This window comes from Lathamus discolor, chromosome 1 (assembly GCF_037157495.1).
Source record: "Lathamus discolor isolate bLatDis1 chromosome 1, bLatDis1.hap1, whole genome shotgun sequence".
Classification (NCBI taxonomy): Eukaryota; Metazoa; Chordata; class Aves; order Psittaciformes; family Psittacidae; genus Lathamus; species Lathamus discolor.
In genome coordinates, this window is record NC_088884.1 from 87,817,818 (window position 1) to 87,960,093 (window position 142,276).

Below are 142,276 nucleotides of genomic sequence, written 5' to 3' on the forward strand. Positions count from 1 at the left end.
TGGTGGGTGTGTTACCACAAACACAACTTTTGCTGTGCTGCCTTGTGTTAATAGGAAATAGGGAAACTCGGGGATGTGTCACAGGTTGGGGAGCTCCTTTTGGAGTCACTGCTGGTTTGGGCAGCTGGTGTCCCTGCCTAGGCAGCTGATGGGGTTCACAGCTGGTGATGTTTTTCTTTTGCAGATACAGAGTCTCAGCCTGGTTTGGGTTGGAAGGGACCTTAAAGCTCATCCAGTTCCATGCCCTGTCGTAGGAACGGACACTTTCCACTAGTCCAGGTTGTTCCAAGCCCTGTCCAACCTGGCCTTGAACACTGCCAGGGATGCGGCAGCCACAGCTTCTCCAGCTGTCTTGTAGCCCCTTTAGGCACTGGAAGCTGCTCCAACCTCTCCCCGGAGCCTCCTCTTCTCCAGGCGGAACAAGGGGCGGTGCCGGGGGCGGAGCGGTGCGGGGCCCGGTGCGGGTTTATTAGAGCGGCAGGTCGGGATGAGCGGCGCAGGAAGGGCAGCAGCAGCAGCGGCGGGAGACAGCAGCGCGGTGACTCGCCGCCCCCAGCCCGCCCGGCTGCCGCCTCCCCGGGGCGCCGGCGCCAGTGGGGTGCAGCCGTGCTCCCAGGGACGGCCCCGGCGGCGGGGCGGGGGGGAGCGAGGAGGACGACGACAACGACGACGACGACGGAGGAGCGCGGCCGCGGCCGGGAGCGTGTGGAGCGGTGGCTGGAATCGGGATGGTGCTCCCGCCCCTCTGGGTACTGGCAGCCGCGCTCCTGGGGCTCCGCGCTGCAGCCGCTCGGCAGGTGAGTGCCGGAGTCCGCGATCGGGTTCCCCCGACCCCCTCCTTCCGTGCCCCGGGACTCGGCCCTGCCCACGGCGTCCATCTGCCCGCGGCCCCGGGAAGCTGCCCCCCCCACACCCCTGGTCGTTCTCGGCCCTCGCCCGGAGCGCTGCTTGCGGGGCTGGGACACGGGTCCCGGGGGCTGTGACAGTTCGGGCAGGCGGCTCGGGAGCTCTTTCTGCCGCCGCCGCCGTGTGCCGAGCGTTTTCCATTCGCCACCGCTTCCCGAATTTCTGCGTCCCGCTTTGCCCTCTCCGGTGGGGACGGCACCGAAGCCGGGATAGCCTTTAGACGGATCCCTCAGCAACCCCCTGGCAGAGCTGTACTCCACTGCATCTTGTGGACCCCACAACATCCCCCAGGGTCAGACCGGACCCCACAGCAGTCAGATTTTCCTCTGTGTGCCACCCCCAGGTCCGGGACAGAAACCTCTGTCTCTGTCCTTGCTGTCAGCCAGGACGTCCAGCTGAATTTCCTCTCCTCCAGCATGGAGAGGAGCAGAGCTGTGAACAGGCATACCCGGCACCCACATTGCTGTCAGGGGCATTGGGGCATTTCTTTTGCCACTGAATTTGCTTTTTGGCACGGTGTCACGGTGTGTAGAATGGGTCATTCAGAAACAGGATTTCTTAGCAGCTCTATTTACATTCAACTTAGTATGGACTCTGTTAGTGTATTTATGGGAACAGCTAGTTTAAGGAAAAAGCCTTCCCTGGAAACCAAAAGCAGAAATGTACAAAATGTTGCAATATAGACCAAGTTATTTTTTAGGTTCCTAGAAGCTCTCACACACAGCTTTAGTAACTACACTAGTGACTTACTGCATGTGTTTGTTTTCTCTTCTGCAGACTGGTAAAGAACAACAGACCCAAATAGGTAAGCCTTTTGAACTATTATTGCTGCTATCAAAACAGAAATAAAAGAAGTAAGCTCAACAAAGGAGTATATTTTCAGGAAAGTGATCTGTGGGCTGGTGAGCATTCCCTCGTGTACCCTCACACTGTCACCACCCAGCAGTCTTACAGTGATGTGGCATGTTATAAGGTCAGGGAAGACCTTATAGAAGTCTTCCAATACCTAAAAGTGGCCTACAGGAAATATGGAGAGGGGCTTTTGACAAGGGCCTGTAGGGACAGGACAAGGGGGAATGACTTTAAACTGACAGGGGAGGTTTAGATGAGCTCTTAGGAGAAAGCTCTTCCCTGTGAGGGTGGTGAGGCCCTGGCACAGTTTGCCCAGAGAAGCTGTGGCTGCCCCATCCCTGGCAGTGTTCAAGGCCAGGTTGGACAGAGCTTGGAGCAACCTGCTCTAGTGGAAGATGTCCCTGCCTCTGGCAGGGGCTTGGAACTGGAAGAGCTTTAAGGTCCCTTCCAACCCAAACCAGTCTGTGATTCTGTGGCTCTTGAGTTTGCACGTCCTCTCATTGTATGGTTTTGCATCCTGACACATCTGTGCTTCCCTTCTAAAATATTAGATGTTAGTGTAGCAGTTGGTGGAAGAGGTTGGGGAAAGATGGGGAAGCCGGGAAGGCGCAATGGGACTTGACCCCAGGGAGTTCTGCTTCCAGGTGCCATCAGACCTCCAGTTCTGAGGCTTTGGTTCAGGTTTTGATCTGAGCTTTTGTTCAGAGAAGTATTTCAAGTATTCCTCTAAATTTTGCCGGTCTCATCTCTGGCAGTGCCGCCTTCTGGCCTTGGGTTGGTTTCCACTGTGATCAGTGGATACTGGGAACTGGGACGTTAGGTACATTTAAACCTCACTGGCAAACAGACTTTTTTTTCCCAGTGGTATGCTGATTCTGTGTTTTATTTCTGTTTCCATGATAAATGAATTGTATTTGAATTTCAGAAACCATAAGCTATACAGGAATGTGTAATTTAAATTACACAGTATATCAGACCAAATTCCTCAATCTGGAAAACAGCTTCATCCTTTAACTTCTTTCTTTCATGGATTGTAGTTGGGAACATTTGGGGTGAGCAGGAACCGTGGAGGGAGATGATCTGGTGTGGCAGAGAGTGAATCGGGCACCCTGCACAAAGTCATGGTTGGTGCATGGTGCAGGACAGACTCTGTCTGGTTCTTTTGGAGCTGATGGGATCTCTCCATCATCCATCTGGGAGGCGTATTGATGATGAGGACATCAGTCGGTACCTCTGTGCACTCAGATCCAGAGGTCCATGGTCCCAAATGTCCTGTTGGGACATGGTGTTGGCTGGTACCCAGCCAAAGAGCAAGCTGCTGGCATGTCTGTGTCTCCCTGGTGCAGCCCCATGGCATCTCCATGGGTTTTGGTGCAGGCCAGCAGGAACAGGAGTCCGGTGCTTACCGAGACCAGGCTGGCTGTGAGTGAGTTGTTGAGGGCACATCTGTGTTTTCAAAGCAAAACAGCTAGTTCACACTTACAGTCATTGGGATTTGTCCCACCCTTTACATTCTTAACAACGTTAATGCAGAATTGTACTTCTGAAATGATCCAGATTGTTGAAAGAGAAGGACCAAAACTGCTTTGTTTTTTTTTTTTTTCTGGAAACCAAACCAGACATGCTTTGAGATAGCCTTAATGGGTTTCCACATTGCTATTCCTAATTGAAGTATTTGTGCAGTAACCAACCTTCCTCTCTATTGCTAGCATAGTAATTAGTCTCCACTGGATTGCTGTGGCTTAGAAAATGTTTGGGAAACACTGATACTGCCAACACTTTGACTAAGTGGACATAATTTCATAGGTCATGGTGTTAAGCAAAGGAGCCCCTGTGATCAGTTCTTTGTTAGTTCACAAGTCGGTCCTCTTTCTGCAGCACAGAAGGCTGGAAAAAGGAGAGTCCTCTTACCAAAATCCATGCAGTGTGAGCAAAAACCAAGCGGAACAAGGAGCACTAAATGAGGTTTAAATGCTTTTTAAAAGAAGAAGAACAAGTAACATCATTAAACTTGGATAGCTTGGTTTAGACAGAGGCATAATTTGTCTGAACTTACAGAAATTCCTCCCTTTCTGCTGATGCCAGAGTTTCAGCTTAGACTGTACTTTTGACATCTATGTTCTGAAGTGGATGTCAGTGTGTTTGGAATTCTGCTGTGGACATGAGCAACCTTTGATCAACGCCTCTCACAAAATCTTATGCCTGAAAAATAATGCTCTTCCAAATGCAGGTGACTGAAAAAAAAAAAAATGAAGTGTAAGACTTCTGAGCCTCCGTTGTCTACATTTGTACAGCTCAAAGGCAACTGCAGTGAGCCAGTGGTGTGAATTCTTTGGGCTCATGTGTGTTTGAGGGAATAAAAGTAGGGGCAGTGCTCCTCCAGGCTTCTTCAACTAATGATGTTTTGGCATACAATGAAAGAATGTGATGTTCTTCCTTATGTGCTTCCTTTGAACTTAAACACTGTGAAAAGGAACAGCAGTTTAAACCCAGATAAAGAAGAAAATCTGAAGTGAAGTGCTTTTGCTGTTGCTCTGTTTCTTCTCTGATCACTGCTGTAAACTTTGAATTAGCAAAACAGCCGTGAAATTCTAGCATAGGAAAGGGAATACCTACAGCTGGAATAGCATTTGCTAAGCCCATCCAGCCTATGGAAAAAGGGTGATGCAAGTCAGTGGAGGAGTTGAGATGTCTTCAGTATTCAGGCATGTCACATTTAATTTTAATTGCATTTGAACAAAAGGCATTTCCTCTTCCAGCTCAGCATTTAGAGGCTCTGGAAAAGGCTTTTGCTGACTCAAAAACTTGACAGTTCTTATTTTCCACCCTTTGTTCCTACCCTCTTGTGGCTAGCTGGCTGTTCTGGTTATTAGCAAAAGAGGTTGTATTTTTTGCCCCTGCAAGTAGAACTCTGGAAGTGCTGCTGCAAATGTGCACAGCAGTTTCTCCCTTGTTCAGTGAGCACAGAATCTGATCACCAGACAGTGGTCTCTGGTACAGAGCATCCCACTTTCAAACCAACCAAAAAAAAGCCATACAGAGTCTTAGCAAGATAGGAGGAGGAAAGTCAGTCTGGAAGGAAATCTCATCGCCAAAGCACTGGGATCGTGGGGATCTGGATTGTTACTTTGACCCAGTTAGGATGTACAGCCCAGCAGCTCTGCCTCCTGTCTAATTAATACAAATGAGTGTAGAGTTTTAATTTGGTCCCTTCTCTAATGACAGAGATTGGCAATCCTGACTCTGAATTCCCAGTGTTTTAGATGGGAATTATCTTAGGGATAGTGTTCTAATTCAGGTAGCAGCTGTATAACATGATCTTATAGGTACATGGCTGTGTTGCAGTTGGCTGCTGCTGAAACCACACCATGACTCGTGCCTGTGAGAGATGGAGAATATCATCAGAATGAGGAACTTTACGCTTGCCTGTGGTGCGTTATTTGTGTATTATGTAAAGATGTTTACAGTGCAGGAATTTAAATGTCCGTGTGCATCCTACTAGTACCTGTCGTGGTTTAAGCCCAGCTGGTAACTCAGAACCATGCAGCCTCTTGCTCACTCTTCCGCTTCAGCCACTGCTACCAGGAAACAGGAGCTAGCTGCTGAGCTTTTCTGCTTAATTCCCAGGTCAAATGTGATTCACACTGGGATTGGGTAAAAATTAGCTCAGTTAATTAAGTATATTTATTTGAGGAATTCTCAGCAGCACTCAGCAGGAGCATCTGAGCTACCTAATCATAGTATGAAATGAAATTAAATTAAAAGCATCAGTAATGTCACTCTACTATTGCTTTAGCCAGTTCTCTGAGGAGGAGAAGAGCTAGGCAATAATTATTTCTGTGCTGAGTATCTTTTTAACTCTCATATAGTCTAACACACAGTCAGTAAGGCCAACAGTTAAGCAGTTTGACCAACAGCTTGACCTGGCCTGGGAATGTCTCTCCTCCTTTTACAGGATGAAAGTCAGACACAGAATATCCTGATTACTTCCAGATACAAAGGTCTCACAGAAAAGATAAACTTATTTGACAGACTTGTTTTAGAGTGGTGTGAAATTACTTCAAGGCAATGGGAAATGTGTGTGTCCTGCCATAGGGCTGCAGAGGTGATAAGCAATAAAAGGAGATGACCTTTCTCTAAGCAGAAAAGACTCTTTTCCTTTTCTCATCAGTACCTAAGGATAGCAGGGAGAGGAGGGGGGAAAATAATTCTCTTAGGCTAATAATGCTATTTTCAAAATACAGGTAAGGGACTACACAGAAAGAGGGTTTGGGGGGGCTGAGGTTATTATATTCATATAGGCAAATTCAGATCCCAATTGGAAGTCTTCCAGTCAGCTAATGTTGCTTATTAGGTAGGAATCCTGAGCTGACCAGTGGGAATCACCAAAAAATTATAGACAAATGGGACTTACAGTGCTGTTAACGTTTTTTGCTGAGGCTCTGTTTCTTGGCCAACACATCTGCTGCAGTATGTTGGCCTTGGGGTGACATCCAGGGCAACTGATTGCCCGCATCCTGGTCTGACTGCTCTGTTCAGGTACCTGGGGATGCTGTGACACAGTGATTTAGAGGTATTACAGCAGTGACTTTTCTGAAGCAAACCTTGTGTGTAGGGCACATTCCCTTAGCTAGGGGTCATGCCATTCAGCTTCTGTAGTATTACCTGAGGACTTCTTTGGTTTTATCAACACAGTGTGGTTTTGATGGTTTTATGGCTTCTATGTAGTGCAGGATTTAGGTGCAAATTTGTTAAGTTCTGTGTTGGTTTTTTTTTTCGTAATTATCTTCTCTGTTGAGCTCTTCCTCAAGTTTATATGAAGAGGAAGGGCAATAGCAAGTAGCTGGGTAAGGGGATTTGGTGGAGGAGATCTGTACAGGGAGAAGTTACTGCTTGTACTTCTCCTGACATTGATTCATTTGTCAGCAGTATGTGATATCCACTGGATTCTTTTCCCTGTTTTCTAAGACTACAGAAATGTCTGTGCAAGTTGGAGTTATAACCAAGTATGGCACTTGGTTTTCAAAATCTGAATGGAGTTCTTGACACAAGAGCAATCAATTCTGATCAAGGCGTATGGAGGAGTTGTGGTACATTTCATAAAAGAGAGCTCAAATGGTCGCTGTCTCTTCTGTGGCTGTTAAGCAAACCTAAACCCCAGGAAACTCCCCATATAAATGTAAATGAGCATTTCAAGGTTTTCTCTGTAAGTTTTATGAAAATAGAGTAATGAAAGACCTACTTCTTGAGAATTTTGGCACTTGGGAGGGTATTTTGCATGCGCCTAATGTGTACCCCAGTGTCTGTGGTGTGTGTTTACTTGAGGTGGGCACAGCTGCTTGTGTTTGTCCACCTCGACATGATTCCCTGAAATTTGAATTTCTGCTCATGTCATCCCAGATTCGTTGTTCCTTGCTCAATGTGACAGTTTCTCAAACACTTTTCCATGTCTTCCTTTTTTTCCTCTTAATGTCTGTGTAGAAGTAGTACAAAGCATTTTTGTAATAACAATTAGGAGTGTTAAAGGACTTGTTGTAAGGTACCCAAGTGAAGATCTATAAGCCTGAGTGTTCCAACTAAAGAGAGCAGTGACACATACTCTATGTATCGTCCTTCAGCTGAGCTTGCAGGTGGAGTGATTTAGAGTAGCTCCAATAGTTATCCTGAATTGGGAATTCTGAGAGGGGAGGTATGATGAAGAGGGTTTTTATGCATGTGGCATTTGGTGTTAGGCCTGACCATGCAGTAGTTGTGGTGTGTCGTGCATCAAATGAGTTGCTGGAGTGCTCTCCAAATGGGTTTAGCTCTCAGCAGTCAAGCCATGGCCCGTTCTGTCTTTGCGTTTACCATTTGTTCTGGTAACATGCACTTCTGTAGCTGCATGTCTAGTATTCAGGCTTGTTCTGTGCTCCTGTTCTAATTTTCCTTGGTTTTGGGTATTTCTGTTCACAGAATTACAAAAAAGCAGTTCAAGACCGTATGGGTTAGTGATTCCAATCACTACCAGTGCAGATGGAAGCTACATCTCAAATATCCTCTCTGCAAGTCACCAAAGAAGGTCAACGCGGGAGGTATCCCAGAGCCTCAAACAGTTGTATTTTAACGTCACTGCGTTCGGTCAGGAATTCCACCTCCGGCTGAAACCCAACACTCGTTTAGTGGCTCCTGAGGCTGTCGTGGAGTGGTACGAAGACTCTGTGCAAACTGGAAGTGATGCTTCTAACGCAAGTCAGAGTAGAACTGCTACAGAGAGGTTATGGAAGAGAGAGCCCCTGTGGACCAACTGTGCGTATGTGGGAGACACAACGAACATTCCCGGAGCTTCCGTGGCTATCAGCAATTGTGATGGTCTGGTAAGGCTTGCTATGGCATTGATGTCTGGTGATTTACCACTTTGTACACAGATTTTGTTGCTTTTAACTACATGTTGTTCATGGTACCATTTAAAGTACTTGATTTCTTAAAGCCCTTAGAAAATGCTTAGTATGTATGGATGAATACAGATTTCCTGCTTTATTGTGGGGTAATTTCTCTGAGTTTAGTGAGCAAAGTCTTTAATGTTGCTGGTGTGTGAGAGAGAAATCAAACCTTCATTTTGCTGGTCTTTCTTTTTACTGTCATGAGGTGTTACAAATAGGAAAATTAAGAATGAAGTCATTTCAAGACTTAAAAGATGACTTTTTGGTGAGTGGATGTAGAATTTGGTGTCCTAGTCAGCACTGTATGCTTCTCAGGTAGCAAAGTCATGGGCTGCCCCATAGCCCAAGAATAGCAACAGATTCAAGTTTTCAAGGGTTTATTTATAAAGTAAGCGTGGCTTTTGTTTGCTTACATGCCATGTTGTTTCATCAAAAGGTGTTGTGTGAGAACCGAGTGGCTCACATCTATAAGCGGCTGGCTCTTCAAACTGCACTGGGTTCCTTGGAAAAACGAGGTATTTGGTTGTGGCTTTAGCAGATGGGGTGACTGCTTGGTGCACAAATCCCACATTGAAAGACTGAGCATGCACTGAGCACACATACTGTTCATTAATTCAATCATGTGGTAAAGGAAGCTAACAATACCCACCTTGTTCTCTTTAAGTAGCAGGGGCAGTGGTGGAACATGACTGCAACATCCAGGAAGATTAAGGTAGTGGTTGCTCTGCTGCTGGAGAGGAATTGTATGAATAAGTCTGCATCAAGGATCCCTTCTTGGAAATGGGTTTCCCTCTTCCTGTCATGTGCCACCGGTTAAGATTTTGATTCCCTTTGGCAATAAGTTCTGTCTAGGAAACCTCCCCACCTCTGCAGCCTGCCCCAGCCACTGCACAGGCAACTGCATCACTGTCTTGGAGTCCTGAGTCAGAGCTGAGGGGACGCACAAAGAAAGCTCCTCAACTATCCGTGTTTAAAGAAAGGAAATACTGGTGGTGTTCACACCTGAGGTGATCAGCTGATGTCAGTTTGGTGTGTTCTGTTTGTTATTTGGGTTTTTTTTTAGGGCAATCTGTTGGCACTGTGCTGTGCTTACAACGGCAGCGCAGACATCTGCCTGGATGAATACAGCTTCAGGTGTAGTTCTTAAGATGGAGACCCTCAGGTTGAGAGCTGTGTTTTCCTGAATGCAGTTCTTGTGTTTAGTGAGACAGCATGTTAAGATAATAAACTGGATTAAAAGGAATTAGATTTGAGAGTACAGCAGCTTTTGCAGAAGTTGCCATGTGTCTGCCAAGCTGCTGGTGTTTTGCTTTCGGCTAACTGAAACGAAGTGGTTGATGTCTTGACAAACCTCTGTGTATAAGACCACAGAAGATACCAAAGGGCTCCTGAGTAAAAGAGTTTGTCAGTTATGTTGGGCCACTCTGCGCATCACACCCAGGAGAAGCCCTTCATGTGCTTTCTGTGGTTTTAGGGACTGGACTGGGAGAACATGAGCTTGGGAGAACATGAGCTTTTTGTTTGAGGAAGAGAGTGGGTCAGTGCTCCTGGGTCACTCTTGTTTTTGCTCATCTCAGTCCAAGCTGCCTTGTCCCACCTTTGAGGAGCTTCCTTAAGCTCCTGAAACACCCACTGTGTGGTGGGGTTGGAAACCAAGTGGACAAAATCCTTTAAAATCTTAAAGCTGTTTTGTAATAACTATAGCTAGAGTTTTTCAACCAATAGCAGTAAGTTCTTTTCCATTAATATGGGCACTTAATAATCAAGGTGAAAACTCTTAATACAGTAATACTTATAAATATAAGTAGATGAACACATGCTGTCACCTTTGTAGTTTACAGCTGTTTTAATTACCCTGACCTACGGGTTTAGAAAAAAAAAAATTCATGGCTTGCTTTTCTATCTCTGCAGAAAGTGAGAGATCAGTTTTAAGGATGAATTTCCTGCAGGATGAAATATCACTTTGTGTGAGCGTATTTTCTGTTCTGGAGCATGGATGTGCTACGAAGCTGTGGTAGACTGTCCCCTACCCATGTTGATTTCCTGCTGGGGACACCCTGGAACAGCTCCTGTGTTAAAACATCTCTTTAAGCCCTTTGGCTTGTTCACTTCACCTACCTGTTGTAACAGTCCTTTGGAGCACTAAGCAAGTGAGTGTGAAATAAATAAACAATCCTCAAGATTGATGGGATTGCAGATTGATGTTTCTTTTCCCTCCCGCCAGCTCCAAGGTTAGCAGTAACTTGCAGTTAGCATTTCTGGCTTCTCTATTGCTGTACTGCGTGTCTCTCAACCAAGCTAGAATATTTGATCCTCAGTGTATCCTAAACATGTGAAGGGTGAGATAATACAGCTTAACAGAAACTGGAACAAGAGTGAGAAATTCTAGGACCATGTGTCTGCTGGAAAGATTTATTTTGGACTTCAGAGGAATTTAGACACTCTCCAGTGTAATCAGGTAGGTTTTTATCTTTGAGGAGAAAGCAGAGGGAATCACTAGTAGCAGATCACTCAATGTGTAGCTTATAAAAGAAATTTGCCATCATGCGTAAAAGAAAAAGAACACGTAGGGCTTTCTTTCAGTCACTTATGGCTTGACCTAAGTGTGTGAAAGACCTCCCCACCCCCGAGTTTTATTTTGTGCATAATCAAGGCTCATAAGACACGTACTGTGGCAAAGTTGTATGTTGTGCTAATGTGCACTTCATAGACACTGCTGAATTTCATATCATTTAGTGCCTGCTCTCAACACTAAATGTATGGCTCTGAGGAACATGGAACATAAGGCCGCTAAATTTGATTGCTTGATTGTAAATGTATAGAATAACTAGCATTTGCACTAGTAAAGCAGGCCTGTGGTCTCTTCCTGAATCTAAATTTACATTTAAAATCCAAACTATGCAACCACTTTTGTTCTGAAATAGTTTGCATATCTACTTTTGCAGTAACAGTCATCCGCATGCCATCAGTTTGGTGAATTCCGGTCTTCACATCTGCTTTATATCGCTTGAAAATAACCCTGTTTATGTAAAAAATTGCATGCATGTCCATGCACTTGTCATGGCAGAAGAACACTTACTCATGTAGGAGCTGCCCGGTGGTTTTATTACTGTGTTTCAGAATGCTGGTGCTTCTGTAGGTCTCTGTTGTGTATTTCTGCTGTTGTTTTGGTCAAAATAGCAGTATTTGTGGGCACGGTATTTATGGAGGTTGCCCAGGGGAGCTGTGGCTGCCCCATCCCTGGCAGTGTTCAAGGCCAGGTTGGACAGGGCTCGGAGCAACCTGCTCCTGTGGAAGGCATCCCTGCCAGTGGCAGGGGGTTGGAACTCAATGAGCTTTAACATCTCTTCCAACCTGAAGCAGTCTGACATTCCACGATTATGGAATAATTTGAAGTGTCTGAATGGAAGCATTCCATTCCAGACACAGAGATGTACACAGTGACTTTGCTTTGGCAAATCTGTTTGAAATACAGGCTGGAGTATCTCTGCTTGGAGATACTTGCATGAAGACTTAAGCCTTGGTTCAGGAAAAGCCTTAAAAATGTGCTTAATTCAGGCATGTGATTGAGTGCATACTGGAATCTAAGCAGTTTCAATTTTGGTTTCTTTCAAATGGTCTTTTATGACTATTGTTTCATCAAGACCAAAGTATTAAGGCTTGTTTCTTGTTCATGTCTACTGCCCAGGCTGTGGCAAGCAGAGCTCTGGCAACGTGGTGTCTTCTGGGACCATGAAATAGAAAAATGGAATAAACAGTGAGGGAGAATAAACCGTGTGCTGGTCTGTGCGGACAGTAGCAGGGCTTTAGTCTGATGTAAATTTCTCCATCCATGCTGTCCTGCCCTACTGCACGCTTCCCACAGTGATGACATCCTTGAGTGAACTCCCTTGACCTGCTGTGCCTGTGCTTGCCACTTGCATTTTGCTGTGCTTGGTAGCCCCCCAGACTTACTGACTGGGCTTGATGGGTTGCAGCTGCCTCTTTGGATAGACAAATCCCATCTGGTAACCTCAGCCTGTCCTCCCTGGTCAACCAAGCAGCTGCTGGTCACTGTCAGGCTTGGCTTGGACTTCATCCCTGTCACTTCCCTAGCACTCAGCACTTCCCAGAGGCTAATCCCGACTTTCTGGATGTAGTAATCCATATTAAAGAGGATTTCCCAAAGTTCAGAAGCTCCAGAAACTTGTGAAAATGCAGTGTCGGCTTGTTGCTTATTCAGGTCTTCAGGTTTCTTGCATAAAACACTGGGGAAAAGAGTGTTGAGAAGGGAGGTGATGGTGGTTGAAAGGAAAATGTCAAGATAGTTTAATATAATACAGAAATGCTTTAGATGTCTAGTTTGCATCTTCTTGAAGCTGTCACCCAAAACAAGCAGGTTTCCTTGGTGTAGTGTAGTCAAAAGTATATGCAGATGCTTGCTCAGCTCAATTTATGTCTTCTTTATTTTTAAAAGTTCAAATCTGGGCTAGTGATAGATTTGCCTCACTTAACCTGTGTGTCTCCTCCTCTTCTGCTGCCTTGCATTTCTCCCTTTCTTGCTTAGAAAAAAGATTGCCTTTCCCCATGTAAAACTCCCCTTTCTTCCAAAGTTCTAATTTAAACTCGTTTTTGTGAGGCTTCTTCTGCCAAAGAATGTGTCTGCAAGACAGATACCGCATTTGCATGTGCGTTTGCAGAAGATGATGTGAGCAGGGAGATCAAAGTCCCAGCTCAGCTCTTGCTCCTGTGTGACCTCAGCCCATGACCAAAGTAAGATTAAACCTAATTGAAAAGGTCTTTTTTTTATTTGTGCAAAGAAAATCTCTTCACTTAAGCAGGTATGTTTAGAAACCTGCTCTTCACACCAACTTCTGCTGCCTGTTCAAGGATGGTGAATGGGGGGAACCTCTGTTCTTCAGAGGTTGTACAAAGTAGGAAGTTTTGAAAAGGGTTATGCTCAGAGTTTCCACTTGGTTGTATGCTTCACATTTTCAAGGCTGATTGAATTGCTAAGTCTCCTCTGAAATGGTAATTTTCCTATGGGCTTCAGCTCCCTGCCTTTGTTCCAAGGATTGCATGGTCATAGGAAAAACAGAACAGATATACAGTAGTACTGCTATGGATTTGATGTAGCCAAGATATAAGGAGCTGCATGAATATCTTTCATAGCACAGAAATATGCCATCAGTTTGGGTAATAGGTTTTCCAAATGGAAAAAGATGTCATGTATTTTTTAAATGGAGCACAAAAGCAAAGGTCCTGAAGAAATCCCTCCTGAAAGAGCTGTTCTGCTCCTGCATGGAGAGGGGTGGAGCAGCCCTGCCTGCTGCTGTGGTTCCCTCAAAAGGTGCTGGGAGGAATCCTGGGAAAGGAAAAACTGGGAGCATAATCTTATGTGGTTAAATAATGAAAACAGATGAAGTAGTGAGTGCCCCATCCCTTGCAATATTCAAGGCCAGGCTGGACAGGGCTTGGGGCAACCTGGTCTAGTGGAAGGTGTCCCTGTCCATGGCAGGGGGTTGGAACTGGATGAACTTTAATGTCTCTTCCAACTCAAACCATTCTGTGATTCTAAGTACATAGCACAACCCCACACCACCGTCCCTGTCTGTCCGACTGATGGTCAGAGACCTGGTTCTGCTGTGGCAAAAAGCGCAGGGGCTGCTGGGGAACAGCAGCAGGGGGACTGCAGTTATTTTGAGCCTTGAGGAATGAATCAGGACCAAGAAATCCCTTCCAAGAGAAGGGGTTCTGGACAAGTTTACTTTTCCACACCAGTAGACTTTTCACAGTGTGAAGTTTCAGGCAGAAAAGGGGACTATAAGCAGACTTGAGCAAGGTGTTTGAAACCTACCTTTGAAGTAACTCAGTTTTCTCCTTCATTGCTTTGAGTTTGCCGATGACCACAAGCTGTGTGGTCCGGTTGATATGCTGGAGGGAAGGGATGCCATCCAGAGGGACCTTGACACACTTGTAAGGTGGGCTGATGCCAACCTTATGAAGTTCAACCACGACAAGTGCAAGGTCCTACACCTGGGTCGGAGCAATCCCAGGCACAGCTACAGGTTGGGCAAAGAAGAGATTCAGAGCGGCCCTGCGGAGAAGGACTTGGGGGTGCTGGTTGATGAGAAAATGAACATGTGCCGGCTTCAGTGTGCGCTCGCAGCCCAGAAAGCCAACCGTATCCTGGGCTGCATCAAAAGGAACGTGACCAGCAGGTCGAAGGAGGTGATCCTGCCCCTCTACTCCGCTCTTGTGAGACCTCACCTGGAGTATTGTGTGCAGTTCTGGTGTCCTCAACATAAAAAGGACACGGAACTGTTGGAACAAGTCCAGAGGGGGGCCACGAGGATGATCAGGGGCCTGGAGCACCTCCCGTATGAAAATAGGTTGAGGAAGTTGGGGCTGTTCAGCCTGGAGAAGAGAAGGCTGCGGGGGGACCTCATAGCAGCCTTCCAGTACCTGAAGGGGGCCTATAGGGATGCTGGGGAGGGACTCTTCTTCAGTGACTGTAGTGACAGGACAAGGGGTAACGGGTTAAAACTTAAGCAGGGGAAGTTTAGATTGGATATAAGGAGGAAATTCTTTCCTGTTAGGGTGGTGAGACACTGGAATGGGTTGCCCAGGGGGATTGTGAGTGCTCCATCCCTGGCGGTGTTCAAGGCCAGGTTGGATGAAGCCTTGTGTGGGATGGTTTAGTGTGAGGTGTCCCTGCCCATGGCAGGGGGGTTGGAACTAGATGATCTTGAGGTCCTTTCCAACCCTAACTATTCTATGATTCTATGATTATAGTAATTACTTGCTTGAGCCCAGGGCTCATCATACCCCATTACTAGCCAGGTAAAATAAGTCTGAACACGTCCCTTCATGCTGTGTACATTTGGCTTCATAGCATCCCATTTAGCAGCACAAGCTAATTCAAGATAACACAGGTTTAAACTGTGTGTAAACCTACTAGATAATAGTTATGTCTGTATCTGTCTTAAAACTAGATCTAAATCTTTATATAGATACTCTATATCTTTTACTCCTTAAGAGCAGTGTAGAGGTTAAACTTGAAAATAGCTTTTTTTCTTATTTATTTATTTTAAATTATTTTTGATGTGGCATATTTTAAGGAAAGGAAGTCTATGTAAAGTAGTGTATTTTATTAAGTCCACACATCCCTGTCTGGATGTTTTGTGTCTAAAAAAACAAGATGACTGTGTTCTTATCTTTCTTTGCTTACTCTTCGTTTCACTGATGGTGTAGCTTACAGAGCTGAGAAGGTGGTTAGGCTGTGAAAGGGGTGCTTGTTTATGGCTGTGAATATGTGAAAATAAACCTCACTCATGCAGGAATTTGGACAGGTTTGAGCTGATCTTCTAGCAATGTGTTCCTGCAGAACAGCTGTGGGTTTACAGCCCTTCTTGAGCTAATCTTAATGGGAAATAAATTTTGTTAAGCTGCTCCTTTGCCCTTGTATGGAGAGTATACCTCTAGCTGCATTTCTGTGGTGTGAGTGCTCTGCAGAGGGGAAATTAAAAAAAGGATAAAGTTGCCCTGTTTCTATATAATTCAACAGAAACATTATCCCTTTATTTCACCCCCAGAATACCACTGAGTCTGCTCTTGAGTCCAGCTTTTTCAGCCTCTGCAGAGCCCAGAGGAGCAGAGCTGAACACTGAACCATCCCTGTTGGAGGCAGCAGTGGGTGTGATGGGGTTGGCATGACCAGTGCTGGCTCTGGTGTCACATCCGCATCTCATTCAAAACCTCCCCAGTATTGAGTGTCCTCATCCTGGCACTTGCTGTTCTAAAATGACCTGTTTCAGTGGTTCATCCATGTTTATTCCATAAGGATCATTGCCTAGTATATGAAAGTCCGTTGGCATTTGTGATGAGGGAACATGTGGCTGAAAAATGAGGTTGATCTGAGATTTGAGCTGCTTCCACTTACTGGAAGAAGCTCCATCAAGCTTTCCAGGATTTAGCGACAGCTTGCTGTAGCATCCTAGACTTCCAGCCTCCACAGGAGCAATTTGCCTTCACTTTATGGCAGAAGTGGCGATGAAGAGTACTGTAGGATGCACCCCTTGCTGATGCTATACCATCACCAAGATAGAGAGCAGGACTTTCAGGAACACGTCACAGACACCATTGCTTGTGTGTCTTGCAGTACGCTCCTGGAAATAGTCCTGTGTCACGGGTCCGTTGGAGCAACTGGCCTCTGAATTATTTTCCCTGAGCCAGAACTTCACTTGGAGACCTGAGAGTCAGGGTTGTCCGAGGTCTGTCCCGTTCTTCTGATGGCATTGGACTGGAGAAATGAGCTCCCAGAGTAAAATATTCTTGGAAATACCCTACACTGCAGGCATGCTACCTCCAAGCTCTCCCGTTTTCCCTCTCTGGAGCTGATTTCTTCAGTCCAGGACAAAACTCAGAATGTAGATAGGATGAAAACTACAAATTTCTCATAGGACATATATAGAAATGAGAGATAATAGTCAGCCTGTTGCTTTTCCTTCATCCCCAGCTCCTTCTGAAAGATCACTAAATGGTGGGGCTCTGGATGTAGGGATTTTGAGGAATAATGTTGTACAAGGTGCTGGAATTCCTGCCCCTTTTTTTTCTTGGCAGGCTGAAAGTATATTTCCCTCTGGGAGTCCCTTCTGCAGATGGATCCTTGCAGAATGAAAAAAGTTTGGAATGAATAAGGGAATAGTTTCCAGCAGACTGCTCTGAAAGTTAGCAACACTGTCAGGTTTGGAGGTGGTGTTGGGCTCCTGCCCAATCCACTGTCTCTTCTGTCTGTTTCTTTTGTAGGAATGTGTTGTTTTATCCTTAAGCAATGTATCAAATGCAGCTTTTCTGGGGTGGGATATTATTAGTAGAGTACCTTCCCAAAGTGGAACTGGAGGATTGTGGTTTAGGTAGGATTATTTCCGCCCTTGTGCTGCACAAGGTATTGGGTGGCACACCAGCAGTGCAGTAGATGGAGGGTAACAGTAAGAAAATGAAATTTGAGACTACAGCTTGTCCTGTTGGTTACCTAGTTTAGGTATTTCCACTGGTTTTGGAGGAAGTCAGATTCCAGGGATCTTTTGCAGTCTTCTCCCTTAACTTATATCCATTCAAAAATGGTAGAGGTGGTTTAGGGTTCATTTGTAGACAGTTTTTGATAACTGGAAGTAAAGTTTTCATATCGGTCTTAAAACAAGGTTTCAAAGGGTAAACCAGGTGATATTTGAGGTCCCTTCAGGAGGTAGCGGGAGCAGGTTATTAAATAATTGGAAGCAAGGATGGAAGTAGAATCAATCCTACCTATTTTGACAGTCCTGCATAATTCCTCATCCTTCAGTTGAGAGGAGATGACTGGCACCAAAGCTGTTTGGTGTGTGTTTTCTAGGCAATACTTCACTAGTAGTGATTTTTTCCTTGGCTTTCTGCGTGTCTCTTGCTTTAGTAGCCCCAGTGAATGTGATGTCTGGCCTGAAAGTGCAGTAACACTGGTTTATGACACAAAACAAAGTGTGCTAGAAACTAAAAAAGCCTTATTTGGAATTCACAGCAAGGCATCATTGTCTAGCTGGCTGTGGGTAATATTTCATCTGGTTGTAGAAAGTTGAAACTGCAGAATGACCATCTGCATAATGAACTGGCCAACTTTTTTGCCTGGCCAAAAAGTCCATCAGAAGCAAAGGGCTGGAGGAGCTGTTGCCACACCAAGTGATGCAGCTCCTACCTTGGAAATTGGGTTTTCAGAAGCATTAATGCCAAATGGATGGGCCAAGTGCTGCTCATATGCTGGGGAGCAAGAAGATATGAGTGGTATATTGAGGATTTGGGAGGAGAAAAAGAGCTGAAGGGAGGAGATGTGGAGGTAAAGTCATTTCAGATTGGCATCTGAGTGACCTGAAGTGTTGAAATCCAAGTTCTCTATGAAATCTTTAGAAGAGGAGGACTTCACTTTGGGGGCTTCCTGGGGGCTTTCTGGAGCATCCAACAAGAATAGCCCAACACTTGACTTGGGAACTAAAGAACTACCCCAGGTCTGCCAAAATGTGTATGTGCTGCGTAGCCACAAGTAGAAAATATGATGCTAAGAAATCTTAACACCATTACTAGTCATCCTTTTCCTGTCTTTCTAGATTGGAGGGAATATTTGAAGGTTAAGTAAGACACTTAACAGTATGTTGTGAGTAGGTGGAGGTGGGAAGAACAGCCAGTTTGAATTTGAAGCTGCACCGATTATGCTAATGCTGAATATGGAGGTGTTTTAATCAGGTTATCTTCTCTAGGAATTTTTGGATTTTTGCTTTTTGTTAACAAAGTAGCATATGCTTATTAATTTATATTTTTTTTTTTTAACTCCTGAAGTCTCACAGCTAACACATTATAAAATAGCCCAAGCTTATTAAAATTACTCAATACAACCCTTTTTTATAGTTTTAGTCATAAAAACCAGATTGTGTAACTTCTGTGGACTCTTGATAACACACATAGCTCACATGAACTGGGCTCTCATTCATATTCTGCCTCCACCTATCACATGTGGTACGTGTCTCAGTAAGAGAAGGTAAATAGACACTGAAATAGTCAATGTTCTCTAAACCTAATCGTTGTAACCTCTCTCAAAAAGTTCTTATTGATGGTAGAGTTTGTACTAAGTTTGAGGCTGTGTTTTGTAGGGTAGAAATACAGAAGCCATATTCAGAATAGCCTTTTTTGATGTCCTGTGTTTATTCAGCACTGTACTTGGTTGTGTCTGGAATCTGACCTCAGCTGCATGGTCTGAGGTTTGCAAAGTAGTCAAGAAACAGGACTGGGCAGAAAATACCGTGCAGGATTATTGAGAGAAAAGGGGAAGGTTGAGAAGATAGATTTGTGTGTTGTAGTTGCTCCTCATCTGCGGACCAATTCTTACCTTCACGGGGCAGGGGAATGTCACGCTGCAACCCTAGTCACCATGCTCCGATTCAGGCTCTGACAGAGTCGTGGAAATAGAAGTTAGTCACTCCGTCCTCCTGACCTCATGTTTCCCTCAGGAGTTTCTTGAAATGATGAACAGAGCTGCAACACTAACGTTCCTGTTATTGGCGAGAAATACTTCCTTTCAATTCCATTTTAAACTGATAGTTATTTTTCCTAGACTACTTCTGCAACTTGGCTGATAATTTTAATGAATTATTTGGACTCTCTTTAAAAAGCAGCAACAACGCAACAGCAACTAAACTTTCTAACCTTGCATTGTCATTTGGCTTTCTTGGTTTATACCTAAATTGCTAATGTGTAAAACTACTTTTCCGTTGAGAGGGTTTTTTGCACAAAGATTTTGATGTGAGTATTACTAGCTTTGGCATTTCCATACTTTTGGAATGGTGCTTTCTAGCTTTTGATCAGCACTATTTCCATTCAGTGTGAAATACATGCCTTTTCTCTTTCTTCTCTAACTTGTAATTGACAATGTTTTTTCACCCTTAGTTTTGATTGAATTTTCTGTTATCTTGGAATAAGCAGGAACATCTTTGCTATCATGATGATTCTGTGCCATCATTCATGACTGCTGTGTACAGGCAGCAGATAAATACTGCTTTTGCATACCATGATAGACATAGTGGTGCTGACCTCAGGTGTTCCCTTTTCAACCCTCCAGATCATGGGATACTCCTATTTAGGGATTATTTTATTTCCTTTGTAGTTTTGGAGTATTCTGCACTGAAGTTCTTATTTTTCCTTCTTTGAAGGCTATCATATGTCCTTGGGTTTTGTTTTCCTTTCCACTTGTTAGGGGAAGCTATGACTCTCAGGTGCTCCCATGACTCCAGGAGTTGTGAAAACACCAGGTTTACTACAAGGACTGGCAACCCCGAGGCTGACCTGTGGCAAAGGGCCTGGGTGCCTCTTCTAATCACCCATTTCAGGTCCCCTTCAGAGACCAAGTTTTGCCATTGTCTGTGTTATTTCACCATAAAATAGTTACTAGCACAGAGCTTCCGTCATTGCTACCAAGACCAGAATTCTCAGTAACTAGCTCCACAGAGGTACGCTGGGCTCAGGGAGATACTTGACTGCACTGAGCATGTTCTGTGCATACTTTTCAGGTTTTAGTAACTGATACTTCAAAACCACAATTCGTTCTTTAGGGACAAAGCATTTTGCATGCCAGTTTTTCACAGCAGTTTGCTGTTAAAATGAATCTTGTTTTCCAAGAACAAAAAAAGAGACTCATATTTTTCCACATAAAAATCAAAGTTTGTTTTTCCTTTTTTGCTTTCCTATAACTCTTAAGGGGTTCCATTGATTATTTTTTTTATTTTGTTTTTTTCCTTAGCCTTTGTGAAAGGGGGGGGAAAAGAAACCCAACATTTGGATTAAAACCAAGCATAAGGAATTTCAGCATGAATTACTCAGGTTACACCATGTGTGCAAGGTGTGTCTGAAATCAAGAACAGGTTTGTATTTATAATGAGTTTATTACCCAGAGGAAGCACTCATTAGTTGAGAAAACAAGTGTATTGTTTCTGATCAGCTTGACACTGGGTATTTTAGCACGAGAGTATTTTAGCTTCTCATTCCTGAGTTGTGTCCGTAGTTTGGAAGAGGATATTAAACATTCCTATGTTTTCATCCTGTTTCTGAATCTTCATCCTGGTATTCAGTTGAATAAATAATATTTCTCTGTGTAGCTGCAGAAACGGTTTGGTGGTTTTTTTTTGTTTTAAAAATCTGGTATTTGATAATTAGTCACAAACTTGTGCTGTGTGGATAATGCAGCTGGCTGAGCAACATGTGCTGTTTGAATGTTTCATTTGATTCAAAACTGGCTTTAATGTTTTTAAATAAATGCTATCTCGCTCTTGGCACTTACTTGATAAGAAAAATCTTAATGCTGCTCTGTGCCATGTGTGTTTAGTAGCCTGCAAGAATTGAGGCTAAAATGATTCAGGAGCTCTTTCTTTCATTCTGAAATGCTTTGCCAGGAGTTCTGCTGCAGATAAAAATGTGATATAACATGGATTTTATATCACATTCATCTTCCAAAGTGGAAGAATGAGCTGGTGAAGTCCTGCTTCCTATATGAGCCTCAGGGGGTATGTGTGGTTGGTGGCACATCCATGGGGGAGAACTTTCTGCAGACCTCCTCTCTGCATGTGCAGGCACCCAGCAGCTGCATCAGTAACATCTGCCCCTCAGAATGCCTGAGCCCTGCCGTATTCCTTCTTTTCAGTATTCTTCTCATGTGTAGTATTTTTAATTTTTTTTACATGCTGAGTATGTCGAGGTCATAAATACTTTAACATGCAGAAGATGTACAGCAAGAGAAGTATGTCCTTTTGGACAGCTCTTCCCCTTCCCTGCCAGCCCTGCCTGACAGACCTCAGCAGGGGCCCACATCCCTTTACGTGACTGAGAAGCAAGTTCTGCTGAGGCAGGAGATGAGCCTCTGAGCAACCTGCCACCAACCTCAGCTCCGTGGGGACACCCCCACCACTGCAGGGGCTGGAGACTGTCATTGGTTCTTGTTGCTGTCTCCAAGATTCACAAATTCCTTCCTTCACAAAGATGCCTTTGTTAAGTGTGTGCCTTGCTCTGCTCATAACTTCATGTGGTGGCAACGTTTTTAGATAGGTATCATCAACATCCTGGTGACACTTCCAGCTGCACGAGCAAGCACATGGGGGAAGGGTATGTTTGATCTGCATTAAAGAATGAAGCTGTGCATCCATGCTGCAGGATTTTAACTCTCCAGTGACCCATCAGCATGCTTCTAGGACTTTGCTTGTCCATTTCCTGACACCTTTATTCTTTTAAGCCTACCCAAACCATGGAAGACTGTTCCTGAAGCTTCTGATGAGGATCAGCATTTTGGCAGGGCTAGGGGCAGAGTGATGTCCTATACCTTTCTGCTTGGGAGGACATCTTTCTTGGCATTTTTAGTGAGGTTAAGAGAAGATCTGTAATATGAGGTAATCTCTTGGAATTTGGAGTGAATATGTTATTGTCACTTTGGTATGATTTCTATAAAATCTTTGCTGTACTTTACACGATTTTTACATTATCTGTAGTCACTTTTATCGTATCAGCACTCTGGTGAACACAATGCTGTGATAAAATAATACAGATTGGTGAGCCTGAATTAGTTGGAAGCATTGTAAATAGAAGAAAATGTATGATACTTGATTGCTTTCACTTTGATTAATTATAATTTGTGCTCAAATACGTGAGTTAGGCAGCAAAAACTAAAGAAGGTAGAATAAACGGAAAAAGATTAAAAAAGCAGGTCGGCGTTACAGATATCTTGGGAGCATTATGAGCAGAAGGGGAACTCTCCCTTAGTTTGCCAGGTGTGTTTTCCATTTAAGTGTTGGCACTTATCTGTATGTATTTAGTTGCTGGACCCAACCTACCCACAGAAGTCTCACTGAACTGAGATTTACAACGTATGTTGTGCCAATGGCTGAGCTAGTCATTCTTGTTTGGTACAGAGCACCAAGCTTGTGGATGGTGATGACAAAGCAATGCTTTGGGAAGCTGGAGAAGGAGACTCTTTTATCTACTACATCTTCTATCTAGCATGAAAGTGTATGTGTACTGTCAGAAAGGCATTCTGTAACATCATTTTAACCCCAGTAGATGACAGACATGCTTTAGTGTGAGAATGATAGGTGTGTATCCATGCTAGCTTAATAAATGGAGCCATAGGACAATGCAGATATGCTTGTTTGCCACTTCATAGAATCCTCGACTTGGTTTATTGGAAGGAACCTTAAAGCTCATCCAGTTTCAGTCCCTTCCATGGACAGGGACACCTTCCACTAGACCAGTTTTCTCCAAGCCCCATCCAGCCTGGCCTTGAACACTGCCAGGGATGGACAGAGAAGTCCCACAGCTCCTCTGGGCAACCTGTGCCAGGGCCTCACCACCCTTGCAGGGAAGAACTTCTTCCTAAGATCTCATCTCAATCTCCCCTCTGTCAGTTTAAAGTCATGGGGCTTTGAGCAGCCTGGTCTAGCAGAAAGTGTCCCTGCCCATGGCAGGGTGTTGGAACTGGATGGGCTTGAAGGTCCCTTCTAACCCAAGCCATCTGTGATCAGTTGATTCTTGACAAAATACAGAGCCCATGTGGCGTGAGAAATAATATCCACCCAGTGCTTTAAAGGTACAACCCTGGAGGTACACACGTAGGAAACTTCTAATCCATTTCCACCCACCATAGGTCTGGTTTGGTGGAGGCAGGCAAAGGAAAATGGTCACAGGCAACGCATCCTTTTTGCTTGTATTTTTCTTCCAATAAATCAACCAGTGTTCAGTGCAACTCCAAAAAGGTTTCTCCTTTGGATGAAAAAAATGAGCAGCAGGTTGCTGTGACACAGGCTTTGCACCGTCACTGGACTGAACACTCCTTAAACTAACAGAGAGGGTGAAAGGTGGTAGTGTTTTTGCACTGAATCTGTGGGTTTAGATGAGGCAGCACCATTTCTTTTACAAAAGCATGTTTATAGCGACTCCTTAAGAAGTTTAGACTGGAGGGTTGTTTCCAGAAACTGCCCCCTCCCCGCTTGCCAGGGCCCATATGTTTGTCTTGGCAGGATGCGATGTCTGCTTGGCTGGTTCTGGGATATTAAATTGAAGGAACACAGAGCTCTTGATGCTTTTCAATAGGGCTTCTATTGAGTTAGCTGCAGGATAGAGCTGTCAGCCACCTGTGATTGTCCAACAGGGAAAAAGGGAGAAATGAGAGGGGTGGGGAGAGAGCCCTGGAAACCTTTCCCAGTTTCATGGATATCATGGTCAGAGGACAGTATTGTTTGGGAGGCAGCAGCTTTGTGTTGGTTTGAGTGTTGAGTCCTTTTGCTGGCTCAGTCAGCGTTGGTGGTAGGTGAATAAATGATGCTGGTAGCTGGAACTGCACAGGTAGGTCAAGCAACTTTCTTAAATTTAAGTTATCATGCATGCAGAATCTGTTAAGAGATTTTGTTGGTGGCCCTAAGTGGGAATAGATTCAGATATCCCAGTTCTGACACTTAGGGATGCTGTATCTCTGCATTTCATTTTTAAGGCATGCATAACGATAGATCCAGTTCTGTGTAAAAAAACTAAGCTGTTGGGAGTCTGTCTTGGGTACTCTTAGGAAATCATAGAATCTTAGACTATTTTAGCTTGGAAAGGACCTTAAAGCTCATCCGGTTGCAACCCCCTGCCATGTGCAGGGACACCTTCCACTAGACCAGGTTGCTCCAAGCCCCGTCCAGCCTGGCCTTGAACACTGCCAGGGAGTAGACTGGGCACATGCAGTGCCCATCTTCATTATCTGTCTCCTCTGTTGGGCTTGATGAGAGAGAGCAATACTCACCTTCTCCCAGTCAAATAAAGCCCTTTTTTGCCCTGTCACATGCTTTGAAGAATGGAAAGGAAGCAAAAAAAGATTTGGAGAAGTCTCCAGGAGAAGGATTGCATTTTTTCAGGCTTGGACAATCTGTCACTCTTTGTCTTGATTCTTTCTCTGATTTGCTGCTGCCCATATCCTACTTGTGTGTCTAAGTGCCCCATTGCATGCACTTCCCACATGAAGAAATGCCTTGGGTTTGGAGCAGGTGAAAGTGAGGCTCATATGGAGCATTGACTGGTACATAGTCTGAGCATCCCTACCTTTGTCATGTAAAGGAAGAGTTTCCTTCTCCGTTTAAAGGACAGGTGTCAAGATGGTGGAGGAACCTCTTCCTGAGTAGGCTTGTTTCCTCTTTGAACACAAGCTGCACTTCTTTCTCTGCAGTTATCAGAAACACTTAAGAGAACAGTTTGCAAAAGATATGGAAAGAATAGTGGATTAAAGATGTAATCCCCAATTAACAGGTGGAAAAGTATTTACATATTTCTCCTGGCTTCTAGCTGGGAAGGGAGAAAAGAAAAAATACCAAAATTAACAAAAATAGTAGAGTTTTGAAGTCTGGAACAAGTCTGGTGACAAAGGAGTTAGTTAGAAAGATTAGATAGAGGATAGAGAGGAGGTGTGGGGCAAGGAACAGTTTATCCTTGTGAGGAATGTTCTAGAATGGGGTCTCATTTATTTATCACCTAAGAGAAAATGGAAGATACTAAAAAAAAAAGAAGGGGTGGAAGGGAAAAAAGAAAACCATTTTCAAGTATTTCAGTATTGCATTTCCAATTTACTTCAAGCAACTTTATATGTTCACTTCTGTCAGTGTTCAAAGCTGGCTTAGGAGAATTAGCTGCTATTTAACACCTCGGGTCCCCAGAGGATCATGTCAGTGTTTTACAAACTGCTTCTTTGTAGTACAAGGGCACTAAGCACAGTTTAAAAATGTAATTTTTATTATTACTTTCTCTGTGGTAGATTCATTGTGTCTTACAAAAATACAGGGTTTCAAAATACAGATACCAGCTGAAATATAATATTGTAAAGATAAGCATGTATATAAAATAACAGCAAAGCCAAAAAGACAGTGGGGTGAAAGCATTTTTCACTGAAAGTAATTATTTTGTGCACCATCTTACTGCCTCTAAGTTAAAGGAGAGGAGTTGAACCTGTTAGTATTTAGCTATACTTCAGTGTAATTCTACTTAAATGTATATTTTAGTGGTATGAAAATGGGCAGCATAGAAACCCTTATGAATGGGAGTCAGTGGAGGCAGAGCTTACTGTGATGGTGGTGCTGGTGTCATCCTCACAAGAGGGGCAGAGAGGGGTCTCTGCACGGCTGGCTGCTGTTTAAACTACTTGCTCATCTGAGATAGTGCTGGAGAGATAACAGGAGATTTGTAGAGAAAAAGGGAGAGTTAATTCTATCCCCGGGCAGTTGGTGTGACACTTGGTCGCCAAAGCCACTGTTCACACTCTTCTCAGGGTTTTCTTATGAGCTTTGGGGTGAGCGGCATGGTTGCAGTCACTGTCCTCCGTCATCACTCCTTGCTGGTGAGAGTGAGTGATGTGGCCTTTCCAAGGAAGTGGAAGAGTCACCACATCACGTCTTGCTTCCTCTGCTTTTTCCCTTGGAGCCTGCGTTGGCCAATGCTCTATGACAGAAAAGTCCAAGAATGATGCTCTCTAGTCCTGGATCCCAACTCCTGATAGAGACTTATTCACATTCCCAGTGTATCAAAGACTCCTGCAATTCTTGTAGCATTAAACCAGTAGGCTCTGATAATGGTTTCAGTGGTTGCTGGTACTGTAGCACCCATACTTGGATCTACTCTAAACATGGACTCCTTGAATCATTTTGGTCACATCTGCTGAGTTGTTTGGAGTTCTTTTCTAGCATTTGTATGCAGATACAATGGTTTCAATGACAATGTGCCTGTAGTATATTTGGATTATAGTAGTACCTGCTGATGGATCAGGAGGCCACCATGCTAGATGCATGAAGGCAGCTGCTGCTGTGAAGAGCTTACCAATGTACAGTTCTGGTATCTTCAACATAAGAAGGACATGGAGCTGTTGGAGCAAGTCTAGAGAAGAACACGAGGATGATCAGGAACTTGAGCACCTCCCATATGAAGACAGGCTGAGAAAGTTGGGGCTGTTCAGTCTGGAGAAGAGAAGGCTGCGTGGGGACCTCATAGCAGCCTTCCAGTATCTGAAGGGGGCCTACAGGGATGCTGGGGAGGGACTCTTCATTAGGGACTGCAGTGATAGGACAAGGGGTGATGGGTTAAAACTTAAACAGGAGAAGTTTAGATTGGATATAAGGAGGAAGTTCTTTACTGTGGGGTTGGTGAGGCACTGGAATGGGTTGCCCAGGTGTTGTGGCTTAAACAAAGTCACACAGCCCGTGCACTCACTCCCCCCCTTCTTTCTCCCTCTTCCTTTCCTCCACCCCCTCCTCCCCCCCCCCCCCCCCCCCGCTCCCAGAGGGATGGGGAGGAGAATCAAGAGAATGTAACTCCCACGGGTTGAGATAAGAACAGCCCAGTAACTAAGGTATAACACAAATCACTACTGCTACCACCAATGGTGATAATGATAAGAGAAAATAACAAGAGACTACAATACCACTGCCAAATGAGTTCAACCCCCCCCGAAAAGAGCCTGTACCCTTCCGGGTAACTCCCAGTTTCCTCCCTGGGCATGATGTGCTGTGGTATGGAATACCTCTTTGGTCAGTTTGGGTCAGGTGTCCTGTCTCTGCTTCCTCTCGGCTTCCCCTCCTCCCTGGCAGAGCATGAGGCTCAGAAAGTCCTTGGCCAGACTAAAACATTTGTGTTATCAGCTCTGTTCCCAGGCCTGAAGTCAAAACACAGCGCTGCACCAGCTGCCAAGAAGGAGAAAAATGGCTGCTGCTGCTGAACCCAGGACACCAGGGAAGTTGAATGCTCCATCCCTGGCGGTGTTCAAGGCTGGGCTGGATGGAATCTTGGGTGACGTGGTATAGTGTGAGATGTCCCTGCCAGTGGCAGGGGGGTTGAAACTAGATCTTAAGGTCCTTCCCAACCCTAACTATTCTATGATTCTAATGAGAGTTAGGAGGGAGCAGATTCGGACAGGATGGGAGGTGGGAAGAGCAAGACATCATTGATGAGTACAGTAGATAGAGGTCTTTCAGAACTCTAGAAAGGTTTTTTAGAAATCTTAATTTCCATCAAGCTTTCTTCATAGGCAGTTAGGGAAATGAGTGTTTCATAGGGGAGATACACGAGAAAAAGAAGCTTTCCTGTTCGGGCCACCATTTCTAGGATATGAGAGAACAGTAAGAAGGAAAAAACAGAACTTGGAACAGAGGTGGGCAGTGGATGCTGGGATAAAAAAATAAAAACATGTACTGAATTGAACATAAGAAGATGGGCTGAGAGAGCTGGGCTTGTTCAGACTGGAGAAGAGAAGGCTCTAGGGAGAACTTACAGCAGCTTCCAGTGCCTAAAGAGGCTACAAGAAACCCGCAGAGGGGCTTTGGCAAGGGCCTGTAGGGACAGTTCAAGGGGGAATGGCTTGAAACTGGCAGAGGGGAGATTGAGATGAGCTCTTAGGAGGAAGCTCTTCCCTGTGAGGGTGCTGAGGCCCTGGCACAGTTTGCCCAGAGAAGCTGTGACTGCCCCATCCCTGGCAGTGTTCAAGGGCAGGTTGGACAGGGCTGGGAGCAACCTGATCGAGTGAAAGGTGTCACTGCTTGTGGCAGGGGCTGGAACTGAATGAGCTTTAAGGTCCCTTCCAACACAGACCATTCTGTGATTCTATCAGGTAGGATGGGGATATTCTATTGTAGGTTTAGTTTGTAAAGCAAATGCACTGTAGACTTGAATGACCTACTCTCTAGTAACACTTGGTGGCAAGTATTAGCAGCACTTTACTGGATATTTACCAATAGTGCAACTCTGCTTCTTGCTCAACAAACCCTTCCACATTCTGATGGTTGAGGGTGGCCTTTTCATAACACACCTGGGAATGAAATGGCTTGCCCTTATGGCAAACCACTAGGAATGGGGCATTGAACTTCCTAAAATACTTTGAAAAATCCCACCCATAATGTTTACTCTAATACTGGAGTTAAATGTGTCCATTCTCAATGGTCACTCCACAGTTCTCTGTTGTGCTCCCTGAATGAATGGCTCTTTCCTCTCCTGCAGCTAATGCCCCATGCATATTTATATGGAATCATGTTCGCTCTTAAATGCTGTTTGTTTTGGCTCAGGACGCAACTCCTTAGTTTAACCTGCCCTTGTAGGTTATTTTCTCAAGGCTTTATACTGTTTGTAATTCCCTTATTATTGTCTGTGTCTTTTTGCATTGGGAAAAAAAATAAAATAAAAGGAAAAGGCATTTTTCCAGTTTTTGCTCTATTAGTGGGTTGCCCAGTAAAGAATAGTGTCCTCTGGGAAGTCCTCCTAGGTGGGCTGCCTGTGCCAGACCAGATTTGGCCTTGCTCCCTGTTATCTTTTATTAGGAACTCTAGGCAAGACTTGCATCAGTTTAATTCATCATTAAGGTTTTTTCCCTCTGCTTTCTATGCCTGGGTAGAGGAGAAGAAAGAATACTGCAGGGATGAAACACATTAATGGTCATCATGTAAAGACATCTATGGATACTACACAGTGACGTGGGTGCACACAAGGTGCTGGACATTTCCCCTATGATCGCCCTGAGGGAGGGGAAGCACTTTAAGAATCATGGAGACAGTTCTAGATGAACTTCCCAGAAGCACAGATTTCAACCTGCATCCTTCAGCTGATGGAAATCTGGTGTGTGGTTAATTTATAAGAAAAAGTAAAATTAATGGCATTCTAGGATTTCAGACTGTGCTTTCCTGTATTGCTCTATAAATGTGCTTTTTCAGGAAAAAAAAAATCCACTACATATTTCTTGCTTGAAAATCTACCTCAGCCTTTTCTCCAAGTGAGCCTGAGCATCTGCTGCTTGTCTGTGTTGTTGGTGGGCAAGAAAACATGAAAGAAAATAGAGTTTATATTGAAGATGGAGTTGAATATGCAATACCTGCTTATGCCCTTCCTTCTCCTTTCATTTGGAAAATCTCTTTATTAATGAAATGGGGCAGGGAGGAATGGGGATTTGGGATGGACAGCAACCTGGCTTGTGCATTCAAGCTTGCCTCTAGGCTGATAAAATGGACTCAGACTGCCCCTGTTGATTCTAAATCTCAGTTTCCATAAAAAGGAAAAAAAAAAGCAAATGGTATTTATAAAAAAATGTCTGCTTTCATTTACAACAGGCTTTGTAAGATAACCCCACTGGCGTAATTGTAAGTCATGTTTTAAGTGTCAGAAAGAGCATGTTAATGTTTGTACTGTTTACTGTGGTGGTGAAGTATCTCAGAGTGGGGGCAAATACATTATTCAACAGCATATGAAACGTGTTCACCTCCACACAGGTGGTACAAAACCATAGCTGCAAATGCAGCAGAGTACAGCAAGGCTAAAGGCTGTGGGGGAGAATAGGAGCAAAGTGAGTGAGAAATGCTGGTGAGTAAAACCCAAATGTGTCCTTGTCAATATCACCCATGTCTGCTTTTTTTTCTTTCTTTCATTTTTCTTTTCCCCTCTCTTTTTTTTTTTTCCTTTTTTTTTTCCTTTTTGCTCCACCTTTTTTGCTCCCCCATTTTTTGCTCTCCTGTTTCCTTCATTTTCTCCTCTTTTCCCCCCTTTTCTCCCCTTTTCTCCTTTTTCCCCTTCTTCCTTTTTTTAATTTTTGCCTCTACACTTTCCTCACTTTTCCCTGTTTTCTCCCGGCCCCCCCCCCCCTTTTTTTTTTTTTGTTCTTTTTGCTTTCTGTGTTTTTCCTTCATCAGCCCTTCAGGTCTGGCCCTTTGACTGCAAACTCAAAATTGCCCTGTCTCCCCTTTCACTTGGGGCCACAGGAATCACTGTTCTTCCATGAAGCACATCGCTGCATGTGGTCAGCACAGCCTCTGGTCTGCGTGAGCAGCTCCAAAGCAGCTTGTATCATTCATAACTTTTCTGCTGTGCCAGGGGAATTTACAAGTCATCTGAGAGATCAGCTCCTTGCTCTCACACTGGTTCTGTAGGGGATGTTGCTTTCTAGGAACCCTATGGGGGTGACAACCGGGTGGAAATCCAGCCCTTCAGCTCCATGTGCAGATTTTGTAGAGAAATTGTGTCATGTTCACTTGTGATTATGGGTACGAATCCCCTCAATGCCATAAAAATCCAGTGATATTAGTGGAGTCAGGCACTGCCTGTGAGGATGAACAGAAGGTAGATGCACATCTTGTGTCTGTATAAATAATAAAGCTGTCTTAAAAGGGGAAAAAAAGGTGAGTATGAGATACAATCTGACTTCCAGCTTGGGAAAGCAGCAGGACCTGATGCTGGGCATGATTCCAGGTGTATGCCAAGGCAAGGAGAATGCTGCACATTGTCTGCGTGTGCTGCAGTACCAGTGCCAGATACTCCCAAGCCTTTGTAGACTGAGGTTCAGTCTGTTCTGTCAGGTGTGTTTTGTGTCTCCTGGAACTGATGCCATTTATCTCAATGGTTGTACTTTGGAAATTTGGGGTTTTTTTCCTAGTGAAGCACATGATTAGTTTATCATAATTAAGTGAAATGGGTTGTTTGCTTTGGGTACTGCTCCTCCTAATGAATAATTTGACTTTTAAAGTAGCAGCTATCTCATATAAATAGGGCTGGCTTATTGGTGTCTGTGAAGTCGGGTGACTTTTGAGGAGCAGACACTGTTGTGGCTTAAGGAGTGTGTTGGGTCTGTCAAAGTGTTTTATGGAGAGCTGTGGAAATGGAAACTGCATTGATGCTTGTGGGTGATTCTTACATTGCTTTTACAGTAAGGCACACCCATGCTCTGAAATACGATCGTGGCTTTTCCTTTGTAGATTTAACACAGAGAAGAAGCAGCAGCGTACACGTTGAAGGTGGAAAGTGAGGCCAAGCTTGGCTTTTGTGCTAAGCATTGCTTTTGGATAGAACTGCCTTCAACTCATAGGCAACAGCTTCATAGAAAATCGGTTGTTTACCAAAAAACCTCTTTGCCAAGACAAGGTCTGCACCAGTAACATAGCAACTGTAGGGCTGAAACTTCATTTTGCTCAGGAAAATGGCAAGCAAATAAGCCATTAACATGTTAAGAGGACTTGTTAATTCCAATCTAATTATGTGTACTAGCCACATGAAGAGCTGACATGTGATGCCAGCATGAGTTATTCCAACCCCAAATCTTGCTTATTACTACTGCTCACCTAATGAAAACAAAGAAAGAATGTAGTGTTGAGACTTGGGTAGTTTAGCCAATGTTTGAAGAAATTCATTAACTGAAAATCTGAGTGCAGGTGTAAGAAAACACACAGAGCATGGAAGGCTTGTGGTGAAGTACTCCATCGCAGAATCACAGAATCCCCAGTTGGAAGGGACCTCAAGGATCATCTGGTCCAACCCATCTCAGCAAAGAATGAGCTAGACTAGATGGCCCAGTACCCTGCCCGGCCAAATTGTAAACTGTTCGTGAATTTAGAACATTTTTATTATTTCTTGTTCTCTGTCACAATTCTGTCTGCTTGTATTCAACAAATTATCTAAACTCAGACCATGATAATCTCCATTTGTTGCTGGGGAGGCCCTAGAGCAGATTGCAGAGCTGTGAGGATGGTCTCCTTTTGGTTTTATGGGGTTTGGTGTTGTTTTTTTTTTTTGTCGTTCATGCTTTGTATGTGTCTATGGGTTCACTCCAAGCCATAACTGTAATTCTGACCTTGCATGTAGTGAAATCTTCAGGTACAAGATTACAGCAATGGAGCTCTCATGTAGGAGTTTCTTGGGTTGAGGAAAAACCAGTGCATCACTCGGGGAGCTGTAAGTAGCTTTAGCTGTAGCTGAAGGTGTATCAGCCCCATGATACATATCGGCTCTAGAAGCCATCCCCGTATCACTCACAAGAAGAGGAGCAGCGTTGTAGAGAAGGAAGATCATAAGAATACTGCTTGTTAATAGCTGCTCTGCTACATTTACATAAAGATATTATAGAGTATCTTTGATAACTTACGGATTCCTCAAAACACATATCCCGTTGCTGTTTTCCAGTATTTTCAAATATTCTGTGTTTATTTTTCCCCTTCATGATGCTCTTGCTCTTACTGGCTCTGCTGGAAGAAGTTTAGTCTTGCTCCCCTTAGATAAAAACAGGGAGTTAAGTGACTGTTTCCTTCAATGTATCACCAGATTTCCTTCACCATTATTTACTGTGATTTACATTCACGTGCCTTCTAAGAGTCTTTTTCCTCCTGCGCGTGAGTCTCTTTTCCCTTTAACTGGACTTAAGCAGGTGGGACTTACTCCAGCAAGCACCAGGATAAATCTGCTTCATCTGCAGACCTGTCCCACAGCTCTTACAGGTAGAAGACATAAAGAGAAAGGGTTTGGAAGGATAGTCTGTGGGAATCGCCGGGAGACGAGCTCATCCGATGATGACCAACAAGTCTCATTTATTGCTAAGCAGATGGACACTTATATACCCTGCATACAGAGATCATTGGCTCATAGCTTCCACATGTTACAAGATCATTGGTTTGTAGCTTGTACATGTCACAGGAACATTGGTCAGTAGCTTCCACATGTTACAAGATCATTGGTCTGTAGCCTGTACATGTCACAGGAACATTGGTCAGTAGCTTCCACATTTTTTGCAGCTACACCGTGCACCCCCCCACCATCCTCCTTCTCATGCACTTATCACTTAGTGGCCTTGGCTGTGATTGGTCATAGTATGTTGCTGTTTGCCGGTGTCCTTCATTTCCTCATTATCTGGTGTGAGAGGTTTGCACCATGCTCTACACAGATGTCTTGTTTCAGCTCGTTGATGGGAGTGTGACCTTTTGACCTTTTTCGACAAGCCAATCCTCCACAGATAGTCAAGAGTACAGTTACAGTTTTAAACAATGCGCCATGCGTAGATTACAAAATAGCTGTGTACAGCGTACTGACAGTAAACCCCGGTCTGACTTTCATCTTAGCTGTGGTTTTGAAGGGGTGATGAATCTCATCCATATGCAAGATTGGCTTCATGCCTTTGAGTGGTGGCTTCAGCCAGAGGAACATCCCCAGAGCACAGCAGGTATAGCCTCTGGCAAGAAGTCCATGCAAAGGAAGGCCAGGAGTAATTTGAGTCTTACAGTACAGCAATATGCTGAGTGTTTTATGCTTCACCCCTCTTGATACTTGTTTTTAAACCATCAGGCTGGGTCTTGAGGCTCTGAAATGACATACTGGCATGCTTTCTTTCTTCTTCACCAGGCTGGAATGATAAGAACCAATAAGGATGAATACTTCATTGAGCCTTTGGAAAGAGGAAAGCAAATGGAAGAGGAAAAGGGGAGAATCCACATGGTGTACAGGCGATCAGCTGTAGCGCAGCATCCCACTGATATGCTCCCTGATGTCCATAGAGAAGGTACAGTACCTTTCTTGGTTGCTCACAGATCTGTTCCAGGTGACTGAAGCCTGCAGCAGCTTTTAAGAGAGGCAGTTTTGACTGAACTGTTTGAAAAGAAAGCCTTTAAATGTTTTGCTGAGATCCACCATCAGTCACACGTGGAGTTTCTCTGCCAAGAGCAGCACATGCGTAGACCAGGGCTCAGCCATGAAGTGTTCTTGTCAATAAATGTTGCAAAATGCTTGCTTTTCCCTTCCTTTAACTGAGTGAAAAGCTTGTACAGATTTAAGTCTGAGCTCTACATCAGTTGGTAAGATGCTGTGGGCCAGGAGATGTTAATGGAAATACTCATCCAACTTCAATGTTGTAAGTTATTACTATGGCTTGCCTGCCCATACAACTTCTATTTAAAGTTTGGGTCCTATTTCTTCCTCAGTGATAGCTCAATTGTGCCAATGGCTGACACTGTTCCTGTTTTCCTGCTTCTGCTGGTTGCAATTAATGCAGTTGGAAGGCAGTTGCATTGATCAGATATGTACTTTAGACATATCCAAGGATTCTTCTCCTCCTTGAAGATGATGTGGTTGGTCCATCTGAGAATAATCATCATGGAGTTTAATGCATTTGCTTGTATATTTAATTTCCCTCCTTTTAATATTGTCCTTTAATCCTAAATGAATTGTTACAAGCCAACACGTTACATAGTGAACGTTCAGGGTTTTGACACTATGGGCCAGGAATGAAAGAGCAGCTCCATTCCGCTTCAGTGCTCTGCCCTTTTTTCAACATCTCTCAGCTTCTCAAATTCCTGTTTGTACTTTGCATTCACATGTTCTTGGAACTTGAAAGGGTTTGAGAAGAACTAGAGCAACCACATACAACACACAGAACTAGAATCAGATAGGAGTATTAAGCAGAGAGAAGTCAAGCACCCCCTCATTGCCAGTCCTCATGGTTTTAAGTTATTTGGTGGGGTTTTGGAATTTTGTCTCTGAAAAAGCAAGTAGGAATTGAGAGCCATTTTGAATACAGTCCTGCCAGACTTTATTTAGTCTTTCAGAAGATAAGTCCATGCTGTTGACAGCAGTATGGCGCAGCAGTGCCACAGCAGGCTCAGGGTCTAGCGGCAGCCTGAACCATGCAGGCTCATCAACCTGCTGGTCTCTGAGATCTGTGCTGCCAAAGGCACTTCGCTTTTGGTACCTTAATGAAGCTGTTCAAATCTAGCTCATGCATCTCTTTGGTGTGATCAACTAAACAGTGCTAAATAAGCCTTTGTGGTAGTGGCAGTGGGTTCAGTGCTGTGTTTCTGCATTGAAAACACATTGTTAGCTAGGCTGGTGGGCTTAGACTGTGGCTAGACAGAGTAAGCAGCTGACAATGGACCTTCTGGGTCTGCTTCAGCAAGTTTGGCATCTCTTGCCTCTGTCATAGAGTCATAGAATCACAGAGTGGTTTGGGTTGGAAGGGACTTTAAAGCTCATCCAGTTCCAACCCCCTGCCACAGGCAGGGACACCTTCGGCTAGACAAGGTTTTGCAAAGCCCTGTCATATTCACAGGAGATCTCTTCTTACCTGCTTTTGACAGTTTTAAAGTTTTATGCATTTGAGTTTGAGAAATAGTCCTGGCTATTATGCCACTGTGACACAGTTCGCAGTGGTAAGTAGTCTGCTGTGTAGATGCATGAGCATCTTTTTTGATCTTCACTGCCTCTGCTTTCTGCCCCACAATCCCAGTGCCCCAGCCAGAGGCAGAAGTGCCGCCTACAGGCTGCTGGCAGATTACAAGTTCAGCCACATATTTAGGTTTCACTGATAGATGACAGATGACTCAATTAACTAGACATTAACATAAAAAAGTACTTAAAATTCCTCTTGTCAGCAAAGTTGTTACAAAAACTGGGAAACGTGGTGTAGGAGCCTTCCTCTGGAGTGACATAGGACATACTGCCTTGTACTCTCTTGACAAGAAGTCACTTTTATAAGATACTATTGTCATGAAAGCTTCCAAAAGCTTTTGGTCTGTGAAAAGAAGCTTTTGGTCTGATAGGACATCTGGCATTCCTGCTGGATTCTGTAACATATGGGAATTTGTAGGATGTGTTTCAAATAATTGGACAGAGTGAGCGTAGGAGTTCTGAGTTTTAGTAACGATTGCAGTGCAGTGGAGCATTTATTGGTTCATGTACTGTGTTCTCATGGAAATAAGGACACATAAATACTCTATCTACTTCTCTTTCCTGTTTATTGTAGTTATTGGTGGTGAAGTTTCAGTGAACTTTCTTAGGTGGGAACCAGGAATCTGGGCTTCTGGAGAAGATATTAGAATGCCTCAGGCTACTGGGTACCGTGGATTTAGTCTTTCCCATTTTGCAGCAAAATATCCCTACCCCTGAAATAGCACCCCACACTGATTCCTATTTCTGGTGTCCATGAGTGGCTGTAGCCTCCTTAAGAAACAGCTATGTATTGTCATAATTTGTTTTGTTGGAGGTTGGTTTCCTTAAGAGTGCATTATGTGAAACACTCGAGGGATCAGATGGGAAATCTGGCCTCATTCATTTGAGGAATGCTGTGGGATGGCAAACCTGTTAATGTTTATGGATAAGCACTGGTTTTCCTTCCCTCTGTGTATCTGTGCTAGGAGGGAGCTGCTGCATCTTCACACACTGAAATCCTCACACAGTCTTCGTAGTCTTTTTTTGAGTTTTTTGGGGGTTTGTCTTCCCATTAAACGTAGGGAAGAGTCTCTCAAAGCACTTAGCAGAAGAGGGGAAGAAATGTGAATATTCTGCTAATTCAAAGGATCTTGTTTTACTGTATTGTTTTTAACCTGATCTTTCTTATGCTAATGTGGGGCCATGCGGGGACCTGCAAGAAGCAGTAGCTCTTGACCAGTTAACGTTAAAATAATTTTAAAACCAACCACTTAGTTTGGTGCCCATGGTCTCCATTGCACTGGGTGAGCCTGTTTGATGGTGTAAGTGCTGTTCATTCTTCTGGACAGGAAGTTCTTCCTCTCCTACAGGATGGTGGCCAAGGCCTCCCCCAGGAAGTCCCAGCTATTGAAAACTGCTTAAACACAGTAGCATGTGACACAGCATCAACAAGCATGAGGCTGATTTCTCCCTTGGGAACAGAAAAGACTCCTGACTATTCTGCTTTGTGAAAACTGGGTCAGACAGGAGTCACACAGAAAACCACATGAGAACTGCTCAGCTCATGTGTAATGTAATAGTGAGCTGGAATAGGAATACTCATCCCACATTTCCAGAATACATGTACTGTCCTAATTGTTGTATGAATTTGAGAATATGATTGAAACTTTGTGCTTGGAAGTGAGGTAGAATCAACTGTCATGAACATGGTAGGAGAGTATGAATGAGCAGGTACGTTCTTACAGCAAGTGGTATTGAGTAGAAACGGGCTGCCCAAACTGCAGAGGACCTTGTTACTAGGCTTGGTAGGAATATAGGGAAATAGGTGGCTCTCAGAATTTCATACTCCCAGGTAATGCAGCATACTTTCATGTGACTTGTACTGGAGGAGAAACACAACTTAAATGCATTTATTGATGGTACCAGCCAGCAATCCTAATGAACCTTTTCAACTTTACCAAAGGTGATAGATGCAGAAGGGGAGGAGGAGGAGGTATTATTTCCAGTACCAATAGCCTATGACCTTGTCGTAGTTTAAGCCCAGCCAGTAACTCAGAACCCCACAGCCCCTTGCTCACTCCCCCACTTTTTCCTCCCCACTGCTCCCGGAGGGATGGGGAGCAAAACTGAAAGAATGTAACTCCCACGGGTTGAGATAAGAACAGTCCAGTGACTAAGGTATAACACAAACCAATAATAATAATGATAAGGGAAATAACAAGGGAAGAGAATACAACTGCTCACCACCCACTGACCGATACCCAGCCCGACCCAAGCAGCCATCTATCCCTTCTGGGTAACTGCCCCCAGTTTATATACTGGGCATGGCATGCTGTGGTATGGAATACCCCTTTGGTTAGTTTGGGTCAGGTGTCCTGTCTCTGCCTACTCCTGGCTTCCTCTCCTCCCTCATAAAGCATGAGACTCAGAAAGTCCTTGGTCAGAGTAACATTGCTCATTACTTGAGCACCAACTAAAAACATCGGTGTTACCAGCTCTGTTCCCAGGCTGAAAGTCAAACCACAGCACTGCACCAGCTACTGAGAAGGAGAAAAATGACCACTACTGCTGAACCCAGGACAGACCTTAATCCAGCAGAAGGAAAAGGGGGGAACTTCTAGGTTGGGCTGCAATGGGTTGCCGCATGTAACCTACTAAATGGCTAATGTTAGACTGAAATAAGTGAGCTGCTTAAAGAATAACCGTGTTCTGAACCATTGCTACTTTAGCGTCATCCGTCTCTGGCACTATGTTGTGAAGGCAATTTATGCAAGACTCTACACTCTTTCTGAGAATATCTTAAGGAGTTGTTATACTGCAGAAGCCATACGGAAGCCCTGTGACTTGGCATCCCTGCTAATGGGGACATACCTTGGGGGACAGCAGTCTGCAGGGTACCACCAAGCCCATACCCTGCTCTGTAAGGTCACCATAGAGAGTGGGAAGTGCTGTGCTTGCAGTATGAGCATCGATGCTCAGAATGTGGCTGTGCTGGGCCAGGAGGAGGGAGTAGTGAGGTTGATTGTTTTTTTGTAAAGACATTGAACATTTATTTTTAAACATCTGGGATGAGCATCTGGTTAGGTACAGTCTCGGGAATCCTAGTTCTCCATGGGAGTAAATATGCACACTCATCTCCTAACAGCTTTTCCACATCAGGTTGCCCTGGGATGACGTTCTGTAAGCTTGACTTCCCCAGTAATTCAAGTCTTGATCCTAAAGACACCAAACATCTGTGCTTCTTATTCAAATTGGGTACTACAGATACTCAGTGATCAGTGTTCACATTGTGAGTGTTATTCCCAAATAATGCCTGTTAAAGAAAAAATACTGATTACTAAGGGCAAAAAGAAACAAAGGTCAAAAGACCCCATATTGAGGTCTAGGGGTCAGAGAGTGAATGGCCGATGAGAATACTAGAGGAATACATGAGGTTGTCATGTTAAAACATCATTTAAATAAATCTTCAGGATTTTTTCACAAAAATAGCTTTTCACTTAGGAATGGAAAGAAAGTCTGAGCTGGAAGGTTTTGCAAGTGTAATGATGATATTATTCTGTCTGGACAGGATGAAAAGAATCTGTTCTCCTTTGTTAATAAGCTGACAAACATCACCAAGATGTGGGATCATTAACCTTATTCCTTGAAAGCGTGCAAGAAACAATAGAAACAGGCAAAGAACTGTCAAGTTCAGCATCAAATTTGCACCCAAGAGGCTTTCTATGCAAGTTCTACCCAGTCGGGCTCAGGAAGATGGTAAAATAAAATCTGAATTGTACTCTTAGAAACATAAAAGCCTGATACAAGTCCACTGGAGTCAGTGGGAAGACTCAGATTTCCATCAGTGGGGGATGAGGCAGGTTTTGGATCATACTCTGCTTGAGCTGATCACAAAAAGTTTGATTTATCTTTCCTCCTCTTTGAACACTTGTTATTTCTTTCCATACAGTTTTTTGTTATAATGGTGACAACCAGCCTTCAGCTTGGGGGTTACATACTGTACTCCACATTTTCCTATTTTATCTTGGTCTTCACATCTTAGTGTTTTTTTTTTTAAATGACAACCTGTTCACCCCAAGAGCACTCAAGATTAAAGTATTTTTGTAATTACTTTCTACCAGTGGGAAACAAGGAATAGGAGCCTTTATCTCCCAGCTTCCTTTCAGAATTTTAATTTTCCCTAAAGACCCAAAGTTCTTGTGTGGCTGATGGGGTTGCCATGGCACTGGGTTCAAGTGTCTTTGTCCCAGGTGGGAAACATAGGAGGAAGAAATTATTTAGGAATTACTCCTGGTTGCCTGGGAATGAAACCCTGGAATAGTAGGTAGATGAATAGGAAGACTATTGCCTGCTTCAGAGACTTCTCTCAGCGCTTCCCAGAGCACATTAGTGTTTCTTAGAGACGTCGTCATGCCAGAAGGTGTGTGAATTCTTTTTCAGCAGTTTTTCATGTGTTGTGGTGGAGGGTATTTAGGTACTGCACAGTAGAGCACCCAAGTTTGTGCATCAGTAATAATGAGGATTGATTTCATTGAAGACTCAGGACACCCCATCTTGTAGCATGCTCTATTACAATGTAGGTGTTCTTGTGTAAGTTGTATTGGTGGTGATAACCTGTGTATGCCCTCAGCTAAACACATCCTGCCTCTTTATGGAGAACTGCTACAGCTTTGGCTTTTAAATCAGCCTTCCCCTATAAAATCAAAATTTAATAGGATTCAGTGAAGTTCTTTTAGACAAGATGATCCTTGAGATCCCTTCAAGCCTAGTATTCTATGATTCTTGATTTAATATTGGTTTGTGGAGTTAGTTTTTTCCTTTTTTTTCCAGGTGGAAGTTTACTTAATTGAAGGACAGGTAGTCAGCAAAGTACTTTCCAAAGAGGAATAGCACAGCATGGTACAGAGGAAAAACAAGTGTTGGTGATGGATGAGCTAGAAAGAGGTGGGATCTAAGGAGGAGGAGGAGAAGTGGGAGGAAAAATAATGAGAAAACCATCAAGCCCTTCTAGAAATGGAAGTAGATGAGTAATATCTTTAAGTGCAGTGGAATTGGAGCCCTCTCCAAGGGCTTGAGCATGTGTTTGCAGTGCAGATGGAAGTGTGCTCTCAGCCTGGTTAGGCATAACCTGAACTAGATTTAAGCTCCCTTGCTTGGGTATCAGTATCAGCCAGTACAACTGTGGAATCAACTGATGACCACAAAACATAACCCAGAAGCTGTGTATATTATGTGTGGAGTGGTGCAGTTCAGCAGTGAGTTGCCAGTACTCAGTGATGAACACCAGTATCTTCCTGTGTGCAGCTATTTACATCCAGTTCAAGATGTAAAACCAATCCAATTCTTCCCTTAGGTGAGCGTCCAAAATTTGTGACATGAATGGAATAAATTTTAGGTGCTTGTCTGTAGACTTGAATAGATACTTTCTTCTAGGACATCTGTCAGTTCTCTTTGTGTACCTGTCTGCTTGGCCTCTGTGGCTCAGCATTTCATGGAATCAAAGCACAGTAACTCAGCAGTTGTGTTCTCAGTATTTCCAAGGATGGAGATCCCACAGTCTTTCTGCACCCATGTTCCAGCACTTGATTTCTCTCATTAAATTTTTTCCCCTCCTAATTGGTATTTCCCTTGTTCCAATTAACGTCCAATACCTCTTATTCAGTAAAACCTTTATGAACAGTAGCGATCACTTGTGTCCAGGAATTCAGTAGGCAATGAGGTAGCTGAGTGTTTCCTGGCAGATTCACCATCCAGCCTTGACTTTTCACACTTGGTTTAATAATTGCCCTACATGAAAGGTTGAATTAATACGCAACAAGCACTTCTGTGACATGTTAGACAACAGGGCTGAATGTGTAGTCAACCATAGCTTGCTGCAATCAAACAGGTCTTTGGCAAAGCTAAGAATAGAAACTAGAGTTAGTAGGATGTAACTAACAAAATTCAAGGTACAGCCAAGAAATTATATTCACAAAGTGCACCTCTTCAGACCCACTGCACTGTTGTCAGTGAGGCAGTGATAAAGAAAGGTTCAGAGTGATGCAGTGCTTGGGCAAAGAGTCTCTTCATTGTAGCCAGAAAATTATAATTTATAAAATTAAAATAAGATGCACAGTCTCTGCTGTACAGCCTGTATCCTGTTTGCTCTGTGTATGAGTAAAGAAAACCCAGACTTCATAGCTGAGAAAAAACTTGTAAATTATTTTTAAGAAAGAAAGAAACTTGAGCAAGAATGGATCAAAAAGCACTAGAAGGTGACTTATGTGCTCTGTCTGTGTCAGGGAGGTTGTGCTCACCTCCCGATGCTGGGAGGAGGGACATCCATCTGCTTAAGTCATCTTCATTTCTTGGCAATAACAAAGGAAAATTGTTCTTAAATAAAACTGAGGGTGAAGGCTTGATTCCAGACGCAGGCACCCAAAGCCAGAGTAGTAAAACACACAGAAATCTGTATGAAGGGAAAATGAAAAAGATGGAGAAAGGTCAGTACATGCAACTTGCAGCCTATCCAGGGCTTATACAGTGTCTCAGGAAAAACTCCTTATGCCCCCAAATTGCATAGGAAGAGGAAAACTTCCAACAAACAGTGGTGATAGCAGATAGTAGAGCTCTTTAAGAAGCAGCTGAAGGGACCCTGTTTCATTTTACAGATGATATTCATAAAGCTCCTTAGCAGTGAAGACATGCCAAAGTGAGGAGCACCCTTTGTGCCCTTCTTGCATGTCTTCAGCATAATGGACAATCCCAGTGTCATATCAGAGAGGAGCATCACCATTGCCTCCAATGATAAGATGTTAAAGCCTGCACATGGTACTTTGTAATGGTAAATACTAGGAGCACTCTGTGTCTTCTCCCCAGCACAGCAGTTGCCAGAGCTGGTATTGTACTGTGTGGAAGCTCTGAGTAACTAACTGGAGATGATCCTTTTTAGAGCTGCCTGATTCCCAAAATGAGATTAGTAGTGTCAGCTAAACATATAATGAAAGAACAATAAGCTCTTGGCAAGATTTTATAGAATCACAGACTGTTTTGAGTTGGAAGAAACCTTAAAGCTCATCCAGTTCCACCCCCCTGCCACGAGCAGCGACGCCTTCCACTAGACCAGGTTGCTCCAAGTCCTGTCCAACCTGCCTTTAACACTGCCAGGGATGGGGCAGCCACAGCTTCTCTGGGCAAACTGTGCCAGGGCCTCAGCACCCTCACAGGGAAGAGCTTCCTCCTAAGCGCTCATCTCAATCTCCCCTCTGTCAGGTTAAAGCCATTCTCCCTTGTCCTGTTCCTACATGCCCTTGTCCAAAGCTCTTCTCCAGGTTTCTTGTAGCCCCTTTAGGCACTGGAAGTGCCTCTAAGTTCCCCCTAGAGCCTTCTCTTCTCCAGTCTGAACAAGCCCAGCTCTCTCAGCCTGTCTCCAGAGCAGCACTGCTCCAGCCCTCAGAGCATCTTCATTCCCATTTGCCAGTTCCATTCGCATTGTTTGAGGTGGGAGGTGAGGAGAAGCTTCGAAGGGAAGGGTAATGTTCATACAGGTAAACATATATGCATGTGAGGTGGTTAAAAAGGCTTTGCAGTGGGCTGGGTAAAGAAGGGATGGGAGCAGAAAGACCAGGGCCGTGGTACCCAGTGTGCAGGAAGGATTCCTTCCCTGAGCTCCATCCAGCATCTGCCTCCTCCTACTCACTTACCATGGGGCCATGAAACATAGTATGCACCCAGATAGACTCTGTCTGAGAACGCACTCTAATTGGAAGCAGAAGAGCTGTCTTGTCAATTTATGCGAACGAGAGGTCAGGAACATGAGGAAATGAATTCTTCCCCATCCTGTGGGGGCTGGCGCTTGTGGATGTGTTTTACGTGTGCATCATAGAAAATCAGTGCTGAAATGTAATACTATGAAAGCACCAAAAGACTCTGCCACTGGAAGAAAGGACCCTTTTCGTTTTACGGTTGATTTTCGTAACCTCTGTCTTTGATGGGAAAATGAATTAAAGTGCAGTGGTTTGTGCCATCATAGCAAATGTTAATTTTCACACTGTTGTTGTGTTTTCTTCTCCTGAATTTTGTGTGGGTTTGGCCTAATTCCCCATTGTGAAACCAGGTTTTAACAGCTTTGTTGCTCAGTGTATTTTGAGAAAACTTTCAGAAATGCAGAAATAGGTTATAAAATCCAAACCAAGAGGGAACTAAGCAACTTAATTCAGTTTATACCTTTGAAAATGTCTGGATATGACATAGTCACCCCTGATTTGTGATAGAGAAAAAGGAAAATTGATTCTGTGTCCTGCCATACTGCAGGTATTGCCCCGAGATGTCCGCTAGAGCTCCATTTGTCTGCCTGCTTCCATTTGTCCCACTAAACCACTGAGTAGATGATAAGAATAAGCTTATCTTGCTTGTCTCATGTGGGATGACAGTGGAGAACTGGTGGGAATATGTAAGGAAATGACTAATGTGAGAACATCGTCCTTGCCATTAACTTTGCTCCCAGTGGACGAGTTTCTTCGAATCCATTTGTGGGTTACAGAAGTGCATAAATCCTTCCAAAATACAGTAGCAAAACACCACAGAGTAACAGCATGACCAGCTGTTGTTTGATCTGAAAACAGTGGTGTTTTTTTGCCAAAACGCTTTTCCTAATAATTCTTTTGCATGTTGTAACAATGTGGGATAATGTCGTCAAACTAGTTGGGATTCTGGAGGTTATTAAAAGGTACACAAGTCTGAGTCTGCAGTTTGAGTTGGAAAAGAATGAGTTACTATCTGAGAGAAGGTGGCCTCGCCTGCAGGGACAGGGAGAGCCTGACCGTGGTGAAACCTGGATCATGCTCTGTCAAACACTGTATGGTTTGGGAAGAAAACCCAGCAGGTGATGAAGAGCTTAGCTGGCTCCTATCTTCAGGGGTAGCCAAGGAAAGCTTGTTGTTTGTGCATCTCCCTTTGCTTTAAGACTGGCAGTAACTTTTGTTAAGCATTCCCTGGAATACAAGCACAGGCTTGGGTGCCTCTCTGGTGTGTCCTCCAGAGTATCAACACTCCACCCAGATAACAAGCAGGCTGCTGCACTGGAAAAGTTAGTGACATGCATGTCAGAGAGCAGGTTTATCCCAGACCAGGATGGAGTGCCTAAATGACTCAGTCGACTAATGAAGGTAGAATTGGAACACAGTTTTCTGTCCTTCCATTTCTTCTCTGCCTTTCTGTATGTCAGCGAAAATTGACTGTGTGGGGTTCAGCAGGAGTTGAGGTTCACAACTCACGTGTAGGTAAAAGCTCTTCTTGCTTTTGTTAATAAGGGACTGTGTCCATCAGGTGGTAGAAAGCCATAAGATTTTCCTCCTTCTCCCATATTTCTGTATGGGCTACCTAACTGTGTACCTACATATCCTATCCTAGGCACCTGCCTCAAGTTGGATTCATGCGCTCATGCCTCTGTGGGGGACAGGGAGTGATGGGAGTGAGAGTATGGAATGGACTCGGAAGCTCTGGTGGTATTGTTTCTATTTGGGAACTAGTCAGCTATAGCTAAACACAGATGGGTTCTGGCATTTAAGTAACTTTCTATTTGCAGCAGGAACAGAACGGAATTGGAGATTTTTCCTGCATAAGGCTTTGGGGTGTTTGTTGCTCTTGTCCTAGCAGGCAGCAGATGCTCTTCTTATGTCTTTGTGAAGGCTGCAGGTAGGCTGAGGATCACTGAGTGGTGAAGCTGAAAAGGGTTACAACTGGGCACAAACCTGTGTTAAGAACATTGCCGTAGAGAATTAAATGCAGTGGTCCAAATTAGTGTCAGCTGTGTGTTAACAAGCGTATTGGAGACACCAGTACAGTCTGATTGCTTGTGGCCTTGATGGCAGGAGAAAACATTAGGAAGCGCTTATGTTCCAGTAGGAATTATAGTTGTGCTTCTCTCTGCTCAACAGTAAATCTGTTAGTGATGTTAAGGTAACAGGTAGTAGTAGCTCCATTAATGATTTACAAAGGTTGAAGAGCGGTGTGACAGTCAGTGACAGGTTTGTGGCTGTTTCCTGCCCTGGAGCATCTCATTAATCCTTTGGGCCTGAAGTTTTTGGGTGTTTCCTCTCCCTTTCATGTGAAGGTTAATGTTATAATCATTTACCAGTTGAGTATATATACTCTATTCCCTTAGGCTCAGCCTCTTCCTGAGCATAGTTCTAATATGCTGTGGAGCAGTGTGCCCATGCCTGAGAAGATCCACGCAAGGCAGATACTGAAAGCCTATATTTTTTGGGATGCAGATTCCTGCAGTCCAGCATTCCTGTCTGCCACCATGGACCAAGCAGGAATGAGCTTTATGACTCAGGAGAAGCCTCCAGGGCTCAGCTTGGGCCCTGGAGCTCTCCCAGCAGGGTGGCCAGGGTAAGAAAGGTGTTCTGAGATGATTAGATGAGAGAGGACTCCAAGAGAAGAAGATGGTGAGTATACTCTGAAAGCAGCTTTTGCAGAACCAAAACCCAACCAACAAACCTTTCCAGCAGCACGAAAGCCTGCCTTTATCTCTAGTATTCCTTTAGAGTCATTAGAGCATCTTAGAACGATTTGGGTTAGAAGGGAGATTAAAGCTCATCTAGTTCCAGCTAGATAGCTGAATAGTTTCTGATCCTTCACTATTTTCCGTAACACTAACAGGTAATCAGACTCCCAGGCTCCCTCATTCAGGGATGGATCCAATATTTGCCTTACTGCCTAGAGCTTCCAACTACTGGATACAGCTCAGTGACAGGGTGCCTGGGACATCTATGGCAGTGCTCGAATACAAAGGGAACTACCTTGGAAAGCTGGACAGGAGTAATGCAAGAAGCAGTTCCAGAGAAGCCAGTTGACACAAGAATCTTGAATAAACCACATAGTCACAACTTTATTAAAAGTGTTTTTGAAATTTAAGTTGTTAAGAAGTTATTTTGTCCAATAAGGAAAGATTTTTGGATTGTTGAAAAAAAATTGTTAAGGTGAAAATTTCATTTTATGGAGAACATGAGTAACTGATTTTCACAACTGAAACAGTTGGAAACCCAAGATAAATACCTCTCTCACATCACATCTGCATTACCTTTCTTCTAATATAGAATGTGTCTACAACTTGATGCTTTTGTTCTCATTGATATATTTTTCACTTAGGTCTTGGATTTCCTGAGTCCAGCTAGAAATCAGTGTCTTTTGCTTCTTGCATTTTTGGCTGTAGAGCCCTCCCGCAAGGGAGCCAGCGCTGCTTCAAATTCCAAGTGTCAGATAAGAGTTTGCTTGTTAATTTTCCTAATGCTGTTTCATTCTCATGTGTTGTTTTCTCTTGATAGGTTACTTGGTTTAGGCAACTTTTACTATTACCAAAGCTCAGTTTGCCATATTTCTGGAAGATTCAGCTGATTCTTCTAGGCTGAGAGTAATTCCAAGTATATCTGTAATTTGATCTTTGGTAAAAGCTGTTTTGAAAATCCCTGAAAAATATCCTACAATGAAAGGGTAACTCATTATGCTCTGTGACGTATGAAGAAAACATAATTAATATCATCACAGATTCTGTGAATAATATCATATTTTGTTGATTTCCAGTGAAAGCCCTGGATTTCTTTTATAGATCTGCAATAGTAACAGAAATACAGTTCACAAAATAATTTATTATGTCATTTATTTTTTAACCAACACTCTGAGTGTCCAGGAACTGTGTCATTAATTTTGATAACTCTTGTAAATAGTTTGTCCCTAGTAGACCTTGAAACTGCACTACCACAATACTGGGTTCTGCCCACGTTCTTCTGCAGCCAACTAGATGGGGGTTTTAATCACAAATCACAAGTGAATTTGCAAACAGATGCATTTGAGTCTCTGCTTTGGCATTTTCCTGGTATTTCTCAATTTGCTTTCATGAGGTTGATGCTTGATTTATTTCAAGTCCTTTTTCTTAATCAGTTTGCAGAATTTTCCCTGCCAAGAATAAGTAACAATGTATTTTCATTACTTCCAGCACTTCAAAAGCTTCCAAGTTGCTGATGCCCAGAAAAAAAGAAATCTTCCTTTAGTTACTGGGTGCTCTTTAATAGGGAACACAAGGTGGGATAAATCAATTAAAAGAGTCTGGTATTCGAGTGACTGGCAGTTCAGGTCATGTCATGCCACCCCTGTTTTGGTGGCTGATCATTCATTAAGTTAATTGGCCAGAGGCAGCCAAAGCTCTGACCTCGCAGATCTGCTTTGTTTGCTCTTTTGTCCAATGGGCTTTTTATTTCTGCTGGCGAGACAGATTCATCATTCATATATAATTTTTTACATCTAAAGTTTGTCAGGCTGCTTGGAAAAATAGGACATCTGGGCATCCCATCCACTTTCTATTTGGAAACGTCTGCATCGTTCTTAGGAACTTCTTAGCAGCACTGCAGTGAGCAGATGCATTACCTTTCCATCTCCAGGCTGATTTACCATTGCTGATATTGACAGAAATTCAGTAGGCACTAAAACCAAGTATCTGTTTCTTGACCAGGCTTTTTAATACCATGTATTTAGGATGCCTTAATGTCTGTTCCTGTGTAAAGAATAAACCTGTGGCATTTGGTGGGGGGGGGAAGTGATAGAGAAAAGCTGCAGGGTCTCCATCTGGTAATTTGTCATCTATACCTATAGGATTTAAAACTGCTGCTTGATGTTAGCTTTCACTTCATTTCAGTGTTACTTCCTTCCTATATTAACCATGCTAAGAGAGATAACATTGATTTGTACAAATATTTAATTGCTTGAAGGTTGTTCCTGAGTTTGTTGGATGCACTAATAATGTTTGGGTTGGGATTTTCCCCGAAGAGGGAAGATCAGTGAGCAGTTACACTGAAAATTAAGTTTTTTTCTGACGGCTCATAGAGGAGGATTTCAAAATGGAAATCCATTTCCATTTGAACAGAATGCTTCTATTTAACTCTGTGTTTCCTGTGGTGTCATATGACACCTTGAATGATGGTAATGCTGTCAGCAAATCTTTCTTTACCCAGAGCTTGCCTCATGGTCTCAAACCCACTCAACTGGGTCTGCCTTGAACTTAAACCCATTAACATTCAATATGAAGCAAAGCCAAGATGTTTACATCATGTTTACAGACCCATGATGTTTAAATCCTTGTGTGTTTTCTTGTTTCTTTTTGTCCTGGGTTCAGCTGTAACAGTTATTTTCTCCTTCTTAGTAGCTGGTGCAGTGCTCTAGTTTTGACTTCAGCCTGATAGCAACACTGATAAAGCTGGTTTTAGTTGTTTCTAACTAATGTTTACTCTCATCAAGGACTTTTCAGTCTCATGCTCTGCCAGCGAGGAGGAAGCTGGGAGGAAGCAGAGACAGGACACCTGGCCCAAACTAGCCAGAGGGGTATTCCATACCACAGCACAGGATGCCCAGTGTATGAACTGGGGGGTGTTATCCAGAAGGTGGAGATTGCTGCTTGGGTCAGGCTGGGTATCAGTCAGCAGGTGGTGAGCAATTGTATTGTACATTACTTATGTTTATTGTTTTCTTTTCCTTTTCCCCTTTTAGTTTTATATTCTCTTCCCTTGTAATTTCGCTTATCATTATTATTATTGGTGGTAGCAGTAGCAGTTTTCTATTATACCTTAATTACTGGACTGTTCTTATCTCAACATGTGGGATTTACATTCTTTCCATTCTCCTCCCCATCCCTCCTGGAGTGGGGGTGGGGAAGAAGGGAAAGAGTAAACAAGTGGCTGCATGGTTCTGAGTTACCAACTGGGCTTAAACCATGACACTTATTCAAATGCTCTGTCAGGTACCATGCCATTATATTTTTCCCATTTTTGTCCACATTAAATCATTTCCTCCGTATCACAGTCCAGGCAGGCTGTGTTCTGACTGTAGAAACAGTGTGGAATGACTTCAGAAGCACATTTATTGTGGCACTGAAATATTTTTTTCTAGCTATTTAAGCACAAGCATTTCAACTCAGTTGATAAGAACATATCTCCACACCAGTACATACATAATGTAAATGAGCAGGTGTGAAAGATGTAATTCTGGCTCCAATTTGAAGGAAACTGAGGCAGCAGTTATTTCCACAGCAGGGGAAGCCAGGTTCCAGGAAGGAGAGACAGCTCTTTTGCTGGGCAGGGAGTTCCCTCAGGTGCTTTTCCTTGGAAGAGCAGAGTTGGACCACAGTAGCCTCTATGACACTTTTCAGTTACTTGGGACATCATAAGCTGCCCTCAGCACCTTCTATGAAGTTCCAAGCAGATGCTTTATCTCACTAGTGACAACACTGAATTTCAACTGGCATAACCAGGAGCCGAGTTGTTTTTTCAGTTGAGAAACATGATTTTTTTTTTTTTTGTTATAAATGATCTTTTTGCTCTAGTTGTTGTCTGCCTTGTTTAAACCCAGCAGGTTGTTTGTGCAGATCAGTGTATTTTGTCAGCACCCACCTCCCCCTTCCCCTTTCTGTGTGGTGTTCAAGGGGAATGGCTTCATACACATTTTGTGTCATTATCTTGGAGCATATCGTGGTACATGTATGGTTTGGAAATAGCTGAGGTTTGGAGTCGTTTGTTGGTCTTGGAATGCTGACTTACAGTGCATTCATGGAAAAAAAGCAGGAGCCTGGGTTCAACAGTGTTCAGTGATAGTTTGGAGTTGGAGCTTTTCCTTTGTATTTCTGCCAGTGGAATTTTGAAAAATGGCTAAAATTCCATGTGGAAGAAGGAGAGGCCCATTATCTGTGACTAACACTTGGATACATTTTTAAAAATTGGTATTATTTGCTGTCCTGCCACTTCTATTATTCTGGTTGCTCATCATTTTAAACAGCTTTTCTCCTAGCTTTGGTTGTTACTCTGACGATACTCACAGTCCCATCCTCCTTTGGGGATGTTGCCAGTGCAACCACACAATCAAATCTGAAACCAGAGCAGGGATAAGCTTGCCTATATGTTAGTCACTGAATCCAAACTGGAGTCTTTATTTTTGGATGACAGTACTGAAATGATATTGAGTCTTTCAAAAACAAAGAGCAGAAATACCGTATGGATCTGTTCAGTTCATTCTCTGCCTTACTTGTTCAAGGTAGGTATTTTTTAAGATCAAGTACTCACACTTTTTGAAGTGACTTTTAAGTCAGAAAAGAAAAGTAGGTCAGAATCTCAGTTCACTTTGAGCTTTAGCAGTACTCCTCTTCCCAAATATCAGACACCTTTAGTATGTATGGTTTAAGAGTCCTTTGCTTGTACCTATTTTAACTTGCAGCAGTCTGGGAATTCAGAAGTTTTGCCGTTCATCAGTATTGGTTAGAAGTTACTTGAGGATAAAAATGGGTTTAACCTTCCCAGGAAAATTCCCGAAAGAGAATATATACCTGGGCTCAAATTTAAAAGCTTTTTTCTCCTTCTGTGTCTATCAGCAGTGTTGTATGTACGAGGAGAGACCCTACAGCTGCTTTCCCTCTAGCATTTAAATCTGCCTTTTGAGGAGGTCTGTCTCTTTTATAGTCAGACCCATTATTATTATTACTACTACTACTATTGTTATTATTATTATAGTTTGCTATCTCTGTTAGCTTTCCACCAGACTTTTTAATGAACCAGGAGGAGGAGGATTTATTAAAGAAAATGGAGAGAGGTGCAAGAATGGGACCCTGGTCGCCAGATAAAGTTGCCAACACTCCTCCAGTGGGCAGATTCTTGGCTTCACAGAGCAGCTTCATAGAGAGAGACACAAATAAATGGCATGTGGGGTATTCACATGTTATGGTGAGGTTCTATCAATAACATTCAAATGTTGTATTCAAATTACTGCTTTTTCAAGCACACATCAATGGCACCATCCTTCAGGGCATAAAAGGATGGAGGTTGGAATGTGAGAATTTACTACTATGCTATTTTGGAGAGGGTTGGAATGGGGAGAAGGAGAAGGGAATGATGAAAATATCCTGTGTGGAAACACTGTGAATTATATTCATAACACATCTGTGCGAGGTACAGTTGAGGTTGGCTCAGTAGTAGGAATTTGGTGAGATGGAAAAAAAAAGTGCAGCTTTGTGTAAGAGTCTATATGAAAAAAGAAAGTATCAAAGGGTAATGAATCCAGCATGAGATAGCTTCTGTGGCCATTAGTGAGGGTGCAATGTTTAGGGTCTTGCAGGAGACTTTTTTTCCCCTCCCTGAAGGGAAACAGGAAAGCTAATGTGGCATTCTCTCCTCTTTGCAGACCAGCTTTGTGGTGTGACAGGCAGAATTATAACTCAAAAGCTGCTTATTTGCTTGTTTTTTTCACTGAAAATACTGTAACATCAGTATGTAGGTCATGCCAAACTGTTTGGGTTTTGTATGTCACATGTAGGTCATATTCTCTATTATTATAGCCAGAACTGTGGGTGGGAGCAGTTCTGCTCCATAAGGAATGTGAGATTTAAGAACTGGGTTTCACTCGGGACTGCTCCTTTCCCGTTTCAAAGTTCTCTCATACAGAAAATGTACAACTGAGAAGAGATTCAGAGCAGCCCTGAGAAGAAGGACTTGGGGGTGCTGGTCAATGAGAAAATGAACATGAGCCTGCAATGTGCGCTCGCAGCCCAGAAAGCCAACCGTATCCTGGGCTGCATCAAAAGGAGCGTGACCAGCAGGTCGAAGGAGGTGATCCTGCCCCTCTACTCTGCTCTTGTGAGACCTCACCTGGAGTATTGTGTGCAGTTCTTCTGGTGTCCTCAACATAAAAGGGACATGGAACTGTTGGAACAAGTCCAGAGGAGGGCCACGAGGATGATCAGGGGACTGGAGCACCTCCCGTATGAAGACAGGCTGAGAAAGTTGGGGCTGTTCAGCCTGGAGAAGTGAAGGCTGCGTGGAGACCTCAGAGCAGCCTTCCAGTATTTGAAGAGGGCCTATAGGCATGCTGGAGAGGGACTCTTCTTCAGGGACTGCAGTGACAGGGCAAGGGGTAACGGGTTAAAACTTAAACAGGGGAAGTTTAGATTGGATATAAGGAAGAAGTTCTTTACTGTGAGGATGGTGAGGCACTGGAGTGGGTTGCCCCGGGAAGTTGTGAATGCTACATCCTTGGCAGTGTTCAAGGCCAGGTTGGACAGAGCCTTGTGTGGGATGGTGTAGTGTGAGGTGTCACTGCCTATGGCAGGAGGGTTGAAATTAGATGATCTTAAGGTCCTTTCCAATCTTAACTGTTCTATGATTCTATGATTCTATAACTGGGGCACAGGAGAGGCTTTAACTGACTTGATCTGATTTCGCAAAAAATCTGTGGTGGGACATGGAGTAGTATTTTGTAACAAGGAACCAGAATTATCAGCCTGGAAGGGCTATCTGGAATATATTTATAATCTTGAAGTTTGTGAGGGGTTGGTTGGTTTTCCAAAAAGAGTTATTCCATCTTCATTATTACAGCAGTTTCTTGTGCACAGGTTCAAAAATGAAACATTTCAGCTTGAGACAGGGTTGGCAGCCAAATGAAAAAGTCTTTAAAACTTCAGCTTTATACACCTTAATACCTAAACATAATCTGGCGTAGCTACCTAAACATGATGTATGTACAGTACATAAGATGGTGCTCTTGAAGAAAGCCAGCTTTGAAAACAATATGCAGTGTTTCCTGGAGGATGAGATGTTCTTGGTTTGGATGTTGGAATGCATCACTTAATATCTTTGATAATCCATGTGCATTGCCTTGACCCAATCCCACCAATAGTCTTTGCAGGGAAGCCATTGGGCTTTAGATGAGCTCCACAGTCTTACAGATTTGCCCAAATCAGTGTTAGCTGGGGATGTTGAGGTAGGAATTGCCACATTCCAGACTAAACGTGTTTTTTCACTGTCAGGAGAGCTTTGCCGGAGTTGTCCTCATTTGCCATCCGCTGGGGTACACACAGAGAGCTCACAGCCCTATGTCCTTCAGCAGCATGAGGTTGTTATCAATGGAGGAGCCCTCGGGTTGCAGTCGCTGCAGGTGCATGGGCTCCTCCAAAGGCCAGTCTCCAGAAAGCAGCTGTGGGACTTTGTCATGTCAGACGGTTGGAATCCACTTAGTGACAAGTGAACAATGAAGGACAATTATGCCTTCAGCTACATTAATGAGTAACTGGTGGTAAGATAGTGGAAGGAAATGACCCATTGTCCAACAACCCCTGATTTGTGACTCATGGCATCATTTGAAGGGTGCTTAAACTTCTTTCTTTTGTATAAATATCTTTCCACATTTTTTTCCAGCTTTACACACTCAGTTATTCCTTTTATGTGACTGAATACTGTGAATTCCATTCTTCTCTCTCCTTTAAATGTTTATCTCTTCATAAGCCATCCAACAGCTGAGTCTGCCCATTCTGTTTGCGGCCTCAGCTTTAGTCTGTGCTGGTGGCCATGTGAGGGAAGCGCACATGGAGTCACAGAGTGAGTGCTGCTTTGTGAAACCTCCCCTGGAAAAATACTGTCTGGGGTGGGGTTGGTAAAGCAGTGGCACATCAAGCGCTGGGAGATGAAAATCACTGTGCACCGAGTGGTGTGTCTCAAAATCATTCATAGAATTAATTGCAGAGCACAAAAGAAAGAACACAGATTGGACAACAGAGATGTTTATTGAAACCCTTTAATGCTCTTTCCATGTCAGCATTTTGTAGCTTACGCCAAGTGGATGTTAAGTCTTTCTCTTGTCTTTTAATGAATTAATGACTTAGTGTAACTAGCAGGTTTTATCTGTAGCAGTAATGCTCCAATGCTTTAATTTTGTCAGAGTGCTCAGTCAAGCACTTCTCTATATATTGCTCTTCAAAGGATTGTTTCTCATCCATGATGTCTTGAGTGAGGCACTATCTTTATCTATAAACCCTAAGGTAATGCTCATCAGTGGTCAAGTTCTGTTTTAACTTAGCCAAGCCATGGTGCTTGCTTAATCCTCTTCTTGTCCATATGAGCATACTCTGTGAGAACATCTTTCTCAGTGTTCAGGTTAACTGTTTTATCCTTTTGGTTTTACCAGCTCAGCTTGGATGATTTTCGCTTTCTTATTTTCCCTTAGAAATGAAACTGGATTATTTTCGTTAATTTTACTAACGGAAAAAGAAAGTCTAAACCTCAAGTGTGATGAAAGGGAAAAAATACTGGTCAATCAGAGTACTTTTTCCTGATCTAAACTAGGATGCGATTGCTCCTGCAGCTGCTGGGTACCTATTGTAGGCTGTTCTTACAGACATCACATTATCTACCACATTCACTTCTATAGGTACATTTGTGTTAAAATGGCAGCTTTAAATATCTCTTCTGAAACAAAATCTGTTTTCTAACAATACACAGAGATGGTAATTTACTGTGATCAGTGCCTGATGTGTATGTCCTGATCTACCAGAGTTGTTCTGTATGAAAGGAAAATGAGAGTCACGTCTGTGCAACCAGGTCAGTCACAGCCGATACTTGGACACATTAAAAACCAGCAAACCCATCCCTGTGTCTGTAACCTATAAGAAGAGACACTGAAGGTGCTAAATAGTAATTTTGCCTTTTATACCTGCTTATATTCAGTTTAGAGGGAAAACAGGCCCATTTATTGCTTCTGTTATACCTCTTCTGTGGACAGATGTGAATGTATGGGAGCTAGAAAGAAACAGAGTGCAAGACAGTGAGAAGTCTATCCACTTTTACAGCAGAAAACCCTTAAAAGGCCTTTTTGGGTTTTCCAGTATGTTGCCATCAAAATATTGTTGTACCTCAGCATTTTTCAAATAGCAAGTTGTCGTGCCCCACCTCTTCAGAGCTGACATTTTTTCCTTGGATTTTTATGATGTGTTTGCACTGTTCATAATTACATTAATGGAAAAGCTTAGCTGCTTCAGCTCTGGCACTCGCAGCTACCCTCCCCAGCTGGACAGCAATTCTGGCTAAGGTTGTGTTGGTAACACAGAGCCCATCGGCTGAAGCTACTTAGTGAAGGGGGACATTCCTTCTGCTTTTCCATGAGCAGGAGAATACAGGAGCTGTCCTGGAGAAGGGCAAGAACCCTCTCCTGAGCAGATGAGAGCTTTCTCCTTGCATGGATCAGACTTCTGTGTCATTTGCAGAGCTGCTCCATAGCACAGATTTTAAGGTGTGTAGTTGAAATGCACGTTTAAATTTCACATTGGTGGCATGTAGAAGCCCTAGGTAGTTACCAAGCTCCACACCTTTCATCCACAAGAGCTGAGGAGAATCATCTGTCTATGTACTACTGCTCTGCTTTCAGTAGGGCATGCTCCCTTTCTCCGAGTAATCCTGTATCAAATGGAGCTGGTTCTGTCTTGGTGCTCCATCCTGACTGTGTAGTAGGCTTGGCAGACTTTGAGAGGCTTAAGGCAGATAAAGATCTTGCCATGATCAAAGGGTAATTGCTGTTGACAGTAGACATTAAAGGTACTGTCTGTGGCTGGGAATATGGGTGAGCACCAGCCATGCTGTGCTCCTGTTACACACTTACTCTGGTAATAATACATTCCATGTGTGTAGAAACAAATTCTTTTCCCTGCATTTAAAACTATGCAGCTGTATGTAGACAGAGCTCTCTGAGTAAAATTAACTAAGTAGTAGTTAGGTGTCCAACAAAGCAGAACATGGAAGAGCAGCTTTGATGAGAGGAAATGATACATAAGGGAATATAGTTAAGAAAGTCTATTCCAAGAAGAATTTTGTTAAGCTTTTATGATTAAGAAACTGTTCTCCTGATCTTGGCTTTTCTTCTTTCCCATGCCTCCTGTAGTTTATCTACTTAAAAATTCAGTTTCCTTGTTTTATTACCCAGTAGGAAAATTTCCTCTTGTTGATGGCTTCTGTCATTCCAGAGGTTTAGAGCTTCCACTGCCAGTACAGACTCAGACCAGTAGGAGGGCTAAAGTAGCAGTGGTGGTCAGTCCTGACATGACTGTCCCTCATCTTCATGGATACATTATCAGGTTAGCTTAGAAGGTTTACAAGGGAGGTCAACCCTTTAGAGTTGGAGTAAAACAGAATAAATGTCATTTTGACTAATGCAGGTAGCATCAAATGATCAATAGCCAGTTGTCAGTCCTTCAAGGAGATTGCCATCTGTTCAAAAAGTCCCCATAGAATCCCAATTGGAAGGGACCTTAAGGGTCACCGGGTCCAACCTTTTTAGGCAAAGCATGACCTAGATAAGTTGTTCCAGCACCCTGTCCATCCTGTCCTCCCATGTCCGCTGGTCTGTCCATACTGGAGAGGGAAAAAAGCTGCAATTATAGACAGTAGTTGTAAGCATCCTTGGCAGTATGATTCCTTACAACAAATTAACTAATTATGCTAAATAATGAGAAATACTTATCTGAATGGACCTGAGGAATTCTTCCTTCATTAAGGAGATGGTGGCTAAAATCCTGGGTGCAAAGATGTCTGTAAGTAAAGGATGATTAGCAAGGAAGATAGGAGCTGATTGCTGCCAGTGTTGAATACTGCATATTAGAAACCAGTTTTCCTTTTCTATTATAGAGGAATAGCAGGTGGTGAACTGGAGTTTAGCAGAACCTTTCTTCTCTAATGAGAAATGTATTTTAAGAGAGTCATTTGTGGCACACTTCTGTCCAAGAATGACAAAGCAGATGGTGTGGTCCATTTTAAATGTCAAATAATTATAAGGGATATTTCTGGAGCTAGGAAAGACAAACTTCGGATATAAGTTCTGTGGTGTTAAATGTGTTATATATGCAGGGTCTTGTAAAATGTGACTGGATGCTTTTGGGTTCTATTTTTTGCTCTAGTTATCCATGTATTTACTGATAGTTTTACTGTTCCTCTGCTGTCCACCCAGTGCTTCGACTTAATGATTAGCCATCGCCAGAAGCCAGGTGTGAAATGGGTGTGCTTCTGCTTCTCATGGTGTGGGAATTTCTAGGCTGGCTTATGATGCTTCCTGCTAATACATCTGGTGTCAAGGTTTGAGATGAGGAAATAATCTGCCTCTAAGCCACATAATTATGACTTTTGGTTGCTGTCTGAACCTTACTGGGAAGAGCTCTCTGTTCCTTTGTGCCCAAAGGTGCATACATATGATGTTTCTTGGGACTAGTCTGCATTAGGTGACTGTCTCTTGGTCACTTTGGACTGCAGAGACCTGACCACAGGTCTCCTGCCAGTGCCCTCCACTCCTCTTTCCCCACATAGCTGAAAGCTGGCTCAGATGCCAACTCTTCTGAAGCCTTATGTATCTCAGGGAAGCTGCCGCAAACTGCAGACAGCTCAAGCCATCCAGCATTTCTTCTTGCAGAAAGTTCTGAGTTAGCAAATAAGTTATGAATGCCACCTGTGTTTTCAAAATGTGGTGGGCTTTCAAGGTACTTTCTCCCCCTTTCTGAATTGCCCTGTCCTTTTACAATGCACTGTTGAAATTATGGACCCAAAGACTCTCTAAGTGTGCTCCTTTGTGGAATAAAAATTATTTTCAGATTGATTTAATGATACATGAAGGCCAGGTTGGACGGGGCTTGGAGCAACCTGCTCTAGTGGAAGGTGTCCCTGCCCATGGCGGGGGTTGGAACGGAATGAGCTTTACGGTTCCTTTCAACCCGAACCATTCTGTGATTCTATGGTGATTCTATGAGTACTTTTAGGGCTGTTAATGCAGAGCTGTCTGATGTTCCTGGGAGAGCGTCCAGCTTTGGAAGTCAGGCAATCTGCACTCCTACTACCTGGGAACTTTGGAAGTCAAGTGCTGACCGCTCAGACCTGTAAAAACTAAGAGACCTCACATAGCCAAATGTGTTTTGAGTTCCAGCAGACCAAGGTATCCAGGCATGCATTTCAGCAGTGCACCATTCTGGAAGTTGTTACTGATTTTTTCTCATCTGCAATCTCAATACCAGAGCCACTGAAGATGCTTTTCCATGCTTTTAGATATTGATGCATCTGATTTTGCAAAATGTTTGTTATTTTTCATTTTCATTTTCCTTATTATTTTTTGTCATTTATTACAATTATGTTTCAAAGGCTGACTTTGTGGCTGATTTTAATATTACCTATAATTTCACAGTTCTGGTCTTGGACTTGTTTGGACTGAGCAGGTAGTACATGAAGCCATGTAAGACATGTTAAGATGTGAGCTGTCGTACTATGACACTGATATGATGTCATGCTATGATGCTGAAGAACGTAATGTTGTGTAAACTAAGAAAGGGTTTGCTTTTTTTATGCATATCTAGTACGTGACCAGCAGACTTCTGCTACATACCCTGTATTTGTAGGTAACCACCAGCATCAGGTTAGCTTAGTAAAGCAGGTTGCTGAGGACTCCTGATGATCTGTATTGAGCTCAGATAAAATCTGGATAAAATCTCAGTCTTTGGCTTTAACAGGCTTGAAGCTACAGAATAACTTTTCCATGACAGCTTTTTGATGTCTCGAGGATGTCGTGTTTATGAGTGCTATACAGACCACTGGGGAGAGTGAGATGAACATTTTTGGTGTCTGGTCATTTCTCTTGTCCCTGAATGCAGACACAAAGAAGTTTAACAAAATAACATAAATAGACAAAGCTTTTGAAAGATCTGAGCATTAAGACTGGGGAAGAGGGCAGAGGAAATCTCAGGAAGAATGCCTGTCCCCACCCTGGTAATCCAGGTGTTGAGAGATGGAGAAAATACAGAGCTTCAAGAAGCATTAATTAGGAGAGAAAGCAATTATGGAAACTTGTATTCATCCAGTGGTTAATAAGTAGAAGAATGTGTAGCAGCTACTTAGTACAACTTTAGGAGAGACATTAGAAGTTGGCCTACTTTCCCGTCTTTGAAAATCGCAGAATTGAGTTACTGCAACATACAGCCATCCTTGGAGGCACTTTGTACGTTAACACACTCACTGAGATAGGATAGACATTGAGCTCTGTTTGTTCCAAACTGATGTTTCGTGATTTCTTCCTTCCTCCTCCTTCTCAGGAGACAATGCAACACAATTCCTGTTAAGAAAACTGCTATTAATGCTAGGCACTAAAGCTGTGCCTAATCAATGCAGGTTGCCCTAAGCCATTATTAAGGAAGATGTCTTTAATATTCATATGGTGTCCTCGAGAGGCATTGCCTTGCTCCTCAGTGCGTAGTGTGACTTTGAGTAAATGAGCACCATGACTGTGGGCAGGTTTATAGTGACACTGCACTAATCTCTGCTGGTACTTGGATCTACATCTCAGAGGCTGTGTGTTCTCTCATTTGCTGGGTTTTCTTAGACATGAGGGAAGCAGTCAGGGCTGTAGCCATCTGATTCTGAAGATATATCCTGTTATTCCTTAAGCAAGTAAGCATATATGAGGAACATATATACATAGAGATACAGAGATAGATAGAGGGACAGACAAACAGAGTTAGATACAGAGATAGAGATACAGAGATAGCTATAGATAGATAGCTAGATAGATAGATAAATAGAGGTATCAGTGCAGTGTACTGATACTGCTGGTATCAGTGGCAGTGTATCACAAAATTCAGCCCATATATTTTGCGTATAAAATCAGATTGCAAGAATCTTCCATGCTTAGGGTTCTCTTTAAGTATTCTGAGGTTTGCCCAATGACAACTCATGAAATTAGACTTGAGCAGATCCCAGCTTTATGTAATACTAGGGGGAGAGGCAGAGAGTCATTCTTTTAAAATTACACTCTAGGAAAGATACGTGCTGTAACCCAGAATGTCTTTTTGCTCTCTTTTTTAATACGGGAAAGCATATAGCAGGGGTACAGTCATGCCCAATTTTTGATGTAGGTGTTTATGTTAAAACTTGTTTCTGAAAAAGGATTTAGAAGGGAGGTAAATGTTCCTGGCCTGTAGAACGGTTCACAGATATATCTGCTGAACAGAAAGTTACCGTCTGATTCTAGCAGCATGGTTCTAGGTCTCTAGAGGTGGCACAAGGCGAGGTCAGCAGCTGCGGTTTTGAGCAAAACACGATGACAAAGCATATGGGGGAGATTTTCTTCTGAAAAAAAAGGAATATATGAGAAAAGAAGTACCTCCCTGAACATGTGCATACATGACTGTGTGTTCTCCCTTCCTACCCAAATGTTTGCAGGACTGATTTACTTGGGGAAAGACTAATCTTTTTCTGACAGGTGAGGTCATGGTGTGAAAGATGCAGGTAAGCAGCAAAACAAGAAAAAGGAGGAGATAACGAAACAGCTAATTTCAGAATGGGATTAGGAAGGATTAGTCTGTCTAGCACAAATCCCCAGACAGGCAGACTGGTTTCCTCTGTGTGTAACAGAGAATATTGCTGTTCGGTAACAGTCACCTCTTGGCTGCTTTAGACGCTCAGCACTACTGGATAGATTAACTTGCAAAGAACTTTTGTTTTCAGATGATTCATTTAAGTAATTCCCTTCACTAAGCATTGCTGTGATCTCTCCTCACTCATAGCAAGGGGGTTGTTCCTTGAACTTTTCCTTCTGTTTGAATTGCTTATTCTGTACTCCAGAGAAGAGTTTTATCAGGAAAGATGTATTTCTCCACCATGTGATGACAGCAGCTCCAACATGAAGGTAAGGGGGTGTCAAAAAGGCACTCCTGTGGCATTCAGGTAGCACATCTGCAGCATTGCCTACCTGTCAGCTGTTCATCTTAGTGCTGAAACCACCCATGGATGTAAATAGTTCCAGATGTTCAGTAGAGTTGTGCCAGCTTCAAGTACCTGAGGGTTTCCTAAGCCATGGTTTAACACACAAAGATTATGGTGCATTTTCCTTCGAATGCAAATTTTCTTTACACTCTGTTCCATGCAAAACTTGTAATCATGCCCAGGGGAAGTCCCAGCCTGTGTGTTTTTTAACAGTTGTCTAATGACCTCCAGAGGCTTAGCTGGGGTTTGTGACATGAGATCCAATAGGGTGTGGCAGTATCAATAGGTAAAGCCCATTTCCTAGCACTGCAGATGTCTTTCCCTTCCAAACCTGGGAAGGTCTCAGCATGGAGAGGAGACAGAGGATAGTTTTCACAGCAACTCCATAGTAAACATTAGGGTTGTCTTTGTAATTAGTCTTACTTGGAGCACTGTGATGCACAGTCCAGATGAAAACTTGGACAGCTTTCTTTAGAGTGGATGTGTTTGTGTCCACCTGCCTGGGAGGTTCTGATTTATGCATTTTGCGTTTATAAGAATAATAATGCTGTCTCCTGAACAGAGCACATCTGAGGAGGCATTCTGTGCTGTTCACTAAAGTTTTCTGCTACTTTCCCTTCCATGTGCCTCAGCAGAAGCCAGCAAACACAGAGCAGACTCTTAAGAATCAGCCAGAATTAATTGTGATCCATTATGATAAAAAACTTGAAGTTGGTCGAAGTATTTGGAATGGACTTCAATGCTATGAAAAGTCTCATTGACTCTGTGAGCTCGTCTAAAATTTCCGCTAATGCCCCAACACTCAGCTGAATCATGAGGACCCCACTGACTCTGTGAGCTCTTGTAAAATTTCCACTAGTGTCCCAACACTCAGCTGAATCATGAGCAACGGCACAAGGAAACTGGTTTAATGACTGGGCTATGGGAATATTGCATCTTGTCATTTTGGGCTATTTTCTCCTGTGTCACCCTGTCATTCCTTTGCCCTTATGTCCTGTTAAGTGCTTGGCAATGGGTGCAGATTGCAGCATTTGCCAAAGGAGCTGTCATTAGTACATGTAACCAAGGCTTGGTTCTGATTGTTTGACCCCCTTAAGTGCTGGGTTATGGAAAACAAATAAGTGAGAACAGATAAAGCACTTTTACTATCCTGGATTGTTTGGAAGGGGCACAGCAGTTTAGTAGGTGAATTTAGGGAGAAGATCCCACTGTTTCACCTCCCAGTGAGGTATGAGGCTTGCTAGGTCCTTACCAACAAGCTGTAGCTCAAGTGGGGCCAAGAAGAAAACTGGAGAGGGCCTTTTGACAAGGGCCTGTAGGGACAGAACAAGAAGACTTTAAACTGACAGAGGGGAGATTGAGATTAGACATTAGGAAGAAGTTCTTCCCTGTGAGGGTGGTGAGGCCCTGGCACAGGGTGCCCAGAGAAGCTGTGGCTGCCCCATCCCTGGCAGTGTTCAAGACCAGGTTGGACAGGGCTTGGAACAACCTGGACTAGTGGAAGGTGTCCCTGCGTGTGGCAGGGGGTTGGAACTGGATGAGCTTCAAGCTCCCTTCCAATACAAACCGGTCTGTGGTTCTATGAATATCCTCAGGAGTCCTGGTACATCTCATGGAGTACACTGCATGCCAGGCTGGGTGAACCAGTTGAGTTTTCACCACCAAGCCCAGTCAGGGGAGGTTTGGGACTTCTGTGGAAAGAAATTTGTAAGTTGCATTTCACAAGGTGGAAGGCTCAGAGCTTGATGTTTCCAGTGCTACCTTTTTTTTTTTTTTTTTTCCCTAAATGTTGGCCAAAAATGGTCATTCCATTTCTTCCTAAAGTGAGGGTTGGTTTTTTTTCTTGCTTTGTTGGTATTGCACACTTGAAAAATATTATGTGGGTGTGCATGAAAAAAACTGGAGTATTAAGGATCCCCTCTGTGTGCAGAAGGTGGCTGCGAAATCTTTTCTGACTTGCTCTGCCTGTTCACATGCACACAAAAAAGAGATTCTCCTCTTTGTCTGAACTGCGAAACTACCTACTGAAGAAGCAAAGTGATGGCCAGCCCAATGGGCAATTGGTTCTTCATGAAGCCATCTCAAGCAATGTGATGGTGTTGCAGGTACGTTTCCTCTGGACACTGCACTCAGCAGTGCCACCAGCTGCAGCAGGTTTTAGAACTGGAGCTTGTCCATAAATTTCCCACTTGTGTAGCATCACAGGGTTCACATTCCAGAGAGCCATAGGATTTGGGATTGAGTCGTAAAGCCCTTTGCAGAGCTCATCTCTCACCTGCGGTGTGGCTGAAGTTTTTGCAAACAACTGGGGGCAGCCTGACCATTTGATGTGGGGACTGGGGAGAGTTATTTATGTGTTGCTGTAAGCCACTGTGATACTTAGAAGGGAGAGGCTTCCCAGCTGATTCAGCCAGCAGTTGAATCAGCTCAAGATGAATTATGCTGTGGCCATCCAGCATGTTTTGCTATGTTGGCCTGGTCCTGCTGTCCTTCCACAGGCAAAACTTACATCCACTTTACTGGAAGTCTTGCCTGGAAACATGTGAAGGGCCAATCTGTGTACTTGCAATAACCTTGGCTTTCATCAGCTCCAGCGTAGAGGAAAAAGGGCTCGAAAGCTCTGCTGTCATTTGGGGAAATGCTCCCTTTCAGTGCGAGTCAACACAAGTGGAAGGCAGAACCATACACTCCTTTCTATCCATGGGATGCAGTTTTTTTTGCCAGGTTAATGGAGCGGGAAGAAATGTGTATTTAAGTGTTGTATCATCTCTTTCTTCTAAATGGAAGAGTGGAGGAATGGGGATGCTCCTTGCCTGTTGTGGAGCCAGACACAAGAACACCCCGGTTCCCAGTGAGGACACCATAAGATGTCTAAGCAGGCCTCTGTTAATTCCTTATTGCCTGTTGGTGTGCTGGCTTAGATTTAGGAAGAACTAAGTAACAGCTGTGACTTTTTTCACCTTCAAACATCCATGGTGATGTTTTGCTTTGCTGTCCTAAGTGGAAGAAACAGCTTCTGAGTGATTCCAGCTATAGGCTGTTGAACACATCCCCTTAAAAGGCAGTTCAGAATGGTTCATCTGAACCCTGCCCCTTGACCAGTGTCTTCAAGGACCCACCCGGTATTCTGTGACATTCACAGGGAGGAGTATTTCAAGGCCTGATTTGAGGCAAGAAAAGCAGTGGGTGTAATTCTGGGTTAGGAAGTGAGGTGTTTGGCCTAGATCTCCTTAGGGATGAATTTTATGCTTGAAATCACAAGTGTGTGATGTATTGTAGAACCACATAGTTGAATTACATTTTTTCACTGGATATCTGGTGATTTCTCCTCCTCCTGCACCACCAGAATAATCTCTCTAGAGTTCTTGATTTATTTCATTCAAGGAAACGGTGGCTATACAGGTGAGGATGTTTCTGAAACAGAATCAGAACAGATGTTAATGTCTTAATATTTCATAGAATCCCAGACTGGTTTGAGTTGGAAGGGACCTTAAAGCTCATCCAGTTTCAACCCCCTGCCACAGGCAGGGACACCTTCCACTAGAACAGGTTACCCCTGTCCAACCTGGCTTTGAACACTGCCAGGGATGGGGCAGCCACAGCTTCTCTGGGCAACCTGTGCCAGGGCCTCATCACCCTCACAGGGAAGAACTTCTTCCTTAGATCTCATCTCAATCTCTTCTCTGTCAGTTTAAAGCCCTTCCCCCTTGTCCTGTCCCTACAGGCCGTTGTCTAAAGTCTCTTTCCAGGTTTCTTGTAAGCCCTTCAGGTATTGGAAGACTATTCCAAGGTCTCCCTGGAGCCTTCTCTTCTCCAGGCTGCACAAGCCCAGCTCTCAGCCTGTCATTTTCTTGCAGAGTCTCTTCTGGGTGTCCCTGGAGAGCTGAGTTCCTTATCCACCAGAGTGGAGCAGCAGCTAAACAGCACCCTGAGGCGACGCAGGCATGCAGGTGATGACGACTACAACATCGAGGTGCTGCTTGGCGTGGATGACTCTGTCATCCGATTCCATGGCAAAGAACACGTTCAAAACTACCTCCTCACCCTCATGAACATAGTGAGTATCTTCCATAGTGCTGTACTGTTTGTTTCGAAATGACACAGGCTTTTATCAACTCTTTAGGAGTATCTAAGAGACCATGGTAAAAATATAAATATGATCATTTTGTCTGCTGTTGGGTACAGTTCTCTCTTTTCAAAATGTTCCTTTGATCTTTTTCACAGTATTTTTCTAGGATAATTCCAAGAATTTGGAAATAGTTGAGAAACAGTGGGGAAAAAATGTAAACTTGATACGTGTGTAATAATTCCTAGCTTCTGCAACATGGTTGTGAAGGAAGCCTGGTTAAAGGATAAACATGCTGTGCAAAAAGGTGTTCTAAACACCCAATGGCTCTTTGAAAGAAAACAGACCTTCTAGCAATGTCTGTTCCTTTTCTCATGTGGCAATGCCCATGTTCATATAGAAACTGCAAAAGAACAGACACCTACAGAACTGCTTTAACATAGAGTGTCTCATGGGCTTAGCAACGTGTTTGGTTGTTTTTGGGTTGTTGTTTTTTTTTTAACTGTATGTACATTTCTGGCTCTAAAATCAATGGCAAAATACCATATTTAAAGATCAGAGTCTGGAGCTACATGATCATATTCTATGGAAATGCACATTGCAGAAGAGCACAGTTCCCACTGTGCATTAAAAGTCAGTTAATATACCAGCATTCAGTGCTAGAATTGCTCAAGCTTAAACATTTTCTGGTTTTTCCTATCTTAGAGGAAATCTGAAATAAAAACATGAAAGGAATGTAAAGGGGATGTATAATCCCTTGCAGTGTGTGGCCTGTTCTTAAGCATGTAAGTGTCAAACTTTCACAGACACATATCAGTGTGGTGGGGATCACAAGGTTTTCCAGAAATTAAAAACAATATCCTAAGGACAGATCATAAGTAGGTTTACTGTTAATAATGTCTTGATGAATGTAGAAATTATTATTGTATTTTTTACACTCACCTTTGTATTCCTGGAGTAATTTAAAAATTATTCCTTAAGTTTACGAACAATCTTTGTGGCATTTCTTTACGTCCCATCAGCCATCATCATTCCTAACTGAGAGAAGTCAATCCTTTTGCTGTTGCAAAGCATTCAAAGCACCTTCTACCCATCATCTCCAAGCCCCATTTCAGGTCCTTTTAGCACACAGCATTCCCTTCCAGGAGGGACAGGCAGCATGAACAGCATATAGAGTGTGTTTGGCCTTCAGTCTTTGCTTTGTGGTTAGTTCATGTGCTTGCACTGATAATTTTTTCTAGAGCATTTTCTGCTCCTAATGCCTTTCTGTGGTCCAAGCTTCACACCATTTTCCTGCAGGGGTGTGCAGTGAGATGCCAAACCTCAGCACCACCTTTTAGATTAGATTAGATATTAGATTAGCTTCCAAAATAATGAGAATGAGCAGTTTAAAAATGTAATCCATAGGATTTGAGAAGAGGAAAAAATCTCCAAATGAATTTAAACCAGCAGAACTCTGTGTAGAATTAGAGTAACTCTGTACAGAATTATGCTGTGCTATAAATCTGGAATAAGACGTACACACACATTGTAACTGAAAACCAGAATTTAGTATGCTGGGTTTACAGCCTGGAGCTGTGCTCGGTCTTGGGCCTTTCCTACTGTTCATGCAATGGAGAGCTTTTGTGGTTTAGGTCACTGTTGTGATTTTGCATGCCAGGGGAGCTGCTTTCTAACAAGAGGGGGATGGATGCTATAGAGCCTCAGTTTGATGAGAAGGGGATGTTGAGTGGTGTCTGTACATTTAAGGGTAACTTCCTCCCCTCCTCTGACACATGCACAGGAAGCCTTTGAGTGTGGTGTGTTGGGAAGGTTGGTCTTTGAGGACAAACCAGCTGCTGAACCCAGGCTGCTCTGTGAATCACCTCTGAGGTGCTGGTGAATCAACCATAAGACTTTCATGACTGTGAATGTACATCTAGTAACTATCTTTCTGTTAGTAGAAGCTTCTTTTTTAGGCTTAAGGGAGTCAAAAATGCGCATGAGCAAGTCTTTGCTTATTCCTAGAAGATCATCAACCACTAGGACTGCAGCTGGTGTAGTCAGTTCTGCTCAGTTCTGCACAATTTGCCTGATTATCGATAGACATGAAACTGACTTTTGGTTCAGATTTAGGTTTGGATCTAGTGGTATGAAGGTCTAAGAACTAAACCTTGCATACCTAAAACTTGTATCTTTTACTCTTCTTAATAATTGGAGGTTCTAGACGAAAAGGGATTCGTGATTGGTGTTATGAGCATTCGTGGGGATTTCTGCCAGGCTGGTGGTAACTCGCTGGGAATTGTCTTCCCAAGCAGGGAGGTTAAGGACACTTTTGTCTCATGTACTGCAGCATATGCAAGCTGGCTTCAAAAGAACAAATATGATGAATTGCAAATAAGCTGCATTAAATGGTATTCCTTCAACCCTGTTCCAAGCCTAGTTATCCTGGGCACAATCCCATGTCAACACAACTACACTGCTCTCAGTGCCAGAGCTGGCTTGCTGGAACCAACCCTGCCATACCCTTGAGAACTTCAGGCCTTGGAGGTTCAGGTTCAGCTGAAGAAATTCCTGAGGTGTTTCCCTGTACTCAACATTCTTACGCACTCTTGGCTTGAGAAACAGGCTGGAAAATGCAGCATCAGCAGTGTGTCTGACATGGGTGTTAGTCGTTGCCGCTGGGAGTCAGAAGCCCAAATGTGATAATGAATCTAGCAATGAAACCTAGTGTGGTCCCTAGCTTTTTGGTGAAGCTTTACCATTATCTCACAGCCCAGGTTGCTAAAATCACCCGTTGGAGAGAATGGCATTCCCAGGAGTTGTTTTGGGCAGCTCGGTGGCCTGCCCATCACTGGCACATTACAGCTGAGTTCCTTGAGGTGGCAGGATCGGCCGTTTCCTGAGCTTACCTTTACCAGGAGCACATGGGGAGTTGTAGCCTCCATTTCCCAGATGTTAACAGTGTTGGCACTGTTCCTAATCCCCCGTGGAGCACCCCTCAGAGACCCTGCAGAAGTACAGTGGAAAGCAGCTGAGATCAGAAAGGTACAGTTAGAGGGCATCGAGTCATACTGAGGGATTCCAAGCAGGTTTGCACTTGGCAGTGTTTGTCTCTTTCAATTTTTTTTTTTTCTTGATAATAACTCCAAATCAGCCATTAGAGTGATTGATGATCATTAGATTAATTAGAGCCTTTAGATGATACCTCCATGCATCATTCATTCTCAAGCTCCAAATTGCTTTTGACAGAATTCCTCTTTTGGTGATCACTGTCCACTCAGCATTGCAGTTTTGTGGTCATCACCTTCTTTGTAAGCAAGTTTTAGTCAGTGAGAGCTTCATGCTGAGCTTCAGTAAGAACAGACAGTGCTGGATAAGTCTAAATATTCTGTCATGAGTCTTCATGGACGTACACGACCTGCAGCTCTTTATCTCTCCGCCACTTGCTCTTCTTTGCAGCTGTCCTGAACAGCACAGGTAATTTTTATTGCTGAATGTGAAATAGGAGGTAATGTAGTTTTGGCAGCCATGGAAGCAAATGAAGTTTTGAATGCAGAAAGCTTGAGGTGAAAACTTGTTACTTCAGGTGGGTAACAAAATACTCCTGGTACAGTACTTGCAGGGGATCATTTTCTTTTCACCACATACCTCATGAAACAGCAATGAATCTTTGTTAAAGGTGATTTCAGAATACTGTATTTTTAGTTTTAAAAGCATTTAACTTGGTAAATAGCAGAGCTATTACACAGTCCCAAACACTTCCAGCTTTCCTTAAACACCTGCTGCTCCATCTGCTGGGAGTAGTTCTTAGTACCAAGCCTGTGCCAGCCAAAACCCTGCTTGCCTGGGAAGCTGTGGGTTAACTGCAGTAAAGATCCTTGCCTGGTTTGGAAGGAACAGTTTTGTAACAGTCTAGTTGTTGCTGTCAAGACTTTAGAAATAGAATAATAGAATGGTTTGGGTTGGAAGGGACCTTAAAGCTCATCTGTTTCCAACCCCTTGCACACTAGCACAAGTTGCCCAGAGAAGCTGTGGCTGCCCCATTCCTGGCAGCGTTCAAGGCCACACTGGATGGGGTTTGGAGTACGTGTTCTAGGGGAAGGTGTCCCTGCCCGTGGCAGGGGGTTGGAACTGGATGATCTTTAAGTTCACTTTCAACACAAACTACTCTGTGACAATTCTATGACTCAGTCACAACATACATACGAACTTGCTCCTTGTGGGAACCCTGTAGCAGAGCCCTTCAAAGCAATCCACAGAGAATGGGGTATAAGATGATGCTGAGGAGGAATTTTGAAGGCAACTTGACTCCTTAGGTTAATTCCATTCCACCTCTAAGAAAGTCAGTCCTGCGAAACTTGTTTCTTGGCATAAGGTAAATTGTGAACGTTTTTTCTGACACAGACCTCTGTGAGAGCGATGTTGTGTTAATAGGGTGAAAATACGAGATGAATGATTAAACTTTGGCATACTTGCTCCACAAGACGTGCACTCTGAGTTCTGTGCTCATTCCTTGTGAAACTGCCCTGCTGATAGCCTGTTCTTAGCTGGTACTAAAAGGGGTTGCCTTTCTAAAACCCATGGGTTAAAATCATTGTGCCAGGTCTCACAGTCTGGACAGCTCAGAATGACCTTTTTCCTTGAGGGGAAGGGGGAAAGTTCTGTTTATCCTGATTAAAAAACCCATCAAACTCTACATCCTGCTCACATATACCAGCCTCTGAACAGCAGTATTTATTTTTCACCAGTTACCCATAATGTAGTATTTCTTTAGTTTTTAAGGGGATGAGTAACTTCATTGAGTATCTGCAGATGTTTTAGCCCCTTAATGTATATTCTGGTGGCAGGACATTTCTCATCTTCCCAGACACAAGGAAGGCCCTCAAGAAGAACAATTTTTGACCCATCTGCATAATTCTGGGTTGGCTTTTTTTTTTTAACTTCACTTCCACAAACACTCTTTTTAGTACAAAAGTGACCACATAATTCTAATTTATCTCTAAAAAGTAGGGCAGCAGTATTAGTTGTTTCTAAAAAAGAAGTTCTTCAAAATGAAACTCACCATGAATTATTTCAGTGGTTCAGTGAGCAGTGGAACTGGAGTGATTCCTCAGGATTTCTGTCTTGTGGCTTGGCTCTTCCCTGATGGGATGTAAACTAGGAGTAGAGTCTCGAGGTCTCATGGGGTTGTCTTGTGGATGGGTGTTTTCTCAGGCCAGCAGTTGTTTTCAATGTAGTCAGTCTTTCCAGATTGCATAAACTCTACATGCTTTCATGCAGTTACTGTTTTTAATGGCAGGCATTGATTTGCAGAAATCAAGTATATTTGGAGATAGCGTTACCCTGTAAGGTGCGCGACAGCGTCAGTGTCTCTGGCAACACTGTTGACTTCAAAACTTTCAGAAAAAAATTTCTAAAGTATTTCTGGGGTTTGGAAATGCTTTGCCTGTTAACGTTAAGATTGGTTTAGAATCAGGAGTACTGTTCACATTTTCAAAGCTAAACACATTCCTGGTAGTGTTCAAGGCCAGGTTGGACAGCTTGGAGCAACCTGTTCTAGTGGAAGGTGTCCTCGCCTGTGGCAGGGGTTTGGAACTAGATAAGCTTTAAGGCCTCTTCCAACCCAGATTATTCTGTGATTCTATGAAATGGAGCTTTATTGTTCATGTCATTGTCTCAATATTCTGCCTTCCCAACCTAGAGCTTCAGAGCACAAAAATGGCTTTAAGTCAAATTCTCAAATATTTTTTGAGGACAAACTTATGCTGAAGTTGACAGCATATTTTCTTGAGTGAGAGCTGCTGGCAGCAGAATCCTTTCCAAAATGAACAAAAATACACACGCTTTCCCTGTGAAAATACTCATCCCATGTGTTTAAACTGATGGAAGTGAAACAAATGTTTGGTGAAACAAATAGGAACTGAGCCTGGAATTCATCTGCAGTTAAGAGTGGCCAGATGGCACAGCAGAGGTGGCTATGTGCGATGGATGGTGATGGGTTTATCTGTTGTTAAAGCAAACTCTATCTGCTTTTAAATCCGTCAGGGAACTTGAACACACTGCTATAACCTTGCTTTCAGGAATAACCTCATCTCCCTCATTATGTTTATCAAATGAGTAACATCAGGCATTCAGATACATATGTGCAGGGTTTGAACTTGAAGTCTCCTTTTCCTTGCTCACCTTTTCTAGTGGCCCTGGTCCAAAGGCCGTTTAACTTGAGAGAAGTCTTGACATGTGATGATGGGAAGTGTCATCTACTCTCACTGCATGGAAATGGTTTGAGACTTGAATCTTCTTCTGAGAAGACCGTAATGGTATAAACACTTGAAATAACATCTACATGGTCTTGGAAATTCCTTGGTATCATAAGTGAGGATTTTCTTTTTAATTTTATTTTTTTGTCTTTCCTCAGGTGAATGAAATTTACCATGATGAATCCCTGGGCATTCACATAAATGTCATGCTGGTCCGGATGATCATGTTGGGGTATGCAAAGGTAAGCAAGCATCTGAACCAGTTGAATTTGGCCATGTCACAGACCAGTTTGATGCTTCCCTTGTAATTATATTTACTGAGCTTGTAGGCACATGCTGTAGCAGAAGTTTCACAGCACCAGGAGTTTAATCTGTGCTCACCAGCACACATGTACTGGCTCTGGGGTGTTTCATACCAGTTGGGGCATTGTCCTGTGTGTTTATGTTACTCACTTCCTCCACATAGGCTGTATGTCACTGTATGCTCAGTCACTTCAACTGAGTCACACTGGGATCTGGCAGTCCAGAATGAAAGCAAGTTCCAGTGAAAGAAATGTCTTTATTCAGTCCTAATATCAAGTCATGAACACTACAGGCTGTACACAAAAAGACAGTTACTTTTGTAGATGTTATAAAAACTCATTGAACTGTTGTCCTGGGTTCAGCAGTAGCAGTCATTTTTCTCCCTCTTAGTAGCTGGTGCAGCGCTGTGTTTTTGACTCTCAGCCTGGGAACAACGCTGATGACACTGATGTTTTTAGTTGCTGCTAAGTAATGTTTACTCTGACCAAGCACTTTGTGAGTCTCATGCTCTGCCAGGGAGGAGGGGAAGCCAGGAGGAAGCAGAGACAGGACACCTGACCCAAACTAGCCAAAGAGGTATTCCATACCACAGCACGTCATGCCCAGTATATAAACCAGGGGCAGTTACCTGGCTAGATCGCTGCTCAGGTCAGGCTGGGTATCGGTTGGCGGGTGGTGAGCAGTTGTATTCTCTTCCCTTGTTATTTCCTTTATCATTATTATTATTGGTGGCAGCAGCAGGTGGCGGCAGCAGTGATTTGTGTTGTACCTTAGTTGCTGGACTGTTCTTTTCTCAACCTGTGGGAGTTACATTCTTTTGATTCTCCCCCCGCATCCCTCTGGGAGTGGGGGGAGGAAGGGGCTGGGCGGGGGAGTGAGCGGCTGCGTGGTTCTGAGTTACCAGCTGGGCTTAAACCACAACAGTTCTTTGTGGCATCCAGTGTGGGGCACAAAGTGTTGAGATAGTGACAGATCTGACCAGAGTGTGTCTGATAGTATTTGTGATAAGCATTCATTGTTTCGGATTAATAGTCACTCGTCACAATGCTGATTTATTGGCTCTCAAAGTTGTTGCTCTTGATCTTGGAGTTTCAGCATGTCGTACCTTACTTGCAGCTGGTATTTGCTGTTTTAATGTTTATCAGCTGGGGGGCTGGGGCTAAAGTTCTTGTTTCACTGTACTTTATGGTAATGACTTGTAATACAAAAGACTTACTGATTATGAAACTGATCTGGTTTGTGTTCCCAGTGTGGTCATCACCTCTGTACTTTGGGAGGTATATAATGGAAGTGTTTAGCAATTACACATCTTTTTTCCCTCCTCGGGTGGTCAGCCTATGAAGGAGACATTCCTTTACGTTCCCAGATCCCCCACCAGACTACTTACAGCATCATTTGAGAGTTCTGAAGGTTTTGAATGGCCTTTGAGTACCCTTGAGACCTGCCTGGTGATAGTGATGGGATCAGCATGTTGGCACACATAAAGAGTGTGTTTTACCCACGACCATTTCATCTGATCTCGAAAGTTAAGCAGAGTCGGGTTTGGGTCTGGTCTAGGGTTAGACAATGATAGAGGAGGACCAAGAGTTTTTACCTGAGGCTGGACAGCCATGAGTGGCAGTCTCTGTGAGATAGTATGGGCAAGTATCTAGGCCAGTGGGCCCCTCCAGTGCTTTGGAATTTCACCACTGAACAAGTGCCAGTCGCAACCACAACATTGCACTGGTGGTAATATCGCACCAACCGAGAGTCACTGATTCCCATCCATAGACTGATCTGTAGACTGGAGAGCCCTACCATCTGTCATGGACTGATCCAGACTGCAGTGGAACAGGGGCAAGCTCCAGAACACCTGCAATACCTTGATGACATTATTGTGTGGGGCGATACAGCAGAAGAAGACTTTGAGAAAGGGAGGAAAACAATCCAAATCCTCCTGAAAGCTGGTTTTGCCATAAAATAGAGTAAGGTCAAGGGACCTGCACAGGAGATCCGATTTTGGGGAATAAAATGGCAAGATGGATGTCACCAGATCCCCACAGATGTGATCAACAAGATAACAGCAATGTCTCCACCAACTAATAAGAAAGAGACACAAGCTTTCTTGGGTGCTGTGGGATTCTGGAGAATGCACATCCCAAATTACAGTGCGATTGTAAGCCCTCTTTATCATGTGACACAGAAGAAAAATGGTTTTAAATGGGGCCCTGAGCAGCAATGAGCCTTTGAGCAAATTAAACACGAGATAGTTCACGCAGTAGCCCTCGGACCAGTCCGGACCGGGCCAGGTGTGTAAAATGTGCTTTACACCACAGCCAGGGAGAATGCTCCTATCTGGAGCCTCTGACAGAAAGTTCCAGAAGAGACTCAAGGTCGACCCCTCAGCTTTTGGAGTCAGGGATACAGAGGATCTGAGGCCAGCTATACCCCAACTGAGAAAGATACTGGCAGCCTACGAAGGGGTTCAAGCTGCTTTGGAAGTAACTGGCACTGAAGCACAGCTCCTCCTGGCACCCCGGTCACCCATGCTGGGCTGGATGTTCAAAGGCAGGGTCTCCTCTACACATCATGCAACTGATGCTACATGGAGTAAATGGGCTGCACTAATTACACAACGAGCTCGAACAGGAAATCCCAGTCGTGCAGGCATTCTAGAAGTCATCACGGACTGGCCAGAGGGCAAAGATTTTGGACTGTCACCAGAGGAGGAGGTGATGCGTGCTGAAGAGGCTCCACCATATAACAAACTGTCAGAAAGTGAAAAACAGTATGCCTTGTTTACTGGTGGGTCCTGCCGTATTGTTAAAGCTTCAGAGATGGAAGGCAGCCGTATGGAGTCCTCAATAAGAAGCTGCAGAAACTGCTGAAGGAGAGGGCGAATCGAGTCAGTTTGCCGAGGTGAAAGCCATCCAGCTGGCCCTGGCCATTGCTGAACGAGAAAAGTGGCCAGTACTTTATCTCTACCCTGACTCATGGATGGTGGCAAATGCCCTGTGGGGGTGGCTGCAGCAATGGAAGCAGAGCAACTGGCAACGCAGAGGTAAACCCATCTGGGCTGCTGCACTGTGGCAAGACATCGCTGCCCGGGTGCAGAACCTGGTGGTGAAGGTACGCCATGTAGATGCACATGTACCCAAGAGTCGAGCCACTGAGGAACACCAGAACAACCAACAAGTGGATAAAGCTGCTAAGATTGAAGTGGCTCAGATGGACTTAGATTGGCAACATAAAGGTGAATTATTTTTGGCCCAGTGGGCCCATGGCACTTCAGGCCATCAGGGCAGAGATGCAACATAGAGATGGGCCCGTGACCAAGAGGGGTGGACTTAACAGTGGACACTGTTGCCCAGGTTATTCATGAGTGCGAAACATGTGCTGCAATTAACAAGCCAAGCAGTTAAAGCCTCTCTGGTATGGAGGACAATGGCTGAAGTACAAATATGGGGATGCCTGGCAGATTTACTGTATCACACTCCCACCAACCCGCCAAGGCAAGCGCCATGTGCTTACTATGGTGGAAGCAACCACCGGATGGCTGGAAACATACGCTGTGCCCCACGCCACTGCCCGGAACACTATCCTGGGCCTTGAGAAACAGATTTTGTGGCGACATGGCACCCCAGAGAGAACTGAGTCAGACAATGGGACTCATTTCCGGAATAACCATATAGACACTTGGGCCAAAGAGCATGGCATTGAGTGGGTATATCACATCCCATACCATGCACCAGCCTCTGGGAAAATCGAACGGTGCAATGGGCTGTTAAAAACCACACTGAGAGCAATGGGTGGGGGAGCTTTCAAGCATTGGGATACACACTTACCAAAGCCACCTGGTTGGTCAACACCAGGGGATCTGCCAACAGGGCTGGCCCAGCCCAGTCAGAACTTTTACATACTGTAGAGGGGGACAAAGTTCCTGTGGTGCACATGAAGAATTTGCTGGGGAAGACAGTCTGGGTTATTCCTGCTTCAGATAAAGGCAAACCCACTCCTGGGATTGCTTTATCTCAGGGACCTGGATATACTTGGTGGGTAATGCGGGAAGATGGGGAAGTCCAATGTGTACCTCAGGGGGATTTGATTTTAGGGGAAAACAGCCAATGAACTTAATTGTATGCTGTTGCCTGCTGTGTAATACTTTTATAGCCCATCAACTAGATGTCTTCAGGTCACCAGCGACTGGCCCTGACTTCTCTCTGACCATCATCCCAGCATACAATGAACTTTGATGAAACCAGACGAGCTCAGCAGTGACCAGATGAGTTCCACAATGTCATCAGCAGGCAACAATCCCACGCTGCACACCGTCTGTCCTGCTCTGAAAGACTGTTACAAGACATGGAGCCCGACATCATGGACCACATGAACTCAGGAGCTTTATAGGGACTGGTCCATGCACTAAGGAATGATATCTCTCTCTTTGTGTGTGTGTGTATGTGTATATATATGTATATGGGACAAGACTGATGGTATTTTGAAAAATGTGGGATCTGAGCATGACGTGAATGGTATGGAATAAGGGTGGATACTGCCCTCGGTTCAGCAGTGGCAGTCATTTTTCTCCCTCTTAGTAGCTGGTGCAGCGCTGTGTTTTTGACTTTCAGTCTGGGAACAGCGCTGATAACACCGATGTTTATAGTTACTGCTCAGTAATGTTCACTCCGACCAAGGACTTTCTGAGTCTCATGCTCTGCCAGGGAGGAGGGGAAGCCGGAAGGAAGCAGAGACAGGACACCTGACCCAAGCTAGCCAAAGAGGTATTCCATACCACAGGCACGTCATGCCCACTATATAAACTGGGGGCAGTTACCTGGAAGGGTGGAATCACTGCTCGGGTCAGGCTGGGTATTGGTCAGTGGACACTGAGCGGTTGTATTCTCTTCCCTTGTTATTTCCCTTATCATTGTTATTATTGGTGGCAGCAGCAGTGGTTTGTGTTGTACCTTAGTTACTGGATTGTTCTCGTCTCAACCCGTGGGAATTGCATTCTTTTGATTCTCCTCCCCATCCCTCTGGGAGTGGGGGGAGAAAGGGGCCAGGGGGGCTGGGAAGTGAGCAGCTGCGTGGTTCTGAGTTACCAGCTGGGCTTAAACCATGACAAAAAAAAAAGCCCTAAAGATGTACTATTACACGTGCATGGTCACTGTTAACATACCCATTATCTTTTCTCACAGGAAAGAAGACTGTCATGACTTTACAGTGATAGGACGTTAGGAAAATAGAAATGGGGACATGGTTGGTGCTCCAAAAAAATCCAGAATTGTCTGAAATCCCTGCCTTAGAAGCTCCTGTGTCTAATGTGTTGCTCTCTTTAGTCCATTAGCTTGATTGAAAGGGGGAATCCCTCCAGAAGCTTGGAGAACGTTTGCCGCTGGGCACATCAGCAGCAGAAGTCGGACCCCAACCACTCTGAGCACCATGATCATGCCATCTTCTTAACCAGGCAAGATTTTGGGCCTGCTGGTATGCAAGGTAATGCTGTGCTGGAACAGAACGCTCTGGGCTTGGTGCTTCTCGGCTATCATCTGTCAGAATAGAGGGAGATTTGACAGTCGTGTTATTACAGAATCATGACAGACTGGTTTGTGTTGGAAGGGACCTTAAAGTTCATCCCTGCGCCAGGGCCTCACCACCCTCATAGGGAACAACTTCTTCCTAATGTCTAATCTCAGTCTCCCCTCTGTCAGTTTAAAGCCATTCCCCTGTGTCCTGTCCCTACAGGCCCCTGTCCAAAGCCCCTCTCCAGGTTTCTTGTAGCCCCTTTAGGCACTGGGAGCTGCTCTAAGGTCTCCCTGAAGCCTTCTCTTCTCCAGGCTGAACAGGTCCAGCTCTCTCAGTCCTGTCTCCATAGCAGAGGTGCTCCAGCTCTCACAGGATCTCCGTAGCCTCCTCTGGACTTGCTCCAACAGCTCCACGTCTCTCTTATGTTGGGGGCATCAAAGCTGTTATGTGATCCTGAGGCAAAAATCAATGTCGGCTTTTATTCAGCAAATACTTAAGTGTTCAGTTTTAAAGATGTACTGGAGCCTGGTCTTGTTGGGGTGGGCAGATAGACTGATCATAATTTTCAGTTTCCTCATCTGGCTTTAGAAAAGGCTCTCATTATTAGATATAATAAAAATAGCAACTATTATTATATAGAAAGCTATTTTGATTATATAAAACCAGCTATTTACTGTCTCTAAACACCAGGTGTTTGTGTGTGTGTGTGTGTGTGTGCAGTGATCAGTAGGAATGCTCCATGTACTTTGCATTCAACTTTGCTTTTGTTTTGTTGTTTGTTTTGTTTTGTTTTGGCTGTAGATTTGTTTTCATAGACAGCACACCAGCTACTTGGTACCTGCATTAATCTTTATGACTCAAGGAAGGGGAAGTAAATTCACAGCATGTGATTTATATCAATGCAGATAAAGGAGAATCTGGGTTAAACCATGTTTTGACTGTCCAGCTGTGTTTGGTACTTCCGAGGTCCCTTTACCTTGCAGGGGGAGATGAGGGTCTGAGTTCTCTTTTGGGTCCGGGCTTTGAAATGAAACTAAGATGTCAGGCAGACTTCCCTCTCATCAGAAATATTTTAGCCATTTACTCTGTTTGACAGCAGTTGCAAAGGCAGAGAAAAAATAACCATCAAAAGAAAATAGTCCAGAAAATAGTCCTAGGTTCTTCTTACTTTGTAAGTTTATGGAGGGGGAGTCTTGTTTACAATAAATATAATGGGCAAAAGAATCAAATGTGACTTCTTTCAACAGGATATGCCCCTGTTACTGGCATGTGTCACCCGGTCCGAAGCTGTACCCTCAACCATGAGGACGGGTTTTCATCAGCTTTTGTTGTCGCTCATGAAACGGGTCACGTGTAAGTCTTAACTTTTACAGTTAGATTGCCAACAAAATCTGGTGCTGCATCTCCTGCTTGCATCCGGTGGTTTAGTTTTAATGGCCATATGAAAGGTATCCTAATTTTATCTCCATTCCCTTGGAATGCATAGGGGTTTAAGGAATGAAGAGGTAGTCAGGAAAGAAAGGGAGAAGAAGAGAGAGGGGGAGTTTGTTTTCTCAAGGGCGAGGCAGAGGTGGATGAGGAATGTGGAAGGCCCAGGCAGTGGGTTCAGAAGCTTATCCAACGTCCATAACTTCTTTCTTCTCATTGACTGAAAGTGCTGATTTGTTAGACTTGGCATCTCATCAGGAATGATAAAATGTGGGTAACTGGTTAAGCAAAGATCTCTGATAGCTGTCTGAATGATGTCAAGGTACTGAGGATCTGATTTTTGTCTTCCTTAAGCAGCACAGGCTGCTTATTTAGTTCACTGAGGGGAATTTAGCCCCATTGGAGATAAGCAGACCACTTGCGTATTAGCTGTTTCAGGTTCACATTTGGAGATGAGACATGGTAACCATGTTAGCTCTTTGAAGATGCAAAAGGATAACTCTTAGCTCTGTGTTTAAATAGGTGCTTTGGGTCAATGAATATATGAATGTGAACAATTCAGTGTCTGAATGAAGAGCTCCCTGATGACCTGAATTGTTGTTTTCCTTTCTCTGAAGCATAAGAAGTCATCATCACCATCATCTAGTGATTTCATTCCTGGTATTAACAAATACAGTGAAGTATAACTTAAAGAGTATTGAGAGAATCCATATGTTTTTGTAACAGAGAAAATCAGTTTGAAATGCAGGTGGTGTATGTAGAATGCAAAAAACAATTTCATTTTGCATGATTACTTGTGCATGAGAAACTGTTCTCTTCACAGTTGTTTTATACATTGAAGAACAGGAACTGCCTGGGGTCTGATGCTGATTCTTTGTTATAGGCTGGGAATGGAGCACGATGGGCAAGGGAACAGATGTGGGGATGAGACAGCCATGGGGAGTGTGATGGCTCCCTTGGTGCAGGCTGCCTTTCATCGTTACCACTGGTCCAGATGCAGCGGCCAAGAACTCAAAAGATACATACAGTAAGGACCTGACAGCACTTGGCGGTAGTTGTTTTCCTATAGGAAATCAAAGTATTGGCAGTTCTGGGATGTGGAGCCAGTGTGCTGCACTCTGCTAGCCAGCAGAGAGGAGAGGCCATCCCAGTGTGATGGAGCAGGCACAAGTGTCATAAAGAGAACCCTTGGCTGTGGGAGCTCGTTTTGATAAACACAGGGGTACTGAGGAATGGGATACCCCGGGGTACCCCAAAGGGATTCTGCCCTTAAAGGCACCCCAGTAGGATGCTCTGGGCTTTGGGGCAGCAGCAGCAGGACATCACCATCACTTCTGATCATCTTTTCCATGCTCTTCCCCTTCAAATCTATGTTACAAAAGCTATAAGGCTTCCTCACATAGGGCTGCTCTCAAAGCCTGTTGCCTTCTCCATGACAATGATTGCAGGCTTCATGTCAGGTAGCTGGTGTTTTCCCAGGGTTTTTGATTTCTCTAGGAGTTATGCTGTGAAACTGTCAGGATGAAGCCCTAAATTCAAAAAAGGAGCTTGCAAAAGTTGTGGAAGATAGGTGGTGGCATGTATGCACATGTCTGAAATAGGGAGAAAGGGAGAACTCCTACAAATATCTACCCTATTGTACTATCCCTCCATATATGTACCTGTTCATCCAATTCTTACTCAGGCTTCCTTCTCCATTGCAAATACCTGGTTTTGTCAGTAAAAACTGAGTAAAAATGTAATAGGTTGACCCACATCTCCTACAGAAGAAACCCTGTGCATAACACAAAGCATAAAATAGTAATTGGTTGAGACCTTAGAGCTTCAAGTGAAATAGCCCAGCCCACCAGTATCCCTCTTTTAAGGCACCAGAGTTAAACAGGAATGAGAAAAAAGCAAGCCTCATTCATACTCTTTGTGTAGTCAGGGCTTCATCTGCATGAATGCAGGAGATGTCAGGTAAGAAGGCCTGTTCTCAGGCTACTGTCCTGTTTCAGAGCTCAATTAAGTCAGTGGAAAGAGTCCTTCTGTGCTTTGGAGAGCAATAACTATGTCAACAGGTCAGAAAACAAGTTGGAGAAAATGAATATTGCCTTGCTAAAAATAAGTACTTCAATTGTGCTGATAGAAAAACCCAAATCACTACATCTCATTATTTTTATTTCTGCCTTTCCACAGCTCTTATGACTGTCTTCTTGATGACCCTTTTGAACATGACTGGCCCAAGCTTCCTGAACTGCCAGGCATCAATTATTCCATGGATGAACAGTGCCGCTTTGATTTTGGTGTTGGCTATAAAATGTGCACAGCGGTACGTCCAAGGAAGTCCTTGCAAAGACAAATGGCCAGGCAGCAAGTTGGTGCCTGGTCTTAGTTAAGAGCTGCAGTATATGCATTTTCTCATAACTGAAGAGCACTTAATGGAGTAGTTTAAACAGATCTAGAAAGAGGAGCGAGATATTTATGGGTGAAACCCAATCGTATGGGTCATTTTGTTTAATGGTCAAGTGGGTGGCAGCACAGTCCACGTGACACAGACCTGTGGTAGTGAACTCAAAGAAGGGAAAAAAAAAGTATCTAATTTTCCTCCTATTTCTGGGTGTCTCCTCCTTTCCTCTTCTCACCAGCTTAGAGCTGCAGGATGCAGGGAATAAGCACTGCCCTTCTCTTTCTGAAGATATGTTTGCCTTTCTGTCTCTGAAGATACTCTACTTACCAATAGCTGTGCATGTGAGATGAATTGATTGGGTGGGATTAATCCTTATCTGAAGAATATTAGTAACATAACGCTGAATTTCATCTCATAAATGTCCTGCATTTCAGTTCCGAACCTTTGATCCGTGCAAGCAGTTGTGGTGCAGCCATCCAGATAACCCATATTTCTGTAAGACTAAGAAGGGACCTCCACTTGATGGGACTGAATGTGCCCCTGGAAAAGTGAGTGAGGTGTTTCCACTGTGTTTGTACTGTAAAGAGCTGATTGCATTCATTTTGGTTAAAGGGCATAGAGGAAAACAGGGAATTGCCTGGCATCCTCTGGGTGGAGCCAGAGGAAGTAAATCATGGACATAGAAACTCCAATTGAGCTGTAACACATTCTCAGGCTCTTCTGCGGCCTTTTTGTTATCTTCTCTTTTTTTGATTCTTGTCTCATCTGCAAAGTGTACATAAAGTGTCTTTACGAATCCATGGTAGCAGATAATGCCATCACTGTAGGACCACTTCTTAAAGCCTGTGGTCCAGACATCCTGTGGCTAAATGTTTGTGCAGGCTTAGGATTAGCTCTGTATGTTTCTCTTATAAGATACCCATTAATGGGTGTTCTGTTGCTAATTTATTTTTAATTATAAAATTGCACTCAGATAAATTTTTGTTTAGCAAACTCCATTTATTCTGAGATACAGGAGAGCCACTCAGACCATCTGAATGTGCGCTTGCCAGCAGCAAAACATCATCCTGCCCAGTGACTAGCCCTCTGTTCCAGTCTGCTGGATAAGTGTGATATTTGGCCAGTATGAGGAAAAAAAAAAAAAGAAAAAAGAAAGAAAACAGCTAATCTTTGGCAAAACCTTTATCCTGCTAATATTAAGAACACTAAAATCCCTTCCAAAAAGTGGTAGTGACTGAGAGTCAGATGAAACAAAGACTTGAGGAGGGTGGAACATGTTGAGCTTCACATGCCTGCCCATAGCAGGGTTCAGGCTTGGGTTTATTAGCACTGCCTGCTCATCGATGGAGCAGAAGGCCTTCAAGGAGGGTACTCTTGGGCCCAGAGTACAGGGACCCTCATCCCTCTGTCCCCAGGACAGTCTCTTCTTGCAGCTGATACTCTGAGATGCCCCTTCCCAGCCTATGAGCTCACCGCTGTGTGCTTTAAATTTCACTGCAATTACGTATTTGATTTGGGGTTTGCTTCTCTTCTTATCTCGTCTCTTTCTCTTTGCTTTATGTCTCCCAGTGGTGCTATAAAGGTCACTGCATGTGGAAGAACGCTAACCAGCTGAAGCAGGATGGCAACTGGGGACCCTGGACAAAATTCGGCTCCTGCTCCCGGACCTGTGGGACTGGAGTTCGCTTTAGAACTCGCCAGTGCAACAATCCAACGTAGGTCCTCTGGCTGGGTGGCAGGTCCAGTGGCAGGTCCAGTCAGTTGGCAGTCATTACGGGTGGCAGTTTAAATGGCATTTACATTGTGGATGGAGTCTGCCCAAATTCACATTCTGTTCAAGCCCCTTGAAATGCAGCTTTCTACAGGGAGCCAGGATCATTTTGGGAGAATCCAAGAACTTCCAGAGGAAAGCCCGCAGAAAACCATCCCAAAGATTTAGCTGATGTGTAAGAGAGTGAAGCGTTACATGGTGTGCGAGCTCAGCAAGCTGCAGGATCAACTTAGTTAACCTCTAGTTGTAAAGTAACTATTACTGATAGCATAGATGTGCACACTTGTCACTGGTGCATTTGAGTGTGTGCCTTGGGGATGCATGGGCACACGCTGAGGTTGCACCACAGTGTAACTGCTCTGTTCCCATTCCTGTCTCTTCCCATCCCTTTTTTGCGAAAGCATCTCCTTTAAATAGAGTATGAAGTTTCACCTAAGACAAAAGAAAAATCCCAAGAGCTCATATCCAGAGGGTTTTAGAATGTTTTGAGTGTTTTCTCATCACAGGCCCATTAATGGAGGTGAGGATTGTGCTGGAGTCAACTTTGAGTTTCAACTTTGCAATACAGAGGAGTGTCCGAAGCACTTTGAGGACTTCAGAGCGCAGCAATGCCAGCAACGCAATTCCCACTTTGAGCATCAGAGCAGGAAGCACCACTGGCTGCCATATGAGCACCCCGACTGTAAGTTCTGTTACTTGCCTTGATTACAAGTCAGTCCTGGCATCCCCATGAGTCTTGTTCCTGAGCCATGCAGAGAACAGAAATAATTGATGCATGAGCCTTGTGTAGGTGAGCAGAAAAACAAAAGCAGAAAGTAGATTAGAAATTAGGCAGTTCTTCCCTGTGAGGGTGGTGAGGCACTGGCACAGGTTGCCCAGAGAAGCTGTGGCTGCCCCATCCCTGGCAGTGTTCAAGGCCAGGTTGGATGGGGCTTGGAGCATCCTGGCCTAGTGGAAGGTGTCCCTGCCTATGGCAGGGGGTTGGAACTGATGAGCTGTAAGCTCCCTTCCAACTGGAACCGTTCCATGATTCTATGTGAAAAAGATGGCTCCATAAAGAAAGAGAGTAGAAACAGTTGTAGTTTCCCCACCCTAGGCCAACTATCTTCCTTTCACTTTCATCCCGTTCTTGGTGAGAACATAGTGTAGCAAGAGGCTTGAAGCTCGCAGCTCCCACTGGACTAGCTGGTAGATGCCCATTGCATTCAACATGCTGCACTGCCCAGATCCAGCTCTCTGCCACTGGGGCAAACCATGGAAAGCTGCTGTTTGGGTCTGTTACCCTGTCTTCAGTAGAGCTCTTCATCTTGCACTTGAGTGCAATGTGTCAATGGTTGATAGCAGCTGATGAAAGTATGAAGAGTGTTTCTCTAAGGGCACTGATTTCTGTGGGAATATCATCTCAAAGTGGTAGCATATAATTCTCAGAAAAGGAAATTAGCTGCTTTTTTCCCCACAGTTGTCTGCTAAAGGTCCTTTCCACCTCTGTTATATTCTCTTCACTCCTTGAGTGGCATATTTTTCTGAAATACAACTGGATTCCTCTTAGTTTACGCAGTTCCTTCCCTTTCCTTGCTACACAGCTAATAAGAGATGCCACCTGTACTGCCAGTCCAAAGAAACTGGAGGTGTTGCCTATATGAAACAGTTGGCACACGATGGGACTCGCTGTTCCTATAAAGATCCCTACAGCATTTGTGTTCGTGGAGAATGCGTGGTGAGTGATGGTTCCTGAGGTCATCCCTGAGTTGAAGCTGGGCTGTGGCACACAGTGGGTAGAATCAATCACAACAGCTCAGTGTGCAGAGATAAACTTTGCTAATGTTTCTGAAGTAAGTATTTGCAGCATCATATTCCTCATTAGGCCTTGAGATTTTAATTAAACTAGAGCAATGGCACAGACCTGGTCCATGGAAGCACTCCACTTTTCAACTGATCACTTCCTTTCCCTTTTTCACGTTTTGTTTCATGTCAGAAAAGAATTGTGTCTATTCTTTTGTCTTTCACATCTTAATCTTGATGGATAGTGAATATAAAGCAATAATCACCTCCTGTTTATCACATGAAACCCATTATCCAGCACCAGATTTGCACGTAATTGGTGTTTAAATAAAATAGATCAGTGCTGGGTGGTTAATTCCCTCTGCATTAATTTTGGGATGGCTTCCCACCATAGCTAAAACTGACAACCAGTGACAAAACCTTCTTTGATTTTTTGTGGTTTTTTGCTCTTCTTTCTGCAGAAAGTGGGTTGTGACAAAGAAATTGGCTCCAATAAGGTTGAAGATAAGTGCGGTGTCTGCGGCGGGGATAATTCTCATTGTCGGACTGTGAAGGGAACCTTTACCCGCACTCCCAAAAAGCTTGGTAGGAATAGCCTTTTCCTGCATCTGGATACAGTTTCTGGTGTCTCTGTCATACTTACTGTTTTTGCAGACCTGCTTTTAGGTAGCAAAACACAAACTGTAAGCTGATGTGCAAAACTAGTTTAGTCCCTGATAAAGAATGGTCATCTTTAAAATTACAGGATAGTATTTCTGTCCTTTAAAGGAACTGTTAGGAGAAAGCTTCATCAGTCTCAGTGTATGGAGAAATACCATGCAGAGCATGTTTAGTTCTTCTTTCGAAGTGCTGAAGCCCAACTAGACCATGTTTGTGATGAGTGGGGATACACAGATTTTTGCTAAACAAAAATGAGCAGTGAAATGCAGAAGACATCATCTGACACTACAGCCTCTATCTGTAGGAGGACTAAAGGAAACATTTTGTTGTGACTATTTCTGTTTTACGGCTTTCCTGGATTGCTTTTTATTGTTTTCCAGTCTAAGGAAGCTACTCAGGGAAATGTATCTTCTGTGTGGCTGGGAGCAGGTATTTCAGGAGACAGAGGAGAGAAGGGCTAAGGGCAAGATAATACCAGTATCTGTATTAATGATTTAGATGTTGGTTATTTGCTGCCATGAAGCATTAATAATTAAATTAAGACAGCGAGCAGCTATATTAAACTTGGACCAAGATAAGTTAGTTTGCAACTGGAAATGAAATACATAAAATATGCTGCTGAAATTCTTATTAATTATTACAAACCAATTAGAAAAAATACTTATTGTAATGATCAAATTTACTGATAGTACTTATAAAATTACAGCAGAGAGCCTTTCTGAAAAGGATATTTCCCTGGAGGCTGGTGGACTGGACACAGAATAATGCAAGAATTATTCAGACTTGGGGAGTAATGGACTCTTAAGAGTGTAACTTATGACTCATACTGAGGCTCAAGACTAAAACAGCTAGGAGATCGTTCAGGGCAGAGTGCTGTTAATCAGCCACTTAGTTGCAAATTATTATGGCAGTGATAAAGTGTTTATGAAATGTTTATTGTTTTACCATAACTTTGGCAATCTAGTCATTAAAAAAGACTAATTGACCTCTTCCAACAGGAAAACATTTAAGCAAGAGGTGCCAAAAAGAATTCAAGTTTCTGGAAAATGAAATCTGCAAGTATCCAACTTAAAATCACCTACCTGAATTTTGACTGGTCTGGCTTTCATTGACTATTAACGTTTGCTGGATATGTCTAATTCTTCTTTAAACTCATTTGAATACACAATGTCATTTATACTTTACACTTGGAAAGACCATCTGGCTGAGAAACATAGTCAATGAAACCACAAGCCTTGGCTCCCATAGCACTAATTACAGGCATTCTGTTTAAGGGAAGAAAAGAGAAGCATTTACATTGCCTAAAGGAGCTCGCAATATTTCCCTCTCTGAAACAAAAGAGTATAAAAACGTGCTGGGTAAGTTTAAAAGGCTTGTAGGATGAGAGGCATCCATGGCAACTCGAGTTCTTGCTGCAGTTCACATCTCTGTTCTGATACTGACAGTTAACACCAGAACAGGCAAAAGCTTTGTGTTTCGTATGCTTAAAGGATGATCAGTGAAAAGATTGGCACATGCTGTTTGCACAGCCACTCATCAGCCAAGAGCATGATTTTACATTTTCCTAGCTCTTCTTTTTTGTCACTTAGATCTTCCAAGGAGCTGTAGTATGACAGGTGCGCAACAAACTACCAGTGTATTCACTAGTCTCAAGATCCCCAGTATGAGACGGAGCAGAGTAAAAAACAGAGAGAAATTTGCTCAGCTCTTAAAAAAGGGATCTACAGAGATTTATCACCATTAAATCTGCATTTGGTAAAGAGAGAATAATAGAACTATTAAGATACTGTGCACTCAGAGTGCTTGTGATGCTCTTGAGTAAAACTTGAGGTAGCAGTACTTTTTGACAGATCCCTAGGAGAGATTTTATTTTTCCTAATGACAGTATTTAATGTTATACTAATTACCAGTGGTTTGGACTGATGAATCATTGCAATTTGAAACAAGGATCATGTTCTTTGGGAACAGCTTTTTACTTTTAGCTGTGGAGAGCTGAATTCACATAAAGCAGCAGCAAAGTGATTGATGTATTTTTGTCGTGGTTTAAGCCCAGCCGGCAACCCAGAACCGCACAGCCGCTTGCTCACTCCCCCACCTTTTCCTCCCCCCAGCTCCTGGAGGGATGGGGAGGAGAATCAGAAAAATGTAACTCCTACAGGCCGAGATAAGAACAATCCAGTAACTAAGGTATAACACAAACCACTACTGCTAATGATAAGGGAAATAACAAGGGAAGAGAATACAACTGCTCACCACCCACCAACTGATACCCAGCCCAACCCAAGCAGCGACCTAACCCTTCCAGGTAACTTCCCCCAGTTTATATACTGGGCATGATGTGCTGTGGTATGGAATACCTCTTTGCCCAGGTCAGGTGTCCTGTCTCTGCTTCCTCCCAGCTTTCCCTCCTCCCTGGCAGAGCATGAGACTCAGAAAGTCCTTGGTCAGACTAAACATTACTGAGCACCAACTAAAAACATCGGTGTTATCAGCGCTGTTCCCAGGCTGAAAGTCAAAAACACAGCACTGCACCAGCTACTGAGAAGGAGAAAAATGACTGCTACTGCTGAACCCAGGACAATTTTACGTTCACAGTTGTAAATAACTTGTGTTGGCTTCCATACAGACAAGCCTTTTCTGATGTGTAGAGGCAATACCCTTTGTGCTACACCCTCCTTCCTCCAGTCTTTGATGTCTCAGAAGTAAGCAGACACACTTCAGACATTAACATCTAATAATATGTCAGTAAGTCAAGTCCACTCTAACAGCCTGGCTGATGAGTGATTTGGAAAAAATAAACAGGAGGACTTGTGTTTTTGACCTTGTGTGCTAAGAAAGCATAGGAAACATTTTTGCCTGACTTGTTGATTGACACAGCCTATAGCAGTGTAGCTAGTCAAGTGACAAATAGATTTGTAACTGGTTTCTCTCTCTGAAAGAGAAAAAACATAAGGAAGTCCTGCCAACCAGGTTGCAAAACTATTTGCTCTGTTTCTTTCTGACACTGCTTCTCATTTGGTGATGGATGCCCTCTTCTGCAAGTAGAATCTGGGTCATGTAGCACACTCCTAACCATAGCTGTCACTTTTTCTTTCTGTCTCTGCTTTCTCCATTGACTACTGCACATGCCAAAGGGTACCTAAAGATGTTTGACATCCCTCCCGGTGCTCGACATGTGTTTATCCAAGAAGACGAGGCTTCTCCTCATTTTCTTGGTAAGTGTTTGTCTCCTCAGGGTTGGCTTTGAGGCATGATGAGAAGCACAAGGCAGTCATACAGAAGAACTTGAGCAATGAGATAATCAAATTTAAGTATTCTGCGTAAATACGTACGCTCAGAATTGCATGTTAAGGACTGCATCCTACAACATCAGCTCAGCAAGCAAACTTTTACTTGTGATTTGAATCCTTTGAAGTATTAAACTGATCCCAGTTTGCATGTTTACTAACAAAAGGTTGTCATTACTCACATTTAAACGGGCACTTCCAGGGGAAAAGTTCTGTTTACTGATATGTGAATCAAATTTCATGTCTGTAATTATTCTTATTTGCTGCAGATTGTAAGCACCAACTGGTTTAATGGAATGAAGATTGAGGAACTTGTGCTATATTTGCAGTCCATTTATTTATTTTTTTCTCATGTAGGGTGGTTCATAGTTTTGTCAATCGGTTTGTATCTTACTGCTTACCATTTTCTAACTCTTAAAGGGGAAGAGTGAGATCTTCCATGGATTTTAATGGTCTTTTAATCAGCTCCCCATGTGCTAGGGCAATGTCTTTTGTAAACCCTTCAGGCAGAGTTGGATTAGTAACTACAAATAATTAAGAACAGAAAAAAAAAAAAAGAGGGAAAATAAAAAAAAAAAAAAAAAGAAAGAAATTTTGATTTTGAGATCCAAGTGCAGCATTTTGGACCAAGCATAGCCTGACAGTAACATTCAGAGAAGCATAGCTTTGCTTTGGCAGCAAGTGCCTTCGTGAAGCTATTCACCAGGTACTCACAGCTCCTGCATTTGGATTACGGTAATCATAGGAACTTGTAAGATTTCTGCCTAGTTTGTCTTCTCATGTTTTATAATGCATTGGTAAGAGTTGTACAAAAGAAAAAATAAGAGTCTGTCTTTCACATATCTGATGTATTGGCTTCTGATTGGAGCATAACACTACTACTACTACTACTAATCATCATCCCCACACAACCTAATTCTCAAGGTGTGGTCTAGGAACCCAAAACCACATAGTTTCCAGCAGTTCCAATGCCTCAGCTCTTTACTTGCTGATTTTAGCATCTGGTACACACATATGTATGCAAAAGAAACTACAACGTGATGAAGTTGTCATTTTCATAAACTAAGGAAGAAGGCAGAGAGTTGTGGTCAATGGCGCAGAATCTAGCTGGAGGTCTGTGACTAGTGGAGTCCCTCAGGGGTCGGTCCTGGGACCGGTGCTGTTTAATATTTTCATCAATGATCTGGATGAGGGAACTGAGTGCACCCTCAGCAAGTTTGCTGATGACACAAAACTGGGAGGAGTGGCTGACACACCAGAAGGCTGTGCTGCCATTCAGCGAGACCTGGACAGGCTGGAGAGTTGGGCGGGGAGAAACTTGATGAAATTTAACAAGGGCAAGTGTAGAGTCTTGCATCTGGGGAAGAACAACCCCATGTACCAGTACAGGTTGGGGGTTGACCTGCTGGAAAGTAGCGAAGGGGAAAGGGACCTGGGGGTCCTGGTGGATAGGAGGATGACCATGAGCCAGCAATGTGCTCTTGCGGCCAAGAAGGCAAATGGCATCTTGGGGTGCATTGGAAAGGGAGTGGTTAGTAGGTCAAGAGAGGTTCTCCTCCCCCTCTACTCAGCCTTGGTGAGGCCGCATCTGGAATATTGCGTCCAGTTCTGGGCCCCTCTGTTCAAGAAGGACAGGGAATTGCTTGAAGGAGTCCAGCGCAGAGCCACAAAGATGATTAAGGGAGTGGAACACCTCCCTTATGAGGAGAGGCTGAGGGAGCTGGGTCTCTTTAGCTTGGAGAAGAGGAGACTGAGGGGTGACCTCATCAATGTTTACAAATATGTGAAGGGTAGGTGTCAGGATGATGGAGCTAGGCTTTTTTCAGTGATATCCAGTGATAGGACAAGGGGCAATGGGTGTAAACTGGAGCATAGGAAGTTCCACGTTAACATCAGGAAGAACTTCTTTACTGTAAGAGTGACAGAGCACTGGAACAGGTTGCCCAGGGGGGTTGTGGAGTCTCCTACACTGGAGATATTCAAGGCCCGCCTGGACAAGTTCCTGTGTGATGTACTGTAGGTTACCCTGCTCTTGCAGGGGGGTTGGACTAGATGATCTTTTGAGGTCCCTTCCAACCCTTGGGATTCTGTGATTCTGTGATAAGAAATGCATTTGGAGTCTGCTGAGTGTCTGTTATACTACTATGCATTGCGGGTAATCCTGATTCTGGTTTTGGGCAAATAAGGAAGGCAGGTGATTGTGAAGATTTGACCTAAGTTCCTTGCTACTACCCATGCTTCTCAGGAGCTAAGCTAGTATGGGAAATGTGCACATTACATGGGAAGAGGTGCTTCAGTCTAGTTCTAGATCTATATCTAATTCACAAGGATAAGGAGGGCAGAATTGAAGCAAACACGCGAAAACATCTGTCATCAAACTGGGATTTGAGGGCTGCATGAGACAGCCTTGGAGGGCCTTTCTCTGAGCCAGGGCATCTATAGCAGTTCATAGAATTACAGAGTGGTTTGGGTTGGAAGGGCCCTTAAAGCTCATCTAGTTCCTACCCCCCTGCCACAGGCAAGGACACCTTCCACTAGACCAGCTTGCTCAAAGTCCAAACCTGGCTTGCTAGCATTTTGGGGTGTTTTTGCACAAGTCCTTCTGTAATATCTCCTGTCAAGTTTCACATAAGCGCCTATGATGGCTGTTGTTCGGGAGGCACAACTGGCCCTATTTTCAATCCTTTTAGCAATTAAAAACCAGGCTACAGGACACTACATTCTGAATGGGAAAGGGGAGGAGGTCAGATCCCGATCTTTCATCGACCTGGGTGTGGAGTGGGAGTACAACATCGAAGATGACATCGAGACTCTCCACACTGATGGGCCCTTGCATGATGCGGTGGTTGTGCTGGTAGGTTACATGTCACAGAGTGAGAATATGGTGGGTTTGTCTTCTATAAAAAGTGGGTGGCCAGCGTGGAGCTTGTGCTGAGATAAATCTCTGTGGTGTAATGCCTCTCTGAAGAGTGCATGCCAAGGAGGTAGCTAATACCCTGAAGCCTTTTCTCATGAGTTGTTACCCTAATCTAAACTGCTGCCTGTTCATGCAGCAGTAGCATGTCAGCAGCAGCCAAACATATTGCATTGTTGGACACCACTGGGATGCTTTCAGTGGACTGAAAAAGGACGTTGCATGTCAAACCCTCTCTGAGACCAGCCCTGCTCTGTTGTCAGATAATGATGGGGCCACACCACCCTTTCGTAGAATCATAAAATCACAGAAGAGTTTGGGTTGGAAGGGACCTTAAAGCTCATCCAGTTCCAACCCCCTGCCATGGGCAGGGACACCTTCCACTAGACCAGGTTGCTCCAAGCCCTGTCCAACCTGGCCTTGAACACTGCCAGGGATGGGGCAGCCACAGCTTCTCTGGGTAACCTGTGCCAGGGCCTCACCACCCTCATAGGGAACAACTCCTTCCTAAGATCTCATCTCAATCTCCCCTCTTATCAGGTTAAAGTCTTTCCTCCTTGTCCTGTCCCTGCAGGCCCTTGTCCAAAGCTCCTCTCCAAGTTTCTTGTAGCCTCTTTAGGTGCTGGAAACTGCTCTAAGGTCTCCCTGGAGCCTCCTCTTCTCCAGGCTGAAGAAGCACAGCTCTCTCAACCTGTCTTCAGAGCAGAGGTACTCCAGCCCTTGGACCATTTTCATGGCCCTCCTTTCATCCTGGATAATGCTCTCCCACTTGACCATCTTAGAACTCTAGCCTAGAAATGTGTCTCGTTTTAAAAGGCTCTATGTTGATCTTACTTTTGTTAGTTTTAACTGCCAAGACAGACCCCAGTTTTGCTTCCCCAGTGAGTTAACTAGCAGTTTTCATGTCTCCCCAAAAAGCCAGGCCTCACTTTCTTTATTTTGCAGAGGAATAAATAATAGCTCTGGGTTTGTACCACTGTTTACTTTTGGTTATTAATAGATCATTCCTCGGGAGAATGACACAAGATCCAGCCTGACTTACAAGTACATCATTCATGAGGACTCGGTACCAACTATCAACAGCAACAACATCCTTCAGGAAGAAGTAGATACTTTTGAGTGGGCATTGAAGAGTTGGTCACAGTGCTCCAAACCCTGTGGTGGAGGTAAACAGATGGTGTAGCACCTTCTGGTCATGAATGACCAGTTACCCAAAGTGGAAAAGGAAAAGGTGGGGGAAGCAAATAATTTACAACTCTTGGCCTTCCATTTCTTTAAAAGCAGTTTGTTATTTTGCATGCCCCAGCTTAAAATACCTTATGTGGCTGATTATTCAGTGTGTCACATTTGCAGTCTGGGAAGAAAAAGTCTTTTTTAGGTGTTTAATACCCAAAGTACAGACTCAGACATTCATGCTACTGAGCATTCACTTTAGTTATGGCAGGTACATCACTCTTGGGTAAAGAATAGGGAATGCAAATGTCAAAATAACTTTAACTCATGCATACATATCCTGGGTTCAGTGGTAGCAGTCATTTTCCTCCTTCTTAGTAGCTGGTTCAGTGATGTGTTTAACAGGTGATGTGTTGTGGTAGAAAAAATACTAAAAGGAGACTTGGGTTCATTCCCATGTTAGCTGGTGACCCACTGCTTGATGTTAAGGAGGTAAATTCTCACCTGCTGTGGTATGATTTGTGTGTAGTGCAGAGGTTTCACTAAGGGGTCATAACTGTCCATTCTGGCCTTAAAGACCTGTTTCAGTGTCATGTTATCAGTTGGCCATAAAACTGATATTTAAGCCATAAATTATAACAAGGACCTGTTTTTCCTGATTTTTTTTTTTTTTCCTGAACTATTTTCAGGGTTTCAATACACCAAATATGGGTGTCGCAGGAAAAGTGACAACAAAATGGTTCATCGCAGCTTCTGTGAAGCCAGCAAAAAGCCCAAGCCCATCCGTAGAATGTGCAACCTTCAGGAATGTACCCAGCCTCTGTAAGTACACCTTAAGTAAGTACTTAAGGATAGAAATGGTTGCGCCTTGCAGTCGGAAGGTGACCCGGGCCAAATCGGGTAGGTAGGATGCTGATAGCTTTTTAGGCTGGAGTTGTGTTGTGGGGTTTTTTTTCCTACCTATAGAAGAAAGGTTATTGATCTTTGTCGTGGTTTAAACTGATCCACACAGCTTGTTCGCTGACTCCCCCCCCCTTTTTTTTTTCCTCCCTCTTTCTCTCCCCACCCCCCCTCCCCACTCCTGGAGGGATGGGGAGGAGAATCGAGAGAATGTAACTCCCACGGGTTGAGATAAGAACAGCCCAGTAACTAAGGTGTAACACAAACCACTACTGCTACCACCAATGATAATATTGATAAGAGAAAATAACAAGAGAAGAGAATACAACACCACCGCCGAACGAGTTCAACCCCCCCAAAGAGAGCCCGTGCCCTTCCGGGTAACTCCCAGTTACCTCTCTGGGCATGACGTGCTGTGGTATGGAATACGGGGTGGATACTGTCCTGGGTTCACCAGTAGCCGTTTTTCTCCTTCTTAGTAACTGGTGCAAGCTCTGTGTTTTGACTTTCGGCCTGGGCAGAGAGCTGATAACACCGATTGTTTTTAATTGTTGTTAAGTAATGTTTATTCTGGCCAAGGACTCTGTGAGCCTCATGCTCTGCTGGGGACGAGGGGAGGCCGGGAGGAAGCAGAGACAGGACACCTGACCCAAACTAGCCAAAGAGGTATTCCCATACCACAGCACGTCATGCCCAGGGAGGTAACTGGGAGTTACCCAGAAGGGCATGCTCTCTCTTCGGGGGGGTTGAACTCATTCAGCGGTGGTATCGTATTCTCTTCTCTTGTTATTTTCTCTTATCAATATTATCATTGGTGGTAGCAGCAGTGATTTGTGTTATACCTTGGTTGCTGGGCTGTTCTTATCTCAACCCGTGGGAGTTACCTTCTCTCAGTTCTCCTCCCCATCCCTCCAGCAGTGGGGAGGCAGGGGGTGGGGAGAGAAAGAGGGAGGAAAAAAAAAAGGGGGGGGGGAGTGAGTGAGCAAGCTGTGGGGATCAGTTTAAACCACGACAATCTTATTGAATGGTTTCATCTCAAAAATATTGTGTACTAATGTCTGCCCAACCTGGCAGCAGTATGGATCATCAGTACAAGCTGTTGTGGCATTTCCTCCCTTGTTTCTTCCCAGCTGGGCAGCAGATGAGTGGGAGCACTGCACCAAAAGCTGTGGGAATTCTGGGTACCAGCTCCGTATGGTGCGCTGCATCCAGACGCTTCATGATGGCATGAACCGCTCTGTCCATTCCAAGTACTGCAGTGGAGTCCGCCCCGAGAGCCGCCGGCCATGCAACCGCGTACCATGCCCTGCACAGTGGAAGGCTGGACCCTGGTCTGAGGTAGGTGAGCCATGTGCGGGTCTTACACCTTGGTGAACATCCCATCCCTCCCAAGTCAGGTCTGTGCCAGACAGCTTCCAAAACCATGGAAATTTGCAGCAGATAATGCCTTTGAGCTTCGTGGGCTTCTATAGCTCTCCAGACTTCCCCAGAAACCAGCATGGAAAACATTCATAATAGTCAATCATGTCCTTGGCTGCATCCCCAGCAGTGTGAGCAGCAAGTCAAGGGAGGGGATTCTCCCCCTCTACTGTGTTCTGGGGAGACACTTCTCTGCAGCCCTGTGTCCAGCTCTGGGGCAGCAACACAAGAGGGACATGGAGCTGTTGGAGCAAGTCCAGAGGAGGCCATGGAGATGCTGTGAGGGCTGGAGCAGCTCTGCTCTGGAGACAGGCTGAGAGAGCTGGGCTGGTTCAGGATGGAGAAGACTCTGGGTAGACCGTAGAGCAGCTTCAAGTGCCTAAAGAGACTACAAGAAACTTGGAGAGGGGTTTTGGGCAAGGGCCTGCAGGGACAGGACAAGGGGAAATGGCTTTAACCTGACAGAGGGGAGATTGAGATGAGATCTTAGGAAGGAGCTGTTCCCTGTGAGGGTGGTGAGGCCAGGGCCTCTGGGCACCACAGGGTGCCCAGAGAAGCTGTGGCTGCCCCATGCCTGGCAGTGTTCAAGGCCAGGTTGGAAGGGGCTTGGAGCAACCTGGTCTAGTGGAAGGTGTCCCTGCCTGTGGCAGGGGGTTGGAACTGGATGAGCTTTAAGGTCCCTTTCAAACCCAACCACTCTGTGATTCTATGAATATCAGATACACAGTCCTGCAAAACAGATGTTGGAAGTTTGCTTGTTTTTCTCCAAGTTGCCTGCTTCTCACTTCCCTGCTTCTGAGGGTCACATAATGCTTTTTACTCACTTGGGCTGTTTTGGAATCAGAGTTTCTGCAAGTGTTGCTATTGTTGTAATGACTTTGGAGCAAACAGATGAACCCTACAGCTAGCTCAGTGAACACTGAGTTTCTCTGCCCTTTGCATTCTCTTTACATTGTGTTGTCAAGATCAGGGATTGGCTTAGAGGAAGAAAAAGTAGGAGAATTCATAATATGCTCTAATAATAAATTTAACATTACAGAAAGCAAGAACCAAAGGAAAAGCCATCCTCTTTTGCCTGCTTCTTCATAATGTCAGCCTTCACCCAAGTCTCCTTTCAAAACTAATTGCTGGAATGTGCAGCCTGACCTGAAAGCCAACCTTGGGCTATTTTAGACACGTGAATTTTTGCACATAGCTGTGAAAGCTCAATATCCTGTCTTGTCTCATGTTCCATAGTGTTCCGTGACCTGTGGGGAGGGAACTGAGACCCGGCAGGTCATGTGCCGTGCTGGTGATCAGTGCAATGGAGAAAAGCCAGAAGCAGTGAGGGTTTGTAAACTCGCTCCCTGTAACGGTAAGAGAATGTTTCAGAATGATTGTGGGCATTTTATGTGTGGTGGGTGGCAGTTTTATAGGATGAGTGTCACAGACATTCCTGCCTCAATGCAGCCTGTCAAGAGAGCACAGTGCTGGGTAGAGATGCTAGGCACCCTTCTTTGGAGATTATACCACTTTTTTTTTCCAGCTAAAGGCTCCCTGTTGTTTAGTCCAGCACATTACTGATACCATATCTGCAGGTGACCTGTGCTTCTCACACACTTGTTTTGTAAAGATGATAAAATAGGGGGTCAAACACATGAGCCAGAGGTGCATGGGCTGAAATGTTGGTGAAGGTCAATCCAAATTAAACCCTGCTTGACCTCTAAATCCCAGAATAAGTTTTGCAAGCCACCAATTGAGGAAATGAAAAAAAAAAAAACCTTCATAAAAATGGAAGCACAGAGCACTGATAAGGTTCCTGCGAATCTCATTGCATTGTTCTCGTAGTGTTTTCTGAACAGATATTTAAGCTTTTGATGACAAGAAAGCCCTTCTTCCTTTGACTGTCTGAGATTTGGGGGTTAGTTGGTTTTTAAATCCCTCATGGCAGTCATCACTAGCTGGTTGGAAAAAACAGAGTAAGGATTCTTTGAAGGTGCAATGTGCTTTCACAAAGAGTGATTCTAACTGTTTCCCTAAGTCTGGTCAAGGTGTGTGCTTTTGCTCTTGTTTTCTGCCTGTGAAAGAACTCAGGCAGAAAACAATTCTAAAGAGTTATAAAATGTTTTACCCACTAGGTGGGAGCAAACCACTACCTGTGACCAAACAAGTACAAGATTCAAACCACCGGTTTTCCCTGTTAGAAATCTGACTTTAAGCATTGTCAGAACTTTTGACAAGGGCACGTAGGGATAGGTACAAGGGGAATGGCTTTAAAGTAGCAGAGGAGAAATTTAGTTTAGATGTAAGGAAGAAGTTCTTCCTCTTGCAGATGATGAGGCCCTGGCACAGGTTGCCCAGAGAAGCTGTGGCTGCCCCATCCCTGTCCGGTGTTCAAGGCCAAGTTGGACAGGGCTTGGAGCAACCTGGTCTAGTGGAAGGTGCCCCTGCCTTTGTATTATTCATGCAAAATTCCTGCTGAAAATTGTCAGCAATGAGTATGTTCCTGTGCAAAGCTGTGGATTTAACACTAAGCTTGAAAGAACCACCAAACATCTATCTAAGGAAGCACATCAGGGTTAGAAGCAAAGGTAGTCTTTATACGACTTGCCACAGTCATATAATTTGCTATTTCTAAAGAAGGTCCTACAACCCTGGTGATGTATGTGTGGAATTCGACTGAGTTCGGTGGAATTGAACTGATTGACACTGATGGAGAGGTCAGGCTCCAGTTAATATGGGAAAACAGGAAAACTTGGTCACCTCACATAGTGTTGACATGTGTGAGGCGGCATCTGTACACAGGTGACAAAATACCACAGTACAGAAAGCAGATTTCATTTCAGAGCTGAATAAGTGGTGCCACATGCCATCTGTTGCTCAGTGAGATGTTGACTACGCAACTGCTAACTGTGAATGGAAACAAGACTTGGAACAGACTTTCTCAATAGCTGGGGTTAACTTTTGGCTTTCCACATTAGAGTTTTGCATACTCCTATTATAAGTGAAATCCATCAACAGCATTTCAAGCCAGCCATGTTATCTGGGAAAAACTCTGCTAGTGGAAGCTCTCTCACAGGGAGACATGTTTGGGTAGAACCTGACACTGCAGCATGTAGCCTGTTTGAGGGTCGTTGGAGAGGTCTGTGGGAAGGGAATTACTGATTTTAAAATAGGAAGATGCTCTTCTGTTTGGTGTTGACCCTGCTGCAGGGCTGGACAAGGTGGCCTTCTGAGAGGCCTTCTGCATTACTCAGTTGGGCATTCATGCTGCCAAGGTGCACAGTATTCTGAACTACATGGATAAATAACAGTATAAATGAGCAGTAGGATGAGTTAGCATCACGGAGGAGAATAAAAAGGAAGTATTGAACTTCCTAATTGTAAAATATGCAGCTCATTTCAAATGCCCAGAGCCAACCTTCCACCTTCCTCTGTGCTGTGACACAGCTCTGCTCAGATACTAACTGAGAATTGGACTTGTTTTCTGTGAAATGAAAGTGAAGTTTAAATTTCAGCTCACATTCCCATACAGAATACCAAACCACCCAGAGTATGGGGTACTGACTGTACCTTGGTACTTTTCTCCATTTGTGGAACAAATGTCCAGCAAATGCCTAAAGAAATGTTGACATTTTGGGGATCTCTCACAGATCTTGGACCTATGAAAGATCTTTTCCCTGACTGAAAGCAATGCCACACACTTAACTTGAAGGCATCGTACATCTCCCCTGTTAAGAGCTTTCCTTCGCTTCACCAGTCACTGAAAAACTCAGACTATCCAAAGTTTTATCCAACTATAACATTTTAAGACATAATCTAAAAGGCATCTTTGAGAGCTACTTCTTGGGATTTACTTCTTTAAGGGGAGATTTAATTGTTTTTAATGCTATTGCTAGGTATGTCCTCAGGCTAGAGGTGACCTGGTGGTGGGTAGAACTATATCTGGCCTGGTATGTGGGAGCTCTATTAGGTCAGCACTGGAAATTGTCTGTAGCCCAAATATAATACAGCTTTCCACAACTCTTTACTTCTGATCTGTGCGGAAGCTGATGTTTTCCAAGTGATGACCGATTTCTTTGGTTCCAAACTTAGGGTTATTTTTGAGGGTAGTTCAGGGCATGAAGCATCTCAGGTTGGCTATTTAGAGCAGCCCATAGTTTGTGAAACATGCTGTTGGAGCATTTCAATGCTCTTCACTAGATCTTCCATCAGGATGACGTTTGTTTTGCAGATGAGCCCTGCCTGGGAGACAAATCCATCTTCTGTCAGATGGAGGTGCTTGCACGATACTGTTCCATCCCGGGCTACAACAAGCTGTGCTGTGAGTCCTGTGGTAAACGCAGCAGCACTCTCCCACCACCACTCCTCACTGAAGCTGCTGCAGCTGAAGAGGAAGCAATATTTGATCAGGGCCACCTGCCTGGGGCGTTGATGATGCCAACGCTGGTAGTGCCCCACCATGCACAGTTCCTGTCTGGGAGGAGCAATCTGGGCAGGCTTCCTTCTGGAGAAGAAGACGCCAATCCACACATCTCCCCATCCAGCACCAAGCCCAGTGGGGCTGAGTTTCCGCAATGGAGAGTCCCTCCAGCAAAGAAGACTTCTAGGCTGTTGGCTTTGCTGCACCAGTCACCTGCCAACAGCAGCAGTCTCAGTCCTCACCATGCCCTTGGGTTGACAGCAGCCATTCCTGCTGTGGCAGCTAATAACACCATAGCAGGGGCTCCTTCTCTATCAAGAACCTCAAGGAAGAGTGCGAAGCTTATTGAGAAAAGGTGGCCTTCAAGGTCCTCCACTGTGGAACGATGAATCTGAATGCCTTGGAAGGATAGTGTTGGAAAGAAGCTTGGTTTGGTGCTTTGGGTTTCATTTCCTTACTTCTAGACACTATGGTGCATGCTGCTTTCCACAAGCAAGACATTGCAGGTCATCAACTCATTTTCCTTGTAAATGCAAAGAACGAAAAGTGCTGGTTCACTTTCTAGTTGCTCCTCCTTTCCTTCTCCCATCCTGCATTACCTGGCTGGCTTGAACACATTGGAGGAATGCACCAAAGGATACTCCTCATGGTGAGCAGATGTTGCTGAGAGCATCAGTCAAGCTCTAGTACAGAAAAGCAGCCCTGACCTCAGGGTTCTAAACACTCCCATGTAGAAAAGGCCCTACCACAAGAGGTACCAGATGTTTACACTCTACAAAATACTTTTGCAATGGAACAAGGGAATCTGTAAGACTTGTTTTGCTAATTTATCTGTAGAACGGCTCTTGTACGAGCAACTTTGCACCGTTGTGTAAATCCTGTATATTGCAGAAAAGCAGTATTATTTTTAAGAGGTTTGTGCTGTCAGACAACTGTTGACCTGTGTTGCATTCTAGACAAGTGCTAGGTGCCTGCCGCTGAGTGCTGCCTTATTGCCATTCCAGGAGCTGATATGTAAAGCAGCATTGTCATGAAAGGAGGAGTTCCATTTTCAGATGAATTATATCTGCTGACACTAGGAAAAAGTGTTTACCAACAGTGTGATGCTTTCTTTTGAAACTGGGGAAAATGCGTGAAACTAAAAGTTTACTTCTAGCCCATGAAAAGTACGTTTAGAAACTTCAGTGTAATTCCAGTCACAGGTTGGAAAAAGCATTTTAACATGTCTGAGATGAGCACTGAGCTGGCATCGCCTCGGTGTCAGGGCAGTGGTGCCGTTCTGTAGGTCTCCCTTTCCTGAAGGGGTCAGACTGGAGTAGGAAGAAGCCATGTAAATACTGTAAGTACTGTAGTGTTCACCAGTCAAACACGAGTTCTGTTCTCCAGCTGATCTCTTTGTAATTTCTGAAGCTGAAAAAGCATCACAGAGCTAGAATAGGCACTAATAAGAAATAGCTGTGAGAAGAAACCAGATGTATTACTGTTTTTCCAACTGGAAGCATTGATTTCAAGGTGAGAGAGGTATTTATTTTTCAGCAGGGTTCACCTCAAAGCTCCACAACCACAATGCATCTGACTGCAAGAACATGCTAGTACTTTATGTCAATACCCATCTTGTTCACAGTCCACCCAATCACACTCTCTCCTGTGTGTTGCTGTAAAGTACTTGTATATAGGATTGAGAACTAAAGATATTTATTAAAAGTGGATTTCTTGATAGTATTTTATGTACTAAATATTTACACTAAGGGCAATTGACTATTCTTTTTTTCTAAGATAAAATAGAGATGTGTAATTAGCCATGTGTACATCTTATGTCATATGGATAGAACAGAAATTTAAGCTAACTAAACTACTGTAGAGAAATTGCTGATCTTCTGCTTTAAAAATAAGTAAGTCTTATGACAGCTTTTTTATTCCAAGCATCTTTAATTTCTGAACAGGTTATTAGAGTTTCATGTGCAATTTTTGCTTCCCCATAAAGAGCCCTCATGTTCCACCCATTTAAAATGCCAATGAGTACGTCCCCCTAAAATGCTATCAAGTAGATCAGGACCCCAAAGATGACATTCTAGAAACATCAGTAGTGATTACGCAGAGTTGCCAGGAAGCAAGAAGGATGAAAATTGTAGAAAATTAAGGGTGAAGACTTTCAAAGTAAAGAAGAATGTCGGTAGGTTGATGCTGTTGGGGGAAGTCCAGGGTCATAGCGTGCATCGCGCAGTATGCCATCTAACCTACCAAAGTACTGATACCCCTACAGAACTGCTGCTGCCTTTCCACAGGACTTTTGAAGGGCCAAGAAATCAGCTTTAAGCAGATGATGCAGAGCCTCAGACAGAAACAGAAATGTGTGTGTTTCTTTACAATTCCCCCAAAGGCAAATTCTCTTTTCTCTGTCTTTCTTTTACTCATACACAGTGTGGGTGTAGATAATCCTTGTACCTCTTGGATTTCTTTTCTCCAAGCTAATTTCTCTTTCTGTAAAATGTACACTACTGACACTGTTTGTTGTATGGGGAGCACATGACAATAAAATCTTTCACATAAGATGCCTTTCTCTGGTCTGATTCACATGGGAGGATCTGGCTTCTGCGTTTTCAAGCTGTGTCTTCTGCAAAATGAAGGGCTGTTTATATCCCAGGCATGACTGTTGCAGCCTGGGGGAGGAGAGAAGAATTCCACACAGTTCTGTCAAGGTAAGCCCCCTCTTTTGACCCCCTCCCTATTTTTTTTTTTTCAACCAAAATCCAGAAAATTAATACTAAGAGGATACAACGTAATTTTCCAACCCATTGCATTGACAAAAGAAGTTTGTATCACTCAGTTTGGCTTCAGGTCTCAGCCAAACTTCTGCTGTACAACGTTCCTGTACATAACCTTGTTCATGCTACATTCAGGCTGAAAGATCTGGGCTTGTTCGGTCTGGAGAAGAGGAAGCTCCAGAGAGACCTTAGAGCAGCTTCCAGTGCCTAAAGGGGCTACAAGAAACCTGGTTTTGAGACAGGCCTGTAGGGACAGGACAAGGGGGAATGGCTTTAACCTGCCAGAGTCTAAACCAGTATGCGATTCTGCCAAAAATTACATTCTCTGAGTATGTTCTTGGGTTTCGAGCTGGGCGAGTAAATCTGAAGTAAGTGTCCAGTTGAACTCAAATTCTGATCAAGAGCACCAATATTGATATTTCATAAGCAAGAGTCTTAAAGTGCCATTTAAGAATCACTTGAGAGTGCTAAAAAACAATCTTAATCCCAGCTCAGCATGTGGACTGTTAGGGTACATGGCTTGTAACTGTCAATAACAGCATTTGTAAACCACACTGGTTTTCCACTTCTGGAATGGCAATACCTGATAGGTATCTCTTTGAATGGGAAATGGCAACTTGAGCTGCTCTTGCAACTTAAGCGTGTTGCCAGATGAGAGCTTCCTGTTAAATATCTTTGAAAGGACAATTTGAGCCTGGAATCACTGAAATTGTAACCAAGGCAGAGACTCCAGCAGCTTTAACCAGCATCTTGGGAAGATGCTGAAGATCTCTATTGGAATATTAAGTCTTTACCAGGTCTTTCAAAGGCACGAAGGGAGTTCTGGTTTAGGTCCTGGGTTCAGCAGTGGCGGTCATTTTTCTCCTTAGTAGCTGGTGCAGTGCTGTGTTTTTGACTTCAGTCTAAGAACAACACTGATAACACACCGATGTTTTAAGGCGTCGCTAAGTAATGCTTACCTGTTGAGGACCATTTTAAGAACACAGTGCAGCTGTATATGCGAGACTTAACTACAGTGTGCTGGCGTAAGCAGACCAAAGAGAAAAATAATGTTTTTTCCTCATAGACTGTTTCAAATAGGAAGTTCTGGGAGCAAAAGATATCTTGTGCTTAACCACTAGGTAGTCTTAAAAAGAAACAGTCTGTAAGAGTGGTGATTGCTTAAGCAATAACATAAATTGCTACTTCTAAAGCACATATCAGCTAGAAACAATAACGAGGAAATGATTACAAAAAGTGGTGATTGAGTAACTTGTAGAGGAATATTTGTGCGGCAGGTTTTTATTGGTTATTTGTCATGACACCCTTGTAAGCTTAAAGTATATAATCAAGCGGCTTTGTTAAATAAACGATTCTGTACCTCCATGGAGTCCATGACATCACACACCACACTTGCCCTGATCAAGGACTTTTTCAGTCTCATGCTCTGCCAGTGCAGAGGGACATGGGAAGCTGGGAGGAAGCAGGGACAGGACACCTGAAGTATTCCATACCACAGCACATCATGCCCAGTATAGAAACTGGAGGGAGTTATCCAGAAGGCCCAGATCACCGCTCAGGTTGCAGCCTGGGTATGGATCAGCAGGTGGTGAGCAGTTGTATTCTCTTCCCTTGATATTTCCCTTATCATTATTATTATTGGTGGTAGCAGTAGTGGTTTGTGTTATACCTTAGTTGCTGGACTGCTCTTACCTCAACATGTGGGGGATTTACATTCTTCCCATTCTTCTCCCCATCCCTCTAGGAGCTTTGAGGGGGAAGAAACGGGGGGAATGAGTGTGTCACTGACACTAGATAATGGTCCGTGGTGGAAGACGGAACACACAAAAATAGAAGGTACTGTTTGTCTGTGGTAGCTCTTCCCCCGCAGGTCCCGCCTTAGAAATCCCCGGAAAAGTCCCAACCCCTGGAGGCCTTTCTAGATATTGCTGGCCGCTTCTTCCGGTGCAGGCTGGCCCCCTGTGTCAGAATGGGTGCATTTTTGTTAGTATAACAGCCCAAGCCTCAAGGGATGCGAGGAGGCAGACCCTCATACCACCCAGGTCAATGTTGCCTCTGGAGGGACAGACACCCTCTAAGGTTGAGCCTGCCGTCTCGCACTGCAGTGAGGATTCTCAGAGCTGGTTTCCTGATCATCCTCACAGGGTCCTTGGGGTTGGTGAGATAACCAAACACCAGAAGTACTCTTTACTGTCTCTGTTAGTATCTCCATATTTTCCTATATTAATAAACCAGTTGAGAGTTCTCTATTTGTGTCTTGTTTCTCTCACCCGGAATCCTCAAACTCTGGAACAGTGAGTAAGCAGCTGCACAGTTCTGAGTTACCAGCTAGGCTTAAACCACGACAGTAACTTGGTATGAACACAGTGTAAAATGGGTCTGGTTTCTTTCAGGGGGCTTCACATTTTCATCCATGTGGGGTTTTTTCCTAATTTTTCCCTAATTCTCTGGAAGAAAGAAAGGCAGCTGCTGCTGCACCAGCAGGAAGGAAGAAGATAGGAGAGCAATTTGGGGTTTTCAGAGCTGGGAAATTGGAGGTACATGAAAGATCCTGTGCAGGAAGAACAAGGCTTTAGAAGGAACAATCAGTAAAATCATGTTATTATTCAAATAAACCCCCACCTGCCAACCCACAGAAGTATCTGCCCTGATTTGTTACTTGTCTTTCAGGTTCTGAGCAGTGCGGCTTTGTTGGAATTATTTAGTTTTAGGTCCCCGTGACTGTGCTAACACAGAATAGAAATCCCCCATCCCTATTTATGGAGCATATTCTGCATAGATGAAGATGATTCCCAGGTTGCTTGGAGAGAGATTACTTTTAGTGACAGAGATTTCTCACAGTAGAGAACTTTCTAAAAAATGAAAAAGGGTGTGGATGAGGAGGTATTTTATGTGTTTTATTTTATGTATTTTGTATTTTGCCCTATTTTTTTCAGTCCATCCAGATGCTATGCATCTCTCTGAGAGACACATGGATTGACCAGTACATAGGGGGTGCTTCTCAGGATCTTGCAAGGAGTTTCCTGTGGAGTGAAGGCAGGAACCCCACCCACACACCCCAGGGATGCTTTACAGCACTTGGAGATGACTGCAGTTCCAAGAAGATTTGGCTATTCTATCACCCAGAAAACTTCCAGCCTGATGGAACAAGGACTGGAGGGTCCTGAACATCTGGGACAGGAGAGCTATGGTGCCTGGGCACTGCTGAAGGAGATGCATGAGTAATAACCTTTCTGCTTGTCATTTGGCATTAATTTAATAGGGTTTATGCCATTTCTTTGGGGTAAAATACACAATATTTTAGCCTGTTCTTTTACCCGTGTTCCACATGGTGAGGAAACTACGAAACCCCTTTGAAACTGGGCAGGTGCTCAACCCACTGTCATGGTTTAAACCCAACCACAAAAGCTCGTTCACTCACTCCCCACCCTTTTTCTCCCTCTTTCTTTCCTTCCCCCCTACCCCCGACCCTCCCTGCTCCCAGAGGGATGGGGAGGAGAATCGAGAGAAGGTAACTCCCACGGGTTGAGATCAGAACAGCCCAGTAACTAAGGTATAACACAAATCACTACTGCTACCACCAATGATAATATTGATAAGAGAAAATAACAAGAGAAGAGAATACAATACCACTGCTGAACGAGTTCAACACCCACGAAGAGAGACTGTGCCCTTCCGGGTAACTCCCAGTTACCTCCCTGGGCATGACGTGCTGTGGTATGGAATACCTCTTTGGCTAGCTTAGATCAGGTGTCCTGTCTCTGCTTCCTCCCGGCCTCCCCTCAACCCCGGCAGCTCATGAGACTCACAAAGTCCTTGGCCAGAATAAACATTACTTAACACCAATTGTTTTGAATTGTTGCTATCAGCTCTCTGCCCAGGCTGGAAGTCAAAACACAGAGCTTGCACCAGTTACTAAGAAGGAGAAAAATGGCTCCTGGTAAACCCAGGACAGTATCCACCCCATATTCCGTACCATTCATGTCATGCTCAGATCCCACATTTTCACACAGACAAAGAAATCATTTCTTAGTGCATGGACCAATCCCTATAATGCTGTCGAGTCCATTCGGTCCATGATGTCAGGTTCCATCCCTTGTAACAGTCTTTCAGGGCAGGAAAGGCTGTGTGCAGTGTTGGATCGTTGCTTGCTGATGCTGATTGTTCCTTCACTGCAGAACTTGTCTGGTTCTATCAGAATTCGTTCTCTGTTGGGATGATGGTTGGAGGGAAGTCAGGGCCAGTCGCTGGTGACCTGAAGACATCTAGCTGGTGGGCTATAAAAGTATTACACAGCAGGCAACAGCACACAATTAAGTTCATTGGCTGCTTTCCCCTAAATTCAAATCCCCCTGAGGTACACATTGGACTTCCCCATCTTCCCACATTACCCACCAAGTATATCCAGGTCCCTGAGCTAAAGCAATCCCACGAGTGGGTTTGCCTTTACCTGAAGCAGGAATAACCCAGACTGTCTTCCCCAGCAAATTCTTCATGTGTACCACAGGAACTTTGTCCCCCTCTACAGTATGTAAAAGTTCTGACTGGGCTGGGCCAGCCCTGTTGGCAGATCCCCTGGTGTTGACCAACCAGGTGGCCTTTGGTAAGTGTGTATCCCAATGCTTGAAAGCTCCCCCACCCATTGCTCTCAGTGTGGTTTTTAACAGCCCATTGCACCGTTCGATTTTCCCAGAGGCTGGTGCATGGTATGGGATGTGATATACCCACTCAATGCCATGCTCTTTGGCCCAAGTGTCTATATGGTTATTCCGGAAATGAGTCCCATTGTCTGACTCAGTTCTCTCTGGGGTGCCATGTCGCCACAAAATCTGTTTCTCAAGGCCCAGGATAGTGTTCCAGGCAGTGGCGTGGGGCACAGCGTATGTTTCCAGCCATCCGGTGGTTGCTTCCACCATAGTAAGCACATTGCGCTTGCCTTGGCGGGTTGGTGGGAGTGTGATACAGTCAATCTGCCAGGCATCCCCATATTTGTACTTCAGCCATTGTCCTCCATACCAGAGAGACTTTAACCGTTTGGCTTGTTTAATTGCAGCACATGTTTCACACTCATGAATAACCTGGGCAATAGTGTCCATTGTTAAGTCCACCTCTTGGTCACGGGCCCATCTCTATGTTGCATCTCTGCCCTGATGGCCTGAAGTGTCATGGGCCCACCAGGCCAAAAATAATTCACCCTTATGTTGCCAATCTAAGTCTATCTGAGCCACTTCAATCTTAGCAGCTTTATCCACTTGTTGGTTGTTCTGGTGTTCCTCAGTGGCCCGACTCTTGGGTACATGTGCATCTACATGGCGTACCTTCACCACCAGGTTCTGCACCCGGGCAGCGATGTCTTGCCACAGTGCAGCAGCCCAGATGGGTTTACCTCTGCGTTGCCAGTTGCTCTGCTTCCATTGCTGCAGCCACCCCCACAGGGCATTTGCCACCATCCATGAGTCAGTGTAGAGATAAAGTACTGGCCACTTTTCTTGTTCAGCAATGGCCAGGGCCAGCTGGATGGCTTTCACCTCAGCAAACAGACTCGATTCGCCCTCTCCTTCAGCAGTTTCTGCAGCTTCTTATTGAGGACTCCATACGGCTGCCTTCTATCTCCAATGCTTTCCCACAATACGGCAGGACCCACCAGTAAACAAGGCATGCTGTTTTTCACTTTCTGACAGTTTGTTATATGGTGGAGCCTCTTCAGCACGCATCACCTCCTCCTCTGGTGACAGTCCAAAATCTTTGCCCTCTGGCCAGTCCGTGATGACTTCTAGAATGCCTGGACGACTGGGATTTCCTGTTCGAGCTCATTGTGTAATTAGTGCAGCCCATTTACTCCATGTAGCATCAGTTGCATGATGTGTAGAGGAGACCCTGCCTTTGAACATCCAGCCCAGCATGGGTGACTGGGGTGCCAGGAGGAGCTGTGCTTCAGTGTCAGTTACTTCCAAAGCAGCTCAAACCCCCTCACAGGCTGCCAGTATCTCTTTCTCAGCTGGGGTATAGCTGGCCTCAGATCCTTTATACCGCCGACTCCAAAAGCTGAGGTGTCGACCTCAAGTCTCCCCTGGAGCTTTCTGCCAGAGGCTCCAGGTAGGACCATTCTCCCCAGCTGCGGTGTACAGTACACTTTTTACATCTGGCCTGGTCCGGACTGGTCCAAGGGCTTGTCCTGGATTCACCAGTAGCTGTTTTTCTCCTTCTTAGTAGCTGGTGCAAGCTCTGTGTTTTGACTTCCAGCCTGGGAACAGAGCTGATAACACCAATTGTTTTTAATTGTTGTTAAGTAATGTTTATTCTGGCCAAGGACTTTGTGAGTCTCATGCTCTGCCGGGGACGAGGGGAGGCCGGGAGGAAGCAGAGACAGGACACCTGACCCAAGCTAGCCAAAGAGGTGTTCCATACCACAGCACGTCATGCCCAGGGAGGTAACTGGGAGTTACCTGGAAGGGCACGGTCTCTCTTTGGGGGGGTCGAACTCGTTCAACGGTGGTATCGTATTCTCTTCTCTTGTTGTTTTCTCTTATCAATATTATCATTGGTGGTAGCAGTAGTGATTTGTGTTATACCTTAGTTACTGGACTGGGAGTTACAGTCTCTCGATTCTCCTCCTGTCCTGGGTTTACCAGGAGCCGTTTGCTCCTTCTTAGTAACTGGTGCAAGCTCTGTGTTTTGACTTCCAGCCTGGGCAGAGAGCTGATAACACCGATTGTTTTTAATTGTTGCTAAGTAATGTTTATTCTGGCCATGTCCCCGTCCCTGGGTGGGCTCGAACCACCAAGCTTTCGTTTAACAGCCGAACGCACTAACCGACTGCGCCACAGACACCTCCCCGTCCCTCTGGGAGCAGGGAGGGTCGGGGGTGGGGGGGGAAGGAAAGAAAGAGGGAGAAAAAGAAAAGGGAGGGTGGTGGTGAATGAACGAAATTTTGTGGTTGTTTTTAAACCATGACAGGGCTACTGCATGAACTATCTCGTGTTTAATTCGCTCAAGGCTTGTTGTTGCTCAGGACCCTATTTAAAATCATTCTTCTTCGGGGTCACATGATAGAGAGGGCTTACCATCGAACTGTAATTTGGGATGTGCATTCTCCAGAACCCCACAGCACCCAAGAAAGCTTGTGTTTCTTTCTTATTAGTTGGTGGAGACATTGCTGTTATCTTGTTGATCACATCTGTGGGGATCTGTCTACGTCCATCTTGCCACTTTATTCCCAAAAATTGGATTTCCTGTGCCTCCCCTAGACCTCACTCCATTTTATGGCAAAAACAGCTTTCAGCAGGATTTGGATTATTTTCCTCCCTTTCTCAAAGACTTCTTCTGCTGTATCGCCCCACACGATAATGTCATCAATGTATTGCAGGTGTTCTGGAGCTTGCCCCTGTTCCAGTGCAGTCTGGATCAGTCCATGGCAAATGGTAGGCCTGTGTTTCTACCCCTGGGGCAGTCAGTTCCAAGTGAACTGGACACCCCTCCAAGTGAAAGCAAACTGTGGCCTGCACTCTGCTGCCAAAGGAATCGAGAAAAATGCATTGGCAATATCAATCATGGCATACCACTTGGCTGCCTTTGCTCTAATTCATACTGAAGTTCTAGCATGTCCGGTACGGCAGCACTCAATGGTGCTGTGACTTCATTCAGGCCACGATAGTCTACTGTTAAGTCTCCACTCTCCGTTAGACTTTCGCACTGGCCATATGGGGCTATTAAAGGCTGAGCGGGTCCTGCTGATCACTCCCTGACTCTCCAGTCTATGAATCAGCTGATGGATAGGAATCAGGGAGTCTTGCTTGGTGCGATATTGCCGCCGGTGCACTGCTGTGGTCGCGATTGGCACTTGTTGTTCTTCGACTTTCAGCAACCCCACAACAGAAGAATCCTCTGAGAGACCAGGCAAGGTGGGCAGCTGCTCAATCTCCTCAGTCTCCAAAGCAGCAATACCAAAAGCCCATCGGTACCCTTTTGGGTCTTTGAAGTACCCTCTCCTGAGGTAGTCTATGCCGAGGATGCATGGAGCCTCTGGACCAGTCACAATGGGGTGCTTTTGCCATTTCCTCCCAGTCAGGCTGATTTCAGCCTCCAGTACAGTCAACTCTTGGGATCCTCCTGTCACTCCAGAAATATAGATGGGTTCCACCATAACAAGAGAAGAGAATACAATACCACCACTGAACGAGTTCGACCCCCCCGAAGAGAGAGCATGCCCTTCTGGGTAACTCCCAGTTACCTCCCTGGGCATGACGTGCTGTGGTATGGAATACCTCTTTGGCTAGCTTGGGTCAGGTGTCCTGTCTCTGCTTCCTCCCGGCCTCTCCTCTTCCCCAGCAGAGCATGAGGCTCACAAAGTCCTTGGCCAGAATAAACATTACTTAACAACAATTAAAAACAATCGGTGTTATCAGCTCTGTTTCCAGGCTGGAAGTCAAAACACAGAGCTTGCACCAGTTACTAAGAAGGAGAAAAAAGGCTACTGGTAAACCCAGGACACCCACATGTACACACAGATAATAGAACAGTGATTTACTCTGTAAGGAAGAGTCACGGCTCCTCCTTTCCCTCCTCTTAGGGTGACTGCTTTGCACTAAACATGCAACTTGCATGGGTATTGATGAAATAAAATTAAAATAGTACATTTCAATAAATTAATCTCATGTGTTTCATGGTACACAGGTCCTGGACCCAAATACCAAAACTATGATCACCCTCAGAAGGGTGCAAGAAGATCTCTTGGATTCTACTATCCATACCAAAGGACTTCATCATCTCTCCAGAAGAGAGACCTTCCCATGCTCCCCTTGCCCCAGACCATTGCTAAACTGCTGTAATGGACCAGAGAGGACGTGAGTTTCCATGCTCGGTGTGACAGGGCTCCTCACCTTGAAACACAAGGTGATAGCCATGGGTGTTTTGTCATGTTGATGGCACTGTTCTGAAGGTCACCACATGTAGGTTATGGCCAGCAAAATCTTTCTGTCCTGGCACTTTATGCTTAGGAGCAGGGCCTGGACATTCACACTTCAGGATCTGGTGTCTGGGATGCCTGTGAGTACTGCCCTGCGAGGCCATACATGGATGGAGTTTTAGGTGGCTAAGAAAGGGTGGATTGCCATGGTGGTGGCACCATTCCAGTGAGCAGCATGTGGAGGTGATGCCCCACACCAGCTATCTGTATGTGCACCTTAGGGCTAGTAGCAGAGTTTGGACATTTGTACCTCGGGAGCTGTTTTATGGGGTGCCTGAGAGCGCACATTATATAGGCAGCATACAGAAAGAGTCTTAGATGGCAAAGCAAAGGTGGATATCCATGTTGGTGGCACTGTTCCAGAGGTCACCATGCATAAGTAATGCCCAACACCATTTTTCTATCCTGGCAGCTTAGATTCAGCAGCAGGTGCTGGATGTTTGTGCTTAGCAAGCTGATTTGTGGGCTGCCTGAGAGCACTGCCCTGAGCCGTGGGTCTGCTGGGGTCTAACGGGGTCAGGGTGAGACCCCTGGGGCTGGGCTAGTGCTGGGCCGAGCCGACTCCTCGCTGCTGGGGTCGGCCATGGGAAGCATCGCCCCGTGCCCACCATCCCCAGGGAGCCGTCGTGGGCCGTGTTGCCGGCCCTGGCCCGGGGCCGGCTTGGGACACAGAGCTCCAGAACCCTGCTGCGGGACCCCCGGCACCGCGCCGAGGGGCCGCGGGACCGGAGACACGCGGGGCCGCGCGGCTGGTGCTGCACTGCAGTTCCTGGGGTCCACTGGTGTTTGTGTGATCTGTGTCTGCGGAGATGCTTTGCATGTCAGGGGCTTTGCTGCCAGGGGCTCTCCGTAGGGGATCATTGCCTAGAACCGGCCCCGTGGGCCTCCGGCTGACGCGAGGGGCGGTGATGGGTCCCGGTGGAGGGTCCCGGGGCCGTGCCGCGCGGATAGAACCCGGTCTCCCAGGGAGAGCCACAGCCGGGGTTAAACGGAAAGAGAGGAGCGCTCGTGGTGGAAACCTGCGTGGAACCGGCGCTGCCGGGCTTTGGCTGGACATTATCCCCCAGCCCCGCGTGTTCTGCCCGGGAAGGAAGGAAGGAAGGCGAGAGACGCGCCGACGAGTACGGGGACGGCGGCTGCGAGTGACGGGGCTGCGGGGACGCAGGGGGCCGAGAGACGAGCGAGCGGGCGGGCGGCCTGCAGGACCCGGGCCGGCCCCGGGGCGTGCCTGTGAAATTAGGGGGCGGGGCGAAGTGTTGGCGTTACATCTACAAAAGGAGGGGCGGGGGGGGCCATGTCCATATAAAGAGCGGGTGAGGGAGGCTCGTGGGGAGGAGGGTTTGGAGGGATGGTGTGTGGTGGTCTTGTGTTCGGCGTCCGCGGGTCCCCGCTGTTTCTCGAGCGCTGGCAGGGCCCGGGGCTGGCGCTGGTTTGGAGCTTCAGCGGGGGGTGCGGCTCAGCAGAGGCCCGCTTTCCCGGGACGTGGCTGCCGCGGGGCTTCAGGCCCAGCTACCCGAGAGAGCCGAGCCCTGCGGGGCTGAACACCGGCTCCCCGAGAGCATGGGGCTGGTCCCCGAGGAGGGCACCCCGGGCCCCGGGAGCGGAGAGCGAGGGCTGAGCCTGGCCTGGAGCCGGGCTCGGAGCTGAGACATAAAGTCCTGAGCGCTGGAGTCTGGAAGCCAATCGGCTCCTGGGGCCGGTTTGGGTTCAGAAGCAGGGACTGAGTCCTGCGGTTTGGGGGCTCGAAACCAGGGTCACTAAAACCAGATTTGGTGCTCAGAAATGGAAAGCAAGCCCCACCTGGCTCATGTGGCCAGTTCTAGGGCTCAGACAGAGCTTGAGTCCTGTGTTTTGCTGCTCAAAAATCAGGTTTAGAGCTTAGAAGCAGTCATGTGTATGGGAGTCTAAACATAAAGCAACTCACTGGGCTTGCGTTGGGGCTCAGAAACACAGACAAGTACTGTCTTTCGCTGCTCAGCACCAGAAACTAAGTCCTGCACTTTGAGTGCTCAAACCTATGCTTCCCTTGGCCAATTTTGGGGCTCACAGAAGAGACCAAGTCCTGAGTTTGGGAGCTTGACACCAGGCTCATTGGCCAGCTTTAGGACTAATAAACAATTAAGTGCTGCATTTGGGGGGCTCAAAACAAGGCTCATTTGGCCAGATTTAAGGCTTGAAAAGAGAGACTAAGCCAATGATTTAGAAGCCAGGTGCAGGCTCAAAACCAGAGATGAAGTGCTGTGGTTTTGGAGTGTGAACCTGGGATCAGTCAGCCAGTTTTAGGGCTCACAAAAAAAAACCCTACTTAGTAAGTGCTGCATTTGGAGGGCTCAAAACCACGCTCATTTGGCCAGATTTAGGGCTCAGAAGCAGATATTAAGTCAGTCCTGCATTTTGGAACACACAATGAGGCTAAATGCTGTGTTTTGGGGGGGCTGAAAAAATGGGCTTATGGGGCTCAGAGTTGAGAAGAGAGACCAAGAGCTGTGTTTGGTGCCCGGAGCAGGGTCTGAGTCCTGCCGGGTGGTGCTTGACTCAGAGACCAGCCCCGTGCTCCGGGGATCCACACCTGGATCATATGGCTGCATTTAGGGCTTAGATGCGGAGACCCAGCGCTGTGTTTGGCACTGGCAGCTGGGCTCACGTGGCCACAGTCAGAGCAGAGACCTGGGGTTTAGTAGCTGCTGTACTTGTCGCTAGGGTTGGTGTGTCTGCTGTATTTGGAGTTGGAGTAGCTGCGTTGTCTGTTGCTTTGCCATCAGATCCAGAGACATCTTTTTCCCTTTGAAGGTGCTGAATAGTGTTGAACAGGGCTCTGTAAGCATAGGCCAAGCCCCAGCATGTTGCCATGATTTGTCCCGCTCTGGTATGGCCAGACTGACAACACACCTTGCTTATGTGTTTTAACAGTTTTTCTGGATTTTGCACTTGTTCAGTGGTGAAGTTCCCAAGCACTGGAGGGGCCCACTGACCTAGATACTTGCCCATACTGTCCCACACAGCCTGCCACTCATGACTGTCCAGCCTCAGGGAAAAACTCTTGGTCATTGTCTAACCCTAGACCAGACCCAAACCCAACTCTGCTTAACTTTTGAGATCAGATGAAATGGTCATGGGTAAAGCACACTCTATATGTGTGCCAACATGGTGATCCCCGTCACAATCACCAGGCAGGTCTCAAGGGTACCCAAAGGCCATCCAAAACCTTCAGAACTCTCAAATGATGCTGTAAATGGTTTGGTGGGAGCTCTGGGAACACAAGGGAATGTCTCCTTCATAGGTTGACCACCTGAGGAGGGGAAAAAAGATGTGTAATTGCTAAACACTCCCATTATATACCTCCCAAAGTATAGAGGTGATGACCACACTGGGAACACAAGCCAGATCAGTTTCATGATCAGTGAGTCTATTGTGTTACAAGTCATTACCATAAAGTACAGTGAAACAAGAATCTTAGCTGATGCCCCCCCAGCCAATAAACACTAAAACAGCAAATACCAGCTGTAAGTAAGGTACGACATGCTGAAACTCCGAGATCAAGAGCAACAACTTTGAGAGCCAATAAATCAGCATTGTGACGAGTGACTATTAATCCGAAACAATGAATGCTTATCACAAATACTATCAGACACACTCCGGTCAGATCTGTTGTTATCTCAACCCTTCGTGCCCCACACTGGATGCCACAAAGAACTGTTGTGGTTTAAGCCCAGCTGGCAACCCAGAACCATGCAGCTGCTCGGTCACTCGACCCCCCCCCCACCCCACCTTTCTCCCCCTGCTCCTGGAGGTATGGGGAGGAGAACTGAAAGAATGTAACTCCCATGGGCTGAGATAAGAACAATCCAGTAACTAAGGTATAACACAAACCACTACTGCTGCCACCAATAATAATAATGATAAGGGAAATAACAAGGGAAGAGAATACAACCTCTCACCACCTGCCGACCAATACCCACCCCGACCCGAGCAGCGATCTAGCCCTTCCGGGTAACTGCCCCCAGTTTATATAGTGGGCATGACGTGCTGTGGTATGGAATACCTCTTTGGCTGGTTTCGGTTAGGTGTCCTGTCTCTGCTTCCTCCCAGTTTCCCCTCCTCCCTGGCAGAACATGGGACTCACAAAGTGCTTGGTCAGAATAAACATTACTTAGCAGTAACTAAAAACATCAGTGTTATCAGCGCTATTCCCAGGCTGAAAGTCAAAACACAGCACTGCACCAGCTACTAAGAAGGAGAAAAATGACTGCTACTGCTGAACCCAGGACAATCACATTCTACTTCACAGCAAGGCCAGTCAGTGGCAAGTGAATGAATGGGGATGAATTTGTCCTAATTGGGGAAGCATGAGACAGACTGCTTTGTCACATTGTCTGTGATTTTTATGAGCCCTCCACAGAATACTTTCCAAATCCCACAAACACCTGTCCTTCAGATTTTGGCCGTGCCTGTTCTACCCAAAAGTTGGAATTTCCAGTTCACAAGAGGTGTAGCTTTACTTGAAGATAGCTTGTGGTTTTTTAAGGCTCTCTTAATTATTTGTTGTGAAATCTCCCACAGGAGACAAGAGTGACTAGAATGTGGCTTTCCAGATGTCAGAGGAGGCAGAGGAAAACAATGCAATGTAAGATCCTGCTGCTAGAGCTGATAGTTTGAAACCCGTTGAACAGAAGGGCCACTAGGGAGTTTATATCTGAATGGGGCATTTGTCACTGCTGTTTTATCACTTCATCACTCATGAACAAGGCAGAAAGAACTACAGATAGGTAGAAATTTGGTATTTGCTCCCTACTTTCTGACAGACTGAATATGATGAGAGGCAAGCACTTTGAAGAGCAATACAAACCTCAGCTGCTCTGAGATCTCCTCCTGGTTACTTTAGAGCTTCTGTAACTTCCTGTAGGGTGGCAAAAACGGGCATTACTCACGTGCCCAAACACATCTGATGGACCTAGAGCCACGGAGACTGCACTGGCAATGCAGTCAGTTCACTCCCAGCTACAAGAGGAGAAAAGTCAGCTCCCAACAGGAAGCTTAACCCCAGGATGGGTGTGCAGAACCCATGTAAGGTCCTGCAGTCTACAAGAGCCTGTATTCTGCTTTAACCTCAGGTGGGCTGTGCTTAAAGGGAAACATGTTTGGCTGGGTGGAAAGAAGCAACAGCATCCGCTGCAGTATGAAACCAGTACATTTTATAACAACACATTTGTATCCAGACGAATTTGCCTCGTCCTTATAAGCCAGCCTTGCTTTTCTGTGACAGGAATCATAGGAAAGCAAATTAATATGAACAAGGATTGTGCTTGCTGTTTATTTCTTCCTCTGTGACTGGATGTTAAGTTTTCAAGTTGTGGACATAGAGAAAAATCTTCCTGAACTTTGAAAACTTCTGGGGTCACAAAACAGCTTTTCCCTCTGTAATGACAGAATTCTAAAATCCACAAGGCTGTTGTGGATAAAGAAAGTATAACATCACTCAGAAATGTAGAAAATATTATTTTGGGTTTAGTGATGCCATCTTCCAACAGTTACTCTTCAAGGGAAAAACATCTTGCTGTATTAAAAAGCTTTCCAGGAAAAAATAATATATTTTCTCTGGCTTATCCACCAGATGAATGTAGAAATTTAGAGTAGTAAAGCGCTAAGAACTTGTCTCTGAGAAAAACAGCAAATCCAATTAGGCAAGTTTGCAGACATTAAAGACAAAAGAAATTAGGGGTGAATGTAAGCTGGAACAAGGTACATTCCAAAAAATCAAGGAAAAATGGAGGGGTTACTTACAGAGAGGTAATTAAATAAACAATAGTCTACCAAGGGATGGACTGAAAAATATGTAACTAAATACGTATGTATGTACACACACCTGCTTAGATCAATGGCATAATATGAAATCACAGAGTGTTGCAAGCAATCAAGATTCTTTTCCCAACTGGCTATTCCCCTGGCTCATAACATGAAGGTATTTAAATGACTGCTGTTACTGGTTCAGGCACAGGGGGAAATCAGGCCATACGGAAAACCAGCAGCTTCCAAATGACTGTGGCACTGTTTGTCAGACACAAAAATTCAGAGTTCCCTTCCCTCCCCTGCCCCCATTTCTACGTGTTGGAGAGTGGTTTAGTGTGTCCAGAAGGTCAAAGGAGCTGATCCTGCCCCTCTGCTCTTGTGAGACCCAACTTGGAGTATTGTGTGCAATTCTGGTATCAGAATAAGAAGGACTTGGAACTGTTGGAGCAAGTCCAGAGTAGGCCTCAAGGATGATCAGGGTCTGGAGCACCTCCCGTATGAAGATAGGCTGAGAAAGTTGGGGCTGTTCAGCCTGGAGAAGAGAAGGCTGCGTGGAGACCTCATAGCAGCTTTCCAGTACCTGAAGGGGGCGTACAAGGATGCTGGGGAGGGACTTTTCATCAGGGACTGCAGTGATAGGACAAAGGGTGATGGTTAAATTTAAACAGGGGAAGTTCAGGTTAGATCTAAGGAAGAAGCTCTTTACTGTGAGGGTGGTGAGGCACTGGCACAGATTGCCCAAAGAAGTGGTGAATGCTCCATCCCTGGCAGTGTTCAAGGCCAGGTTGGACAGAGCCTTGGGCGACATGGTCTAGTGTGAGGCATCTCTGCCCATGACAGGGGTTGAAACTGGATGATCTTGTTATAAAAATTTTGTCTTAGCCATGATCTGATTCAATTATTTTATTACAATTGATTAATATCGAGAGGCAATAAGCAAGCAGCACTGGGTGTGCCGGGGAGTCTCCGCTCCACCAGAGACGCACACCGGGGTCTTTGGGGTCCAGTCTCTTATACTTCTTGGTCCGGGGTCTCAGCCAATCCCTTCTTCTGTACACGAATGCCGACGTGGCCCCTTTCCATTATTCTTTTGTTGTTGCTGGGGTCTTTCTCCGGTGAAGGCATTGCTGAACTTCTCGATCATACATTAACGGGGAGATGTCTTTCACATGCAATTGACCACCATCTTAGCCCCATCAATTCCATTCCTTATCTGGTTACTTATCCTGTAACAGGATGTATCTATCTCTTAGTTACATAACCCCCTTAAAGCATTCAAGCAGTTAAACAAAGCACCCTTTGCAAAACAAAGCAGTTGAGTAAGAGGGCTTATTCCTTGGTTTCTTCTTCTCTCTCATCATTGTATTGACAGGAACATTTATCATAATCATGATCATTCCTATACGTACCACACAAGATACAATGGTCACAAGGAGTTCCAATTCCACATAAAGTGCAATGGCGACAAGAACTCCTAAGTTGCTGACACGAATCATTCCTGTATACCTCACAATCTTATGGTCCTTTCCAACCCAAACCATTCTGTGATTCTATGATTGTATGATGCCCAAGCCTGCTGTATTGACACAGAACATAAGCTTCATATTCAGGAAGAAAATACAATGTTGTAAATATCTCATGTTTCAGACGCTAAAAGGAATTTCCTTTCTGACAAAGTTCATATAGAGCAGAATTATCTTTACAGCTGCCTAAACCCCTTTGCATGCCGTCCAGTTCAGCTGAAACAATTTAAATCAATTTCCTTCACACTTCTAAAACATGTAGAAAAGAGTGGCATAAAAACTCTTCGGGTTTTAATGGTGTAAAGTTACTTTTTTCTATATCAGCAAATATTAAGTTTTACCTATATTCAGAATGATAAAAAAAAAGTGAACTCATTTAGAAACACAGCTATGTAGTTCAAATGTAAAAGCAGGTTTTTAAAAAGAGGTGTTTCTCCCAACACGGCTTATTTCATACTGGGAAGTATCTAAGACCAGGAACCCTGGAGAAACTGCATGGATAAACATGGTCCTGCAAGCCATCCCTATTACACAGACTGAGTTGTATCTTAATAAAAGTAATTTCAAATGCTCATCTCTTACCTTACACTGGCTTTGTTTCTTAATCTCCTTTTTGTGAGTGTTTTGACTTCAAACACTTCCAGTGACACATTTTTCAGCCCTCTTGTCTCTCAAAAGCTAATAAAAATCACTAGTCCAATATAAAGATTAATAATTAGTTATTAAATTAATTGAATTCAGCAACACTAATCTTGGAACACAGCTAGGAACCCTGAGTAGGCCCTGTTCTATAGCTCCAGGATGATTCAGGATGCAGTGGAGAGGAAGTGCCACAAGGTGGGGGCAGCCCCAAAGGCTTTTGACTGGAGCCTTTAAGGACAGGATAAGGGGGAATGTCTTCAGGCTCATAGAGGGGAGATTGAGATATCAGAAGTTCTTCCTTGTGATCTTTAAGGTCCCTTCCCACACAAGCTATTCCACGATTCTTGATTTGAGAATCTCCGTCACTCTCCACTTCTCCTTCTTCCAGCTCTCTGGAGATGCTTGGAGAAACCGATCCTGGAAGTCATCAGCTGATGATGCTGTCAGGGGCAGCAGATGAAACGCTGGAGAGCACAAATGTGGATCTTTTGTCTTGGGACATGCCTGTCAGTCCTGCCTCATATCAACCAGGTGAGGCTTGTAGATGGAGGAGCGCGACTGGGACATGGGTACCAGTGGTGTCCAGGTGGGGCAGGGTTCACACACTTTCTAGGGTAAAAGACAGCTCAGCTGCCCACGTAGTAAGTTCGATGTAGAACAAACCTGAGTTCCTAAGTAGTGGCTTGTTTTTCCAGGCTGCTTTTGTTAGATACATACCACTATTGCCAAGGTGTTAAAGCTTATTTCCCACTTCACTACGGTGAAATCTGTTAGAGGGACATGTAGGTACTGGCAGACACTTGCTTCTTCAGGCTGCAGTTGCTGTTTGCTTAGGAATTCCTCCAGTGTTGCTGTTGGGCTCCTACTGAGCTGCAGACTCGTGTGTCCAAACACCGGCCTGTGGCAGCACTGTGTGAGAATGTTTGCAAAGCGCTTCCCCTTCAGTGAGGAGCTGTGTTCTAGAGAAGCGTGTGTTGTCGGCCTACAGAGCCCTTGAGAATGGGATGCTGCCTTTCAAGCAGAGAACTGTGGGGCCTGCAGTGCATCAAGGCTGTCTTAGGATGCTGTGATCCAGCTGGGTTGTGAATCTAGCCTGCTGCTGGAGAAACTGCAGCCCTGGATGCTGTCCCTGTGTGTAGTACTGGCCCGCAAAGGGGAGGCGAGGCAAAGGTGAAATGGTTTTGAGTGTAAAGGGGAGGCAAGGTGAAAGTGATGACTATAATCGTGAGAGATGTCCAAAGATCCCTGGTCTGTGGTAAGGATCTTGTTCTGTTGTTTGCTGGCAGAGCAGAGATGTGACTTTGAAGAGCAGCTGGAAAATCAGCCTGTTGATGCTACTAGAGTTACCTCAAGGCCTTTACGAAAGTTTAGTCTTCCTGTTCCCTTCCCTGTGACTACTGTGACATGCTTTCTGTTCCTCCTTCTAATTTAGCAGACACCTGCATCAACAGTAGGTGAGGATTCTCCAGCCTAATGGATGTACGAGATCACACAAGATGAGCTGAGCAGTCTTCTCTGCCCTCGAAAGCCTGTGGCTCTCCCATTTGTTTTCTCCTCTCTTCTTTCTCAAGACAAGGATCACCGTAACCCCAAAGCTTATGTGGCTGGTGATGGGATGATCAGAGGCACAGTCCTTGTGGCACAGGTGCATGGGAGCTGTCAGGAAAAGTCCTGTTGCTGATGGTGCTGCTGCTGGGACCCTCTCTGCCCCTCCCCAGTCCTGTGTGCTTGAAAACAGACAGCAAAGCCAAGGCCTGAAAGTCTGCTGCTGGGCAAGGTCTTGCTGACAAATCGTGGTGCTGAGAACTTCCTTGTGGGGCATCAATCACTGCTCAGGATGGTGTGGCTGGGAAGGGATGAGCATTCCCTCTCGCTCCTGATGTGGGCAGAGAGGAAGGGCACCGGCGCGGTCTAGAGCACAAGTGGCCTGTTGTCCGGCAGACTGTTCGTAGAATCCTCGAGTGGTTTTGGTTTGGAAGGGACCTTCAAACCATCCTGTTGCAGGCCCCCTGGCTCTGCACTGCTCTGCCAGTCTCGACTGTATTTGCAGCACTGGCAGCCAGTCGCAGTCTGTCTGTGACGGACAGCCAGCCGCTGGCCTCTGGCTGGCAGAGGGAAAACTGAGGCTTCTGCCACCATCCCAGGGGCTTCGTCCTGGTGGCAGGAGCTACATTTCCTCCAGCCTGCTGTAGGATGGAGTGCCCGATAGGCAGTGAATGATGCTGGCCTTGCATCCTCCATGGCTCACACCAGAGCTGCTGCCCACTCATGTTTCTCTGTGTTTCCAGGTCACAAATTGTGACAGGTCTGCCACTGATGGAGCTGTGGAATTCAGTGGGTGAGGAGGTGCGTGTATTGACGTATGTGCTTTTCATCACTGTTAGGGTTCATGATTATACAGGCTTTATATTGCTTAGGAACTTGCTGATGTTTCTTGCTAGTGGTTTGTTCGCCTTTGTTCTTTCTGTGTTCTGTCACCTTCTGGTGTCCATCAACAGAACTCTGGTAGCATGAGGGCTTGCATAAAGGGCATAAAGGACATAAAGAGCTTGCTAGCTGCCTTTACTACTAGCGGAGTAGTTGTCAACCCTTGATGACTCTTTCTGCAGAGAAAAACAAAGGAAGAAACCGTTTTCTGCACTGTCACAATTATTTTGGCAAGATCTTGCAAGAAGCCCCCTTTACACCCGAGAGCGGAGTCTTGTGGTCCATTGAAACATGCCAACTGTTACCATTTCAGTTCAAACACATCTTTCACCTCCTCTTGGTGAAAGGCGGGGTGTTAAAATCCGTAAGGACAGATACTGTGGCTTTAAAGCAAAACATCCTCCCTGGCCTCTCCTCCGAAGTTGAATGGAAAACCCTGCAAAATCTTAGGGCTCACTTGAACCTAGCAAATGCCCCTGCAACTGTGGTTGCATTTTGTTCAGGATTTCTAATTGCCCATGAACTTTGCATCTGCTTTTCATAGAAGTTACATTGCTTGTCCTTTTTTAATGGGCTCTGCTTATGAAATTAATCATAGAATCAACGAGTTTGGAAATTACTTTTAAGATCAACCATTACCCCATGTCCTCGGTTCAGATGTGACATTATTTTTCTCCTTCTTACTAGCTGTGCAGTGCTGTGATTTCAGCTTTAGTCTGAGAACAATGCTGGTAACATACTAATGTTTTAGGTGCTGCCAAGTAGTGCAGCAGCTTTGCAGTCTCCATGCTCTGCCAGTGAGGAGGAGCACAAGAAGCCGTGAGGGAGCAGAGACAGGACACCTGACCCAAACTAACCAAAGGGGTATTCCATACCACAGCACATCATGCCCAGTATATAAACTGGGGGAATTTACCAGGAAGGGACCCGATCACTGCTCGGGTAGGGCAGTATCAGTCGGCGGGTGGTGACCAATTGTATTGTGCATCACTTGTGTTTTTTTCCCTTCCCTTTTTAGTTTTGTATTCTCTCCTCTTGTTATTTCCCTTATCATTGTGATTATTATTAGTAGGTTTGTATTATACTTTAGTTATTGGACTGTTCTTCTCTCAACCCTTGTGGTTTAAATTCTTTCGATTCTCCTCCTTGTCACTGGCGTTTGTTTGGCCCTTTGAGCTGATGATTCCGGAGAATTGTTGAGCATGGATGTTTTCTAGTACTGCTGTCTTACTAACTGTGCTGGGTCTCCTCCCCAGGTGTCAGAATAGGAAGCAGGTGCTACACAAGGGCAAACGCTGGATATTTGGGTACCAAAAGAAAGGTCACAAATTCCCATTTTGATAGTCAGTTTGTGACTTTTTGATGCAGTAGAGAGTTACAGCTCTGGGGCTGATCATTGCAACTCTGGCATCTGAGGGGACGATGTGCTTGCCTGCAAGGTCCTTAAGGAAGGAGCCTTGCCCTGTGGCCCACCAGTCCCCAGGCATTGGGATTTGCCTGCAGAGAGGAAAGGGAGTTTGTTACTGCCTTCAGTGATGTCAGGGTGCCCTAACAGGGTGAGTTATTGTACTAGGTATGAAAAATTTCCATTTCGGTTCCAGAGATCAGGCTGAGGAGGTTAAAAAGCCATGAAGCAGACTGTTTCCAAATAAAGCTAATGAAATATGAAATAACAAACAGATAGCAAATAGATTTTTTAATAGAAAACATTCAATAATACATTGTTAGGAATAATGACGCTCTCACAAGCACATTCTGTGTATACAGGATGGAGGTTTTTCCATTTAGCTGAGTAAGGAGCTAATACGGCATACAACCGAGTCCCTGTACAGAGCAATGAGTCTGTGACTAGCTCTTAATAAATTAGTAGCAGGAATGGAGAACCCAGCAGAAATTAAATAAATTATCATCATTTTCTCTCTTGTATCAAACCTACACAATAAATACATTTATAAATACCATGGAAATCACAATAAATAAATACCAAACCGACTGTCTTACAGGTTCCATAGGATAGATACTCAAAGTGAGAAATCCCAGCTCCCAGCACAAGGCTGGCTGTGGTTCAGGAGCCTGCTGTTGACACAACGTACTAGCGCGCTCCAGGGGAGCAGGAGGAGATACCAGTTTGCTGGTGTTTCAGCGAAATAGTGTAAACGAGCCATGCTGCGAGTGCTGTGCACATCCCCAGCTGTTTTTGGCTGAAGTGGTTGCCAAGGGTCCTTCATTTCCTTTATCAAACCACTTTTCCTATTCAAGCATCTTCAGTGTCAATGAGCAGGCAACACTGCCCATTCCAAAAGGCTTTCTTAAATAGATGCAGTGAAATCATTCAATAAATATATAACCAAATCCGCAGGAAACAGAGTAACACTGATGGAGGAGGTGGCAGATGCACCCTCTTCAAAAGATGCTTTTCCCAAACGCTTCTCTCAAGGGAGGAGTGGGGGCAGTTCCCAGGTTTGTTTGTCCTGATGTTTCTCAGAGTGGCGAGTCAGAGTTGAGTTGAGCCCTAGGAAGAGGTGAGGGAAGAGAATCGTTTAAAAGGAGGTTCAAGGATAGTTAGCACTGCTTAGCATTGACCAAACAGTTGAGTGGTCTGTTTGCCACTCTGTGGGCTGTCCTGAGGCATGGAAACAAGAAAGGTGACGTCTCAAAAGCAGTTACTGAAATCCTAGTGTGTGCATCTCTGATGCCCAGCTAGGAAACTTCTGCTGCAGGAGTTCCTGCATTTTCTTGCATCAAGAAACTCGTTAATTCAGAAATAGGATTTGTTAACATGCGGCACTGTAAGGAAGGAAAAGATGCATTTTTTTAAAGCCTCGTTTTTCAAAGGGAGCTGAACATTTCTGAGTTCCTTTCCTTCCAGACCAAATTGCAGGTACTCAAAGGTTTGAGTACTCAAAGGTACTGACGTATCAGCTCGAACAAGGACCTTGCGGCAGCCAGACTCTAGACTAATTCTGAGACTAATTCTGTAATTAATCAGCAAGTTTCCTTGGTTTCTTGTATCTGATGAAGAGAAAATGGGAAGTACCACTAAGAACTGGCCTTCTGGGGAGGTGTAGCACTCGGCTGCCCAAATGGAAAGGGAATGGGACTTACTTGGCCAGAATTGCCTTTACGATTATCTGCACCCAGGGAGCAGTGGGCTCCAAGCACACCTCTCTGCCATCCTTCAGAGTAGCTCTGCAAAAGAAAGATTCAAGAGAAGTCAGGAAACCACTGCATGGGTCAGTTTTACTCACAGAGTGCTAATACTGCATTTGTAGAAGAGTGTAAATTCACCCCAGCTGCTCCAGGTTAGGCTTGGCCGATTTGGTTTATGTGTTCCACAGCAGAGGAAACTAAAACCACCCAGGAGCTGTGTGACTCTGTGCCTGCTCTCAAAGCAGCCATGCATTCCCCAGACCTTCTTCAATATATGTGGGTGCTTGGTTTGAGTTGGTTTACATAAGTGACTGAAACCTCCAGCGCTGAGGAGGCTTCAGCAGGACGAGAATTTCGACCTTTCAGTCTCTCCTCCATGCTATTTAAGACCAAATTAATTTCATTTCTTTCCCTCTGTCTGCTTCTGGGAACTTATTTTTTCCCTCTGGCGCCGACCCAAACTGTTTCCCAGGAGGTTTTTTGCTTAATAAATAAATGTAGCATTTAAAGGGAGGGCGCTGTTGTCTCGTGTATCAAGAACTGCCCAGTCCTTGAAATTAATGTTTTCCTCCCAAAAATATTTAATATGTCTAATGACAGATAAACAGTGACCAGTTTGGGAATCCCTAAGGTCATAGAGACGATGAAGAGCATGGTGTATTACTTAATACTGCCTCTCTCAAAAGAATAACCAAATCCGATCCCATCGTGTTCATGGTTAGGAAGTGTGAAAGCCCCAGAAGCAGGAGGAAGGTGAAGAAGAGGAAGGCTCCTGCGGAGCTACTTACATGACTTCAACATTCTTGCAGTGGGGGCCGCTCTGCGTGAGCTTCACATCTTGAATGGACTTCGGAGGGATGAACTTGGAATGAGTGGCTATACACTGGCAACGGAGCTCGGTTCCCATCCTGGCCAGGGTCTTAGCTGTGGGCAGGAAAGGAAAGACATGGTTGGAGAGGTGCTCCTACCCATTGCTGGGTCAGACATAAAGCTCAACTTCCCTGGTTTATCCACATTCTCAGTTAAAAAACAGTATTTGTCCCAGCTGCCTAAATCAGTCCTTATGGAATAAAGACGAGTTGCTTGTTTCAAAAGAGCTGATGCCCAAGTACATTAAAAACTAAATGAACGCATCCTTTTGAAGTAAACTACATGGTTTGCGTTTACTTGTACTGGCCGCACTGTACGGTTAGTTGCATCATTTCAACATGCGGATTGACAAACAGGTGACTACACAGAAGCAGGGCCCTTGAGTTTTTCATTGCTGGAGGCTTGTCCGTGCCTGTGTGTTCACATTTGTTCTCTGTTCCCAGCTGTATATTACTTGCTCGAGGCAGTATGATCATTAAGTGACAAATATGAGATCATAAGCTCTTCATTATGTGGGAAGGAAGTGAAACATTCAGACACGTAAGAAGGAGATCCTGGCTCTCTCTGCTAACGCTTGGAGTGAAAAATAGAAGCAAGGCAAATTCAAGTTGCATCCTTGAGGTTTTTCCCACAAGATGTCAGTAACTCGTCTGCACAAGGGCTGTGTGCAGCAAACCTTCGGGCTGCAGAGGAGTTGCTGCGAATCTCCTGAGGGAAACTTCCCCAAACCAATGCAAAGCTACCTCAGTGCAAGGAAAAGCATCTCGGAGATGCCTACGCAGCGCTACGGTCCTCAGGAGGGATTCACTCACCCTGAGAGACAGCCACGGAGATCAGGCAGAAAGCCAGGACAGCCACGAGTTTGCCGTTCATCGTTGGGCAAGGAGCTGCTGCTGGATGGGTTCTGTGGAGCAGTGAGCTCTTCTGTCCCGAAGGATTGCTGATGCCTCTCCGGGTGATCCATGTGGCTTATATAGGGCTTTGCGCCCCTCGCCTCTGCCGGGCTAGCACGGGGATTGCGTGAGAGGAATTTCCCAGATGCAGTACAAATGAGTCACATGACTGTTGTGAAACGGCTTCCTAGATGACGAGGAATTATTCTGCCAAGAACGATAGAATGTATTAATTTATCAAAATATGTAAATAATAGCCACGCATTCCTGTGTCTGGTGTTGGCTTTTGGAGATGCCGTGCCTTTTCTAATGCATACCCCGATTGAGTAATACAGCTTTGTGATGGCTTCAGTTACATCTGTGTTATAACTCCTTATCACAAGTGATAACTCTTCCCTGTGGAGGTGCCAGCTCTATACCTGAATCAGTGAATTTCTCATCTCCATTTCTGGCGGTTGCTTCCACTTACCTGATCCTCAGCCACTGGAGTGGAAGTGGGGCAGTGCTGAAATCACTGAGAAGATTTTTCACTGGGCTCAGGATTTTACCTTGGCGTTACTTTGATATCAATGATTTTAATTCTTTGCTCTGCTTTTCATTTTCAAGGTGCGTCTTACAGAGTCAATTCATCTGTGCTACTGTCAGTTCAGGGGAGGACCTGAGGCTGCAGTCTTCAAAGCTTCCTGGGGAAAGCAGATGGTAAACTCTGAGCAGTTTGGAGACTCTTGCTGCATTTGTCATGTCACACATATTAATGAATGATGAACAGAGGAAGCTTTGCATGCAGGCTAAACAGCATGACCGCAGAACTGCCATTGCTTCTGTTTCCTTTGTAAGTCTAGGTATTTTTAATGAGTCTTGTCTGCCTTCTTTTTCAGTGACCGTAACCGTAGGTCTTAGCAAAGGGAAATAACGACGCAGTACAGCACTGCTGGAGATACTTCTGCTCAAGAGCCTTGCTGCAGGAGCACCGGCTCTTTACTTGCTGGGGCTGGTAGAGATACTTCCTTTTGAGGGTGACAATTTCAGGGGAAGACTTGGGATTAAATCACAGAATCCCAGACTGGTTTGGATTGGAAGGGACCTTAAATCTCATCCAGTTCCAGCCCCCTGCCACGAGCAGGGACACCTTCCACCACCCCAGATAGCTCCAAGCCCTGTCCAGCCTGGCCTTGAACACTGCCAGGGGTGGGCAGCCACAGTCTCCGGGCACCCTGTGCCAGGGCCTCGGCACCCTCTCAGGGAAGAACTGCTGCTACGTTGCTCAAGCAAAGATTTGGGGGTTTAACCCATCTCAGGAGAAGCCTTTCTGTTTCAGTGCTATGAAAACGTTGCCTTTTTGACTGTGATGCATTTTGCTGCTTATCTCCAACCTCAAAGCTCCACGTGTTGTGATCTGTGCATTGATAGACGTGCTTCTCCCCAACTCTGGGGAGCTCGTAAAAGCTCAATTATCATTAGCATGTACAGCATTATAAGGTATTTATAGTAATACTTTAAGAGCTTGCCCATGATTTACTATGGTTTACTGTGCGCCATTTGTCCTAAACTTACTTGAAAAGGGACCTTTGTGATGAAAATTCACTTGTTTCCCAGCACTGTCTCAGCTGGCCCAAGGGAAGATGCCACCAAGTTTGTCTTTCCTGCCAACTGATTCCAGTTCTGACCTCTGAGCTGTGTCTCAGAGAGCTTTCCGTGTGCTCTCTGCAGGCGTGCCAAGGAGAGGATTTTACCAGGTACTGGAGGCTGTGTTTTGCTGCCATGTTGTCATGCTGAATTCACAGGACGGTTTCACTGGAAGCAGGCTGTGAATGTTGGAGCTTTAACCAGTCTACCTGGGACAAGGGTTTGCTGACTCTTCTCCTGTGGGCTCTCTGTTTCTCTGTGTCTCTACAGATGTATGCGCACCCGCAGGGCAATTAAATGGCATTAGGGATCCCACTGTTCTCTGTGACTGTTTGCAGCTTTGTTATCTAATCTTGCGGTGTGACAAAATGTCATTAATGCCCGAGGCAAAAGAGACGAGAATTCCCCCTCAGGTCCCCAAGGAAAACCGACGATTGCTTGTCCTCGTGACCACCAGGCTCAGCAATTTCCTGAGCGTGCCAGTAACAGATCTGCAGAAATCCCCAGACCAGAAGGGGAGCCGGGAGCCTGTTTGACCTCTGTGATTAACCTGCCCCTGAGCGAAGAGATCTCTTCAGAGCAGGATGTTTCCAATGAAAAGAGTCCACCGTGTTTGCTGAGAGCTGAGGCGTTTCCTCTCCCTCCACTTCTTCTCTGATGGGACACAGCCCCATTGGGATTATGCGGAGGGGGTGTAACAGGGACAATAGAGGCATTGAAAGGTGAGACATGAGATCGGGCCCAAAGACCAGTACTCCTAACCTGGATTCCTGGGGACGCCCAAGTCCTCCCTCCATCCCATCTGCTCTTTGTCCGGGATGTCACCCCAGCCCCTGCCTATGGGAACCCCAACTCCATTATCTGATTTCGTGAAGCTGATACCGCCGCAGCAGATACCTTCCGTGACTAAACCCGTTAAAAGCATGTCGGTAACCTACAAAACAACAGTTAGGCAATAGTTCAGTAACTGAAAGACGGATGAAAAGGGAAGTAAATACTTCCCTTGGCTGTGTTTGAAGGCAGGGTATAGGATGTGTTCTCATGATGCGGGAGGGAAACCAGTGGGTTTTCTTTTTCCTGACTCGTAGCCCTGTCTAATGCACGCAAAAGTCAATATTTTCTGATCTTGTAAAGGATCATTTAGAGCCTCTGTATGTAGCAAAGGACACCCAAACACAGCGGGATCAGTGGGGAGGATTCGTGCATGCTCTGGTGACCAGGATAATCAGAGAGATGGGGGAAGAGCTGGGCTCCAGCCCCTTCCTTGTTTCAGCCACCCAGTTCCAGAGGACTGCTCCAGCCCGTGGGCTGCTTCAGTTTCTCTCACTAAGAAAAGTCAGACCCTGTCTCGGTTTAAACAAATGCAAGCCTCTCCCCTGAGGAGCTGTGCGCACAAGACCGCAGCAGCCCGGGACACGAAGCTTTAGCTCGAGCGAGGGTTCAGCCCGTGCAAGGTGACCTCTGCCAACCCCTGTCTCCTGGGCGTCCTCTCTGCGGCCACTCTTGCTCCCCAGGGAAAATAAAGCCCTCTCTGTCTGCTGAAACCACCTCCCGTTCCCCACAGAGGGCTTGGCGTTTGCCTGCCGTTCCTCTCCATCTGCCAAGAGCCAAAGGTAAATATCGGGCTGGGAAATAATCCCTTGTACTGCTCAGGGACTGGGCACAGTGCTGTGCAAACACTTGTGAGGCACGGCAAGGGGAGCAGGAGGGCTCTGAAACATCTGCCTTTGGCTTGCTCTAGGAGGAAGAGGCAGCGTAGAGAGCAGAAAAAGCCTAGGTCAGCTTGTGATTTTCCATCCAATGAAGCGTGTAAATACAGATGGTGACGTGCCCTCAGTCAGATCATGGCAAGTTCTGGGCTTCCCTGAGCCCCTGTGCAATCACAGAGCAGCAGTACAGCTTTGTCTTTTAACTGACGTGTTTATAAATACAAGAGTATATATTTATGTGACTTCATATTTATTTGTGATATGTATTTCATTTCAGATTCACATGTTCTCTGCATGAAAACTGTCTATTCTCTATTGTGGCTTCCAGTCAAAAAGCTGTCGTGGGTTAAATGAAATGTTCGTTTGATCCAATTCAGTATCAAAAGTCACTGATGATATTAATATAACGTATAGAGCAACAGCAGAAAACGATACCTTAATATTCACTATAATATTGACATAAAACATTACCAAATATTAACAAGTATTAAAACCAAACTGGATCGACTTGGTTTTAACAGAGAAGACACTAAGTCCAGCCAGTGAGTTGTTATGGACGGGCAGCTGGAGTTCTTGCTCATTGCTTTAGCTGCGTTTCCCTGTCCTGAGCTTGGCAGGAAGCATTTTCGGGCTGCGGCAGTAAGATATGGAAGTGGCAGGATGAAACTAATGGGAAGTTTTGAGAAGTTTATACCAGGAACTTCTGATTACATTACAAGTGGTCAGCAGGCATCATGCACATCACGCATTCATCTCCGCCTCCCAGAGGGTCTCTTGCTGCAACCCTTACTGCCTACTTTATGAGTCCTTCATGGTCTTTTTCCCTTTAGTCCACCATTGCCGTGACCACTCACCTCTGAGCTGATAATTGCTGCTAGAATCCCAATTTAAACTTCCTATCCTCAGAAACTAGATTTATATTGCCAGGCATAAACCACATGTAGCAAACCATGATGGGAAAACACCTTTAACATCCTTTTTGATGATAGAAAGAAATTAATAGTGCATTAAGCTGATGTTTAATGGCAAATGCTCCATTCCTGGCAGTGTTCAAGGCCAGGTGGGACAGAACCTTAGGAGACATGGTTTAGCGTGAGGTGTCACTGGGGTTGGAACTAGATGACCTTAAAGTCTTTTCCAACCCTAACCATTCTGTGACTCTGATTTACCATAACAAACACATAAACTGCAAAATTCTTTCGCAAAGCAGAAAAATGTGGCCTATTAGAGTATCAGGTAGAACTAATATGAAAGAAATAATATTGCCAAACATTTCCCATTCTGCTAAAATAATGTCTTCTCTTCAGACCTATGACTTCTGAACTTCTTTTTGTATATATATACATGTGCATCTCTACCTCCATCTTCCTATCTATAAGTGAAAATACAGCGCAACAGATATCACTTCAGAAACAACACAAGTAATTTAGTGTCTCCAATTTTAGATGCTCCCTGCTTAGAACAATTGATGAGACATAGTGAAGAACCTCATAGGCGGTAATTTAGGTGTCAGGCCACGCTTGCTTGCAGCTGTGCTGCAGGTACCTCCAGTGAAAGACTGCTTGGCTAAAGTAACTAATAAAGACACTCCATTTCCTTCAGTCAGTCACGTTTTAATCAGCATTGCCCGTGCCGGTAAGTGGCAAATCTCATAGATCATTTTACACATACGTTGCCACAAAAGCTCTTTTCTGGGTATAGAAAATGAAACTTTGGTCTCCGTAGAACTCATTGCTGCAGCTGCCAGAAGCAGCTGGTACAGGATCTGTGCCACTTCCTCAGTGCTGGTTCTTTCATGGAGAAGTGGATGTGAATTCACTTCTCTTCTGGCCACCTAGAGGCACCTCACTTTTGAAAGAAAGAGATGCAGTTTGCTTCATCGCCTCTTGTATGGAGTATCTGTTCATCTTTGTGGCACTACCTTCAGCCTTTCCCAAATCTAATGTGTCTTCTTGAAGATAGGAGCCAGGGGCTGCACAGTTGGTGAATCTTGAAGTTGCTCAGCGGCATAACAAAACCTGGTAGTTCTTATTCAAGCCCTAGTAACTCCTAAGATCCTGTTTGCATGGCTTGGGTTTCTGGGTGGGTTTTGCTTGGATTTGAAGCTTTTTCACTGCTGAGCCCTGATGTGATGCCCCTGTTATGCAAGTAGGCATAATCCCAAACGCTCTCTCCTGTGTGCTAACGGTCAGCCTAGAATGCCTTGTTTTCAAACGGGCTTTGTAATTTGTGCCTATGTCAATCACTTTGGCTACTTTCTGAAGTGAATTTCACCTGGAGTTTCTTGCCTAACCAATGTGTCTCCTGCAGTGCTTCAGCAGTTCTGCACGGTTGAGCCTAGTCTTGCCTACTCTTCATTTAGTATCGTCAGCATACTTCAGCTCATAGTGAATGACCTTCCTAAGCCAAGCGGGACCCCACGAAGGTGGTGTAGGAATCCATGCGTGATGTCTCTTTATCAGAAAAAGCTGACTTTTTCATTCTGCCCCTCATTTCTGTGGATTCACCTCTTAGCTATCCATTTCCAAGTGTTCTTCCTCAGCCTCCTTATTTCTAATGTTTGGTGAGGCTTGTGAAGGGCTTTCAGCATGACAAATTGACTGTGGGGGACCTGCGGCACCCATAGGCTTGTTGTCACCTTCAAAGAGCCGTGACAAGTACATGGAAGCCTTCCTGGAGGTCTGTGACTAGTGGAGTTCCTCAGGGGTCGGTCCTGGGACCGGTGCTGTTTAATATTTTCATCAATGACCTGGATGAGGGAACTGAGTGCACCCTCAGCAAGTTTGCTGATGACACAAAACTGGGAGGAGTGGCTGACACACCAGAAGGCTGTGCTGCCATTCAGCAAGACCTGGACAGGCTGGAGAGTTGGGTGGGGAGAAACTTGATGAAATTTAACAAGGGCAAGTGTAGAGTCTTGCATCTGGGGAAGAACAACCCCATGTACCAGTACAGGTTGGGGGTTGACCTGCTGGAAAGTAGCGTAGGGGAAAGGGACCTGGGGGTCCTGGTGGATAGGAGGATGACCATGAGCCAGCAATGTGCTCTTGTGGCCAAGAAGGCAAATGGCATCTTAGGGTGCATTAGAAAGGGAGTGGTTAGTAGGTCAAGAGAGGTTCTCCTCCCCCTCTACTCAGCCTTGGTGAGGCCTCATCTGGAATATTGCGTCCAGTTCTGGGCCCCTCTGTTCAAGAAGGACAGGGAATTGCTTGAAGGAGTCCAGCGCAGAGCCACAAAGATGATTAAGGGAGTGGAACATCTCCCTTATGAGGAGAGGCTGAGGGAGCTGGGTCTCTTTAGCTTGGAGAAGAGGAGACTGAGGGGTGACCTCATCAATGTTTACAAATATGTAAAGGGTAGGTGTCAGGATGATGGAGCTAGGCTTTTTTCAGTGATATCCAGTGATAGGACAAGGGGCAATGGGTGTAAACTGGAGCATAGGAAGTTCCACATTAACATCAGAAAGAACTTCTTTACTGTAAGAGTGACAGAGCACTGGAACAGGTTGCCCAGGGGGGTTGTGGAGTCTCCTACACTGGAGATATTCAAGGCCCGCCTGGACAAGTTCCTGTGTGATGTACTGTAGGTTACCCTGCTCTTGTGGGGGGGTTGGACTAGATGATCTTTTGAGGTCCCTTCCAACCCTTGGGATTCTGTGATTCTGTGATTCCTTCCAAGCTATGCAGACTCTTCCCTACTATGTGTTTGTTTCAATGTTTACTAACTGTATCCTTTCTATTTCTACTTTAGGTAAGGCCGTTGAAGGGTAACTAATTTATTCTTGTCCTTACAGCACTAAAACACATTCAATAAGCTTGAACAACTTGATCCATTGCAGAGAGCATTTTAGAGATAGATAAAGCAAAGGAAGTAAGTAGAATCAGGGGAAAAAGAACCACCAAGCAACTTATCAAGTGTAGTAAAGTAGCAGAAGGGGGGTCTGCTCCTTGACATTCTCATCATCAATGGTTTCCTCTCGTTTCATATCCTTGAAAAACTCCGAGGTGTATTTCTCCTTGACTTTTCTTTGAGGGGTGATTCAGTGTTGCCTCTGGCCCTGTAAGTAGATGAAGTTCAAAGGGAATTCAGAAATCTAATAATGAAATAATTTTCATCAATACAAGCTACAAGGAGAGCACACAAGTTGTTAATGACCTATTTTTACTGTATCAACCCAATACATATGTGCAAAGACAGCAAAATCCTGTATTTACACAAGTGCTGCTCCAACAGAAAGGCATTCCATAGGCCTGTGCCCGAAGTGCGCTCAGTAGGAATGTGATTGTCCCCATTTACAGCAGTAAAGGCTGATAAGCATAGAAATGCCAGCTCTACACCTGAATTATGGGGTGAGTCTTTTAGAGCCTGGTTTTTGTAAGGGTCAAACACGCACCCAGATCGTGCCACCTCTCACAAGGTTCTTGGGCGCATCATTTAACTCTGGCCTTTTAGGTGGCTTAACACACAGGGCAGGTGGATAAAGTGAGGAGCTGGGTTTAATCCTCAGGCATTTAGGAATACAGATTTAGACAGAAGCATTGACAAGAACTCCTTGTGCCTGAAGAGGGAGAACAGTTTCATGACAAGAAATGAAAATACACCTTCTAAAGCCAGGTTTCAGCTGAAGCAGATCCAGTAAGGAAAACATCTCACCTGGCCAAAATGGCCTTCACAGTGAGCCAGACCCAGGAAGCAGAGGGCTCCAGGCACACTGGCCTGCCAGATCTCAGCGTAGCTCTGCCAAGGAAGAACAGGGAAGGTCAGGCTAGGGGGGCCCTCATGGGTCTGAAATCGATCTAGTGACCAGGGAACTGGTGGCAGGCCTGAGAGAACTAGGGAGAATTATTTTCCCAGAGTGTTTTTGCATGCGGGCATTTGGGTTTTTCATAAATGATGTCACTGTAGGCACTTGTGATGCAATCTTTTTAACAAGCCTGATGATTTTTTATTAGGTTTCCTGTTCTCTATCTGGTCAAAGCTTAGCAGATATTTCAGGAACTTGATTATCTTGGAAAACTGTTTCCTTTTTTTTAACTCAAACCTGGCTGAAATTCCCATTTACTGGTGAGGTGGAACTGGATGACATGCAATGCTGCATAGAGGGTGTGATTGTGCTGGAATTACTCACGAAACCATAGTGAAAGCACAAGAACCTGAAAGCCCCCCTCTGCTTACAGGAATGCACTGATTCCCTGGCGGTGTTCAAGGCCAGGTCGGATGAAGCCTTGTGTGGGATGGTTTAGTGTGAGGTGTCCCTGCCCATGGCAGGGGGGTTGGAACTAGATGATCTTGAGGTCCTTTCCAACCCTAACTATTCTATGATTCTATGATTCTATGATTCAATTCATGTGAACAGCTCCTGACGTACTTTTAAATTTAGCTGACCATGTCTTTTACTTTGTACTCACTTGGATTTTCTAATTCCCACTTCTCACACAGGAAAATGCTCGGTATACAATTCTGACATAGGGAACAGCTTGTGGCACTTCAAACTTTGCCACATGCAGACCAAATTAGTGGAAACTGCTTGAATTCATGTCAGTGGTTTCAAGATTATATCTTCAATTGATTCTTCATTGTCCAAATTAGTAATCATGCCCTGCATGTGTTATGGGATCTAATTCTTTCCTCTGAAGATGGGTGTAGTGAAGATATAAGCACAAAAAGAATTCTAAAGTACAGTCTGGAAGTGACTTGTTTGCAGGGAATTATCTCATTCCCTTCCTAGGTCTAATACATTATACTTGGTGCCCCGTGAGGCCTTTGCAAGGGGTACATTATTCCAGCCAAAGTAAATAAGTACCCAGGCTGGGAAGCACCAATTGGCTTCCTCCGGTTGAGTGCAAGACTGTATTTTGCAAGAGTGCTCACATGATTTCCACGTTTTGGCAGTGAGGTCCTCTTTGGTTTAATCTCACATTCTGGATGGCCTTGGGGGGGATGAACTTGGAACGAGTGCTGTCACACAGGCACTGGAAGCTTTTCCCATCTGCCTTTGCCATGGCCTTGCCTGTAGAAAAAAAGAAGTTATGGGGAGGTAAATGAACATCATCTCGTGCTCCTGTGAAGTAAAGAGTATTTGTTCCCTTCTGTCAGTGTTATTCTTGTTGCTCAGCTCCTATGATGTGCTGAGAACTTCGAGGTAAAATAAAGTTACATTTTCGCTGTTGGCGTGCAAAAGCATTTGAAATTAAGCTTATTTCTAAGTGAGAATACTCAGGTGTTTTCCCAGTGCATTTGTGCCTGGCCAGAATTTACACCTAAACTGCATCCCTTGGCTAAAATAACCTAACATCACATGTCCACATATTGTTGACAAGTTTCTGCCATGATCGTCTGCTCATAGCCTTTACTCTTTTCTGCAAATTCCATGGTTCTTCCTTTGAGGAAGTGCTGTCATCAACCGGCTTACCAGGAACAGAAGTACAATTAGGAGAAAGTTGTCATGTGGAAAAGATGTACGAACACGTTGAGAAAAAAGGTCCTCTTTGAATTCAAACATTCCTTAAAAACTAGGCTGAGACATCTATTATGGCATAGGACTAAAGTAACTTTCTGGTGGAAATAGATTTTACCCTTGGAAGCAGCCACAGCATCCTAACAGATGCAAATACGAGCAATCCTTGTAACTTCTGAATGACAGGATGTTGAAGATGCACATCTCTGGCAAAAAGTCACCACTAACACAGCACAAGCCCTCTTGGGTGTATGTATCCATTGGTTATGTGAGTGTTAAGAAATCATTTTCTTACCTTCTGACCCCACCATGAAGACCAAGTAGAGAACCCAAGCAGCAGCAGCAGCTCTGTCACCCATTGCTGTGCAGAAGTCTGCTTGACCAGCGTCCTGCTCTGCTTGCTTTCACAGTGGGTTTTGTCTGGGAAGGGGCAGGCCCAGCAGCCACTCCAGCACAGCACAAGGGCTCTGTACGCTCGCGTCTCCTAACGTGCGAGTGTTGCGTAAGAAATCCAGATCTCTGTGCGGTCCGCTCAGAGGCACTTCAGAATTCCGTAACTTGCTTCTGCTGCAGCGCGTTTCAGACATTTCTTTAAATGGTGATTATCATCCATCCCCTTCTGCTTGCACACCTGCATGGGAGCCTAGAGCTGGGAATCAAGACAGTATTAGCACGCATGACCCCGAGCCAAAATAAAGAGGTCTTTTCGCCCTCTCTGAAGGCAGAATTTCTGTTCAGCTTCGTTGCATGGTTTAAATGCCTTGTGCAGAAACTTTCACCCAACGTCACTACAGGAACTCTTTATCCCAATCTTATGGACTGTATCTTGACCTGACCTAATGAAGTTGTTTAGTCCTATGAAAGCAGGACATAACCGGTTTCTGTTCTTCCCTGACAGGATTTTGTCATTTTCAGTTTGGCTGAAGGGATTTAGATGCCTAACTCTGTACTGGAAAGCTTCTCCAGTCAATGAACAGGAAACGAGGAGCTTCAAATGACGGAGGCATGGCCACCTTAAGCTCTTCTGAAAATGGCATTTGTTCAGCATGTGAAAAGAGAAAGTGTCTGACAACAGGAGCTGCAATAGCACCTGGCTAAAATAAGCACTTGGGAAGTTACTGTTTGCTAACATGCACCCAGAGTGATCGCAGGGGTTTGTGACAGGAGATAAACGCACGTCCTAAGGGAAATCATTTGTGTCGTTCACTCACTGGGGTACTGGATAGTCTGATTTTTGTGAGGTGGAAAAAGGTGATCTCAAGGAAAGAAGCTGGCCCAAACTGTGAGCTGCGAAAGTATGCTGCCCGTATGAATTTCAGTACTAAAATTGAGAAAGCAATTGGGTTTTGAAAAGAAGGAGCCTACCAAAGGAGAGCCTTGGTGTTGTATGGAGGGGAGATGGCGGTTTATGCTGGCCACAAACAGCGCCTGGCTTTTGCTCGGCAGGGAGCGGGACAATGTTTTGGATGTGTTGGCTCAGAGAATTGACTAGTTCAGACCTGCTTTTGTTGTTCAGTGTAAAAATAGTTTGCCAGAAGAACTGGGAATTTCATGGAGTCTGACTTCAGCTTTGAAGGGAGAGTATCAGCAAAGCAGAAACAGCATGGAAGATCAGGTAGCCATCATCCAAAGAGCTGCAGTGCTTCTCTCAGCAGTCTCTGAGAGCACCAGAACAGGGTTTGGGAGCACGAGGGTTCTTGTGTTCCTAAGGAAGGCATGCTGTGAGGGCACACAGGACCAAAACGTGGTACTTCATCATTTCTGGCCAGCCTCTGAATCATGTCTCACCTATGGGAGAAGAGCCCTCCTGTAGCCATGATCAGCTCCCATCTCTTCACTGAGATTTTGCTGGTGATAACGGCAATACGCTTACCATAAGTGTCTGTACAGCAGCTGAGCAGGTGCCAGTCCCTTAGGATACACATATACTTTTATTGGCACGCATCTAAAGGGGTTCTTCCCACCTCTCCCCATTCCTGGCTGATATTTCTGACATGCTTGCCTCCAAATTAGATCTCTGAAAGACGCCAGCTTGTAAAAATCACTTGGAAACTAGGAAGGCTTAGACAAGTAAGACAAGTCTGGACAAACCTTTTCCCCCTTTGTCTCCTTTCCATGCTGAGGATGAGGCCTATCAGGCTGTAGAGCAGTTCTGTGGGACAGTGGCAGCGATAGGGACAGGGGGCAAAGTGGGGTTTGATCGGTTACCATCCTGCACAAGGTCTTGCTCAAACGAAAACCAGAGCCTCCCTTTTTACCTTGCACTGTGAGCAAACACGAGCTGTTTGTGCAGAACATGGAGTGGATCCTTAGTGGAAAAGGCTGAAGCAAAACAAATATCGAAACCTTTGCTCAACTTTCACATTTTCTCAGGTGTTCACTGCTTCTCTTCCAGTCTGTCCCTTGGAAATCACTGCGTCAAAGGCAAATGTGTGTCCATACAATCGGAACTCTTGGGCTTCCTCCTGATGCAGTCCTCCCTCCTCACTGCAATTCAGGAGGATGCTCAGTGACTTCCATCATGTTTATCGGATTTCCCTGCTTATTCAGGTGAAGGAAAAACCTTGCTCAGCACCAGGTTCTCAGCTGACTGAGAGCTGTCTGAGCACCTCCACCTCTATGGCCTTGGAGCTTCTGTGACTGACCGTTACTCATTCATTACTTTCTATCTGTGAGTTTTATCAGCCAGAGCTCTGAAAACACCAAGTCTGACAAGAAAAGAGGAAGAAAGAACACAACTTTTATAATTCCTCCTACTGGAAACCGTCTGCATACACCAGAGTCAGTAATTTACTGTTGCAATAAACCACCCCTTGCCCTTTGGTGAACCCATCCCATGGTGGATGAAAGAGAATACAACCTTTTTTTCAGGTCTGTATTTCAATACAGAAATTAGTGACACACAGTACTGAAAACATCTCCACAAACATTTATTAGGCGCATATCAAATATGTTCTGCGTGAATAAATAATGACATCCTTATGCAAAAGTAAAAATAAATATATAAATAAATAAATAACGTGCCTCTTTCTAACCAAAAGATGGCATTAAATAGATCTTTAGACCTTCACAACAGTAATTCACAATAAATAATATCTTGAAAATGATGACACAAAGCCCAGTGTCTCAGAATTCTGATGTCCTAACTCTGGAGGCTCCCTCTTTTGGTCAGTAGTCCGCTCTGAGCAAAAAGTCTGAGCAGCAGTGGCCTAAACTTGACACTCCCCTATCGATGCTTTCCTGGAGAGAAGGAGTTAGGTGTGTTCTTTTCCTAAACAGCAGAAAGGGAAGGTGTCGTTTAGCGAAAGCTCTGCACTGATCCAGCTGTTTACCAAACCTTACTCCAGGATCTCTCCACATCCTTTCACAAGCCATTTCTTCTGCCTGCGTTTTTCTGGTGTCAGTGAGTCCTCCCCTACGTAATGTGACCTCTGTAAAACACTTAAAGTACTGTAGTGAGCTAACTACGAAACCTGATCTAGTTCAAGAGGTCCCTGCTTATTGCAGAGGGGTTGGAACTACACGACCTTTGAAGGCCCCTTCCAACCCAAACCATTCTGTGATTTTGTGATTCTAAATCCAGGGAATCCGGGCACTCTTGGTGCTGTTAGAAGCGCGAATATAGGCAGCAGGAGGAGGTGAGCTGCCAGAAGCTGGATGGGCATCTCCATCTCTCTCTTGCCTTGCTGCAGGAGTTAGGACGTTTTGTCTTCTTTGTCTTAGGACACTGTCTCAGGTTTGGCGTTTGCCCTAGAAAGAAAGAAAATGGAAAAGGAGAAGATTAGAACTTGCCTGTGGAACAGGTATCACTCCCTGGAATAAGATGAGATCCACACTAAGGGTCTGTGCTTCTGTGTCCAAGCCCCTTAAAAGCTGTAACTGAAGCTAACAGCTGCTTGCACATTGTGACCTTTCCACAAGTCCTCAGTCACTGGGGGCTTCCACGGCTTCTCTTGGGACCTTGTGGGCCTGGTTTCCCCCACTCATCTAAATGCTGTTCCTTGCTTTCTACCATAGCAAGCAAGAGAAAACCCCTCAGTTAATGCCTGGTTTTCCTGAGCACTGAAACTGCAGGTTTTCAATGTGCTTGTGCATTACAAGAGGTGCAGCTACCATTCACATGGGGAGTGGTATAAGGGATCCAACCTCATGCTGATGATTAAGGATGGAAACAATCCCAGTTTATCCCATTAGTGAACAGAAACATCAGTAGCTGCCTGAGGAGACTGAGTCTGTGAGAACTTTGCACTGCACGTGTTTGCTGCCTCGACTAAAACACCGCTTTCGGATAAGCCATGCTCGCTGAGAACAGGCAACTCACTTGTCTAGGATTGCCTTGATGATGAGCTTCACCCAGGGAGCGGTGGGCTCCAGGCAGACTTCCCGGCCATCCGTCAGGGTAGCTCTGCAACAGAGAAAGGAGGAAGGGAAAAGGTCAGGTCTGTTTAGGGAAGTCCAAGGCAATTTCCCTTTCCCCTCCTATCATCATTCTAGGTGTACACTGACATTTTCTTCACTTCAAGCTGCAGCAGCTGAGGCTGTAGCCTAACATAAAGGTTTGGGGGTGGGGGGGGGGGGGGTGGGGTTTAAAGGTTTCTTATCTTCTCAAACCTGTCTGAATGCATTAAACCATTTCAGGACTCTCATGCTTTCCAAAACCGGTTCTTTCCCCCGTCCCCTTTCACCAGCTTGTGAGGGTACTTAACTCAAGGGTTAATTCTTTCCATCCTCTTTCACAAACTGTACTGCCCAGTCCACAGGAATTTTGCTACAACAGAATTTCTGGAGCTGTGACTGGGTTATATGATCCGTGTGCTAAGGGAGTTTCTTCACTGACTTGAGTAGAGCTGGGATCCCTTGGTTTGACCTGGCCATCCCATTCATGTTTCGATCACTCAGCATGGCTCCTGCATGAAGTTAATTTCTCATCTGCTGGTGGAATTCAGAGTTTTAGAAAGCTCTTTGCTGTCTGATATGAGCTTAGGTTGCAGTGTTTGCATGGGGTGTTTGAAAAGTGGAGTTGTCAAGACAAGACAGGCTTTCTAACACGTAGTGTGCTCTCTGTCACAGCAACAGCGCTGCTGGTCTGCATTCTGAGCAGCTGCCCGCAGGCTCGCTCCATCTGTCCGTGAACCCTTACATCACCCTGAGTGCAAAATCTGCCTCCTTCTCGTTAAGTAATTGGGAGGATATTGCAAAAGCACTTACATGACTTCGACGTTCTTGCAGTGAGGTCCGCTGGGGATGAGGTTCACGTTGTGAATGAACTTGGGATGGATGAACTTGGAATGAGTGCCTATGCACTGGCACCGGAGCTCCATTGCTGAGCGTGGCAGGGCCTTACCTGCAAAACAAGAAAGAAAAATAAGGTGCAGTCTTTTCCTCTTTCCACAGCAGAGAAACATGGAATCACAGAATGGTTTGGGTTGGAAAGGACCTTAAGATCACCCAGTTCCAACCCCTGCCATGGGCAGGGACATCTCACACTAGCCCATGTCACCCAAGGCTCTGTCCAGCCTGGCCTTGAACACTGCCAGGGATGGAGCATTCACCACTTTGGGCAACCTCTGTCAGGGCGTGTTCTTTTCCTTGCAGTATTAGAAGAGTTATTTGCTGCACAGCACAGTACCTCTGCCGTCAGCATTTGCACATGCAATTAGGAGAGCTTGAGAAAGGAATTCTGTACCTTCTGTTCCCATCGCTGATATGAAGAGAAGGATCAGGACCACAGCCACAGCCTTGCCTGTCATGATGCAGGAGTGTTTCTCCCTTGTGTTCCACAGGCCTGGTGCTGTGATGAGGTGAGCCCCAAAGGTGGCCAGTGCTGGTGCTTTGGGACCTGCTGGGTTTTATACTGCCTCAGCCTCCCTGGCACGCATGGGTCATGCCAATGGAAACTCCAAGCCTGTAACATGCTGCTGTGCCATGAGTCACGGGTGAGTGGGCAAGCCCCTTGCCCCAGATGACCATGAAACTGCTTTTCATTAACAGAA

At 44.8% G+C, this 142,276-nt stretch overlaps 4 protein-coding genes and 1 long non-coding RNA gene across 8 annotated transcripts; 2 read left to right on the plus strand and 3 right to left on the minus strand.

Moving 5' to 3' along the window:
• Positions 1-418: 418 nt before the first annotated feature.
• On the plus strand, positions 419-102,021 carry ADAMTS3 (ADAM metallopeptidase with thrombospondin type 1 motif 3). 4 transcript variants are annotated; one of them, XM_065685241.1, is made up of 23 exons: positions 419-797; positions 1,684-1,711; positions 7,711-8,111; positions 33,867-34,023; positions 65,089-65,288; positions 71,695-71,778; positions 77,158-77,314; positions 78,592-78,697; positions 79,656-79,799; positions 80,951-81,083; positions 81,596-81,709; positions 82,731-82,876; positions 83,439-83,614; positions 84,516-84,649; positions 85,176-85,299; positions 86,373-86,429; positions 88,509-88,589; positions 91,352-91,515; positions 92,576-92,741; positions 93,438-93,570; positions 94,779-94,986; positions 96,304-96,421; positions 99,281-102,021. In XM_065685241.1, exons 1-23 carry the CDS (start codon positions 729-731, stop codon positions 99,856-99,858), a joined length of 3,678 nt encoding a protein of 1,225 aa, XP_065541313.1. In that variant the 5' UTR covers positions 419-728; the 3' UTR covers positions 99,859-102,021. The 4 variants fall into 4 exon arrangements, with proteins under 4 accessions (XP_065541313.1, XP_065541330.1, XP_065541321.1 ...); XM_065685258.1 differs by lacking the exon at positions 79,656-79,799; XM_065685249.1 differs by lacking the exon at positions 86,373-86,429 and having other exon boundaries at positions 420-797.
• A 21,238-nt stretch (positions 102,022-123,259) lies between these two features.
• On the minus strand, positions 123,260-126,588 carry LOC136017194 (interleukin-8-like). The gene is given in 5 exon segments (XM_065685277.1): positions 123,260-124,090; positions 124,684-124,767; positions 125,517-125,652; positions 126,411-126,480; positions 126,482-126,588. Coding segments are annotated over 5 exon segments (402 nt in total). The 5' UTR covers positions 126,563-126,588; the 3' UTR covers positions 123,260-124,059.
• Positions 125,950-128,432, plus strand: LOC136017203 (uncharacterized). Its single transcript, XR_010613860.1, has 2 exons — positions 125,950-127,323; positions 128,202-128,432. It is a non-coding gene; the product is annotated as an uncharacterized LOC136017203 (long non-coding RNA).
• A 5,222-nt stretch (positions 128,433-133,654) lies between these two features.
• On the minus strand, positions 133,655-136,727 carry LOC136007247 (interleukin-8-like). The gene is made up of 4 exons (XM_065665168.1): positions 136,579-136,727; positions 135,698-135,836; positions 134,480-134,563; positions 133,655-133,883 (listed from the first exon to the last, which is right to left on the minus strand). Exons 1-4 carry the CDS (start codon positions 136,640-136,642, stop codon positions 133,808-133,810), a joined length of 363 nt encoding a protein of 120 aa, XP_065521240.1. The 5' UTR covers positions 136,643-136,727; the 3' UTR covers positions 133,655-133,807.
• A 2,465-nt stretch (positions 136,728-139,192) lies between these two features.
• Positions 139,193-142,097, minus strand: LOC136007248 (interleukin-8-like). The gene is made up of 4 exons (XM_065665170.1): positions 141,970-142,097; positions 141,492-141,627; positions 140,605-140,688; positions 139,193-140,033 (listed from the first exon to the last, which is right to left on the minus strand). Exons 1-4 carry the CDS (start codon positions 142,031-142,033, stop codon positions 140,003-140,005), a joined length of 315 nt encoding a protein of 104 aa, XP_065521242.1. The 5' UTR covers positions 142,034-142,097; the 3' UTR covers positions 139,193-140,002.
• Between the last annotated feature and the right edge of the window lie 179 nt (positions 142,098-142,276).

Excerpts from the sequence above, each read along its gene's own strand:
- LOC136007248 (XM_065665170.1), bottom strand. The coding sequence starts at position 142,033 with ATGACAGGCAAGGCTGTGGCTGTGGTCCTGATCCTTCTCTTCATATCA. Across the intron at positions 141,628-141,969 it reads ATCAGCGATGGGAACAGAAG|GTAAGGCCCTGCCACGCTCA; the intron begins GTACAGAATTCC and ends CTTGTTTTGCAG. Across the intron at positions 140,034-140,604 it reads ATCAAGGCAATCCTAGACAA|GGCAAACGCCAAACCTGAGA; the intron begins GTGAGTTGCCTG and ends CTTTCTTTCTAG.
- ADAMTS3 (XM_065685241.1), top strand. The coding sequence starts at position 729 with ATGGTGCTCCCGCCCCTCTGGGTACTGGCAGCCGCGCTCCTGGGGCTC. Across the intron at positions 94,987-96,303 it reads AGGCTGGACCCTGGTCTGAG|TGTTCCGTGACCTGTGGGGA; the intron begins GTAGGTGAGCCA and ends CATGTTCCATAG. Across the intron at positions 96,422-99,280 it reads TAAACTCGCTCCCTGTAACG|ATGAGCCCTGCCTGGGAGAC; the intron begins GTAAGAGAATGT and ends TTTGTTTTGCAG.
- LOC136007247 (XM_065665168.1), bottom strand. The coding sequence starts at position 136,642 with ATGGGTGACAGAGCTGCTGCTGCTGCTTGGGTTCTCTACTTGGTCTTC. Across the intron at positions 135,837-136,578 it reads CTTCATGGTGGGGTCAGAAG|GCAAGGCCATGGCAAAGGCA; the intron begins GTAAGAAAATGA and ends TTTTTTCTACAG. Across the intron at positions 134,564-135,697 it reads TGCCAAAACGTGGAAATCAT|AGCTACGCTGAGATCTGGCA; the intron begins GTGAGCACTCTT and ends CTTCCTTGGCAG.